Source organism: Solanum stenotomum, unplaced genomic scaffold, assembly GCF_019186545.1.
Source record: "Solanum stenotomum isolate F172 unplaced genomic scaffold, ASM1918654v1 scaffold23673, whole genome shotgun sequence".
In the NCBI taxonomy this organism is placed as follows: domain Eukaryota; kingdom Viridiplantae; phylum Streptophyta; class Magnoliopsida; order Solanales; family Solanaceae; genus Solanum; species Solanum stenotomum.
Genome location: NW_026027624.1, coordinates 157,131 through 272,225, shown reverse-complemented (window position 1 = coordinate 272,225; position 115,095 = coordinate 157,131). Strand labels below are relative to the sequence as shown.

The 115,095-nt window shown below is 34.3% G+C and overlaps 8 protein-coding genes and 1 non-coding gene across 14 annotated transcripts; 4 read left to right on the top strand and 5 right to left on the bottom strand.

Annotated features, from left to right (window-relative positions):
- Window positions 1–16,492: 16,492 nt before the first annotated feature.
- Window positions 16,493–18,528, bottom strand: LOC125851249 (membrane protein PM19L-like). The gene is made up of 3 exons (XM_049531029.1): window positions 18,310–18,528; window positions 17,438–17,615; window positions 16,493–16,897 (listed from the first exon to the last, which is right to left on the bottom strand). Exons 1-3 carry the CDS (start codon window positions 18,437–18,439, stop codon window positions 16,651–16,653), a joined length of 555 nt encoding a protein of 184 aa, XP_049386986.1. The 5' UTR covers window positions 18,440–18,528; the 3' UTR covers window positions 16,493–16,650.
- Window positions 18,529–28,746: 10,218 nt separating this feature from the next.
- LOC125851239 (histone-lysine N-methyltransferase family member SUVH9-like) lies at window positions 28,747–37,493 on the top strand. The gene is made up of 2 exons (XM_049531018.1): window positions 28,747–31,024; window positions 36,964–37,493. Exon 1 carries the CDS (start codon window positions 28,863–28,865, stop codon window positions 30,951–30,953), a length of 2,091 nt encoding a protein of 696 aa, XP_049386975.1. The 5' UTR covers window positions 28,747–28,862; the 3' UTR covers window positions 30,954–31,024; window positions 36,964–37,493.
- A 716-nt stretch (window positions 37,494–38,209) lies between these two features.
- Window positions 38,210–46,065, bottom strand: LOC125851254 (uncharacterized). The gene is made up of 4 exons (XM_049531038.1): window positions 45,730–46,065; window positions 44,800–44,867; window positions 44,537–44,672; window positions 38,210–38,452 (listed from the first exon to the last, which is right to left on the bottom strand). Exons 1-4 carry the CDS (start codon window positions 45,878–45,880, stop codon window positions 38,376–38,378), a joined length of 432 nt encoding a protein of 143 aa, XP_049386995.1. The 5' UTR covers window positions 45,881–46,065; the 3' UTR covers window positions 38,210–38,375.
- A 1,018-nt stretch (window positions 46,066–47,083) lies between these two features.
- Window positions 47,084–50,544, top strand: LOC125851243 (GRAS family protein RAM1-like). The gene is made up of 2 exons (XM_049531023.1): window positions 47,084–48,864; window positions 49,197–50,544. Exons 1-2 carry the CDS (start codon window positions 48,859–48,861, stop codon window positions 50,322–50,324), a joined length of 1,134 nt encoding a protein of 377 aa, XP_049386980.1. The 5' UTR covers window positions 47,084–48,858; the 3' UTR covers window positions 50,325–50,544.
- A 586-nt stretch (window positions 50,545–51,130) lies between these two features.
- On the bottom strand, window positions 51,131–51,212 carry TRNAS-AGA (transfer RNA serine (anticodon AGA)). Its single transcript has one exon. It is a non-coding gene; the product is annotated as a tRNA-Ser (tRNA).
- A 124-nt stretch (window positions 51,213–51,336) lies between these two features.
- On the top strand, window positions 51,337–57,853 carry LOC125851256 (glutamyl-tRNA(Gln) amidotransferase subunit B, chloroplastic/mitochondrial). The gene is given in 10 exon segments (XM_049531040.1): window positions 51,337–51,520; window positions 51,652–52,300; window positions 52,549–52,796; window positions 53,610–53,750; window positions 53,852–54,055; window positions 54,639–54,836; window positions 56,107–56,175; window positions 57,122–57,238; window positions 57,328–57,429; window positions 57,567–57,853. Coding segments are annotated over 8 exon segments (1,674 nt in total). The 5' UTR covers window positions 51,337–51,520; window positions 51,652–51,684; the 3' UTR covers window positions 57,409–57,429; window positions 57,567–57,853.
- A 657-nt stretch (window positions 57,854–58,510) lies between these two features.
- Window positions 58,511–61,404, top strand: LOC125851248 (uncharacterized). Its single transcript, XM_049531028.1, has 3 exons — window positions 58,511–59,255; window positions 59,728–59,902; window positions 60,357–61,404. Exons 1-2 carry the CDS (start codon window positions 58,687–58,689, stop codon window positions 59,885–59,887), a joined length of 729 nt encoding a protein of 242 aa, XP_049386985.1. The 5' UTR covers window positions 58,511–58,686; the 3' UTR covers window positions 59,888–59,902; window positions 60,357–61,404.
- LOC125851244 (uncharacterized) lies at window positions 60,088–64,601 on the bottom strand. The gene is made up of 7 exons (XM_049531024.1): window positions 64,236–64,601; window positions 62,483–62,552; window positions 62,186–62,241; window positions 61,985–62,060; window positions 61,810–61,846; window positions 60,699–60,813; window positions 60,088–60,553 (listed from the first exon to the last, which is right to left on the bottom strand). Exons 1-7 carry the CDS (start codon window positions 64,526–64,528, stop codon window positions 60,310–60,312), a joined length of 891 nt encoding a protein of 296 aa, XP_049386981.1. The 5' UTR covers window positions 64,529–64,601; the 3' UTR covers window positions 60,088–60,309.
- Window positions 64,602–71,689: 7,088 nt separating this feature from the next.
- LOC125851237 (DNA mismatch repair protein MSH1, mitochondrial) lies at window positions 71,690–111,865 on the bottom strand. 6 transcript variants are annotated; one of them, XM_049531012.1, is made up of 22 exons: window positions 111,624–111,865; window positions 106,746–106,875; window positions 106,512–106,609; window positions 104,890–104,965; window positions 104,638–104,757; window positions 103,990–104,037; window positions 103,611–103,675; window positions 103,220–103,305; window positions 101,956–102,120; window positions 92,358–92,467; window positions 92,179–92,284; window positions 92,005–92,080; window positions 90,462–90,520; window positions 87,000–87,067; window positions 85,926–86,099; window positions 84,942–85,148; window positions 84,253–84,509; window positions 84,024–84,167; window positions 82,577–82,634; window positions 73,943–74,242; window positions 72,535–73,260; window positions 71,690–72,112 (listed from the first exon to the last, which is right to left on the bottom strand). In XM_049531012.1, exons 1-22 carry the CDS (start codon window positions 111,737–111,739, stop codon window positions 71,882–71,884), a joined length of 3,420 nt encoding a protein of 1,139 aa, XP_049386969.1. In that variant the 5' UTR covers window positions 111,740–111,865; the 3' UTR covers window positions 71,690–71,881. The 6 variants fall into 6 exon arrangements, with proteins under 6 accessions (XP_049386969.1, XP_049386970.1, XP_049386971.1 ...); XM_049531013.1 differs by having other exon boundaries at window positions 106,746–106,869; window positions 111,624–111,864; XM_049531014.1 differs by lacking the exons at window positions 90,462–90,520; window positions 92,005–92,080; window positions 92,179–92,284; window positions 92,358–92,467.
- Window positions 111,866–115,095: the final 3,230 nt, after the last annotated feature.

Genomic DNA, 115,095 nt, shown 5'->3' with positions numbered 1-115,095 from the left:
ATTTGGTACAGGACATCCACATTTATTACTTACAACTCATTTCGCCTTTTATGAGTGATATGAATGAAATTTTATATAGGGATCTCTTTTATATATACAGTTAAATATTTTATAATGATAGTTTTTGTTTGAATATTTCATGGCGTGTATTTGAGGAAAAATCGAATCACCAAAAACTATTATATATTTATAGTCTTATCCTGCAATTTTGTAAAACGGTTATTTTCACGATTTAAACCAAATTAAGTTTTGCATGATTAATGGATTGGAATTCTTGAAATATTGTGGGATTAAAATAATATTATAAAATAATAAAAGATTATTTGAGTCATCCTCTATTAATTAAAATGAAACTTTTACTTGACCCCACATTACTAGTTGCTAATTAATTCCATAACCGCAGTAAAGCACTTTCAACACTAATTTCTTGGCTGGAATCACAAAATAAATACAACCTTAATCTAAGTAGGTATAGAGAAAACAACATCAATCATTCAAATTGTATGATAAAATATTTGCGATCATTCTCATGTCATGCCTCTCAAACGCAAGTCCTTTTTGAATTAAGAATGAGAAATTTTAATCATTTTACCACACTCTGTTCAAAGGTCTTCGAGCTTTGATATTTTAAACTTTACTGAGTAGATGGGGTTTTAGCATCTAGGACTCAAGTTTGGAGTCGACAGATGAGATATCTTGTTTCCGAATCAAAATATATTTTAACAACAAGTTCTTCAATTTGACATGATATGTGATTACATGTAGATAAAAATACCAATTCATTCGGTATTCGAAGTTCATTAACCTGATTAATTTAAATATGTTGGATAAAGCCCACTAGAAAATAAAATGCTAGCAAAAATTCATTCATATTCATTGTTTGAATCTCAATAACTAAAAATCTATTTTCACAATAAGCTCTTCATCTAATACAATCCATTTTATATACGCATAAATAAATATATATAATACTGACTCAATTTGCTTCTACGATGTAGGACTCTATTCACCTTGTGAGCATGTATTTCAACCATATATTGGGGTACAAGATCGAATCGAAAACAGAATCAAATCGTAAATTAAGTTAAATTGGAAAAAAAATTCGATTAGTGGTTTGGTATTGAAAAAAAAACCCGATTATATTTGGGTTGGTTTGGTTTTAACTAAAAAAAACCAACTCGAGATCAAACCAACCCGATATTATATATGTAANAGTTGGCGTATTTAACTTGAGTTTGAACACTCAGTTATTCTTGAGAATATCTTCTCCTTTTCATGTTTTTTCCCAAGCTTCTTAGTTCTTTTGTCGTCTCAAATACAATGATTTTAGAGAAGATTGAATCTGCAACTGAATTTTGAATTACAATTTTGGCTTTGTATATTTTGATTTTCCCTTTTGAGTGAAGTTTGATTTTAGCAGCGGAATAATAAGATTTTTCAGAGAGTTGTTGTATGAGTTTATCTTCCATTACAATTTTCCACAAATCATAAGCCTCAAGATAAGACTTCACCCTAACTGTCAAGATTTGATAATTTTCACCATTGAAGGTTTGTGGGGCATTGAAAGAAAGAGTATTGTTTGTCATGGTTTGAAAATAAGGTTTAAAATAGTATGGATTAAAATTGGTTATAAGTAGCCCTGCGTTAAAAATAAAAGCACGGGTTAAAATTGGGTTGAAAATATGTATGAAAATAAAGTGGTTAAAAGTTCTTTTTCAATGAACTCACAGATTCATTAAGATCAATGGAAGACTCTGATACCACTGTTATGGAATGGAAGAAACTAGAAAGAGAAATTAAAGAGAGAATAAATGATAACTCTTTGTATTGATTCAAATAGAAGAGTACATCCCTATTTATAAATAATTAAGGAGAATCCTTCTTAAAGGAGAGTCCTTCTTAAAGGAGAATCATTCTAGATACTAGACTAAAATAAAACTAAATATTTTGCAATTAATGTAAACCCTAGACTTGAAAGGAAATTAAATACTATAGAATATTTTTAGACTAAAATAAAAAGATTCTACCAAATTCCAACAATTACATGTAGATGAAAATACCAATTCATTCGGTATTCAAAGTTCATTAACCTAATTAATTTAAATATGTTGGATAAAGCCCACTAGAAAATAAAATGCTAGCAAAATTTCATTCATATTCATTGCTTGAATCTCAATAACTAAAAATCTATTTTCACAATAAGCTCTTCATCTAATACAATCCATTTTATATACGCATAAATAAATATATATAATACTGACTCAATTTGCTTCTACGATGTAGGACTCTATTCACCTTGTGAGCATGTATTTCAACCATATATTGGGGTACAAGATCGAATCGAAAATAGAATCAAATCGTAAATTAAGTCAAATCGGAAAAAAAATTCGATTAGTGATTTGGTATTGAAAAAAAATCCGATTATATTTGAGTTGGTTTGGTTTTAACTAAAAAAAACCAACTCGAGATCAAACCAACCCTATATTATATATGTAATTTTAAAATTTTATTTTATACACAAAAATATTTACTTTGATATAATTTTAAAATATTTCTTATACTATTTCATAGTTTTTATCTTTTAATATATTATTTCAAGTTTAAAACTTAGAATTCGGAATGATCCAATAAAGATTATAGTTCATAGATGTTGATAATTATAATAAAACTTAAATCAAAATCAAATCAATACTAACGCAAAAAGAAAATCAATCCAACACTAAGAATGACAATAATATTGAATATTTGTTCTTTAGTTTTACATTGGTTTAGACAATTAAAATACATAATCTAATTTTAATTTTCCTTACATATCTAGTAATGTAACTAATACTTATTAAAAATATTTAGCATGATTTAGTACTTTTAAATTATGATCATTTTCATTATGACTTTACAATATTTATTTTATATGATGATTTCATTATTATTTTTATTGAATATTTTAGTGTCATCAGTACTCATCTCATATTTTGTGTTATTTTCTTAAGAAACACCTTAGATAATTGTATTTTGGTTGGACTAAAGAAATATTTGGAGCACAAGTTAATTATATGTTTGTATGCAAACTTTACCAAAAAAATCCAAAAATCTGAAAAAATCCGAGGTTTATTAGTTTAGTTTGATTTATAAATTTAAAAATTTGACACAATGGTTTGGTTTGGTATTTGCAAAACCCAAACCAACCGGAGGTTGAAAAACCCGAAAAAATCTGAATTTTATTAGTTTGGTTTGGTTTATAAATTTAAAAATTTTACACAAATGATTTGGTTTGATATTTGAAAAATCCGAACCAACCCGATCATGTACACTTCTACGATATATCAAGCTACTTTGCGGGGTTAGAGGACAACAATATCGATAATAATATCTTATTGATCAATAGTATTTATATTTATTTCGATTATGCGGAATTTCTATTATAATCAATCATCCATTCATCTCTAGTGATTAATTCCAACTTTTAAGTGCATTACACACGTTATTGAATACTTTTGAGCTGCAATTTTCCTTTGACTCAACTATTTTAGTATTTAATTACCAAATACCCTTTTAGATGTTACAATCAAGGAAGGTAAAAAAAAAAAAAAACAATATAGTAAATTTCACGCTAACAGTTATTCTTATACTTAATATATATTATATTATAATATCTTTCAGTCATGAGAGTAGATTTATATAATATAGAAATTATAATATCTTATAGAAGTTGGCCTCAAGGATAAGTTTTTAACACTCAATTTCCATTACCAATTTGGTACTCATATATCCATTCACAATTGATTTTTTTATAATTTTCAAAAATAATAATTACTTAGGTAAAATGAAATAATTTTGTCTTGAACTTTTAAAACAATATAAATTTGTGATAATTATATATTTAGAAATCACAATAAATCATTTGAGACAGAGGAGTAACTTTTCTTCCCCTTTTATAAGTGTTCTACTATTATTTTATTATTTTTCAAATAAATGAAGGGAAAAAATGGTCATCTCGTTCTCTATTTGTAATGACCTAGCCCGTTAGTGATATTGTTGTTCTGGTCCTAGGTTTACATGACTTTATAACGCGTCACTAGCGCAACATTTTTTCTATATTTTGCCGATGTGGAACTTCTAATCTTAAGTTGGTTCTCACACTATTATTCATCAAATCATGAAAGTAAAACCTATTTTTTGTTCTTTTGATTAATTATGTGATATATTTCATAAGCGTTAATTAACCAATTGTGACTTAAGTCAAATTAATTGTCTTTTGGGTTGACCTTTACCTGTCATTAATTAGTGACTAAATTAATTAGAAAGTTAATTACAGGAACCTGGCTATCCGTACATGCTTTGAGCCATATTATCAAAATGTTCTTCAAAGAATATAATGAATTAAATCATTGAAAGAATTAAGATATTAATTAGTAGTATCGTAATTAAAATAATATTAGAGTAGTAAGCATGCAACATAAAGTGGAAGACTTTGGATACATTTCTATCATCAAAAAAAGTGATTGTGTCTGACTGTTCCATGGGGCTGAGAGTCGACTAATAGTTATTATCTCATTAAGTTATTAAAATATTATTTTATTTGAAAAATACTTAAATATACCATCGAACTTTGAGAACAGACTCATTTATGTCATCTGTAGTTTTGCTCATCTATGTTATTTTCGTTTGAGAAAAGGCTCATGCCTCATTCGTAGTTAAAATGGCATGAATGAGCCTTTTCTCAAACAGAAATGGCATAGATGAGACAAACTTTTAACGGATTACATAGTCTTTTCTCAAAATTCGATATATTTTAAAGGTTTTTCCCTTTTTATTTTAAAAAATAATATCACAAAACATAGACAATAAGTATTTATTAAGTGATGATGGCCGATTGATGATCAATCCAAAAGAAGTAGGATTCTAGCTACTACGTAATATTATTTGATTAGAGATTTTCAAATATTTTGACAACAATTTTCCAAATTATTTTTAGTTATTGTTATGTAAAAGTGGAAATATAATGTTTCTTAAATAGTTTGTGTGTTTATTGGTGTGTGTCATAAAAAAGTCAGAAAACTCAATATAAAAATTAGAATGGAAAAGTAGATCATTTTTAATTTTCGGAAGGGACGTTATAAATTATAATCAAATGCAACATGCAGGTGTGCATGTGAAAAATGTTTTCTTTAAAAAAAATATTTTTTTTAATTTATAAAAAAATTATATCATATTATCCAAGTTAAAAATAAATTCAATTTTTAAATTTATAAATTATGAACCACAATATTATTTTCATATTGGGTCCTGGTATGAAAAATAAAAAATGTCATATATATTAAGATAAATCGGTGAAATAATTAAGTTTTTGTTATGCATGAGATCGATATTGAGAAAAATTGAACCATGTTAAGTTTATTATTTTGCAAGAGGTTAATTTCACCGTTTGAATTTGTGCGTAATCCTAAGCATGTAAAGTGTCACATCGATGTTGAGGTACAATTTGATTTTTTTTATATTATCTTCAACTCTTAGGCATTTTTCAGCATATGTGACAGTTTTTGTTAAGATTTGTCCTGAATTTCCTGTCGTATTTAGATTTTATATAATTGTGCTTCAAACTTGGAAAAAAAAAAGGTAAATTACATAAATTCCATAGTTTTAATATGAAATTACAATATATCCCTAATAAGTTTCTAATTATATTAATCCTTTAGAAATTAAAAAAATCGGATACATTAATTGAAGCTCGGATACATTAAATATTGTCTCGGATACATTAATATGTAGCTCGGATACATTAAATACTGGCTCGGATACATTAATATGTAGCTCGGATACAATTAAAACTAGCTCGGATACATAATATGTACCTCAAATACATTAAATACTGGCTCGGATACATTCATATGCAGCTCGAATACATTAAAGAAATAAGGGATTTTGGAGACTTTTAAAATTAATAGGGGATAATGGAAATAAGTGAAACAAAATATGTGTATTTCTGTAATTTGCGCAAAAAAAAATTGGTACAATAGGTTGAAAAGAACTCTTCAATATCTATGGACTTCTATAAATTGAAAATTAATATTTCTATGCAAAAAGAAAATTTTTATCATGGTAGAGGTCCAACCAACAAAAAATGTGTGATGCTTCATTTATTTTTGGCAAGAACTTCCTACAACTAACAAGAGAGAGAAAATTTATTTACACATAAATTAAGTTGAACAAATATAAAAAATGCAAGAAAATTATATGTGTTTGCTACTTTTTTTTAATCATTATTAATATTATATTAATTTGTGGGATTATACCGGATATATTATTGTTGTTGTAGTTGTATGTTAGTTTGACAAATTTATTTTGATATTTTTTTTTTTGTGTATTCATGTTGTGTTTTTTTTTTAAAAAAAAAATCTTTCATAATTATTGTGATTTTAAAATATAGTCATTTTATTTTAATTGTTACGATCTGAAATGTCGATTTTTACCTTATTTTTAAATTAGAACTTTAGAAGGAAAGTAGAAAAAAGTTAATTATATTATTATTGTGGGGATGATTGTTTAAAACAAAGTATCACTACTCAAAGAAATAGTTTTTAAAAAGTATCGTTATCCTAATAACATTTTTTTAATTTAATTTGTGTAAAATTTCAGTTGATGTAGAATGTACGATTTATCATTATTACAATTTGATCATAATTTTTTTAATAAATAAGTATTTAAAATATTCTCTCGAGTACATTTTGTTTATTTTAATTTTAGAAAAAATATTGAATGATTATTGTTAAATTTGTGAAATAAGAATTTATTTTAATTAAAGATGGCTAGATATAAAAAGAGGAGAAAATAGCCAAATGATCCCCTATTAGCCAATTCTCAACTACACACCAATACTTCACGGGGGACCTATTACCCCCTGAACCTTTTATTTTTGATATTGTGTAGCCCTTAAACGCTGACATGTCCAAGAAGGTGAATACACTTTCCTTAGGCGCGTAAGAACTTATCTACAACATATAATTTGCGTTTTAAATCCACGTGTAAGATGAAACCAGCCTAAAATTAAGGCTGCCAGCTGTAGCTTGCATTTTTGGCCATTTTCTCGAAAAAAATCTTCTTTCTTCTTCCTCTTTTCGTCCATTTTCAAACCTTGATTTTTGTCATCTTCCATTTCAAAGCTTCCAATGGTATCTTCCATTTTAAAGTCTGATGTTGTGGGGGTTCATAATCATCTCTAATGCTCTCCGATTTCAAATTTAGTGTTCGAAATTTTTCTCCCCTATCAAAATTATAAAAATTTTGGGTACCGAGATTCATCGATAAGGTTTGAAATTTCTTCTCCTAGTCGATGTCCATAATATAAGTTATTTCCCTCTTCGTCTCATAATTATAAAATCACAGAAAACGTACACACATTATTTTCCTCCTCCCTCTAAGAAGAAGAATCATTAACATACGTTTCTCCTCTCCATCACTAGATCTGCCCCTCAAGATTAAAAAAATTGTCAATTTTTACTCACTTGGGTCACCATAACTATGTCTTCTTCTGCTAATAGAATAAGCTAAGCAAAAATGAATGTTTCAAAATTAATTCGTGAAATGGTAAAAAGTGAAGTACTAAGAAAAATAATTTCTGAATGTACAAAAATTACTTGTCATTGGAGTTGTAGAAGAAAGATTGATACACAATTGAATCATACATATCATTGGTCGGATTAGCTGTTGCGATACTAAACTTTCATGAGGATCTATTACCTCCCTAGACTATTTAATATCGTATTTTAAACATATATATTTTCCCACGTGGACATAAAAAATAATGTAAAATTATAAATAGTAATGTGTCCACATGGACACATATATACCTTTAAAATACACTATTAAATAGTTCATGGGGTAAAAAATACGGTATTAAATAGTCTAGGGAGGTAATAGGTCCTTATGAAAGTTTAGTATCGCAACAACAAATTCGACCAAAGTTGGGATATTTTTCAGATCCTTATCCCTAACAATTAAAATAAAATGACTACATTTCAAAATCACAATTATTATGAAAGATTTTGTTTTATAAAAAAAAAACACAACATGAATACACAAAAAAAAATATCATATTAAAATAAATTTGTCAAACTAACATACAATTACAACAACAATGATATATCCGGTCTAATCCCACAAATTAATATAAATATTAATAATGACTAAAAAAAAGTAGCAAATACACATAATTTTTCTTGCATTTTTTATATTTGTTCAACTCAATTTATGTGTAAATAAATTTTCTCTCTCTTGTTACTTGTAGAAAGTTCTTACTTTAAAGTAGAAAAGTACATAAATGGCCCACTTGTCCATGTGTCAAAAAATAAATAGAGTCTCACACACCTTTTGTTGGTTGGGCCTCTACCATGATAAAAATTTTCAATATGCTCTTTTTTAGTATAATTTTTTTTGTCATTTTGATTTATCACCGTTATGATTTGTAATTTTTAACCACTGTATGAAACCATGATTATTTCAATTCAAATAAATTTGAGGTTGAATTAGACTTATTAATTAATGTTTATAATTATACTAATGAAAAATGTCGTATGGTATATATATATATATATATATATATACACGCGTTATGAGTTGTTGTATATCTAGGAAAATTGAAATTACATATACAAGTCCTTACCATATGTCAATAAAATGTACAACTAGATCGTAACCGGCCTAGAATTAGGATAAATTAAAATAAAAAATAAAAATTATCGATATATATATATACTAGTTACAGTAGTCCGTGCTAGCACGGGCCCAACATATATTTTTATTTTTTATTTTAATTTATGTGACATTAATAAAATTTTAACGGTCAAACAATTTTTTTGTATGTTCTTTAAATTTTAAGTTGTTGATTATTGTGGTTAATAATACTTTATATGTAATTTTCAATATTCTCCTTGTCCCAATTTATGTGTCATTGATAGAATTTCGAAAGTCAAGCAAATTTTGTAGATGTCTTTTAGATTTTGAAGTTATTTAATTATTATAAGTTATAGTACATTTTACGTATATGTTACTTTTTCTATCCCAAACTATGTGACATTAGTAGAATTTTGAGAGCTGATAAGTTTTTTTGTATGTCCTTTAAATTTTGAAGTTGCTAATTATTGTGTGATTTGTAGTACGTTTCATGTTATTTCAAATAATATATGTTATTTCCTCTATCCTAATTTATATGACACTAATAGATTTTGAGCTTCAACCAAATTTTATAGATGTCTTTATAATATTTTAGGGTTTAATTACCTCTTTTTGATTTTTAATCCATTAATATGCTTTCTTCACAATTATCAGTAGAGCTACCTTAAACGGTGATGTGGCGCTCTCTATGACCTTCATTGTCATTTTTCTTTTTTCTCCTTTTTAGAATTTTTCTCAATTATATTATTTTTAAAAGTTATTTTCATAACTCACACTTCTTCATCTTCATAAATTATACTTTTAATTAGTATTAATAATATTCATAACTTTCAAACCTTTTATATTCATAACCCCAAAAAATTCAATTTTACATTAAATTAAAATATTCAATGCCTTTCTTTCTTTGGAGAGAAATGACATTAAATTAAAATGTTTGCCTCAATATGCTTAAGATGCTAGAATTCTTAAAGTTCATTTTAACTTTATGTATTCTTTTGTTGGAATAACTTTCTTTTTATTTTGTATGTAGTTTGTTGATGATGTTTAAGAATTTTGTTTTTTTTTCCTTTTTGTTAATCTTATTAGAACTTTTGTTATATATGTTGTATGTTGTTTAGTATATTGATAGATTTTTAGGATTTTTTTTTATTTTTCTTTATGTTAATCTTATTTGAACTTTTATTGTATTAAGTAAAAAGTATTCTAATTAATTCTACTAAAGATTCGCTAATTGAATGCTGAGAGAAATTAATTAATGTGAGAAAAGTACTGAAAGAAACACTTAATCCTACTCCATCCGTCTAATAATTATTATCTATTATACTATTTTGGAATGTCCTACAATACTTGTGCACTTTATGAAATCAATGGATAGTTTACCCCTTATCATTATCTAAATTGCTAATTATTGTTGTATGATTTGTAATATCTTTTACGCAATTTTCAAATAATAAAGGTTATTTCTTCTTTCTCAATTTATGTGGTACTAATAAAATTTCGAGATTCAATCAATTTTTTTTGTCTTTAAAATATTCTATTGTTAATCACTGTAAATTATTATACTTTCTAAGTAATTTTCAAATAATATATATTATTTCATTTGTCCAATTTATGTGTCACCGATAAAATTNCCTCCTCCCTCTAAGAAGAAGAATCATTAACATACGTTTCTCCTCTCCATCACTAGATCTGCCCCTCAAGATTAAAAAAATTGGTCAATTTTTACTCACTTGGATCACCATAACTATGTCTTCTTCTGCTAATAGAATAAGCTAAGCAAAAATGAATGTTTCAAAATTAATTCTTGAAATGGTAGAAAGTGAAGTACTAAGAAAATTAATTTCTGAATATACAAAAATTACTTGTCATTGGAGTTGTAGAAGAAAGATTGATACACAATTGAATCATACATATTATTGGTTAGTTTGAAATTAGAAATTTCATTCTAATTTAAAGAGAAAAGTAAAGGAAGTGGGCTCATTGGATTTTTTTTTCTTTCAAGAAATCCATCATTAAGATGGAGGAGTTTAGGCATTGGATCTGAAATATGATAGGAGTGGGCCCCGCGCGTGTATACAAACATGTTTATATATCTAGTTAATGACAAAAAATTATCGTTTAAGGGTTATAAAATATCAAAAATAAAAGGCTCAGGGGGTAATAGGACTCCCGTGAAGTATTTGTGTGTAGTTGAGAATTAGCTAATAGGTTAGGGAGTCATTTGATCATTTTCTCTAAAAAAAAGAATCAAGATCTGAAAAACTAATTTTTTATTTCTTTTCAACATCAACGAGGATGTCAACTTTTTTCAAACATCAACGAAAACATTAATTTTTTATTAAAAAAATACACATTAAGTTTAAACATCAAAATATGTAATTTTGATTTTTAATAAAATTAACAAGACCATGCATAATTTGATTTAAGAAACAACGTTATAAAGAAAATTCAAAAAAATTATTTGATTAAATGAGAATTCAACAAGTATAAAATGTGGACCCTATAGTCATTTTTTATTATACTTTTATAATTATTCAGAGAATTGTATTATAAGTATCTGATAAGATATATATTAATTATAAATATTATTTTACTTTTTGTTATTTTAGTTTAGGTTTTACTTTGGAATAAGGGTCTGAAAAATACCCCAATTTTGGTCGGATTAGCTGTTACGATACTAAACTTTCATGATGATCTATTACCTCCCTAGACTATTTAATACCATATTTTAAACATATATATTTGCCCACGTGGACATATAAAATAATGTAAAATTATAAATAGTAATGTGTCCACGTGGACACATATATACCTTTAAAATACACTATTAAATAGTTCATGGGGTAAAAAATATGGTATTAAATAGTCTAGGGAGGTAATAGGTCCTTATGAAAGTTTAGTATCGCAACAGCAAATTCGACCAAAGTTGGGGTATTTTTCAAACCCTTATCCCTTTTACTTTTTAAAAACTATTTCTCTGAGTAGTGATACTTTGTTTTAAACAAGCATCCCCACAATAATAATATAATTAACTTTTTTTTAATTTCCTTCAAAAGTTCTAATTTAAAAACAAGGTAACAATCGACATTTCAGATAGTAACAATTAAAATAAAATGACTACATTTTAAAATCACAATAATTATGAAAGATTTTTTTTTATATAAAAAAAAAAAATAACATGAATACACAAAAAAAATATATCATATTAAAATAAATTTGTCAAACTAACATACAATTACAACAACAATAATATATCCGGTATAATCCCACAAATTAATATAAATATTAATAATGACTAAAAAAAGTAGCAAATACACATAATTTTTCTTGCATTTTTTATATTTGTTCAACTCAATTTATGTGTAAATAAATTTTCTCTCTCTTGTTACTTGTAGAAAATTCTTGCTTTAAAGTAGAAAAGTACATAAATGGCCCACTTGTCCATGTGTCAAAAAATAAATAGAGCCTCACACACCTTTTGTTGGTTGGGCCTCTACCATGATCAAAATTTTCAATATGCTTTTTTTAGTATAATTTTTTGGACAAATTACTTAACTACACTCATTTACTTACCTTAATATCCATTTATCCCTATTTATTTCAAAAATTTCAAAAATCCCTTATTTCCCCCAATTAATAAAATCTGTAAAATACATAAAGATTTCTCACCTTTTTTACAGTTAATACATGTGTATCCCGTGTACAACGCTATGTATCCCGCATGTCTCCCGTGCACAACGCTATGTATCCCGCTTGTGGATGTATCAAACGCTATGTATCCCGTGCACAACGCTATGTATCCCGCTTTGTGGAATGTATCAAACGCTATGTATCTCGTGACAACGCTATGTATCCCATGCACAACGGTATGTATCCCACTATGTGGAATGTATCAAACCTAATGTATCCCGTGCACAATACTATGTATCCCGCAAACATCATTTTTAAGGGATTTTTGATAAATAGAAAACTAGAAGGGATAGGATGTTATTTAGTACTTATAATATGTGGTTTCTATAATTTATACTAATTTTTTTTGTCATTTTGATTTATCACAGTTATGATTTGTAATTTTTAACCATTGCATGAAACCATGATTATTCCAATTCAAATAAATTTGAGGTTGAATTAGACTTATTAATTAATGTTTATAATTACACTAATGAAAACTTTCGTATGGTATATATATACACGTGAGTTGTTGTATATCTAGGAAAATTGAAATTACATATACAAGTCCTTACCATACGTCAATAAAATGTACAACTAGATCGTAACCGGCCTAGAACTAGGATATATATATATATATATAGAGGCGAATCTAGGATTTTTCAAACATGGGTGCACCTAAAAAAATGTATTAAGTGGGAATTGATCCGTACATGGATGCATCAAGAAAAATGTATTAAGTGAGAATTGATTCTTCATCCTCAAGGTAAAAAGCTCAACATTTAACCATGTGGACCAGATAGACTTCTTATAGCACGGGTGCAAGAATATAATAATATACAAATTTTAGAAAATATATACATAAAATATCTAGTTTTACGAAGAGACCACGGGTTCCGGTGTCCTATTTTTTAGGCTTAGATTCGCCACTATATATATATATATATATATATATATGAGAGATTAGATTCAAGATTCATATCAAAACTTTTATCGTTGCGTCAAAACTTCCTGTCAACACATTTGAATATTATATCCCTTTATAAAAGGTGACATATATGCGTTTATTTGGGTGCAACATGCAATGAATGAAACAAATATAATTAAGAATTTATGAAAGTAGTGCCGTCCAAATCCAAGAAGTTAGGCATAAAAGTATTTATGTTAATTTTTGGAACCAATATTTTTTTACAATAAATGAAACTAGCTACTAGCTAGGTTTGTTGGGTTGTCTTGCACTAAGAAATTCAAATGATTCATCCACATTCCACAACATAAAAAAATACACTTTTCCAAGCAATGATTTATCCATTTGAACTCAAAAAAAACTTTGACCCTATCCTAACTATGAAGATTAGGATAGTTAGATTATTTTAAATACTGAATTTATAGGTGTCTATTTGAAAATTATACGAAAAATACTATGAGTTGTCATCTTTCTCATATTAATATGATGAAAGATACGTCTCAAAATATTGATTAAAGTCTATGCAATTTGACTTTTAAAAAGTGAAACATGACAAGATATAACAATCTGACTTCAAACCTCATTTTAGCCTTGATGAAGCTAAGTATTGATAATCACACAATTTTTTTATGATATAACTTAAATTGAGTCTGAGAGAGTAATATATATTATGAAATTTATAAATAGTCAACAATAAACTTAGGTAGTACAATTACTATTTAAATGTTAATCTAAAGTTGATACACCTCTTCCTATAATTATTCTTAATGGATAGAATATTTAAAGGCATCTTTTTCTACCTTTTTGTTGTGTTTTTAGGTTTTTTGCATTTGTGATATATCCTCATGTTATAATATATTTTGGTGAATTTTTAGTGATTCAAAGGGACAGTCAAATGTAAAGTTTGACCTGGTCAGCGGTCAACAACCTAGTCAACCATTAAAATTTCATCCAATTGGCCCTCACACCCCCCACCCCCACACACACCTAAAAATTAAAAACTTTAAAAAAATGAGATGGTTGATAAGGACGTTTTATTTTTAAAGTGATATTTTCGGACATAAATTTTAATCAGAAATCTCAAAACGTTTATCGAATATTACTACCGAATGAAAAATTAAAGAAGTAGCAAGCAGGGCTGACTCAATAATATTGGGGGCCTAAAGTGAAACTTAAGAGAGAGGCCTTATTTTGTTTTTTCATCATATATACATTTGTTTAAAATCTACTTTTCTACCTATTTTAATTAGATGCGAAGTCATGAGGTATTGTTTTATAATCAATTCGTTTTAATAATTCCTTTTCAAATGATAATATAGCTAAATCATTCAATCTCTTTTGAGACATTGTTGATCTTAAAGAAGATTTAATCAATTTTAATTTCGAAAAAACGTCTTTCGACTGAGGCAACAATTATAGGAACTCTTAACATTATTCTATAAGCAATATGTGTATTTGAAAAAGAATCAAGTCTTCTTATTTGATTGAGTATTTTTTTAATTAGATCATTATCTTCTACTTGTATGATTTCTTTAACATTTTTAATTCAAAAAATAAATCTCAATCATCAATATCAGAATAACTATTACGTGTTAAAGAAAGTTCAAGGTTAAGACAATATATTTTTTAAAAATTATCATCATCTAGTGATCTCAATAGTTTACCACTAAATAAGAAATAAAAATATTTTCATATGCTTTAGTTGGTTGAAATTTATTTTGAAGTGAAAAAATAGTTTGATCTACTTTACATATATAAAGCAATCAACTCTAAAAGATTCTTCAAGGGATTTTGTGATTTTGCTATCCATATTTTCATTAAATTGTTTCTTACGAAATTCAACTTTATTTTCATCTCATATGCAATTTCCTTAGTAGAAATCATAACACTCATAGTACATATAATTATTATTATTTTTTCAAATAACTTATATAAGTAATTATTTTTTAAAAAAATGGGAGCCCCAAGCGATGACTTTAGTAGCCTAGGGGTTAAGACGGCCCTGGTAGCAAGCCAAATGAAAATGTGACTAGCCTGAAAAAATATGTGCACACACTCGCTGATTGACCAAATAACATTAATGTGTTTTGCAAATGAATTTTTATTACGTAATCTATTGTTAAATGACATGTATATTCTCTTTAATTTACAAATTGTTAAGTTATGTTATTTTGTTTTATGTAAATGTCATAAGCAAGTAAAGATTTTTCATAATTAAGAGTGCTTCCACCACCATCGTACCATCACATATATCTATAGAGTAACTACGTTTATCAATTAAGTTACCACTATTGTACATATACCGAGTAACTTTATATTACTATCGAAATAACTCCGTCCATCAGGACTTGAACTAAATTTCCATTTTCCCCGAGCCACCGATAGACCAATGCGTTCATATGTATACCACCCAAATTGCGCATGATTTCCCCGAAACACCATTAGACCAATGCCTTCATATGTATACCACCCAAAATATTGCAAATTCGATATAACGCCTTTGTATATCACTTATTGCAAATTCGATATAGCGCCTTTGTATATCACTTGACGCCTTCGTATTTGAACTAAATTACCACCAGCTACCACCAACGCACATATACGCCTTCATATTTGAACTAAATTACCACCAGCGCACATATACCAAATAACTCTGTCCATCAAGAGTTGAATTAGAGACACCGATAGACCAATGCCTTCATATGTATACCAATCTTTGATGAATCGTACAGAAAAGCCTAAATTTGTTGGTCCAAAATCCTCAAAGTTTACCAAGTCCAACTACACTTGCTTGGCCCAAGTAAAACTGTCTAGCTGTTTTAACAAGGAAACAAAGACCAACTAGGTGGGATTTTATGACATTATTCAAAGTCTATTATTAAAAGTTTTAACCAGAGACGGAGTCAACATTAAAAATTTAAAAATTCAAAAATTCAAAAGAATTAAGAGTTTAGGGTTCCAAACTTACTTTTTCTTGATAATGAGATTTAAACCCTGAACTCTTAAAGGTTGAAAATATTTTCACAATCCCTTCCTTACCACTAAATTGTCAATTAATTTATTCACGAATTAATATGCATATATATATTTATTTAATTTTCTAATACAAATAAAAAATATACAACAAAGCTACTGTCTTCCAGATTCAATAATCCCCACATAACTCCGCCCCCACTTTTAACCCCTTCAAATGTTTTGTTTTGCAACAAACAACATTACTTCAAATTAGAGAAAGCAAAACCAACTCCACACCAGTGTTCAACATTAAAAAGTAAAATAAACTTTCAATAATAAGACATTTGAACATACATAGTTAAAACACTATGTCAACTTCGAAAACTAAATTAAACCCTAGCTCCAGTGTAACCGGTCCCCTTCTCCGCGATTCCGGTCCCCGGGACTCCACCATGCGGTGGACCAACGCCATACTCGTTGTCCCTATAGCCCGGACCGTAGGTGCTATTGAACAATCCAGAGTGAAGCATAAGAACATAGAGAAGTTCAGTAATTCCAAGAACTATTATGAAACCTTCAACAACTCTTAGCCTCCACCCTCTCCATCCTCCTATGTTAATCTCCTTACATGCCAACCTAACAAAAAATTCCCAAAAAAAATTCGACGAATTATATTTTACGATTTCTAATAATGTTGAAAATACAATTAACTGATAAAATTATGCTCTCTCTAACCGTGCAAGCTTTAAGATAAATACTTTAAACACAATTCAATATGATATCAGAGCAGAGCATATATGAGATCTCTCACCAACACTCGTATCAAAAGGAATTTCTATGCGCTTTGGCCATGAAAAGAATCAGGTCCATCGTGATGAGGTGTGTTAAGAATACAATTAACTAATAAAAATGTGTGAAATCTCTCAGAGAGACTCGTATCAAAAGGAATTTCTATATGCTTTGGCCATGAAAAGAATCAAGTCCACACGTGATAAGATGTGTTGAAATACAATTAACTAATAAAAATGTATTCTTCTAACCGCTTAAACTTACTTATCTTAGATAAGATGATCATACACGATTTATAACAAATAAAAAGAATTTCGACATAATCAAACAACATGATACTACCGTGAAAATTAATCGTCGTCTAGATATTAATTGAAGATTAATTACCCGAAAGCAAGTGCAGTAACAGCCCACGCGATTAAAGCAGATGAACCCGCAGCAGCAAGACTATCATTTCTCCATGCCCTTAGATGATTCGCTCCTAACAGCTTCGATATTATGCCCAACACCGATGCTAATATCGCGAATATTAGGAAGAACATCGTCGCTCCATTTCCTCCGAAACCTGAATTTTTTAAAAACAAATCGTAATATTTAGTTCTAATCTTTTAAACGTGTAAATTATAAGGTGACTTCATATTTTTGGCCTAGACATATTATCGTACGTGTAATAAAAAAAAGGATAAAAGATCAAATTGATACCAATTTACTAAATATATAAATGTGTCATTTTAACGAAATCAAAAGAAAAAAAGTCATGTGAAAGTAGAGGTATAACTTAATTATATAGTAGGTTTATACGGCCTTTACGTACGTACGCATAGGTGGTGGAAGTTTGTAGATTCGAACGAATGAGTAACTTTTCAACAAATACAAATTAATTAATGACAAATTAATAGATGGCTTAGTAAAAAAGGCATAGTGAAAATGCTTTTCACACTAATATTGTGGGTTCGAACTTCACTGTATCAACAAACGTTTCTCTTTTTTGCAATATTGCCCAAAACTCCTAATCTTGGATCCACCAAACTACGTACGTACCCCTTAATCAAAGCACGAAAATATATACTATACCGAAAAAACAAAATTTAGCAAACGAACAAATCGTCGCGATAAATTTATGTTTAAAAGACAAATTAACGAAAAAATTCACAAGTTGCGACACAAATTAACGACAAATATCACATGTCGCGATAAATTTATGTTTATCGCATGTTAGCTACAAACAAATTAACGACGAAATATCGTAAAAAACTTACTAGGATGATTGGTTTGTCCATTGATAAACCTGTTGAGACACCAACTAGCAAAACCTAAAACAATAAGATACATTAATAAGTTCAAAAACAACAATGGTCCTGCTAAACTTCTTCCCACAGCCCTTGCCATTTCTTTTCTTTTAATAATATTCGATATATTAAAACTTTGATCTAATTTATTTTTTTTTCACTTCTTTGGGTACGAATTTATTGATTTTCTAAGTTATGAGAGGTGGAATAATTAAACTATATATAAAGAAAGATATTAAAATACGTGTCAAAATTATTGCTTAGTTTGCTTGAATAGTTAACATGTGGAGGGACACTTGTCACTTTCTCTATATATTTTCTTGATTTGCACTTTTTAAGTAAGCAATATAATGTTTATCCATATACGATAATATTCTTTTTTCTATGTTGATGACGTTTTTTTGTATTTTTTTGAGTGTTATGTCTACTATTGAGGCTACTGCATGAAACATATAGAAGTGCACCGATATATCTTATTTTGATATCGTTATTTAATTTGTGTTTTTTTTTATGTGTATGCATTTTTGAATAACTTGAGTTTCAAGTTTCATATGATTGATGAAGTTAAAAAAAATAATTATTTCATGTATATTTAATATTATTATATATATATGATGATCAAAGTTAAATAGAAATATTTGAAATTAAGAAAAACTGACTAAACTTCAATTCAGGCAAAAATAAGTAAACTTCACTCGTACATTATCTGACATTTTGTTTGAAGTTTCGTCGAACTTTATTTTAGAGCACCTTAATTTATATCGCTGATCATTTTATAAAAAAATTGTTGATCAAAGTATCTTAATTATGTCCTAAATTTGCTAGGTATAAGTAATTTCGCAGAGAATTAATCTTTTTAAAGTATGTTTGCTTTGGGGCATAGTTCTGTAATATCTGATTCGTAGGTAGGACTTTTTGAGAATTTTTGTTATAGAACATTACTTCTGTCACTAAACTTATGGCTTTCGAATTTTATTCCGATGTTAAAGACATTTTCAATCATTTTTTGTTAAACTTTAAACGATAAAAATTAAAAACCAACACAAAAAAAAAGGACATTTTTACAAATGTCCAAGTCCAATTATATGAATCAAGTAAAATCCAACTTCATTTGCATTGGACCATTTAGTTGGTCTACATGACTATATTCTAGGCCCATTTTGGATTTCTTGCTATTCCAAAGACCCAAACATGTCATGATCTCTAAATTTGTTTTTTGTTTTTTTTTTGTTTTCCACCCAGTGTCCGAATCTCACATTGGAGCTTCGATTAAATCCGGATCTCACACTGCAGGGTTCATTTGGAGGTGGCGCCCCCAACATGATTTTCTCCATACCCAGGACTCGAACCCGATACCTCTGATTAAGAGTGAAGCACTCCCACCAGTGCACCACAATCCATGTTGGTGATCTCTAAATTTGTTGTTACAACTAAAATTGGATAAGATTGTGTTAGGTGTTTGTTATGTTTTTCCAAGGCACCATCCCTTAAAGGTTACATTTTTGGTTGGTGGGTGCTCCTATCAATTAAAGTTGATAGCAAAAAAAGTGAGTCCCACATTGATGGTGTGGATGGAGATTCGGGTCGTTTGGTCATAATTTCAAATCATGACATGAAATTATTGATTAGATTTCATAAACAGGAAAAATCTCATAATTTGCTACTATTGAAATTTTTTTGATTTCTAAAATCTTATTAAATTAGTAAAATCATAACTCATAAATAAGGTATCAAAATATCTTAAGATACCGTATTGATAAATCATATTTTATGTTCCTTTTATAAGTAAATATTTGTGATTACATTTATTATAATAAAATTTTAAATTATACATGGTTCTGCAAAGATCTGTCGGTCCAATAAATTAACAATAGTAATAACTAGTTTTTTTTTTTTGTCTAGCTCATATCATTCCGACAATCTCTTCATATTGAACATGATATTTGTTTGCAAATTTAAAATTATAAGTATTTTTGGCAAAATCTGAACTTATAGGTCATGTTTTAAATATTAAAAAAATTGAAATCACAAACGTAGTTTGAACTCCTGCCCTTTAATAGGATTTGAGATTTAAAATCATAAGTTTCAAATTGAGTTGAAAATTTGTCCAAAAGTCATAAATAAACTTTGATTTCGAATTATGAAAAGAAGACACATATATATCATTCTAACATATTAAAATATTATAAATAATTATATCAAAAAGACATGGGATCAATAGAATCCTCTTTTAGGAAAAAATTATATTACAAAGTCTCAAATAAATATTCTATTTTTATGTACGTAACAAAACAGATTTAGTGATGAAAAAATAATTTCAAATTGCTATCAATACAAAAATAAATCACTACAACTCGATATTTTTACGCATATGAATAAATATATTGTTAATTCAAATATATTAATCCATCAATTATGTCATTCCAAGTTCAACCAAATCCAAATATAAATATTAAAAAATGAGTGAAAACTAGAGATTTTTTAATTAATTAATTCTATGTGGTGGTTGAATGATTGAAAAGAAATCAAAATCTTACAACTAGAAAAGTCAAAAGTGCCAATAAATAAATGCAATTTTTCAGAATTTAGCGTCAAATCTGTAAATGAAATTCAATTGGACGGCAACTGAAAAAAATTCCAATTATTTTTAAGCAATGTATTTTTTTCCCTACCAAAAAAGAAAAACACAAAATTTGAATTTCCCAGCATTTTTAACATTTTTTATATTTATATACATGAAAAGTCGTAAATGCCAGAATTATTATTATTATTATTATGATTTTGTAACTTCTTACCACTATTACTTAACTACTTTATATGTTCAGTAGAGACTGATGAATTTGTATATTGAATTATTTTTTCTATTGATATTGTAAGTGATTATAGAAGATCATTTTCTCGTTTAATACGCAACTTGGTACGTGTAACTGTCATTATGACATTGTCAAATTTTTTTGGTACTTGTGCATAGTGGAAGACAACCAATTGAGTTGTGGGTCCCATGTGATGGGATGTTTTAACTAATCAATAACAATTTATCGTCTTTTCATCTGTTTCATTTTATATGATATTATTTTATTTAAATGAAATGTATTTTAAATTATATCTTTACCTAATCAACAACAATTTGTTGTCTTTTCATCTGTTCCATTTTATATGATATTATTTTATTTAAAATTAATATATTTTTAATTATATCTTTTTAATCATTAAATATATAAGCTTTACTTTTTAAAGAGTTTAGGGAAAACGATTAAAATAATATCTATAGTATGATGGAATTTGTAATTAAGCGAGGTGTCAAATTTATATTTTTATTTGTAATTAAGCTAGGTGTCAAATTTATAATATTTTTTTAAAAATGAGTCTAATCGTAATTTGGAAAACTCACATGTCGAAAATCGACTAAAACATACTATTAATCGATCCACAACACTAAAAAAATACATAAAACCTATCTTAGGGCAAAAAGAATATCAATTTCTAATCAATTCTATGGATAATCAATAAATTAACAATGTTATAGTGAGGAAAGGGTAAATGGGATATAAGATTCTTACCCTAAGCTAAAGCTTATGAAATCTCCCAAATTCGAGTTCCCAAACTTCAAAATTTGTGAATAGAACTTAAAGTTCGAAATTAAGGATTTAACTTTCTACCCATGTTTCTTGCTCTTTGCGATCACAAGACCCAAGTCAGACCTAATCTTTCGTGAACGCAAAGTACTTAAATAACCCTACCCCAACCTCGACTGAAACCCCTTCTCCGTGAGTGCGACCTAGGCCAGTGGCGGATCGAGGATTTTAAAGTTGTGGGTGCTCTCTTAGCTTAATAGTGGAGGAGAAAATTTTCACATGGTGAGATTCGCTCAAGTTCTGCAACACTAAAACAATCATAAGCATTCACCATGAGCCATTGGACCAATCAATCCACTTGTTTACTAGGTGCTCTATGTTAATTTTAGGCGAAATGGTCTGATGGACCCCTGTACTTATATCCGTTTGTATTCTGAACCCTTTTACTTAACCATTTATCAACTGAACCCTTAGATTCAATTAAAATGAGACTTTTAAGCACCTCCAACCATGTGTGTAGCTCACTCTCCTTTACATAAATGACATGTCATATCCACATCATATATATTAGTGCCATGTCATAATTATTTTTTTAAATTATTAACCAAAATTATTTTATAAAAGGTATTATATACTCTTCATATATTAATAAATGTCTGTAAAATTTTATTTGTTAACCAAAATTATTTTAAATGAAAGGTAACCAAAATTTGATTCTCCATATAATGTTTTAATAAAAGGTAACATGTACTCTTCATATGTATAATTTAATTAAACAAAATTATTTAATAAAAGGTAACATATACTCTTCATATAAAATTTCTAATAAATGTTAAAAAGAGATGTAAAAATTGTTAGTGCCATCTCATTCTCCCCATTCATTGTTCACGACCAAAATCAACCGGAGAAGTCATCGCCGTTGTCATGGTCATTTTTGTTGGCGAAATCGCATATACTCTCTCTATCGCCTATCTTCATCTCCGCCGCACACCATCATCATTTTCCTTTCCTCCTCCAACCTCCACAAAACCAACAACCTAAGCTACCGCACCACTAGATCTGACCGAGAAACCTCTTCGTCGCCATGACCTCGCACCCTCACCCCACCTCGTTCTCCTCTCTACTGACCAGTGCCGCCTCTCTCTCTCACTCCATTGCGAAGCAGTGGTCTCTGGCGTGCACCACCAGCGCCGCTTTCTCCCTCCGCGGTTAATTAGTGGACTCAAGATGTGCCCAAGATCTGATAAATTAATAGATTGTGGAGAAGAAGAAAAAAAGGGTGGGTGTGGGATGAAAATGGTTGAAAAGGACCAGATAGTGGGTGAAGAAGAAGAAGGATTTTTTTAATTAATTGTTTTTTAAAAAATTATTTCTTTTATAATTTTAATATTTTTTAACCCAAAAATGTTATTCACTCGCTTAAAGAAGCGTGTAGTTAGACATATTTGCCAACTCAGACATTCTAATGCCACATAAGCTTGATCAATGGTCGGAGGGATTTGTTAGATTGTGTTTTATTTAGTTTAAGGGTCCAGATGACAAATGTTTAAGTAAAAGGATCCAGAATACAAAGTGATACAAATACAAGGGTCCATCAGACCATTTCGCCTTAATTTTATACCAATACTTCTTGATTTCTTCATAGATATATATAGTCCGATATAAGATTAATGGGTGCTCGAGCACCCGACAGACTCTATGTGGGTCCAATTCAATCGATATGCATTTCTTAATGGAATCTTTGCAATCGTGACGATAGCCTAGCAAACACGACGAACAAGAAGTATGCATTAGAAGCAACAAAACCAACAATTATCGACTTTTCTATATTCTCTTAATAAACTCTCTTGATTCATTAGAAAATCTTATAAACATATACTAAATATGCAAGTTGCAACATGACTAAAAATCATGTTACAGACCCGTTTGATTTATCAAATCACTGATCCAAGACTGTCTTGACCAAATATCGATCGAATTCAATTCTAAGATCCTTAAACTCCACAATTTTAACCAACAATCCAAGTCACTTTCGAAAGACCTAGAACCCGAAATAACTATCCATCCAGCTCAAAATTCACCTTTCAAATCTAATGTAACTTTCGTAATTCCATTCCGAGCTTGTTTACTTAGAATATTGACTTTGGTCAAACTTTACAAATGTCAAACTTCCAAAATCATAAAACTTCTTTGAAACTCATCCTATCACCTCAAGAATCGTGTCACCATCTCCACAAATCACAAATGACATATAGAAGCTACGAAAATAATAAAAACAAGGTAAGCTGAGTGAGAACATTAAAAATAGTAAGGATCATTACAAAACAACAACTCAAATTCAAATCAACTTGATCTCACATCATGTCTAAACAAGCCTTGTATTTACTATTGTCTTTTGACACAAATGACTTATACGATAATTCAAAATATGTGATTTTAAAAATGAGATAAAATGTGAATAAACTTATATATTTAAGCTAGCTAGTAACAAATAAGCTCTTTATTGTTTCACATTGCTAGTCAAACTATCACAAACAAATTTAAATAGAGCTAGTAACTAATAATTAGACAGTCCAACATCCAAGGATATAAACTCTTATAAAACCCCATTGAAAACTAATGGAAGTACTCAATTTATTTAATAAAATGACTTCATTGAAAACTAATGAAAGTGAGAATTTAAAACTTTTGATTTCATTTATCTCATGGAAAAAAACCTTTTGATTTTAAAGTTTGAGATCATGTTATGCATTCGAGGGTATGACATAATAATTAATGAAGTGGAATGAAAATTACGAGATCTCGAAATCAAACTTCAACAAAGATAGTATTTTATACATGATTTTTTTTATATTTATCTTAACTTAGCGTTACTTGATACATGTTACTATACTAATTAATAGAATATGACAATCATGTGAATTCAAAGTATTTTCACCCTTCTTTTTGTCGAAAAAAATAATATCATTTATTGATTTGATGTGAACACGAAAGATACGTGTGACTTACATATTTCTTTTGACTAACAAATTCCTTGGCATATTTCAAAAGTATCTAATAATATATATAAATAAAATGTTTTATACATTTATTGATTTGATGTAACCACAAAAGATGCGTGTAACTTACGTATTTCTTTTGACTAAAAATTTCTTGGCATATTTCAAAAGTATCTAATAATATGAAAATAAAACGTTTTATACATTTATTGATTTGATGTAAACACAAAAGATACGTGTAATTTGTATATTTCTTTTGACTGGCAAATTCTTTGGCATATTTCAAAAGTATCTAATAATATATAAATAAAATATTTTATATATTTATTGATTTGATATAAACACAAAAAATACATGTATCTTACGTATTTCTTTTGACTGACAAATTTCTTGGGATATGTGCATTGAGGAGGACAATATGTTGAGGTAGTAGGTCCCATATAATGGTACCTTCTACCTAAACAACAAAATAGAGCATTGAAACTTTTTCTAGATAATTCTATTTGTTTCATTTTATATGATATTTATATTATTTAAGTTATTGATAATATTATTTTTCTTATAGTTATTCAATTTCTTTTCACCATAACAATTTTTGTTTTATAAGTAATATTTTGTGCAACTTTTGTCCAAAAGCTATGACTTAGGAAATACTTTACATATATGTATATTATTTACATCAAATAACTTAAATTTTATAATTATTAAATGGCGAATTAAAATGAAAATATATAATAAGTAATAAATGTATATAAATAAAAGTTTCATATATTTATTGATTTGATGTTAATGTCGAGAAAAGTAAGTATAACTTCTTACTTTTATGACTTTGACAAATGCATTGGGATGAGTGCATTGTGGTCCCATATAATGGTATCTTTTACCTAAACAACCATCATGGGGCATAGGATTCCTTTTTTTATAGTCCATCTGTTTCATTTTATATGATATTAATATTAATTTATAAATAAAAAAATAATAGATAAAAATACGGAGATAATAAGCTATTTTTAAAGTTAAAATATGTAAATGACTTTTTTGAATAACTTAAGATGCAACTTATATATCTTTTATTATTTTTCATATTTATTTTTAAAAGAATAATTTATTTGAAATCATTAAAAGTTATTATTTATAATATATTATGTAATTTTTAAATATACAAAATATTTCAAGAGAGAATAATAAGATATTGATCATTCATGCTAAAAATTTTATCTCAACTATTCTTTGATGAGATTCAAATTACATTTTCAATTTTGTAGTTTCATACTCTGAATTTTACAGAATTAATATCTATTATATAGAAAATGAGAAAAAGTTAAAAATAAAATTTCAAATCATGATTATTTGTACAGACAATATAATAATATTTGAAACATAACAAGCACCATATGAATGACACATATTTTTATGTGTGGAACCTACAAATAAGTATGTGTCAAATGTGAATGAGATATCACTCTTCATAAAATACTAATTTTTTTTAATTTAAAATTAAAAATAGAACTTTTCTTTTAAGAAAGAGATCATAAATGTCATATTCAAAGGTCAAATATATGGTTATTAAAAGAAAAAAAAGGTCCCTCTTAATTTTCTAGTTTTATTTAAAAAATTAGAAACAAATGAGAGAGAGAAGGGGGACATGTGCGCCTTTGGGTTGTTCTAGAACAATGGGGTACTAACTTAACATTTAAAGTTAGTAAGTTCACAATAAATACAATTTATTAAATATTTTAATTTAAATAAATATTATTTGCATATGTATAAGTGATCAAGTCGAAAATATTGTGTCCTTAAAAAGTTCAAAGAAAAAGTAGAAACTAATGAGAGAGAGAAAATATAAGGTAGATGTGAATTTAATTTTATAGTTAATGAGTTTTAAATAAAATGAAATTTATTAAATCTTATATTATTAAGTTTTATTTGTATGAATATATATAATTCAAATAAAAAATAATAAATTCAGTTGAACCTATTAAATTCAAGTCCGCAAAGGAAGGCGAAAGAAGAAAAAAGAGAGTCAAAACCTTATTTTTCATTTATTAGACCTTTAACAACTAGTACTAAAAATTTGCAAATTTCCATCAATTTTTCAATGAAACATCGTCGATAATTTTACATTTTCAATAATAATAATTTGTCAGAGACATTTTTCAAATAATATATTTCTCATATTTGTTAAACAAATGAAGAAAGTATTACTTAACAATTCTGTAGGAATATTTATTTTTCATCTATAAAACTACATTGAATATATTATTAGGAATTAAACTAAGTTTCCTTTATGTACATTTTGAAGTGACCCTGATTTATTTTGGAGTTACTTGTAATGTACTTATTTGTAAAATCAAGCAAAGACATTATATGATTATTTTTAAAATTTCACATATGGTTTGTTTAAAGTTTTTTTCTGTCCTATATTAATTGATCATTTTTTTACACGCATATTCAGAAATCATAAAGAAGAAAATAATTTTATTAATTCACCCCTTAATTTTTCAAGAAAAATTAATTGCAATGATAATATATGAAAATTTTAATTAATGCCTTCTTAATTTAGTAAAGTGGACAACTAATGAAATATCTATTTTTAAACCACAAAAGCTTCTAAAACATTAACTCTTGTATTTTTTTAAAAATAAAAATGAAGATTTGTGATTCTGACAAAGTACAAATATTAAATGCAACCCAAAGTACATCAAGATCTACTAAAGAATAATCCTTATATTCTTATTATATAGTATTATAAAAAAAAAAATACAAGTGGTGAAAAGTAGAAATCTTTCATGTACTTCCACACACTTTACTTCCATTACATAAGCATTACATTTAAAAATCCTAAATCCATTTTGAGAGCTTAAACATTTACTATCATTTTCCATTAAGTTTTGTATATATCATAGCTAAGTCAAACTATGCAAATGACTATTATTATTACTTTCCTTGTTTTAATGTGATGCATTTTGATCGATCATAAAATTTAATTAAATTATTTTTTAAAATTGTAATTTAAATAAACTATAAATATTCATATAATTATAAATTATCTTATTAAAATAAATATATAAATTAAAATTTAGTTATTAGGAATATAAAAAATATTATCACTATTTAATTTTTCGTGAGGCAAATTAAAAGGAAAGTGTATCATATAAATTATTGGGGGATACTAATTTTTAATGTTTATAATATTACATATGTTTCAATTTATATGGTTTGATTCAATGTACGAAAATCAAATTAATTAATGTCCAATATGAATTCAGACATAAAATCTCTCAAATAAAATTTACATATTTAGAGACTATACAAAAGAAAAAAACTCTAAATTATTTATTAATTCAAAATATTTTATAAATTATTTTTGTATGGAGTATTATTTAGCACAAATATCAAAAGATTGTTTCACCAACATTTCCCCATCACCTACCCCAACAAAAAAAAAAAAAAGTTGAGGACATTTTTGTCCACAAATATATATTTATTTATTCATTTATGACTTTATTGACAATAACAATAATAATAACATATTATAATGGTCTCGAGAAGGTAAAATGTACCAATCTTAGCCTTATTATTTATGAAAGTATCTCCAATTTTCATAATAATAACATATTTAGTATAATTTCATAAATAAAATTTAAAAAATATATGAAATATATAACCTTACATATCTCGTGACATCGTAGAAATAGAGAGGTTGTTTCCGATATGCTATAAACTTTTATGACCAAAAAAAAATTAAAATTCATTATCATAATTCTTCTTCTTCTTCTTCTCCACCTCTTCACTCTCAGTTCCTTTTTTTTTTCTTGCATTTTCTATGAACAAAACTTTGTTCACCACTTCTGCAAAACCTCAAGCTTTGTTCTTTGTTTCATTTCCTAAAAACCCAAAACCCCATTTTTGATCTGTGAAATTCTTGTTTTTCAGTTGTAGAGAAAAAATGGGTTCTCTTGTCCCATTTCAAGACCTTAATCTTCAACCTGAATCGACTAATTTCACATCTGCTACAACCCCAAATCCAAGAATTATCCCAAAGATTGAACCAAAACTTGAACCCCTTGATGAGTATACACAAGCTGATCTTCAAAGCACACCTTTTTTTTCCAACCCTAGTCCCAATTTCAACTCAAGTTCTGGTTCAGCTTTTACCAGGAACCCACAATTAGCTACTCCTGAGGCTGATTCACAATCACCAAGCTCGATTATACCGGAGATTCCACCTGGGTGCGATGGAAACAATGTTTATGTTTATTCGGAATATAATCGAATTTCTGAGATGTTTAAAGAAGCTTTTACTAAGAAAATGCAGCGGTATGGAGATGTTGAGGTGGTTGGAAACCAGAATCAGGATTCTGCTGATGAGGTTATGGAAGACCCTGATGCTCGAGCTATTGTTCCGGTGAGTAATAATGATACACAGGTTGCAGAAGTGGTGGTTGCTAAAAGGAAATATCAACAGAGATCAGCGGAATTGGTTAGAGTGACAGATCTTAAGGTTGAAGATCAGCTTTATTTTCGAGATGCTGTTAGGAAAACCCGAATGCTGTATGATTCCTTGCGAATTCTTGCGATGGTGGAAGATGATGGAAGCCAGCATTTGGGTCCATATAGAAAGCCAAGAGGTGATTTGAAGGCTTGTCAAATATTGAGAGAACATGGGTTGTGGATGAATCGTGATAAGCGGATTGTTGGGGCGATTCCTGGAGTGCTTATCGGGGATGTGTTCTTCTTTAGGATGGAGCTTTTGGTTGTTGGATTACATGGGCAGGCTCAAGCTGGGATTGATTATGTACCTGCAAGTCAGAGTTCGAACCGGGAGCCAATTGCTACGAGTGTGATTGTTTCAGGTGGCTATGAGGATGATCAAGATGGAGGAGATGTGATTATATATACAGGTCATGGTGGACAGGACAAGCACTCGAGGCAATGCGTGCATCAGAAGCTGGAATGTGGGAATTTGGCATTGGAGAGAAGTATGCACTATGGAATTGAGGTAAGGGTAATTCGTGGCTTTAAATATGAAGGAAGTGGAAGTGCAAGTGGTAAGGTCTATGTGTATGATGGATTATATAGAATTGTTGAATGCTGGTTTGATGTTGGGAAGTCTGGATTTGGAGTGTATAAATACAAGCTTGTTAGGATAGAGAATCAGGAAGAGATGGGAAGTGCTATTCTTCGTTTTGCACAAAATCTTAGGATCAGACCTTTGGTGGCAAGGCCTACTGGTTATGTTACTCTTGATATATCAAGGAAAAAAGAAAATGTGCCAGTGTTTCTTTTCAACGATATTGATGATAATCACGACCCGGCTTATTTTGAATATCTAGTAAAACCTATTTATCCTCCGCATGTCTCTCTGAATGTGCACAGTGGTAATGGCTGCGAGTGCATTGATGGGTGTGCTGATAATTGTTTTTGTGCTATGAGAAATGGTGGCCAATTTGCCTATGATTATAATGGGATATTGTTGAGAGGCAAACCGTTAGTATTCGAATGTGGACCACATTGTCGATGTCCTCCAACTTGTCGGAATAGAGTGACTCAGAAAGGTTTGAGGAACAGATTTGAGGTGTTTCGGTCTAGAGAGACTGGTTGGGGAGTTAGGTCACTGGACTTGATCCAAGCTGGGTCCTTTATCTGTGAATATACTGGGGTTGTACTCACACGAGAGCAAGCCCAAATTTTTACTATGAATGGTGACAGTTTAGTCTATCCAAGTCGCTTTCCTGATAGATGGGCAGAATGGGGAGATTTGTCGCAAATATATCCTAACTATGAGCGCCCAGCATACCCCTCCATTCCTCCTCTGGATTTTGCTATGGATGTGTCTAGAATGAGGAATGTAGCATGTTATATTAGTCACAGTTCAAGCCCCAATGCTTTGGTGCAGCCTGTGCTTTATGATCACAACCATGTAGCGTTCCCCCACATGATGCTCTTTGCAATGGAGAATATTCCCCCTCTAAAGGAGATCAGTATTGATTATGGGGTAGCAGATGAATGGACAGGAAAGCTTGCCATCTGTGATTGACTAACTTATAGTAGTTGATTCAATTTTGAAAATGATGCGGCACAGCTGTTTCTCGTACATCATTTGCTGAGGTAATTTAAACATTCAAGACAATAATTCCTGTTGAACTCAAAATTGTAACGACTTTCAGTAACATGTTTTCTTGAGGGATGACTGCTAATTACCAGTCTAGTGGTATTAGTTGTTTTCTTACTCTAGCTACCTATTACTTTTATTCTGAATCTCTTGATAGACTATTTGAGACCGATTTCATTAAAAGTTGTGCCAGTCTTAAATTTATCTAGCTCTGGAGACTTCATGACTTGCTATTCTCCTTCTATTGTGAATTTTAACAAGCTGATTGGAACTCCAATTGCTTTGTTGAGTTTTTATCAATATGCTATATGCAGTTTGAATGCATCTTAACTGATTTATTGAATGAATTTGAACTTTTTTTCATGCTGGTCTGGATACATGGTATCATCCCAGACCCCACTTGTGGGACTACACTGGGTATGTTGTTGTTTCATACTAATTGATAAGAATTTCCCTTTTCTCTCTTTGCTTGTCTTTTTAATGGCTTATAGCATGATTTTGTTTCTAATTAGTTGTGCTCTTGCCTTGATAGATCCTTTCCTCTTTAGATTTCGTATCTAAAGAACTTTTTGCACAACTGCTGAGTAGTACTCCCTTGTCCCATAATAGTTGTACAACCTTTTTTGGCACCCAAAGCTGTGGCCGCTCAATAAAGTGGGTAAAAACTGTAGGAGAGCGAGGACGAAAACTTAAGAAGATTTTTCCCATCCACCTTAGTCTTGGTGGACAGAGCTACCCAGTACCTGTGTGCTATGTTGGTATCCGGTGAAATAGTTGAAGTTTGCATGTTGACATGGACACCGCCACCGCCACCGCCACCGCCACACACTACTTTAACTAGCTATTCTACATGGAAAAGGGCAAATGACAGAAATGGAATTGAGTGGGAGTTAGGAGTTTTCTTATAGGAAGGGTACTTTGGTGATTACCAAAAATGTGGGGATGAAGTAGTAAAAATCTTGTCTAATCTAGAAGTGCTTATAAGCTGAAAAGTGCTAGTGCTTATACAATAAGTCAATCCAACTTATAAGTTTTACCAAACACCCTAGAGTATGATAAATTATTTCGAGTTGTAAAAGAGGGTTAAAAGTGAGGTTTTGATAATAATTAGTTGAGAAGATGTCGAGATGCTTGACGTAATTTTTAATTTATACAAATATCAACCTCGTTCAAGGGGAGGTTTATTTTGGAAATGAACCTTAATGTGAAGTAGGTTAGATATGAACACAGTGGAGGCAGCTATACTAATGGAAATGTCTTTTCGTTTTTAGGAAAAAAGATGTCTAGTATTCTGAAACAAAGGTAGTAATGTAATTAAGTTAAATACTAACAGGATCAACTGGAGGAAAGAATACTCTCCCTAATGCCATATTTTTTTAGTTTCTTGGTGTCCAACCGTCAATGGCGACATGAGCTATGCTGTTGAGGTTTTGCATGCTGTGATTGCTAATTTTCTCATTTAAAGAAATGGAGAAAGGGTGTCCGTTTTAACTTGAAGTACCTTGAACAGATTAGACAAGTTATATGGTGGGTTGTAGTGGCTTAATTACAGGGACTCTGCTTCCTTAAGCGGTCAATGGTGCGCACAAGAAGAGAAAGAGGTTGGGGGAAAAGAACTTGTCTTGAGACTTATCAATCTTTGTGAAAAAAACAGTATTGTAGGTATCACCTTTACAAACTAGGTCAAGTTTAAAAGGTAAAGTTATTCCTTACCATTAGAGGAGAATGGATATGGCAATGGTGGGGAGCCAGAACGGATGCTTTCCCCTGCTAACTCCCAACTTTGCCCCACACACTATATGCTCACTCTCTTTCTTCTCATTAATTTTAGTCCCTTATTCATCATTTTTAATTGTTTATTGTATTTTCCAAATTTGATTTTAATGTCATGTACCAAATAACTGTGTTTTCTCTTTAGATGTTAAGTTTAACATTTGAAGGAAGAATCATCAATCTAAGTTGCGCGGACTCTTCACTTTCGATGCCACACCTGTGTCAGATTCTCCAAAAATACACTACTTTTGGCAAATTCGACACGCATCCCTTGACATTTATGTAGAGTCCGAGCAACATAGACATCAATATATAAATTATTATATATGAACAAAAGAATAGAAGACATTTAGAGGATATTGTTGGATACCTTGCCCATAAATAAATGGGATGCCAGAAGTAAACCTTCGAAATTTGAAAAGTTTCAGGTGGTGGGCGCACCATTACATGACCTCTTTGCTTCCAATTTGGAGATAATAATTTGCTCTTCCACTCTGTTGGGTCACATCTAAGAGTTTGACCAAGCCTTTTCCTATCCCACTCTTCTCTCTTTCTATCCAAAGAGGTGGATATATAATTTAGGTTCCCTCTTTGGTTAGAACAAAGATGGAATATGATGCGTTGCTTGATGATTAATGAGCATGCACATGTATATGATTTCACCATTTTTTATGTTTTATTCCATATGATCCTATTCTTTATTTGTTCCATTTCAAAAAAGATTTTACTCAAAAAGTAGACCAAACCTTCAAGTTATATTTCCTTAGTAGCAACTAGAGGTGTCAAATGGGCTGGTTGGGTTGAAACTAGAGATATTAAAATGGGTTGAAATAGAAATTGGGTTGGGTCCTGATCCGTCCAAGTTTACTTTGGGCTCAAATGAGCTTAAAGATGGGTTGGGTCTTGACTCTCTCAATTTGACCTGCTTAATCTCTAATTATTTTAATATATTGTTATTTAATTTTATAACTACAATTTGAATTTCAACTCAAGAAAATTTTAAAAAGAAGAAGTTACAAATGGATAGATAAATCCTAAAAGATATAAAATAGATAGTTCAATATAGGAACATACATTACATCAATGCAAATAAAAGGTCTTAAAACGGGTTGAAATTGGAAATTAAATTGGGTTCAATTGTGGGTTAGGGCTTGAATGAGTTGAGATTGAACCCAACTCAAATTATCTTGAGCACAACCCTTAAAATTCTAGGCGGGTTACCTATTGTTGGGCTCATTTTTGACACCCCTAGTAGCACCCCAATGTTGTGGCCTAGTTGTCGTTGTAGTGGGAGAAGAACCATGAGTTCTTAGCTTAGTTGCGTGGACTCTTCACTTTGACCGCATCCGTGTCGAGACTTTCCAAAAATGCACTACTTTTGGCAAATCCGACACGCACCCGTTAGAAATTTTTGAAGAGTCCGAGCAACATAGGTTCTTAGGTTCAATCCTAGTGGAGGCTAAAATCACTAGGTGACTTCTCCCATCTGCCTAAACCTTGGTAGACAGAGTTATCCGACATTTATGCCGGTGGAGGTAACCCCCCCCCAAACCATCATCATAAAAAAAGGGTTATATTTCTTTCTTGAAGTTTGCATGTCTACCAAATCTGTAATTTTCTGCAGCAGAAACATACTAGATAGCATTAATTACTTTTGGGTTCTTTGGACTTGTTGAGTCTAAGCTATTTTACGAAATAAAATGTGACCAATAACCAACTAAGAAAACCGCTTGTTACAAATAAAATCTTCTTGTTCAAAAGAGCTAATGTTACTAATCTGACCGACACTGAACTTGGTATAATGAAATAATTGAATGATTGAAAAACTAGATTATTCAGGAAATACATATTGAATGCTGATATTATGCATTGAATTTCTAAATCTGCACTTTTGTACTTTATCTAGTACCTTTTTGGTAGTGATGTTAATAAAATTACCATTACCTTATTAATTTTTTTTTATCGACTTGTTCAACCTGACATCATTAATGAGTCACTAGTTCAACTGCCCCTCGAAAGATAAGTGTTAGGAAGTCCCACATCGGTAGAGGAATGGGAAATTGGTCTTCTTATATGGACTTGGATGAACCTTCCTCCTGAGCTTCCTTTTGAGGTTGAGTTAGGCCCAAGTACTATATCTTAACATGGTATTAGGGCCAGACCCATCCCAATTTGTTGTTCACTGATGTTGGACCCCTATTTATAAGTGTTCACGCTCCAGTTGAGGTTTGTGCGTGCAAGGGAGTGTTAAGAAGTCCCACATCGGTAGAAGGATGAAAAAATGGTCTCCTTATATGTACTTGAACAAACCTCTTCTCATGGGCTAACTTTTGAGGTTGAGTTAAGCCCAAGTACCATATATTAACAATAAGGTCGATAAGTACCATGCAATTGACACCCATTCTATATTTAGAAACTTTTATATTGACACCCATTCTATATTTAGGGCCTGCTTGGATTGGCTTAAAAGTTGGTCAAACCTACATATAAGTCTTTTTTAGCTTTTGAAAGTGTTTGGCAAGGTTAAAAATAACTTAAAATAAGTTAAAAATGACTCAAAAAAAAGTTAAAAACCAAAATTAGGAGTCACCCTACTTTTTATTTTTTGACTTAAAAAGTCATTTATGTTTGACTTTTTTATTTTTTGACTTAAAAACTACTCCCTCCGTCCCATTTTATGTGGCACCATTTTCATTTTGGTCAGTCCCAAAAAGAATGTCACATTTTCTTTTATGGTAAGTATTTAAAGGTACAATTCCTCTTTTACCCTTGTTGGTCCCACTTAATCTTAAAATAATACTCCAATACATTTATGAGGAAAGAGAAAAGTGAGTACTTTTTAAAGGGCAATTTGGTAAACATTTCAAAGTCTTCATTTATTTCTTAAACTCCGTGCCCGGTCAAATGTTGCCACATAAAATGGGACGGAGGGAGTACTTTTTTTTAAGCCAATCCAAACAGACTCTTAGAAACTTTTATCATGATTTTCTAGGTTTTTTGCCAAGACATGCTCTTATAAGAATTGACATTACATGTTGATGAGTAGTAAGTTAATCTTCCATTAGTTGAAAATTTTAAATTTTAGTAAATAGTAATACTACTCCCAGAGCTTTTGCTCCGTGGTAAGAGCACAAAACGTGATGTGTGGATTAGGAGCATGTCAAGAGTTCAAACGCTGCTGCAGTCAAAAGTCTGATATTCAAGTGGAGAAGAGTAGAGGGATTTACCTGTTATCCACTGAGAGTCTCGTAAGCAAGCTGGTCCTTTGGAATCTCTCGGTTGTCAAAAAGAAGTGATAGCTACTTCTGTCAAACGTAGAGTATGCTTCTTGTCATAGTAAAGCACAGAAGTATTCCCTTTTCTTTCTTGCTTCTTTTTCTTAATTGACCTTGAATTGTCGTGTTTTCTGATAAATTGAACTTGCTTGCTGATAATTTTTGTCTTTTACTTTTTCGATGCCCCTGAAGAAGTCTGCTTCTTCCTTTTGTTGGGTGAATTTCTACTAAGTCTCCAGGTGGTTCATATTTTTAAACTGAAATTATTTTTGTGCATTTGACAAAAGCAACTTTATGATATTCGGTATGTGTACTAAATGTGCTTCCATGACCAACTAGTGTTGTTTAGATTGTATTAGCTGACTGTCAAGTAAGATAGGAAATTGAATTTCCCTACCTTTCATTTGGTGCTGTTGAACTAAAGTATGGAGAAAGTCACCTTTGTTGCTCTTAGCAATGTGTTCGATATTAGCCAGAGATCACACTCCTTTCCTCTTTTTCAAAAATTATCACTTGTCCTTGAATTCCGCTTCGACATCACCTGGTAGTCAGATGGAGATCATAGTTATGGTTTTTGGTCAGTACTAGTTATAGCATACCCTTGCAAAGTTTTTCTGGTCATACACCCTTCCAGTTCTACTTCAAGGATTTCATCCACAACCATTTGTTGTTTGCATAATTGAAATTCATAATATATTGTTCAACCTCTGCCACGATTACTGGTTCTGGAAATCATTGTTTGTACTGCTGATACTTTGTTTTGTCAGGAAGCAACCTACTAGGGGAATGGTTTTGATTATGAAGATATCGGGTTACAGTTGCCGCTCAAAGCAGCTTACTGCCTAACCTTCTGCTGTTTCTAACTACTTTTTTTTTATCTCATGCAGATGAAGGGCGAGTGTTACCCTCTTGACATTCCCGTTATCTTGGTGACAGTCCAGACCGCATCACTAGATTCCTAAAACAAGTTGCTCTGATAGCTGTTGCTGCACCAGCTTGTAGATCCTATGTTGTAGATAGCATGGTGTTCGATGACTAGCTAGAAGAGTGAAGAAAGTGATATTGCTGCTTCTCACTATATATCCGCGCTTTGGTAGGAACCTTTTTAACCTATATATGCTAACCTGCCATTGGTGTTCTTGATTGTAAGAGCTTTCGTAGGTTGTAGTAATAGCTTGTATATATGAAGATCAAACTTGCTTATTCTGTACAGAAGATTGTATTGATATCGTGTTACCGGATAGCTGTAGTTAAGTTAAAATGCTTTTGCCAGATAAAGAGGGAAGCACCTAGTTAGGGATGCTGGGAATTTTGAAAGGATCAAAGAGGCACAGCAAATATGTTACTACCAGATTTTCCCTCTGGATATGGCAATGCAAATTTTATTCAAATTATTGAATTCTTTCTTATGCTTAAACCTATTTTTTTTTTCTCTTTGTGCTGTTTACCCTATTGAAATACAGAACATAACATCATTTTGCTTGATTTAGCCAAGTTATTTCAAGAACTTGAGCTGTGTTAAATAAGGAAAACTCAGTTATTTGGTTGTATATTTGCTCTTCAGAAGTTCTCGTTTTATTTTCAAAGTCAGCACTTAGTCAAACGTCATCACATAAATCGGGCATAGCTAACTTTTGAGTTAATTTGTGCAACTATATTTGGTAATGTGGCACTGTTGATTGGATAGTGACAAGGAAGCCAACTGGACAATGATGCTGCCTTGACAGTTACATCAATGCTGATGTTTCAACTTACTGAACAAATATAAATATCTTAGATGTGAAAGATCATCAATTGACATAGATGGCTAACTTGAGAATTAGCTATGGAATGTTGGTTTCATGAATAATTAGGTAGAGACTAATGAATTACAGCGCTGATTTGCCAAGTTTTTTAAAGCTAAAATTACTTCTCATTTCAAAATATGTTTAAATTTGATGTGTTTGGTCAAAAAAGAATACTATGTATTACTGAGCAGCACATAAACAATCAATCTTCTGTTGTGCAAAAACTACAATTTTTTTGCTTCTTTTTGCGAAGTTAAGGAATATAGCTAACTTGTATTCTGTTGGTAAGGGCAAAGATATAACAAGAACTGAGAGAGCAATTGCTAGTACATTTGACTCTGACATATAGAAACTTAACATGTTATATGGTATAAAATTGTTCAAGTGCTGCAGAATTTGGATACATGATAATAGACATATCTGTTAATAGCATACACATATACAACTGATATTACGAGCCGTATCGATCAACTGGCCTCAATTTTGAAACCCCCCTCAAAGATTTAGGACTGTCAGATGGTGGTTCCATTCTTTTCAAGTTCGCGTTGCCTGGCTCTTTCCATCTTTCGCTTACGCCATTCCTCCACAACTGTACACAAGTTTATTATTGAAGGGAATGAGTTTAACGAACAATCGTACAAAATCATGCTTTAACTATGCATTGCATTTGACCCAAGAAAAAAGTAAGGAACTCTCTGAAGCAAATTCTAGTAAGACTTGTTAACATCTAATGGTTTCAAAATGCAAGAAAAGAGTACTAGAAGTCATTACCAGAATAGAGGCACAGCACTTTTCAGCCATGGAGCTCGACACATACAATTAAAGGAGCAGTATCTCACAGGTAAAGTCCATTATGATAGCAGAAAACACTGGCAAGAAGCAGATGAATAAATCTATACTACAGATGCATGGCTAGCTCAGAATTCTATTTGCCATTCTAAAAGATGAGAACTTTTTATGTCCATTTTATGTAGGCCATGCTTGTTTCTCATAACTATTGGTTCTCATTAGCACGTTGGATGATTCATGCATGAAAGGAGAATATACAAGGTAGGAGAAACCCCGGCAAAACAATCTTGAGGTTGTAGTATATGCTCCAAAAGAACATGTAAGAGATAAACACAACAGTCCTCATGGATTTCCCTGATCTAAAATGCTTATTGTGTGACTAGTTGATACCCATTAGTCCCGAGTCTTTATGAAGATTAGCAGGAGCTAACACCAGCGACAGAATGCAGTTATAGCACTTCAGACTTTTTACACTCGATTGCAGTGCATTATCTATTTTTTGATAAGATAAGTGGTATTAATAATAGCATCAGGAAGATGCAAAATTTACAAGATATGGCATTTGAGCTTACAAAAAAATCTCTGGCTAACTATACAAACTATCTAAGCCAGAGCTAATGAGTTAGTAAAATCCTGAAGTTGTTCTGCATTAACAGCAGGATACAAGTTGGTCCAACTAAACAAATTTTCAGTGCACCTAGTCTTCAAAATGCCTAAAGCAGTTGACTCTCCATCAAAACATCTCTTGTTCCTCTCTAACCATATACACCAAAAAATACAAGCAGGTATCATAATCCAGATCTTCTTGATGGCTTTGTCAACTTTCCATAGACTCCAACTCTCATATGCATCCTTAACAGTGAGGGGTGTGGTCCATTTGATGCCAGAGAGACAAAAAAACATGCTCCATAATTCTGAGGCCACCTCACAATGAAGAAGAAGGTGTCTAGGGGTTTCAGCCTCTTTTTTGCACATATAGCATCTGTTTGGGAATTGGATTTTTCTTTTCTTTATGTTGTCTTGGGTGAGACATGCCTCATATGGAGCTATCCAGGTAAAAAAAACTACCTTAGGTGGTAGCTTGGTCCTCCAAATGAGTTTCCATGGCCAGTTAGCTATCACGGGGTTTCTAGAGCACAACTGTTGATACCCTTCCTTGACTGTATAAACTCCTTTCTGGTGTCCCCATTTGAGCTTATCAGCTGCCTGGAGATTAATGTGACAATGTTGTAGTCTAGCAAAAAGGTCTACCAGATCATTCACTTCCCAATCGTGCATATTTCTTCTAAATCTTATATCCCAATTGATCCCTTCTCTATTAGCAACAATAATAGAATTGGGATCTTGAGCAATTCTAAACAGATCTGGAAAATCCTCCTGAAGAGTGGTATTTCCAAGCCATTTGTCTGTCCAAAATTTTAGGAGTACACCATTGCCCAATTCAAAGTAAGTGTTCTGATCAAATGTATCCCACAACATCCTAATACTCTTCCACAGTCCCACTCCATAAGGAAGTGTAGTAATATTTGAGCACCATTGATTCAGCCTTCCATGCTTAGCTATGATGACCTCTTTCCAGAGCCCTGCGTCTTCCAAGTTGTATCTCCAAAGCCACTTCATCATCATACTTTTGTTGTGGGCTGCAAGGTTCTTAATGCCAAGACCTCCTTGGTATTTTGGTTGTGTGACCTTCTCCCATTTGATGAGATGAAATTTGTGTTTCTCCCTGTTGCCTTTCCAGAGGAAGTCCCTTCTTATCTTGTCAATCTGTTCTATAACCTCACTTGGCATTGGGAGCAAGGCCATGTAATAAGTAGGTAAACTGTCTAGAACACTATTGATAAGTGTTACTCTACCACCAAAGGAGAGATATTGCATTTGCCATGTTGCCAACCTCTTCTCAAACTTTTCAATAACCCCTGTCCAAATTTCAGTGGATTTATGCTGAGCACCCAAAGGAAGACCCAAATAAGTGGAAGGAAATGAGCCAATGTTGCAGCCCATGATATCAGCCATCTCATCCAGATTTAAAACTTCATTAACTGGGTAGATAGTGATCTTTTGCATATTCATGTGTAAACCTGAAATAGCTTCAAAAATAAACAAAGTTAGATTAAGCTGCATCACTTGTGATCTTTCAGCACCACAGAAAATCAATGTATCATCTGCATAGAGCAGATGCGATACATTAGCTTGACATGTCGGATCTCTTCCTATCTTAAATGGCTCAATCCAATGCAAAGAACTTGCTTTCTGAATCATTTTGCTGAGGCCTTCCATTGCCAAGATGAATAAGAATGGTGAGATAGGATCACCCTGTCTAATCCCTCTTTGGGGAGGGAAGAAACCCACAGGTGATCTATTCACCAAGATAGAATACTTGACTGTTGTGATACTGAATTTCATCCATCTTATCCATCTTTCGCCAAACCCCATTTGCCTCAGGATAGTAAGTAAGTATGACCAGCTTACTTTGTTAAAAGCTTTCTCAATGTCTATTTCACTAGAAACCCTGGTTCTCCACTCTTTATTTTCCAATCTAGAGCTTCATTAGCAATGAGGGCTGCATCTGATATTTGCCTTCCTCGAACAGATGCATTTTGGCTTCCAGAAACCAATTTTCCAATCACTGTTTTGAGCCTGTTTGCCAGAAACTTTGATGTTATCTTGTAAATGCTGCTAATAAGGCTGATTGGTCTATAATCTCTGAGCTCATTTGCCCCTTTCTTTTTAGGAATCAAGGATATGAAAGTGGCATTTACAGATTTGACCATGTGGCAGTGTTGGTGGTAGTGTCTCAAAGCTTTGATGATCTCGTACTTGATAATCTCCCAGGCATGTTGGAAAAATGCCATGGTAAAACCATCCGACCCCGGAGCCTTATCAGGAGCACAACTTTTAATAACTGAGAAGATCTCTTCCTCTTCAAACTCCCTTTCCAGCCAAGTACTTTCTGCTTCAGAGATTCTAGCTAAATTCTCAAATCTAGCCAATGGTCTCCATGGTTCATTTTCTGTATACAGGTGCTGATAGTAGCTCAAAATTTCCTCCTTGATCTCTCTTTTATCCTCAATTACATGCTCCGCTATTTTTAGCTTATCAATACAATTGTACCTTCTATTAGCATTAGCCACGCTCTGAAAGTACTTAGTGTTCCTGTCCCCATCCTTAAGCCATAAATATCTTGACTTTTGTCTCCATGAAACCTCCTCAATCTTTGCTAATTGTTCTAAATGTGTCTGCAAGTTAATCATTTGAGCATTTTCAGCCTCGGAAAGGATTCTGCTTTCAGAAGATTGTTCTAGATTAGTGAGGTCATTTAAAGCCTGGCTTCTTTGTTCTTCCAACTTCCCAAATACCTCCTTATTCCAAGTAGAGATATCCTTTTTTAGATATTTCAACTTTTGTACTAGAACGAAATCAGGACTGCCCTCAACTTCATAGCTACTCCACCAGTTTTTAACTGAATCAAGGAACCCCTCAGCCTGTAACCACATGTTTTCAAACTTGAAGTAGGATGAGCTAGAGTCCCATTCCCCACATTCAAGCATCAAAGGTTTGTGGTCAGATATTACTCTAGGAAGGGCCACTTGCTTTATTGTCTTAAAACTGTCATTCCACTCTGATGAGATCAAGAATCTATCAATTCTCGATGCCTGCAAAAGCCCAGTTCCTCTTGACCATGTATATTGCGCTCCTCGCAGAGGTAAATCCATGAGTCCTAAATCTAGTATGGTTTCTGAGAAGTTCTCCATGGCTCTAGTCCTTCTATGACAATTGAATTTTTCGTAGTCAAATCTGCACACATTGAAATCTCCTCCCAACACCCATTGACCATCCCAAGTGCCCCTAATCGAGGCTAGTTCATACCAAAGATCCTCCCTTTCGCTGTTTGTATGTGGTCCATACACTCCTGTATAGCACCATCTGAATTGTTCCTGGATACTCTCTAAAATTACAGAGACTGAGTAGGTTCCTGGTTCAATGTTGACACTTTTCCAGAACCTTTTATCCCACAAAATTATGATTCCCCCCCTGGTACCGTTTGCTTGTAATTCTGCCCAGCTGGCCCATCTATTCCCCCAAAGAGAATTGACTAGTTGTTGTGACCAATCCTCAATTTTAGTTTCTTGAAGACAAACTATGTCAGCCTTCCACTTCATTAATAGAGACTTAATGGTACTCCGCTTCCTACTGTCATTCAGACCCCTGACATTCCAACTGAGAATTTTTATTCTCATCTGGATTGTGCTTTGTGACTCCTACCCCTCGCCTTGATTGGTTCAACATCTTGAATTAAACCCGAAGATAACCTTTTTAATTCAGTTGCCCCTTTTTTCTTCTTCATCTTCAAGTCACCTTCTGATGATGAAACCCTCTGTTTAGCCTGATCTTGTCTTCGTTGATCCATTCTGAGAATCATGCCCAGTAATTCATGCTCAAATCCGATAGCATTAACGCCGAAAGCTTTGCAAGCCTTAACCATGACTAACTTTGTCCATTTAGAAGTAGAGATGACTGAAGGAGTATGTATAACCTGCTGACCAGGGATACCTTCACCATGCCAAGGAAGAAGAAGATGATCATTATTACGGGAGATGGATGACTGATCTGAGTCAGTAGCAGTATCAATGAGACATGTAATTTGCTTTGGAATTTCAAGAGATTGATCTTGAAAGTCGTGCAAAGATAAAGAATAAGTACTCCCCTCGTCTCCTTCGTCATCCGCTTCACAGTTGCTATGGCAGTCAAAGTCCTCATTATCGAACACCACTCGCTGTCGTTCTAAGGCTTGTAGTTCAAAAGTAATCGGGTCTAGAAACTCCCAAAGCCGTGCATTATCTATTATCCAGGTTAAACGCTGCTACATCAATGCTGCATCTCAGACTATGCAAGTACTAATGAACAGGGTAACCGAGCATAGTTTTTTGATTTCTCTACATACAATTCATGCTGCACGATAAGAAGGATGACATATACTTTTTACACCTAAGAGAAGGAAAGGGAAACTACAGCAGGGCAAGAGATGTCTTACTGTCTGAAATTTAAACAAAGGAGGATAAATGTAAATGGACTGATGCTGTGATGCAACTGACAGTGGTTTACTGGGAACATTGTTTTCTGTTGAAGATCATACATGATTTGATAGCTGTGATTTACCTAGATTAAGAGATGTAAATTTGCCAAAAACATCTAATTACCGAAGCAATAATCAACGTACACTACTTAGTATAAATGCCCAAACAAACTTGAGGGAATAATCAAACTTAACAATTCTCTCAATCTTTCTTTCGTTATTCTTCCTAGTGTCTTTTTTAGGATACTGGATAAGACAAACTACTAATTCCTATATCGCAATTCAGTCCTCCTCTTCGAGCCTACTTGCATCGCTCTCATACTCCTACTAAAACCGATGATAATTCTTCTATATTCTCTGGGTATGATCTACTTCTGGACACTGTCTTAGATCTTATAGAAGTAGAATATCAAACTTTGGTCCTACAATACGTGCCATCATCTGATTAAAATTACTTCTCCAAGAGGTAATGTGCATCGAGTTAAGACAAATAAAGTTGATGTATTCCTACTGACACTTAAGTTGTCCTTCATATAGTCTCAATTCATTGACCGAATTCAGAAGGAAGCAAATGAACTGTTAATTAAAGGAAATCAGATGACTGATATATTGATAATAGTACTTTTTAGAAGATATACAATTGATTGAAGCTTGCTATGACATTTAATTGAGCAAAAAGTTTCTTTTACTGCTTCCAAGAGCTGCAGAAGACATTGTTGACGGACTCACCATGAGGCTAAGCATTATAGAGGTCTTTTTGTGTCTAAAGATAAGATAAAGAGTGTCCAGAGGGTTGTTGATATTTACCTTTAACGCTGCCTGAATCAGAATAAGACCGATAATTGTTCAGTCTAGATATGAGGTCTACTGCAGCAGTCTGCTTTGCATCCTTCTGTTGGAGAGGATCTGGTTCGACATGACCTTCTTTCTGAATTTCCTTCACCTATAACGACAGAAGATATTATATTCTCCAAAAGTCACATAAAATAGAAAACAAAACACTACTAATACTATTGATGCACAGCATCCTAATTACTCAGCTACTGAACAAGGAAAAAGGAGGTACACACTCTTTTAATTAGCTCCACAGGCAACATAGCACGGCGAATCTCTTCTGCTTCCGTTATATACCTTTCAACTGCAGTTGAAGCAAGAACTCATATAAGCCATTCTCTTACCAGCATTGGATTAGGATATCTTGCAACAGTTTTTGACAAAAAACAAATATCCTAGAACTGGCTATATACACCTCCACCTTTTATTTTGGTACATGTCATCGATGGGAAAGTCCTTCACTTTTTTATGGCTTTTGCCATCAAGCTGCCACACCTGGGAGCAACTGAATGTCTTACCCCATGCCCATTGCTAGCTCTAGCACACCAGTACACCATTATATCATGCTCATTCATAAGGTATAATACGCCCTACTATTCATGTTGCAGGCAACAACTACTAACTGCCTTAAAAGTGGATATCTTTTGTTTCCGTCGAATCACAAGCTGGTGCACAAAACTAATGCAACTTTAGGATCACTTCCAAAAGGTTTTGCAGAAACTCAAAAAGGGTCACATGGCAACTTACAAGAAACCTTATTTTGTGCTATTTATGCTAGAAATCTCACTAAATAGTTTACATTAGAGGAAATACAAAAGAAAGACTTTAACTTCCTAATCTCATTTACTCTCAATTCTGCTTTACCCCTTTCTGCACTTCCAAGTTCCAAACTCAATTGGATATACAAATTGGTTCCACAGTGAAAATTTAGATCACCAAATGCAACAATTCCAGATCAAAGTACTCATTTTTACATTTCTTAATCAAACAGCAAAAACCTCTATCCTATATGCACTTTCTCAAAATTTATGTTTTCTATTGCTACCCTAAAGCAAAAACCCAGAAAAAATCAAACAGAAAGAAACACAATTTACAGATTAAAAACCCCGAGAACCTAAAAATGAAGCAAATTTAAAGGAAAAACAAAAACAAGAAGAGATGGGAACCTGAAGATGGTGTGGTGGAAGATGAAGAAGAAGAGAAGAAACTATGAAGTATAAAAAGGGCAGCAATTATATTGAAGAAAGTGACAATAATGGTGGCATTCTTGAACGACCACCTTAATCTCCACCGATGTTGTACACGTACCACCTCCATTTTCAATCCTCAGCTGAAAAAAAGTAAGGTTCTTGATTTAGCAACTGTGTTTGCTAAATGGAAGTTTCTCATAAATTGGAAATTACTGATTTGGGATCTTAAAATAATAAAAATTCGGGGATGACTCCGTTGATTTGAATAGTTCGATAACCAAACGATCCCTAAGTAATTTAACTAATATTGATCATCGAGATGAAATTGACAAAACTATATTATGAAATTAACTATCCTACCTTCTGTGATAGTCAATTTCATTAAAATGGAATAAAATGAGTTCTTATACTAATTAATATTTATTAAGACTATAATCAAGTTTCATGTTTAGACTTGGGTACTTCCATGTCAAAGAGCTTAAGTTTGAAATTTCTTGTCAGTAAAAACAAGAGGTTTGTCTTCTGAATCGAGCTTGCTGCATCGAACTTACCTAGTGTGGATTATCCTCTCTCCTGTGTAATTTGCGAGCTATTGCATAAGAGCTGAATTTTATCCTATGCACGCTATGTATTTTCCTTATTATTAAAAAAAGAGACTATAATGAAACACAAAATAAAATAATCACTTCTTTTTAATTTGTTTATCTAATTTTAATTTAAAATATAATTATTTTTTTTAAAAAATCTTATAATATGATATGTAAATATGTTCTTCAATCTTATGAAGTTAAATAATCGAATGAATAATTAGAATTAAAGAGTTACAACTTACAAGAGATTAAAACAGATTAAACCAAAAAAAGAAATTGAAACAAAAGGAGTAATTAGTAATTTTATCCCGATATTATTATTTCGATAATTGCACCACCCAAACAACTCCTAAGCAAGTCAATTATTTGTAGGAGATCGGTGGCGTAGCTCAACGGAGAAGAGAGAAGAAATTAGGGTTCAGCATGGCTTCACGAGGGATTCTGTCGAGGGCAAGTAGAATGAAGACGAGGCTACAATCAGCACTTGAAGCTAACTTAATTGAAGTCGAAGACGTTTCTTACCAGCATGCCGGTCATGCCGCCGTCAGGGAAACCGGAACAAACGAGACACATTTCAATCTCAAAATTGTGTCCAACAAATTTGATGGACAGAATCTTGTTAAACGTCACCGTATGGTGTATGATCTCTTGACTGATGAATTCCAATCTGGTTTACATGCTCTATCTATAGTAGCTAAGACACCCAAAGAAGATGGCATGTAATTGTTCAATTTGAGTAGATTTTATTGAGCTGAATAACTTTTGTATGGAGTATATTTTGGTTATTATGTCGAAACTCAAATTGAGATAAGCTATGAAGTGTTGTGGTGATTATAATTACTATTTGCTGTTTTTTCTTTGCTTTAGTTATTGTATTAATTGTTGTTGCTACTTGTTCTCTTCTTAATTGTTTTCAGGATGGTTTCTTTGCTATTGTATTTATTTTACATGCTTGTTTTTTGCTATGCTTTACTTGAGTTGATTGATGAGGGTGTGTATTCACAAGATAGTGGTAAGTCTGCATACACACTACTCTCCTTAGACCTTGTTTGTGGGATTACGTATTGTGTTGTTGTTATTGTTCCTTTCTTGTTGCTTTCCTTATTAGTTGTTATGTTTTCTTCTTCTGTTTTACTTATTTGCTGCACTTGAAAGTTGAACCGAGGCTCCTTCAGAAATAACCTCTCAACCTTGACGAGATATAGATAAGGTCTACGTACACTCGACCTTTTCCAGACTCCACTTGTGGGATTTCACTGGATATATTGTTGTTGTAGGAGATATGAGTGAATCATGAGTTCTCCCATCTATTTGTTTTCCTCCATAACCCTGTTTGATAAAAGTCTTGTGTGATTTCTCTTGTTAATTGCTCTGCCTCTCTTGATTTTGCAGTCAAGTAGAGAAGTCTTGTTGTTTACCATAACCAGATTTTAAAGTTAGCAAAAGTTAGGATGATGTGATTGAAAAGATTATTGGCTAATGGGGCTATTCAAAAAGCTTTTTTTCGTCTCATGTGTTAATACTAGTGCAGGATGCTTTAAGACAGCTGTGTCATTCTGCAAAACCATGGCTATCTACTTAAAAAAAGTCTAATCATTTGATTATGCCGTCCTCACAGTTCCTTATCTGTTGTCTTGAGGGTCTGCTGCACATTGATTTTTATGGCAAGTTTTTTTTGATCACTATCATTGTAATTTAGTCTGTCATGGGAAATTATTTACCTCTTTTTACAAGGTTATTGATTTATCTTTATATAGAGATTTACCTTATAAGTGACTTGATCATGTAAGTTTTTACTTCATCAGTACATAGAACTTAAATCCTGTTTGTTTTCCATATTTCTAGTGTAATTCTTCTTTTACTAATGTTGAATCTTGCTTGATTGTTTTTGTCATTTCTTTAACCTCTGATATTGATCTTTTATGCCAGGCCGGTTTTAAGAGATAATATTTAGATGGAGGTTTTGCCTTTTTATAAGTTTGTCTCTTTATATACATAGTAAAATATCAAATGGACATATTTGTTGCTCTTGGATTTCTTCTTTGTCATTTCTGTTGATTCATTGAGGATAGAACAAGAAAGGATTTTCCCAAAAAACAAATTCAGAGGCTTATAAGTCAGTGTAAAGTGAATATGCTCTTCATCGAAAAAAAAGTGTGAAGTGAATATGCTCTTCATTGAAAAAAAGTGTGAAGTGGATATGCTGATTAAAAGGTCTACTTCTACATATTTTCTGACTCTAGTGTGGCTGATCATCGCCTTGGTAAGTTATTGCCTCACCAATAGTTAATCAGACACAAGACCCTCCTCGGGCAGATTCCTCCTTTTGCTCCTCTGTCCACAGGTCTTAGCAGCTGTTTCCAGCTGTTGTTCCCCTCTCAAGAGCAGGTTCTTACGCGTTACTCAACGGTCCACCATTGGAAATACCACTTTCCCTACGACTTGCATGTGCTAAGCATGGTGTTAGAGATCATCCGGAGCCAGGACAGGACTATTCTTCTCAAGCATTTTCTCAATGCAGGTGCTTTAAATAAAAAGTAAAGGTTCCAGATACTATTTGAACAAGAATTGTGAATCATGGATTCTAGTTCTAGTCATGCCAGAAATAAGAAGAAAGCCAACCAATGTAGTGATCATGCTGAAGGAAGACAAGGATCTCTTAGACAAGGATTGAATGAGTCAAGTTTTCAATTGTCACGTGGCACTTCTGGATCTCTTGTACTATCGGCTCCGACCATCATGAAAATAGCAAAACAAAGATTACTCAATCATATTTCACAGAAATTTGATCCTTATTCCATCATTTTCAATCCCCTTACTGCTAATTCTGGCCTGTCTCCTGAACTACTGCAGGATTTGGACCTAGCTGAACTACTTCAAGCTTCTGCTCAACTGGTTGCAACTCGAACATTTGATCGTGCTAGAAAGCTGCTAAGCTTGTGTAACCAGTCTGCTTCTGCTACTGGTACTCCGGTCCAGAAAATCGTGTATTATTTCGCTGATGCTCTTCAACACAGAATTGATAGAGAGATGGGGAAAATGCTATTTACTGGAGAAGAAGATATTGAAGTATATTCTATTGAGATGGAAGAGTTTATCATGGATCTTGAACCTGCTGAATTTGCAAAGAGGCCATTGTATGCCTACCGCCAAGCGACTAAATTCACTGGAATACAAGCCATCTTAGATTGTACAATAACAGCAAAAAGGGTTCACTTGATTGATCTTGCTATAAAAAGTGGATCACACTGGACAACGTTTATGCAAGTTGTTACTGATCGAGATAAATGCCCACTCGAGCATCTCAAAATAAGTGCTGTTGGAAGGTCTAAAAAGATGATAGAAGATGTAGGGAGGAGATTGTCAGCTTTTGCTGCTGAGACATTAGTAAATGTATCTTTTTGCTTCAAAACAGTTGTTTCAGACCTGAAGAATCTTAAGACAGATTCCTTCGATGTAGAGGCTGATGAAGTCGTTGCATTTTACTCAGATACAATTCTTTGGACTATGTTAGCTTGGCCTAATGAACTTGAATCTATGATGGAGGTTATTAGAAGCCTTGACCCTTGCATAATGGTGGTCATTGAAGCAGTAGCAAACACAAATTTACCAAAATTTATAGATTCTTTCGACGAGTCTTTAACACACTTCAGTGCTGTTGCTGATTGTTTTGACGTTTACCACAAGGGTGTAGCAATATCTGGAGGATTTTACATACAAAAAATCATCAGAAATATGATCACATATCATGGAGAAGAGACCGTTCCTCGCTATGGGGATCTTAAAGTGTGGAGGGACTTGTTTTCCAGGTTCCATATGGTGGAAACAGAACTGAGCCACTCATCCTTATGCCAAGCAAGTTTACTGTTTGAGCTGCCCAAGTTCCGCGGATTCTGCACTTTTGAGCTGGATGGAAAATGGCTAGTTATCAGTTGGAAAGGAACCCCAATCATCTCTGCTTCTGCCTGGAAGTTCCACTAATACTGGAGAGAAAAAGGGGGTCACAGATCTGAATTTTATTATCTCCCTTCAGCTTAAAGTTCTTGTTTTGACATTCTGATGAGAGTAAAGATAGAAGATGTTGTACTTTCTCGTGTGCTTACTGTTTTCTTAGTGAAAATTCTAGTTCCGTCACTGGCTAATAGTCTATCTCTTTTTTATTTGGACCAAAAGAGCATCATGCCACACTTGTTGTAGTATGAAATGAAAAATTAGAAGTTTTATGTTCTTTCTAATATCTCTTTTCTTACTTGAGTTTAATTTCTATATACTTTGAATGTAAAAAACAGTTTGTAAAACTATAGGCCATCTAAAAGATAATTGCAAGTAACCATTAAGTAACATAGATTATAGTGCAGGCTGCTATAACAAGTTAAAATAGTCCACCTCAGTGTGTCTTGTTAATTGTACATATAAATGTGTCATTTAGCAACTTATCCCATATTTTATTTTGTCACCAATCAAGATTGTAACCAATAAATATAGCAAAATGAGCAACAGAAGAACTTGCTGGTATATTTGGAAGCAAGTAAGAAGCAAATAAAAAAGATGATACCTAAATCCGTGATAAAAAAACACATATTTATTATGATCACCCGTCCATCTAGTGTATCTGTAGTGAATTAAAAATTTAACTTTAGTAGTGCATCCATGATCCACCCTTCCTCGCTACACTACTGGATGGTTTAAAAAAATATTATTATCATGATCATCCGTTCATCTAGCGTACTTGTAGAGGAAGGATGAAAGATATGAAAAGAAAACAAAATGGGAAAACACAAAACAGACGTGGTCGGCAGGATTCGAACCTGCGCGGGCAAAGCCCACATGATTTCTAGTCATGCCCGATAACCACTCCGGCACGACCACTTGTTGTTTATATTTCTCACAGTATAAATGCATTACTTAAAACTGTTAAGAAAATGAATTTGAGTGATTTTTGATTTTCTCTTTATCTTCATCAATTCTCTTTCGAGTGTTCGAATTTCTACAGTCTTTCAATTTTTCTATGCTCATACTCCATAGAAGCTGCTTAAATTTCTTGTGTACATCTCTCTACAGTTCAAAAATCAATTCTTTGCACCATTTCGGAGTAAAATCTTGGCCCCTCTTCTAAATGTTTCGTGTATGAGACTTTCATCAGTGGCTGAAGCTTTTTGGTCCAAGATAAATCCTGGGTATTCTCTATTTTCAGTTTTCTTTATCAATTTCAGCTTAAAGTTTCAATATTTATACACTTTAAGGCATTTTCTTGAAAAAAAAAAGGTATTAATTTGAAGCTTCTGAATATGTGTTTGATGATTTGCAGGCATAAATTTAGTGTGTTTGTTTTGATAGTAAGATGGCATTGACATTCCTTAGAGGGATACAGCTTAACCCGTCTATGTTATACCCTTCTTCATATTTTGCAAGAAAACATGGTGTTTTGTATTGTTGTATGAGAAATGCACAGACACAAACTGCAACCCAAGAAAAGGAACAGACTAAGTTGAAAGTTTCCACACAAAGCCAACCGAAAGCAGTTGATAAATTTCTGAAGGATTTTGAGGCAGTAATTGGGATAGAAACCCATGTTCAACTTTCCACTCTTACTAAGGCTTTTTGTAGCTGCCCTTATAATTATGGTTCTCCACCAAATACCAGTGTTTGTCCTGTTTGTATGGGTTTGCCTGGTGCATTGCCAGTGTTGAACTCAAAGGTGATAGAGTGTGCAGTAAGAGTTGGCCTTGCACTTAATTGTAAACTGTCTTTGAATTCCAAGTTTGATAGAAAACAGTACTTCTATCCTGACCTTCCAAAAGGGTATCAAATATCACAGTTTGATGTCCCAATTGCTAGTGGTGGTTATCTTGATGTGGATCTTCCACTCGAGTATGGCGGTGGCCATAGAAAGTTTGGCATTACCAGGGTGCATATGGAAGAAGATGCAGGGAAGCTGCTTCATACAGACAGTGGGAGCTACTCACAGGAAAGAACTCCTTCACATTTAAACATTCGTATGCTCGCCATTTTTTTTTCCTATTATCAGACCCTTTGTTTCAGATAGCATATTCTTATAGTTATCAGATGCATCACATTGTAATGTTATGGCCATTGATGTTTGTATCAATTTATGGTGATTTAGTTTGTATATGTGCATGAATAGAGTTAGATTATTTGATCTAACATACTTGTTGCTTCTATTGATAAAGTATTCATTGTGAAGTTTAGGCAGGTGTTGATTTGTTTGGCTCTCTGATACAGGTTGACTTAAATAGGGCTGGAGTCCCATTGTTAGAAATTGTATCTGAACCAGATATGAGAACTGGTATTGAAGCTGCAGAATATGCTGCAGAATTGCAAAGGTTGGTCAGGTATTTGGGAGTGGGTAATGGGAACATGCAAGAAGGATCACTTCGCTGCGACGTCAATATTTCAGTTCGTCCTATTGGGCAATTAGAGTTTGGTACAAAGGTTTGCATGATGTGCTTTACATATCTGTTGCTTTCCCTTGTGCATAGGAAATACTAATTTATAGCTAGACAATTCAGGCATGAAGATTCTAAATTCTAGTTTGCTTTCCTTTGTGGATATTTTTCTGTCTTATCTTGTTCTGCCATTCTTCTGGGTGGATGGTTCGGTAAGTTTTGTGTTATAAGTGATACATTGGCTCCTATTCCATTGTTCATCTATGCACCACAAAGAATGGCTCCTATATAATCAGGCCAATGGACAACTTAATTTAGCGGCAGGTGTAAGTCCAGTTTGGCCATTTATGAAATTCTTGCTTTAGCCTTAAACTTAGTAAGGGACTGTACTTGTCATTTGAATGTGAAATGTGGTCTATGGTAGGTCCTGGAGGAGTCTATATTGCATGCCAAGTTTTGTAAACCCAGTATTCATATTCTGATGAACATAATATCAGCTTCATTTGGTGGAAACTGCCTTTGTTTGACAAATTTGAAACTGGAGACATGATTAACATGTAAATTTTTGTCTTAATTCCTCAAAATACATATTAAATGCCATTCAAGACTTTAAGTTAGCTGTCCTTGTAATTGTCGCTAGAGTGAGTGAGTGACCATGATTTCCCCATTTTCGCAACTTTCATGTCAATTACATTGTTTCTTCTACATTATGGATCAAGTTTCTACTTCATCTGGTGTTAATTCTTTATTGTTGCTTTACTTTGTTCTGGAAATTCTCAGCAGTGAGTGTTTAGTTTAAGTTGCACATTGTTAAGTCAGCATTCTATATAATGAACTGATATATTTTATCTTGTCTCAGGTTGAAATTAAAAACCTGAACTCCTTCTCATCGATGAGTAGGGCCATTGATTATGAAATTTCAAGACAGGTGGAACTACACAACCAAGGCCAGATTGATCAAATTGTACAGGAAACTCGTCTATGGGAGGAAGGTGCTCAGGTATGCAACTGTACTTTTTGATACTACTGCAGTATGTCATACTAGTTTACTCAAGTCTTTCCATGGAAAACTTATATGCTTTAACTTTCTCATACATCTAGAAAACAGTAACCATGCGAAAAAAGGAAGGACTTGCTGACTATCGTTATTTCCCTGAACCTGATCTTCCTGGAGTTACTCTCACAGAGGAGTATGTGGACAGTATCCGTGAGTCATTGCCTGAACTTCCAGAAGATAAGCGTCGGAGGTACGAGAAAATGGGCCTAAGCATGCAAGATGTTCTATTTCTTGCCAATGACATCAATGTAAGTGCTTCTCATCATCAGGTTCTGCTTATACTGCCTTACTGGCACGTGGACACTCCAGTACTAAAATCTATCAGGCTGATGTTATTTTGTAAGGGTTTAACCTGTGCATGAAATGCTTCTCGCCGGAAATTTAATATGATGCTTTAAATCATTAAGCATCTAAAAGGACAAGCATTATTTGACTTTTAGATACACATTCCATTTAGCTGAATGCCTCTTGGAAATATCTACCTTACCTTCTCCCTTCTCCTTCTCTTCCAATGGCCCAATGAGACCAAAGTTGGGTGGGTTGGTGGTGGTGGTGAGAAGAGGATGGGAACTTGGATAAGTAAAGGAATAGAATTGAAGTGAAGGGAAGGATGATGTTGTTCAAGAACACTACCATCCTTTCATTGACTTAATGGTTTAACATGGATGGATTCCCCTATCAAGTTTGTCTTCAAAGGAGCCCTAAAGTAGACATCATCATCCTGTTATTAAAATTTCTGGACTATTAGCTTGCATAATCAGGCCTTTTCCAGCTTTTCCCGTTATTTCTTTGTAGAAATATCCAGAAACCACTGATAATTGCATGTTTCAGATTGCAGATTTTTTTGATACAACAACTGCAGGAGGTGCTGATATAAAGCTTGCTGCCAATTGGATTATGGGAGATATTGCTGCGTACATGAAAAATGAAAAAGTGACTATCAATGAGATTAAACTTACCCCTCAAGAACTGGGGGAGCTCATAGCTTCCATTAAAGATGAGACTATCAGCGGAAAGATTGGGAAGGAGGTAATAGCACTTTGGGTGCTGATATAACTAAATTTGTTATGGTTGAAATCACATCTTTTTTTTTTTTTTTTCACATCTTATGGTTTTCCTATACATTATTAATAGAATTTTTGTTTTGCTGATTTTCTTCACCATTTAGAATATTTTTGGGTGCGTTGAGGTTGGGGGTTTGTCCAGTCACAAGTAACTATCTGTTAGGCTTCTTAATTCTTCTGCGAATCACTGACCTTCAATTGGTTGCAGTCCATGTTGTCTTTGAGAAGCCAGGAATTGATATAACAACAACAACATACCTAATGTAATCCCACAAGTGGGTCTGGGGAGCTAGGATGTATGCAGAACTCACCCCTACCTTTGTGAGTTAGAGAGGTACCCAATGCAGGATAGTGAGAAAAGAGACAACAAAGTAGCAAGATACAAAAAAATGTAACAAAAGATAGTAATACACATTGAAGAATAAGAAACTATGCGATAATTGATAATAATACTAAAAGGAGAGGAGGAAACTAGCCCAGTCCCTCCCCCACACAGAATGCGACAACACTCATCTACCTACTAACCTTCAATCCTTATCCTCGACCTTCATATCTAAGGTCATGTCCTGAGTCAGCTGAAGTTGTGCTTTGTCCTGTCTAATCACCTCCCCCCAGTTCTTCTTCAGCCTACCTCTACCTCTTCTAACTCCTACTACAGCCAACCTCTCGCACCTCCTTAATGGCACATCCTCGCACCTCCTCTTCACATGTACGAACCATCTCAGTCCGCTTCCCTCATCTTGTCCGATGTTTCTTATTGGTGTTGATGCTTTGGTTTACAATGTTTTAGAAACATTATAACTGAAGATGGAACATATATCAGGAATTTAACATATACCTTCTTCAGACAGTCATGACTGATGAGATCTGCTATAGAGGCCACTTAAAAGAGTCCCTATGTTAGCAGCAATGTAGTCTCTCTGTAACTTCAGTTTATTGTTGTACCGGACTTTGTGACAATCATAAGCTTTTGTTTGAGTGTGAGAAATCCGTACTGATCAAGAGTCTTTCCGGCATGACTAGTTTGGCATGAATTATTTTTGATGATACATCTTAATATGTGCATGGATGTGTGCATATAAGAGAGGGAAAGAGTATCACTTGTGCATGATCAGTAGCATTCTTTAGAAATGCATAATATATGCTAATGGGTCACTTTCTTCATTGGCTTTACTTTGATCCACTCTGTTCAATTATTATGTTTCTGACCGATCAATTGTTATTGAACTTTACAGATTTTATTTGAGCTAATCGCCAAGGGTGGAACAGTCAAGGGACTGATAAAAGAAAAGGATCTGGTTCAGGCAAGTCGGCTTGCAATATTGCAAGAACTCTAGTATTTTTCTCTTGTTATAATAATTATATTGTAAAATGATTTTACTGTTCTGTTGATGAGCTTTATAATCATCTGTTGAACTGGATTCTTTTAAATCTCAAATAAAAAATTCTCGAATAAACTTTCAAGACCATTAACTTATCACCTGTCACCAATGACTCTGTTCTCTCATTCTGATGGATAGAGTTAAAATCATAGCCCGTGTCACCTGAATCGTAGTCATTTGGAGACCCTTTGATTGGATAAGGAAGCTGATCATGAAACAACTACAAATAAAGATACTTGAAGATGAATGTTGACCCCACAAAGACACTGAGCCTATTAACTTTAGATTGCTTGATGATTGTGTAAATTATCTGATGTGTTGATACTTAATCTTACTTCCAAGGTTTCACGATTTGCGTAGTAGAACCTAATTATAACAAGTTGTAGATGAAAATTTTGGTATTATTGTGGTATCATCTTTAAAAACCAAATGCTGTTAAGCCTTCATTGTCTCAGTTTGATAAATGCCTCAGCACAATTTCATTAACCTGATTCCATGAACTGTACGGATTATCTACTGCTCATAGCATACACATCACTGTTAAAACTTACCATTACTTATCTATCAAGAAAAGGTTCATGGTTAGAACTTCCCAAAATTATCTTCTGAAGCGTGTCAAGCTGTGAATATGTTTTTCAATTATGCTGCCTCGAATAGCTATCTTGTCTGGAAACATCTTGACCTAAGTGAGCCATGTGTAATTCAGACCGACTGCCCTTGTGGTAATGTTTCTTGATGTTAATAATTTGTATAAAGAAGTGTTTGTTGTTGCCGATTTACACGACTGGCAATTCGAAACCAGTTAAGTAACTGAAGCATATTTATTATTAAAGGAATCTAATGTACTTTCCCATTTTTGAATAAACAGATTGTTGACACTGCGGAGATTGAGAAAATGGTAGATAAGGTGATTGCAGATAGTCCAAAGCAGCTGGAACAATACCGTGGTGGTAAAACTAAATTGCAAGGTTATTTTGCTGGCCAGGTATGTTTTCATTCAGTTTTTAAGTTTGTTGTTTTCATATCATCCTGGCTATTGACCAATATTTTTCACATTGTTGTGCTGATTACTAGGTGATGAAGGAATCGAAAGGCAAAGCAAATCCAAAACTTTTGAACAAAATCCTTTTAGAGAAATTAAATGCCAAAAGCTGATATTGCCTATTATTTGATCATGTACGAACTTCGGTTAGTTCTTTCTTTTCCTGGTTCATATATGCATTATTAGACATTTGCTTCCCTCTCTTATCTTATTGCTTGTGTTCCATTTGGATGGCATGATGACTGTTACCATCTTTGCAATGTGAATGTAGCGCTTGGCTACTGATGAAGGATCGATATTGACTGGTGATAATCTTGATATCACCAACAAGTGGAAGCACCTGATAAGAGCTTTCAGATCATTTGCAGATCATCAGAACTGAGGAAGAGAAATTTAGCAGAGTTAGGATAGGTCATTATTTTCGACATTTTTTTGGACTAGTTCTTAATAAGAACAACGATGGTATATTTTCGAACTACCAAAGTTCTGATTTATGTACTAGCATCAGGGGAGAATAAGCTAATTGTTAAAGCAATTGCAGCTGATACCTTCTTCCTTCAAGTATAACTAAAGCATTCACTCCACTGTGGATTGTCCTTTTTGTTAAATGACTTTTGTTGCCTATTACACATAAGTTGTGAGCATAAATTAGCTTAGCTTGCTTATGAGCCCAGAGTTTGAGATATTTCAATAAATCGGAGACGTTGAACTTGCTCAATTGGCAACAAGTTCAGCCTCATAAGTAGGGGTGCCAAATGAGTGGGTTGGGTTGATATTGGAGATATTAAAATGAGTTGAAATAGAAATTGGGTTGGGTCTTGACCCGTCCAATTTGATCCGCTTAATCTCAATAAGTTGTTTGTATTGTTCAACTGTTCGTTAGTCAATACAACTGAAACTTATGCTAATAGGCAACACATTACACTATTTTCTACACATAGGTTAAAATTCAAGACCATCCTTTACGATATACTATTTTTTGCAATTTTTTCCTGAGAATTTGCATGTTGTGGTTCTAGCCTGATTTTCCTAAAGACCTAGTGTTTCAAAATAGGAAGAATATTCTAATACACTGTAAAAAGTTATCTAATATCAATAATAAGTTAAATACAAAAAATTATCATCCTTTCAACCTTGAGAGGTTGACATTCATTTTGTCTTTCTAATGGCATTTGGAAACAACAAAAAGGGCATTAACTTTAGGAATCACAATTTATTATAGACAAAAAAAAACTACCCTATGGCAGCCTCATATTCTTGTTTTCTTCTTTGTTTACCGTTCCACTACCATTCCCACAAACGCTGGTTTTATCATTAGGTAGAAAAACCAACGTTTTACGGGTGGCGGTGGGCGGTTAGTGGTGGTGGTGGGGCCCGGTTTGCGTATAATAATGACCAGAGACCATATTATGGCAGATGGGAAGAATTCAACTAAGAAAATAATGGTGGTGGCTGATCCAACTCGTGAATCAGCCTCCGCCCTTCAATACGCGCTTTCCCATGCAGTCGCGGAAAATGACACGTTGATTCTTCTGCATGTTGGTAATCCTAATGCATGGAGGAATCTCCTTGGTGCCTTGATCAAGAAACCATCGCCAAACTCGTCCACATCCACATCCACATCTACGTCCCCATCAGATAGTAGTCCGTTCAGTACTTTCTTTAGAAAGTCATTGACAAACATAACATCACCGCAGCCAACGTCCGTGGCCTCTCATGCAGCCGCGGAAGATGGTGGTGGTGTCAAAGGGTGCACAGGAAAGGGATATATGGATTTTCTTGGGACAATGAAACATGCATGTGAAGTTGCACAACCTATGATAAAAGTTTGTACAGAGACAGTGGAAATGGATGGCAATGCAAAGGAAAAGGCTACTGTCATTCTTGCTAAATCTGCATCTTTTGGTATTGATATTCTTGTTATAGGTCAGAGAAGGAGTCTTTCTAACGTAATACTACGGTGAGTTTATATTCTTATCATATTATCTAATTTCAAAATGAGTCGTATAATGCACAATGTGTGAGTTAGACGCACATCACGAGTTTAAATTCAGCCATTGGGGTATTTTAGAAGAAGAAAGGGTAGAAGGATGGAATCATATAATCCACCGAGTTTCAAACCATGCACCCATTGATCTTCAAGGGTAAAAATATAACAAGTAAATACATATTTTCAAGTGTGATCAGACAACTAAAAGTCCAAGACTAGTGGCGAAGCCAAGATTTTCGTCAAGAGTGTTCATCCTGTTAGGACGGGTGTGGGTGATTATTAGTATCTATATTTAACCTATATACTCAGAAATACTTTCCAACGAAGGGTGCTAGATGACCAGCTCCGCCCCTATACGACAATGAAGCCCCCCCCCCAAACCTCCTTTATTTCTTCGTTTTACGGTTGAATAAATATGAATCATCCTGCATTTGTGTGGCAGGCCTAAAAGAAGTGTATCACTAAGAGGGCTGGGGCTGGATATGGCAGATTATTTGATTGACAACAGCAAATGCACCTGTGTTGCAGTTCAGAAGAAGGGCCAAACAGCAGGATATCTTCTCAATACCAAAACTCATAGAAATTTCTGGCTCTTAGCATAATCCTAATTTTTACATGTATAAGATAGTTTCATCTTCCTTTTTCTGGTACTGAATGGCTTGCACTCTATATACTTCTCTATTTTATTTGGTTATATTTACAAAAGAATTGCTGTTTGTCAATTTTGTGGATATAAAATAGGAATAGATGTCATTTCATTCTGCTACAATCATTGGGAAGGCTTATGTAATGTCAAAGTGCAAGAACACACTAAGTATTGTACATGTATTCTCTGAAAGTTACTGGACATACACTGTTTATCTGTCTCTACAATACCAAGATCAAAAAACATATAACCGGTGAAGGATCAACGCGAGCTGTGAATAAAGGAAACAAACGAATATACGATTTCTTGTAACCAAGATATGTAGCTTCATAGATGAAATTGCATGTAACAAAGAAAATGTACAAAGTTATAGAGAATTTAAAGTTCATCATGCATAGCTTGTTCTAAGGGTACATTTAACTCAGGTACAACAGGATTCATCTGAACCTGAGCAACATTTGCACCTTGTCTACCAGCTCCAGCTATTATCTCCATCTGTCCAGCTGTACCGGACTTCACAGCTTCAATGAGCTTACGCTGCAACTTGAGCAGCCCCATACGCTTTGAAACCACGTAAAGCACTGCCAAGGAGAAAATAATAAATCCAACCACCAATATCACCCTGTTCACAGATTGTGTTAGTGTTGCAGTTGAGGTTAAATACATTTCAAAACAACGTAATTAAATTGCAATGGCATTATAAACTCAGCAGTACAGGTGCAAAGAAAAGGTCAATGTTATTTTACAAAGTCATGATCACATGATACCTGTCCAGAATGTCCTGCCGTTGCATTGTGGACAGAAGGTTCCGAGTTCGCGAAAGCAAGGAGCGGTGGCCCTTGTATTCACTCTCGGCTTTCGTTAATACGCCTGTTGATTCATCTGCAGTATCCAGAATATGTACATTGTCATCTAGCCTCGACTTACATACTTTTCACATTTAGGATATGAAGAATGGCATCCAAAAGTCATGGAAGCAGTCACCATCACAAAAAAATTGGATAACAAAGCTCTAGGTGTATCTCTTGAACACATCATTGCCTCGTCAAAGAAACCAAACCGATTCATGCACAACGTACCACATTGGATAAGTAGATCCATCGAGTCATGTAATGAATAACATCAATGTATTTTCTGGTCATGTTCTAGTTATATTTTTCCTTACAACCATTAATTAAGCTTTTATACTGCAGATAGTGTTAATCTATAGGGCTACTTTTACAGTAAGGTAAACATATTTAAGTGCACTTGACTAGTAGATAACCTGTGTGATCAGTCCAAATAACACAGGGCCTAACTCATCTTTTTTGTATAAGGAACAATGCTTATCTGTAAGTTGAGCTTTGATTAGCCAACAAAAATGGCATGTATCTGAAATTGAGGCTTACAATGTTTTATTTTCCACTACTTCAGATGCATAATCAAAAGTAACAAAAGTAAAATTTATTCAAAAGCAAACAGAATACTTTTCAAACTGGACTTGTTTTTATTGTAAATACCAAAAATTTATTCTTTAGAATGTTTGATACACTTCCTAACATATGTCCAGAAGCAATCCTATCATCTTTTTTGTATGGTATGAAGAACTGCATTCTTTGATGTGTCTTCCGTTATAACACCATTCTTTAAAGAAATATCTAATATCCCCCTTAAAGAGAAGAAGAGAAAAGGGGGAAAATTTAGAAGAAAAGAACCATCTCAATATGACCTCTTCCTTAAACATCCATTTCATGCAATCAATTTTTCTTTTTTTAGAAGTTACAACAACACAGAAGACAAGAGAAACGTCATCTGGATGAAGAAACATAAGATAAACTAATAATAAAGACATATCATGACAAGAGTGAATGTCATTCATAAACACGGAAAGGTACTTACCAACTGTCATTAGAGTGCTTGCACTTCTTTCAACCTCCTGTAAGCATATTACAAACGACAAGAGAACAAGCAGTGTTATGCAACATAAAAAACTCATAAATAAATACATCAGGCAAAAAAATAAAAAGAAGACCTTAAACCAAGCAAATGAAAATAGAAGAAAGATGGCAATAACCTGAACCATAAGTTGGCGAGTGCGGCGCAGGCTCTCCGTGATGCTTTCAGCTGCAGATGTCATTCCAGCTTTTGTTCTGGCAAATAGATTCATAATTTAGAAAGAAACATTGTGATTTTTCTGCCCTCAAAAGCACAGACATATGAACTTTTAAAGTGGATATAACCATGATAACATAAAGACTAAAAGGGTACCACATACTGTAGATTTCGTCTGCGAACTGTAGATTCTTCCCCACCTCCCAAAAGAAGCTCCCTCTGACATCATATGAAGGAAGATTTTAGAATGACACATTTTCCAAATATCGGTCCAAAAGAGGAGAAATTGCTGGTAAAAGATTTCCAGGGTTCGACATCACTATCAAGGCATATGTCAGCATGAAATCTTTTGTGAGTTATAGCTATTAGCCACAATAAGGGATAAAATACAGGATGTTGACAAGTTAATAATTCTGACATGCTAAATGGTACTTATCTTCTATACAAATAAACAAACTACCTCTTCTTGAGCAGCTTTCCTCATGTTTGCCTTTGCTTGTAAATTAGCATTTCTTAAACTCAACCTCAACCTGCAACATACATTTAAAAGATCATTAAGAGAGATGAAAGAATATAGCACTAACTTCATACACGAAGTGAAAATAGTATCACATTTCCACCATGATCACGGTTAGAGAGTAAAATACATCCTGTGAACAAACTCACAAATAGTCCAAATCTTAAACAGAAGATGATACCCAAAGAAAGCTATAAAAAATCAACCAAAAGCATATATCATTGATTCCTTATTTCGTGGAAGGGAGTTTTTTCAAGAGAACCAACTATGCCTCAATCTCAAACTAGTTGGGGTTGGCCATATAAATCCTCTATAATCCGTTGCACTCTATTAAAGCATATTTGATTCCAATATTGGTAAGTACTTTATCTTTTGAGACAGATATGAAGTTCTCCAGACTAGGAGTTCCCTAAATATCATTCTTATTTATATCCAAACTTAATGTAACTACACGCTAAACTTTACAGCCAACTATAATTGGTATCGAATATATGGATCCTTTACTTCTATTGTTGTGTTCTTAGCTTTATCCACAATGACTCTAGGAGAGTTAGGTGTTTTACACAACTTCCCTCCATATGATTTTAGATCTTCTGTATCCCTTTTAGTAACATCAATCACCATAATGCGACACTTATGAACTGGTTCATTCAGAGACCAGCGTGATACATGGACAAATCATTCAGACAACCTTCTCATATCTTATCCTCTATGTGTGTTATTTGCATACCTTGTTTTGATATGACTGTTTCTTGTCTTGTCCAATCTTGCATTGCAGCACATCTATTTTAATCTTCACATTTTTTACCAAGCGTAATTTTATTGATAATGAGAAACCTCCCGTGTACAAGAGGTACACCAACAAGTAGAGAACTCTACATAAAGATATATTCACAGTTGAAACTAAAGCAATTTGGAAAATTTTATCCTTCTGGAGATCAATTCATCCAATAGAATGTCTCTACTAAGTTATATACACGCCAATTCAGTTTAATTGTCAACCAGACAAGCTAACACCATATTTTGACAAGATCCATATTGTATTACCAAGTAAGAAAAACTAAAAACAAGACAAATCTTAATCTTTCCTAATCTGAACCAAAAGTCTCTGACTTCCACACATTACTCTTCTACACAGTATGGGAAATGAAACAGATGCAAATAGTGAAGAATAACCAAATATAGCTGAACCAACTAGTTCGGGATGGAGACTTCTCGACTCGATCATCTAAAAGCCAATGGCAGAGACAGTATACACTAAGGGAGTTCAAAATATGAAAAGTAAACACAGAAAGAAGCCAAAGGGAATTCAACATCTACTATATTATACTTTTTTTTTAAACTGCGTATAAACAATGTAATTTTCCATCGAAAGGGCTTTGGATGACCCTACTTGGCTCCGCCCCTGCTGAAAGCAAGAAACTTGAAATCATCCCCATTTCTTATTCAACTTCCCAACCCCAAAATTCTGAATTCCAAGCAGTGTAATTTTCCACCGAAGGGGTTTACTTGGCTCCATCCCAGCTGAAAGCAATAAATTTGAAATCATCCCCATTTCTATTTCAACTTCCCAGCCCCAAAATTTCAAAATTCCTCACATTACCATTCTACAGTTAGAATAACCCAAACGGGTTCAAATAAAGGGATACATATAATTCATATAAAACAAACCAAAAATGCATATTTTTTTAGCTACCTTTGGATCTGGGATTTCCATGATTGTGCCAAAGCCTGAGTTTTTTCAACTTGATCATCTGAAGGGAGTTGTGGGGCTAAGAGATCAAGCTTAAATTGAAGTGATTGAAGCAGATTCATCCCATCTTGAGCAAGACCATTCAATCTTGGAAGAGAGCTTTTCTCTTCTGAAATTAATCTTGTTGTTCCAGATTTTCCATATTCATGTATAGATTTGATGTGTTCTTGGGTCTGTTTGTATGTTTCTTCCAACTCTTTCTTCACATTTTCTACTTCTTCCACCACTTGGTCCATTTGGGGTTCCTTCAATGGTGAGTTTTTGCAGAGAAGAGAAGATTTTTGGGAATTTCGTGGGAAGAAGAAGAAGAATTATAAAATTACCATTAGTCCTATAACTATTCAAAAGCTTACTATAGGCTTATCGGTTTTAGTTCCTTAATTATACATTTATCGATTTTAGTCATTTTTTATTTATTTTTAAATATAAATAGCTTAGATTTATATTAATAGAATTCTTCGTGAAATTAAATCTTTAACTCATTTTTAAAGTTATTTCTCTATCCCCGCTACCTTTTCTTCAAATTACTCTTATGAAAAGAACAATAGTCTCAACAATTCAAACTAAAATTAAAAAGGAAAAAAATATAAATTCTAATTTTATTTAATGGAGGATAAAATGAAGTATATAACTGTTGTTAATGACTTGAATATACTATGTTCCCTTCTTTGGCGGTTCATGATTCATAATCAATGCGAATTTTTTAAATTTTATTTTTCGTACGAAAGAAAAATAAGAGATTTAATCTTACTATTCAAATTTCTCTACGTAAAATAAAATGAATAGAATAATAAAATAGATCTTTTTTAAAAAAAAAACTAAAAAAAAAAGTTGCAAATCTACCATTTTATAAATTTCAACTTCTGAAAAATTAAACAAATTCTCCTCAATAACTCGTTGAAGTACAAATTTTGAATTTAACAAGTAATATTTTTTTTTCTTTTTAGAGTAAAACATAAACACACCATTGAGGGTAAAACTTACCCGTATCGGGTGTTTACATCAAGCCAATACATGTATGCCATGTGTTTAAATTTATAGTTCATTTTACTTGACCATAATTAATTTACATGTGTTTTACTTCATTAAATCACGTAATAATGAAAATTACATTGACTTGGTGTAAACACCCGGTGCGAGTAAATTTGTTTCCACCATTGAAGTTGTCTCGAATTTTTAAAAAGACACATTAACTTTGCGGGCATCTTATTCCCCCACAAAAGTATTAAATATCTTTGTAAAGGACCATTTTGTCCATTTTCTCACATGTGAGCACGGGCGTGATTCTCACGCTTTTAATTAATTTAATTTAAATTAGCTCGACCCAAATCGTTTCAAAAAAGAGAAAACTCTTTCTTTCTTTTGTTTTCCATTTCTTAGTTTGTCTCTTCGTTTTCTTCAATCAAAGTGATTATTGAAGATCATTTGCTTCAATTTCGACATTTCTTGGTCAAAATTCTTAGAGGACTAGCTGAGTAAACAAGGAATTGAAGGTTTAGTTTACTTAAGTGAAATGCATATTTACAGCTAAGAGTTTTAAAGATGAAGCGTATCCAAATCAAATATGTTTTCTCCATTTGAGCAATTAGCTAAGAAAATTACTTGAGACAATACATAATGTCACTGTATAAAAGATTGAATGAGCATGAGAAGATGACATTTCAAGATCTTATCTTATCGTAGAAACAAGTCGCTCTTGGTTTAGAATTCTCTTCAATACCATCGACTCATCGAGAGCCCAGAATTTAGGGCAAAACTAGAAGCAATCCAGAGAGCGTCTGCAACATGTCTCCAAAGAAAGCTTATACCAAAAAGTGCAGCCACCAACCAATTTGTTATCATTTTGGGGAAGATGATGCATTTGAATGAAGTAAATAATTAATAAAGAAAACAATTGAAATGTGACACTTTTTAATTGGTTTTTTGCAACAAAAATAGACTTTCACGCATGCCATCTGCGTGTTTCACAAACATAGTGAGAAAATGAGTTAAAATGGTCCTTTTACAAAGATATTCAATACTTTTGTGGGGTAATAGGACTCCCACAAAGTGAATGTGTCTTTTTGAAAATTCGGGACAACTTCAGTGGTGACTTTATGTCGTTTCTCTTTTTTTTTTAGAGTAAAATTTAGCATATTCAAGTCATTAATAGCAAATGTTTCATTTTATCCTCCGCTGAATGAAATTATGACTTGTATTTTCTTTCGTCGTGAATTTTATTTTGAATTGTTGAGGTTAAGATTCTTTGCATAAGAGTATTTTGAAGACAAAATAGTTGGGAGAGAGAAACATTTGAGAAAATGGCTAAATGATTTAATTTATTGAGACACAAATTTCGTTAATATAAACCTAACTTATTTGTATAAAAACTGGACAGAGACCAAAACCTGATAAATTTTTAAATACTTAAAGAACTAAAATAGATAAGTGTATAGTTAAGGAACTAAAACTGGTAAATGTACAGTTAATGGATCATCACTAATAAATTTTTAAATAGTTGAAGGACTAAAACCGGTAAATGTATAGTTAAAGGACCATTTTAGACATACTCTTATAGTTAAGGGACTGTTTATAATATTTTCTCGATATAAATATATGTTAAAGTAAACCCTAATAGAATATTATATGTGCTTGCGCCGTGGAACTTGAGTTCAAACCACTCTTTGCATTGATCTAGCTTCGACAATGAGGTCAAAGGCAAAACAACAAAAGAAAATCAAGGGGAAGTGTAGCAATGAGGATACATGTGTTTTTCCGTATGATATCATTGTCAACATTCTTATTAAGGTATATGCTGTATCATTATTACGTTTTAAATGTGTTTCAAAATCATGGAACAATATGATATCCGAGGATGTTACATTCACAAAAGCTCACTGTGAGCAATCTAAGATCTTAAGTCGTGAAAAACTTTTATTACAAAGAAAATCGGGAGGGTTTGACTTCATACATTTAAACAATTTTAATGAAGTTGTCATAGATAAGCAACAATTTCCTCTCAAAGGATTCCTAGGTGCTCATGTCTTATGCTCATATGATGGCTTGGTACTATTGAAGAAATCTAAGGCTTACAAGCAATTTGTGTTATGGAATCCGTTATCTGGACAACATCAAATTTTTGAGTGTCCATATATGAAATCTCATGAACACACATTTTCTAGTGCTTATGGGTTATGTTATGATTCTATCACCGATGATTACAAATTTGTATTGATCTATAACCTATTTTATGTTGTATACTCTATGAGTAAAAATATTTGGACGAAGAAAATATCTCTCCCTACATTACAACAATGTACGACTGAATTTATTTTTTCAATTTCACACTCATATGTGTGGAGTAAGGAAATTAGCACTAAAAATCATGTATATTGGTCTCTGAATGAGAAATTTCTCTGTCATAAATATAAAACTTCTACATTCATATACTTTGATGCGGAATTGGATGAATTGAAGGAGCTCCCAATACCAATTGCTGCCAATGAACATCAATGCTTATTTCAATTGTCTACTTGGAAAGGTTGTCTAAGTGCATATGGATGCAACAATTCTTATTCTGGATTTCACATTTGGATCAGGCAACATGATGATTGGAAATGGTTAATGTCCATTCCCAATATACCAGCTTTAAATTATGGGTGTTACTTTTATAATTATAAGATTTTGTGTTGCACAGAGAATGATGAACTTATCTTTCAAGGACCACAATGTCACAATCTTTCTATCTATTGTCTTAAACAACAACGATTTATTAGGAGAGTTAATATACCAAATCATCTTGAGTATTTACTTGGTCATGCAATGTCAATATGTTTGGATAGCTTATATTTTCCCAAATTCAATGTTACGCGCAAGAGGAAGCAACTCAGTACTCCATCAAAGTAAAGCCGGGATTTGAAAAGACAGTTGAGATATCAACAGAGCAATGTCAAATTTGTTAGATCAACTATATGCATTAATGTGTAATCTTGAGTTTTTTTTAAAGTTTTGTACTCAATCTTCTTGGTATTCTTATGATTTCATGTTTATCTTCTAATGTTTTGTTTTTTATATCCAAGGAAATTGATTCTTGTTGTCGTAATTTTTGAACACTTATTTCATCTTGAGATTTTATGAAAAAATATATTAACTAAAACATCAATAGTTGATGGAGCCGAATCAATTTTTATAGACAAATAAGAGAGATAACATCTTCAAATGTCTTATTTGAAATTCTTGTTCGATGCATTAATTGTGTTAGAAATTAGAATTTGGAGCTATCTACTTTGTACTATATCAATCAGAGTTTTTATTCGTGCTTTTTAAGTCGATATCTAAACAAAAAGGTCTTATTTGATCTCTCTATAGCCTACAAAATTATATTCTTCTAGAAGTCTTACAAGTTACAATTTTGTTGCAAGGGGGTCTTTTGCATTCCCAATTGATAGGTTTATCAATCGTAATATTGATTGAGTTAGCTAGGGAAAATAAAATAAAAAAGGAGTTCATATAAATATTGCCTAGCTAAGAGATCATATCAAAAGAGATCAGCGAAACCATCAACATAAAAACATAAATAATTGATATAAAAGAGGTAGTATATTGTCATATTATAAGAGGTCTAAATTGAATGATGATTGAAACTGACTCGTTGGAAATGAAGAGAATTATAAAGAAAGTTGAAAAACATATGGAAGATTGAAACAATTGCAAGAGGACAATGTTGATATAATATAACATTGTCATCTTAGAGTTGATATAATATACAAAGAGGAACACATTAAATTACTATGTTGGATCTTTTTTTTTTTTTTTAGCATTAATAGAATGATAAATTATGCAAAATATTAGCCTACAAGATTATTACCATTTTTTAGATCAATTTATTTAAATTACTTAAAATGGTCATTGACCTTNCCCCCCCCCCCCCAAATTCACTACACGTCGTCGTCGTCTTCTTCTTCTCCTTCTCCTTCTCCTTCTTCTTCTTCTTCTTCTTCTTCTTCTCCGTCTTCTTATTCTTATTCTCCTTCTCCTCTTCCTCCTCCTTCTCCCTCTCCTTCTCCTTCTCCGCCTCCTCCTCATTCTCCGCCTCATCCTCATCTTTCTTCTCCTCCCCCTTCTCATCCTCCTCATTCTTCTCCTCCCCGTCCTTCTCTTTCTCCTTCCTTCTTCTCCTCCTCCTTCTCCTTCTTCTTCTCCTTCTCCTTCTTTTCTTTCTCTTTCTCCTTCTCCTTCTCCTCCTTCTCCCTCTTTAAAATTTGATGTACTGCAAATGTGAATCATTTTGAATAAATTATATATCAAAAAACTTAAAACATCGAGATGATTTCATATATAAATTTCGATACTGTTTAGAGGATATTTTGAGTTGATCAGAATTGAATAGTCAGTGTATACTTCGTGTATGTTAATGTATATTTCATGTAAAGTTAAACTATATCAAGTTTTTTTGAGTGTATCATAATATATAATCAATGTATAACTCATGTATATGTAAGTTATATTCAGTTTTTTGAGTGTATCATAGTGTATAATTAATGCATGTTTTCTATGACATTTTACTATTTTTATGTAAATAAAACATGACTATATTTATTGTAAATTAATTATTTTATTGTATATATTTGAAACTATCCCTTAATAAAATGGGGCATCGGCCCAACTCCAATTAAAAAGAGGGAAAACCACCTAATTAGACAAAAATGCATACTATATCCACTAATCTAACATATACTTTCATATAATTACCTATTACTCCCTTTGTCTCAATTTATGTGACACTTTTCGGATTTGGAGATTCAAACAAGTCTATTTTAACCGTAAATTTTTCATACATTTTTAAAATATTTTGAATTGTCAATTATTGTGACTTATAATACTTTTTACGTAGTTTATAAATATATAAGTTTCATTTCAAATAATTTGAAAATTCCATGCGTAAATTGCTAGTCAAACTTAAACTACTTGACTCTCCAAAAACAAAAAGTGTCACATAATTTGAAGCAGAAGGAGTACTATTTAATAATTTTGTATCATATTTAGTGTGAGATACATCACTCCTTAAAATAAGCTTAAAATAGAACTCTAAATTATCTATCCACTTAATTCTCTCCATAATTTATACCTTCACTCCAAATCAGTCTACTATCTATCCTAAAATTTTCTTCCTAGATTTCTTCCCAATGGCTATAGCTTCTATTTTATCTACTGAAATATTTAAATCAATTTATTAATACTTAGAGAAATCTAAATCTATTTATTTTCTCATTCAAGCATTGTTCCTTCTTCGTGTTCATCTACTTTGAGGTGAAATTTATCAAATACATAGAATAAACTATATTAGATACATAAAAAACAATCCAAATACATCTAATCATTAAATACGTATCAAATACATAAAAGAAATTATATCAAATAACTATTCAGATACATAAAATAAACAGAATATATACAACTAATCATTAAGTACATACCATATACATAGAAGAACAATTCAAATATATAGAATGAGCAGATTAAATACATCTTATCATTGAGTATATATATATATATATATATATATTAGATACATAGAAAAACAGTTCAAAGATGCCCAAAAATTCACATTCCAGAAGAAAAAGTATAAAAATCACCGATGCTCGAAAAAATAGGAAGAACTGTGATTTTTTTATTTTTTTTAGGAGTTGTGCTACAGCAAATACTCCAAAATTGTTATACGCGTGATTTCCTCCATTTATGTTTTTCAGTTACATTACTTATTTATGTATTACTTAATTGTATGTATATCGTTAACATGTATTCGAGACACACCAAATTCATGTATGTATATCGTTAACATGTATTCGAGACACACCTAATTCATGTATATGAGGCGTAAATTATGGTAGAATTAATAGTATTCCAAACTCCCAGAAAAAAATAACTCGCTCCTAAACTAATAAAATTGTGTTGTTTGCCCTTAATAAAATGGGCCACCAACCCAATTTCAATTAAAAAATAAATCAAAACATGTAAACATTGTCCAATAAATTAAATCAAATCATTTATTAATTAAAAACACAAAGAGAACTTGCTTTTCTTAGAGAAGATTTTAAGTTACATACGCTAATCATTATAAATATCCGACATGATAACGAGTGATCTAAATACCTTATGGTAAACCGTAATAGAGATCACATTTTTTCAATCTATTATCCTAAGCAACAACAATTTGTTAGGACAACTTAATTATCAAATCATCTGGAGTATGGCAGAGCCAAACGCAAGGATTTTCCGAGGCCAAAACGATAGCATGGCAGATATCCAGTAATAATATTGTTGTAGTCGTCTCTCATAATTTTCACTCACTTCATTAGCGGTTAAACCACATCTTTGTCAGGACACTCATACTTAGGTATCAAAGTGTTACTCATAGCTAAATCAAAATAAGGCATAAATTAACCCTTAGTTTTCACAGGTGATGATGAGAGTTACAGGTGGAGAAGCTAAAACTAACCCAAAATTGCTGCAGCCACTGAAAGTTGAATTACTCATCCTTTGAAAATTTTCAAAAACTAATACAATTTTTATACACCAACTTTGAACTCTTCCAGAACAGACTGATGAGTTCATCTAAGCGCGGTTGAAGGTTCTGGGGAGAGATTGGTTGTGCCAAAATTACGATGCTTACCATCAGCAACGTTTGTTAGCTGAAAACCATAACTAGGAAGTTGATTTATAAGAAGAGTTTCCAATTGGCAGGCGATGCTCTTGCCAGAGACTAAGAAATATAGGAATGATGCATTTTCCATTCCCTCCTTCAAGCGATGGGCACGGACTCTGCCCTCAAGATCATCAGTCTGTACATATAATAAGAAAGAAGAACGTTAAGATATAATATGTCAAAGGAAGTAACAGCTCCAACTAACTGAAATGAAGACTGGTGTTTGCACTGATGTGCCCATAGACTTCATTTGTATAACAACAATAATGTCCGTCTATTGGCCATTTATCTCAAAATAACTTTGAACATAATTACCTCCACAACTTTTAAAAAAACATTTCGGAAAAAGAAACTGAAAATAGAACACTTAATTCAGTTATTCTCCAGATGCTCAAGTAGCAAAACAATTTTTTACAAAGGCTCAATTCTGCATGGCATGCAAAATGTGCAGGCGTTCTCCAACTCGTTAAGCATCTCAATACAATTAAATCACATAAAAAAATTGATTAGACAAAGTATGCACTTTAAGACTCAAACTGGAAAAAGGAAAAGATGTACCTGTCCAACATACAACTTTTTGTCAGGTCTTAACATTATATAGACACTTGAAGCACCAATTGTTGATGGAGCCGGCTGTTCCCTGGCAGCAATAAGAACACAATTCACCATTGCCATTTCTGAAGGATTTTTCATTTTATACAGCTCAATTAACTTCTTCTCACAGATAAGACAGATAGCATCTTCAAGTTTCTTGCTTGAAATTCCCATTCGATGCATCAACTTTGTGCTAGATTCCAAAGCTATTTGTCTTGTACCATTTAATTGGTCAGAGCTATTATCTGTGCTATTGAGGTCAATATCTGAACAAAGAGGTCTTATTTGGTCTTTCTTCCTTGGTATCTGATTCCCGTAAGCTGAATTATACAATTCTTCTGCTCTTTGGATTAATATTTCTGGAATTCCTTCTCTCTGAGCGGTTTCAAATGCTAGACTCTCTTTACAGACCCCATCAATGAGTTTCCAAGTTGGTATTGGTTGACCATCAACATACTCAGCTCCCATTGCTTTATACACGGTCTTCTTGATTTTCAGGGGTAAATCAAAAATTCCATGCAAGTGGGTTGATACAATTCCCAAACAGCCAATTGCGTCCAGGGTTTCTATGACACTTCCAGCAATACATGTCCCTTTTGCTGTTTCTGTTCCTCGACATATTTCATCTATAAGTACAAGACTGCTTGAAGTGGCACCAGTAATCAGAGACCGAATTTCAGACATTTCAATCTGAGGCATGTTAGACAATTAAGAGTCATAATGTTGCCTTCAAAATGCCATGAGACTCTACTATGTCAGCAAGGAAAAGTGAAAAATGATAAATAGAAACACCAACACCTAGAGTCAAGATTATTATACACAAACGAATGAAATAGCTTCACTCTCAGAAAAAACATATGATAGAAGTGGAACTTACATCATTATCACCTACAGATTAATCCAAGAGAACGATGCAAAGGAAGAACACTCCAAAATAAGAACCAATAAGATAACCAGAAGAGAGATTGGCTTTTTACCATAATAACCACAGTAGAACTGCTATGTACTAAAGATTCTTTCGTCAAGACAGGCACAACGTTCTTGTTAAACATCCACTATACTCGATCCACTTTTTGGGATGGAGAGGATAAGAAGATCAGTTGTGCCAAATGTCTAATGAAAACCACTCATGGAATTGTGTATCCCTCCTGACTATGGATTGCAATCAAATACAAGTAGTCTTACAAGCAAAAATCATCTACAACAAGCAAATGCAAGCAAAAAGTAAAATGCTTATCTGCAACAATCGCAGCAAGAATCATGATACAGCATCCATTTCTTGTTTTATTTGCAGATAAATTACTAGGTTTCTAGCAAACAGGACAAGAAGAAAACCATATATGCTACAAATCAAGAATATAAAACATATTACCTGAAATGAACTTTTTCCATCAGCAGGACTATCATATGATTTCATATGCAGCATAATTGAGTCAAAATGAGGAATGACAGCCGATTCAGCTGGAACCATGAACCCACACATTCCTAGCAATGCAGCTGCACACAATGATCGCAGCAAGCTTGATTTACCCCCACCATTTGGACCTGTTAAAAGAAACATGGACTGCATATCTACTGTATTCTGTACACCAGTCCCCCGTGCTGCATCAAACCAATAAGGAGATAGACCAATTATCTTCATTCCCTCAGTTCCCTCAAGTGCCTCTGTGTCCTGCATTTTAATGGCATGTAATTGGATCACATGAATAACAGATAAAAATATGAAGACTTTCCCCATTAAATAAGATCAGGATAAGGTTTGTAATCCATGTCATATTTTTCTCCACATATGAAACCAGCCAAGGATTAGATGGGAGGGCCTGACGGAGGCCAAAGCTCAGGAGATTGGAGAGAAGTTGGTGGCAAAGGGGAGTAGTGGTTACACAGATAATATTTTTTTTGAGAAAGATAATGTTCTATTCCTCAGCATTAAGGATATGCTGGAGACCTCCAAAAATTGGTTTCCAACAAGAGAAAAAACAAAAAGGCAAATAGATTACAAAGTGCCTATAAAATCCAAAATTTGAGCAGCTTCTTCTATCCCTTCCTCTTTACACCAAAAATAAAAAGTAGTCAAGCAGTTTCATTTGACTTTCTCTATTGAATTAGCCTTGTTATCATAGCATCTGCTATTTCTTTCTTTCCAAATAGACCACCAAATGCATGATGGTATTACTCCACTTTTTCTAAGATTTTCTCCACCCTCTGCTGATCCAACAACTAAGTAGATCTATTGTATGCTCAGGCATAATCAATTCTGTATGTGTTAGTCCCCAAAAAGGGTTCCACAATTGTGTTCTCACTCTGCAAGAGGCAATATAGAAACCCCTCCTTTTCAATTTCTCATGAGTGGAGCATGCTCTTCTGGCAACCAACCAAGAGAAACACTTTATCTTGATTGGCACCTTGTTCCTCCAAAATCTGTTTCCAGGGGCCAAGCTTACCACCTGTATGCTCCTTCACCTCCTTAATATATAGCTTGTTAACAGAAAGGCTTCCATCTCTAGTGTGTTTCCATATGATAGAATCTTTTTATGCCGATAACCCATTGAACCCGTTCAGAACATGTAATAGCTCAGTCACTCTCCCAATCTCCCCGTCATTTAAATGTCTTCTAAACACAATATTCCATCCATGTTCTCCAAGCTGACACCCCATAAGGGTTATTCACAGAGTTGGAGATCCAATTTCCATTCAACCCCTACTTGTTGACTATCACCTCCCTCCACAGTGTTTGTTCCTCAGTGTTGAACCTCCATTGCCATTTTGACAAGAGGCATCTATTCTGCAACCCCAAGTTTCTGATTCCAAGTCCATCAGATTGTTTATGTAACTGTGCAGTCTGCCATTTGACTAAATGCAAACCCTTCCCTTCTTTATTCCCTTTCCAAAAGAAATCTCTTCTTAGTTTGTCAAGTCTTTCTTCCACTTTGGCAGGCATAGGGAATAAAGGCATAACGTAAGTTGGAACACAGAGTTTATTAAAGTGACTCTCCCGCCCAAAGAGATATACTAAGCTTTCCAATTGGACAATTTCTTCACTATCTTTTCAATTATGCCACCCCAAATTTCTAGCTCCTTATGTTTGTGCCCCAATGGCATGCCCAAGTAAGTAGTGGGAAGTTGTTCTACTTTACACCCAATATCCTTGCCAGGCTCTGAAGTTGAGGGACTTCTTTAATTGGAAAGATGATGCTTTTCCTCCAATTAATTGATAAACCAGAGACTGCTTCAAAAACCACCAAAGTCATTCTTTTAAAGGAAACCTGTTCAGCCTTGCTTTCACATAAAATAATTGTGTCATCTGCTAGCAGATGACAAATCTACATTTCCCAACCTGAAGAGTTGTTGACCTTGAAACCTTTTAACCAATTGTTTTGGACAGCTACTCTCATCATATACTATTATAGCCCTCCATGGCTAGGATGAAAAGGAAAGGAGAGAGTGGGTCTCCCTGCCTTAGACCCCCTTTCTGATGGGAAAAAACTTCTCCATTCACTAACATGGAGAATCTAACAATTTTTATGCAATAGTCGATCCACTTCAGCTATTTCTCCCCGAAACCCATCTGTTTTCGAATCTTGATCACGAAGCCCAAATTGACATGATCATAAGCCTTCTTTATGTCCAGCTTGCACATATTTCTTGGATCATCTCCTTTGACTCTGGTGTCCACACACTCACTTGCTATAAGTGTTGCATCAATAATTTGCCTACCTTTTATGAAGGCCATTTGGTGTTTATTCACAAGCTTACTGATCACTCTCCTTAACCTTTCTGCTAGTATCTTTTTTTTTTTGATAAAGATGATGTTGTATTCATCAGCATTAAGGATATGCTGGAGACCTCCAAAAATTGGTTTCCAACAAGAGAAAAAACAAAAAGGCTAATAGATAACAAAGTGCCTATAAAATCCAAAATTTGTGCAGCTTCTTCTATCCCTTCCTCTTTACACCAAAAATAAAAAGTAGTCAAGCAGTTTCATTTGACTTTCTCTATTGAATTAGCCTTGTTATCATAGCATCTGCTATTTCTTTCTTTCCAAATAGACCACCAAATGCATGATGGTATTACTCCACTTTTTCTAAGATTTTTTCCACCCTCTGCTGATCCAACAACTAAGTAGATCTATTGTATGCTCAGGCATAATCAATTCTGTATGTGTTAGTCCCCAAAAAGGGTTCCACAATTGTGTTGTCACTTTGCAATGGAGGAACAAATGGTTGTTGGTTTCCTCAGTCTCATTACATAGAGAGCACCAAGAGGCAATATAGAAACCCCTCCTTTTCAATTTCTCATGAGTGGAGCATGCTCTTCTGGCAACCAGCCAGGAGAAACACTTTACCTTGGTTGGCACCTTGTTCCTCCAAATTTGCTTCCAGGGGCCAAGCTTACCACCTGGATGCTCCTTCCCCTCCTTAATATATAGCTTGTTAACATAAAGGCTTCTATCTCTAGAGTGTTTCCATATGATAGAATTTTTTTCTACTAATAACCAATTGAAACCATTGAGAACATGTAATAGCTCAGCCACTCTCCCAATCTCCCAGTCATTTAAATGCCTTCTAAACACAACATTCCATCCATGAATAGACCATACCTCAGCCACTGTTTCTTTCGGATTGGTACACAGGGAGAATAGGTCAGGAAATAAGACCATCAGTGCCTCATTTCCATTCCAATTCTCTTTCCAGAATAGGATTTTCATCCCATTTCCCACCTTGTAGACTATGTTTCTAGTCAAGCCACAAATTTCTTATTGTTCTCCAAGCTGACACCCCATAAGTGCTATTCATAGAGTTGGAGACCCAATTTCCATTCAACCCGTACTTGTTGACTATCACCTCCCTCCACAGTGCTTCTTCCTTGGTGTTGAACCTCCATAGCCATTTTGACAGGAGACATCTATTCTGCAACCCCGAGTTTCTGATTCCAAGTCCACCAGATTGTTTATGTAACTGTGCAGTCTGCCATTTGACTAAATGCAAACCCTTCCCTTCTTTATTCCCTTTCCACAAGAAATCTCTTCTCAATTTGTCAAGTCTTTCTTCCACTTTGGCAGGCATAGGGAATAAAGACATAACATAAGTTGGAAAAGTGTCCAACACAGAGTTTATTAAAGTGACTCCCTCCCAAAGAGATATACTGAGCTTTCCAATTGGCCAATTTCTTCTCTACCTTTTCAATTATGCCATCCCAAATAGCTCCTTATGATTGTGCCCCAATGGCATGCGCAAGTAAGTAGTGGGAAGATGTTCTACTTTACATCCCAATATCCTTGCTAGGCTCTGAAGTTGAGGGACTTCTTTAATCGTAAAGATGCTGATTTTCCTCCAATTTACTGATAAACCTGAGACTGCTTCAAAAACCACCAAAGTCATTCTTATAAAGGCAACCTGTTCAGCCTTGGCTTCACAGAAAATAATTGTGTCATCAGCATAAAGCAGATGACAAATCTGCATTTCTCTTCCTGAAGAGTTGCGGACCTTGAAGCCTTTTAACGAATTGTTTTGGGTAGCTACTCTCATCATACTATTATATCCCTTCATGGCTAGGATGAAAAGAAAAGGAGAGAGTGGGTCTCCCTGCCTTAGACCCCTTTCTGATGGGAAAAAATCAACAAGTTCTCCATTCACTAAAATGGAGAACCTAACAGTTTTTATGCAATAATCGATCCACTTGCTTATAGGTCTGAAATCTCTCAGTTCCATAACTCCCACCTTCTTGGGGATCAATGCCACATAGGTTGCATTTAGGTTCTTCTCAAACACTTGATGGTCATGGAATTGCCTCAAGGTGCTCAATATGTCTTCCTTAAGCATTTCCCCGAAGTTTTGATAAAAACTCATCGGGAAGCCATTCGGGCCCGGGGCCTTGTCACTGGAACACAACTTGAGTGTCTCAAAGACTTCGTCTTCCTCAAATTGTCTTTGTAGCCACCCTTTTTCCTCAACACTAATGCTTTAACTCCCTTGGAGATTAAAATGTGGCCTCCATTGTTTTGATTCCTTGTAAAATTTCTGATAAAAGCTTACAACTTGTTGTTTGATCACCTCTGGTTCGAGAACAGTCACACCTTCCACTTCTAACTTCTTGATTGTATTGAATCTTCTATGTGATGTAGCCATTCTGTGGAAGTATATGGTATTTTTATCTCCTTGCTTGAGCCATTGTACCCTAAACCTTTGTCTCCACGCTATTTCCTCATTCTGGGAAATTTCTGCAAACTCATTGAATAACTGAGCTTTGTGTAAACTCCCCTCCTCATTAAGTGTTCTCAGCTCCTGGATTGTTTCAAGGCTAGCAATCTGGTTTAGCACATCCTCCTTTCTATGTTTCCAGTTGCCTCTATTTTCCGGCTCACATTCCTTTAATTTCCCTTTAAGTAGCTTTAGTTTTGTTTTCAGCCTATAGGAAGTTGTTCCATTTACAGTGAAGGATGCCCACCGTTCTTTTACTTTTTCTCTAAACTCTTCCACCTTCATCCACCATTGCTCAAACTTAAAATAAGTCTTCTTGAGATTTATTTTTCCATAATTTAGAGCTATTGGACTATGATCAGAGCCTACTCTCGGGAGCACACTTTGTCTAATTTACGGGAACAATTCTTGCCAATGATTAGAGTAGAGGAATCTGTCAATTCTGGAGGTTGTTGTGTGGTTCTCACCCCTTCTCCAAGTATAAGATCCTCCAAATAAAGGAGGATCAAATAACTCCATCTCGTTGATCCAGTCAATGAACTCCGTCATTTCTCCAGACAGGCAATGGCTGCCAGTTCTTTTGTTTGAAAATCTTGTAACATTGAAGTTGCCACACACCACCCATGGTCCATCAAATTTCTAATTCATGTCCCCCCCCCCCGCACAGTTGCCTTCTTATTATTGGTTGCAGTCAGCATAAACTGTACTTAAAAACCAATTGAGATTATGTACAACACCTTCTAGTTTACATGTAAGCATCTGACCAGCAATCCCTATTAGCTCCCCCTTCCAATACCTTTTGTCCCACATCACTACAATCCCTCCACTTCTACCCACTGCATCTAAGTGGAACTCGCCCATCCAACTATTATACCACACCTCTTTGAATAAAGCATTGTCAACTCCCCTCAGCTTTGTCTCTACAAAGACAGAGATGTCAGCCCCCTATTGATTAGTTAAACTCCTAATAAGACTCCTTTTGCTCCCCCCATTCAGCCCCCTTACCTTCCAAGAAATAATATTGATTTTCATTTAAGTCTAAGAGGTGTTGTTCTCCCTCTGCCTCTAGGTTCCCCGTCTTTTAAAGTTCATGTGAAATTCTAAGTTTCTTAGCTCCTTGGGGACACTATGCTGGTTGTTTTCCCTCTTGGTAGCCTCTTTTTTTTTTTTTTTATCTCTAAGTAGCCTCTCTTTTGGTCTATCTTCATGAGTAATTCAAAGGCTATTTTATCACATCCCTCGAAAGCTGCTCCAAACCTCCTGCTGAATTCAAGAACGTTAGACTGCACCCATATTGTGGCTCTATCTTTCATTTCCTTTTCTGAGAGAGGTTCTTCCATATGTAAGGGCATAGGCTCTTCAAAAATTATCATGTGTCCCTTGGACTTCTCCCCTTGATCACCTTCATCATTTTTATTCGAACCATAATCCTTCTTCTTAGAAGAATTTGAGCAGACTTTGTCTCTTACCTCAGTGTGTTGCATGTTGTGGGCTACAACAATTAACTGCATCACGGAAGAAACTAGAGAGGGTTTAGGGGTATCGCAGGTGGGCACAATGGGGTTTATAGCAGAATGGAGAGGTCCAATGAAAAGTGTTAGCCAAGAAGGCTACCACTTTGTAAAACTTACCCTTAAGCCTTGATGACACAATCTTATCGCACATTCTCCTCCATTTTGCCCACCTCACTCCAATACTACGTTTGACATCATCATTAATCTCCCCATTTCCGTGGATTATGGACCCAAGGTACTTGAAGCTTCCTCTTTTGAGTATGACTTGTGCATCAATCTTCACTTCCACCACCGACTCATGCGTTACGTCATTGAACTTGCACTCGAGGTTCTTTGTTTGTCTTGCTTAATTTGAAATCTTTAGGTTCTAGGATCTATCTCCAAACTTCCAGGCAATCATTAACTCAACCGCGAGTCTCATCTATCAGTACTATGTCATTTGCAAATAACACACACCACAACATCTCCTTTTGAATCTCCGTGTCAATTCTTCCATCACTAAGGAAAATAGGGATGGGCTAAGGGTTGACCTTTGGTACAACCTCATTATGACAGAAAAGTGTTTGGAGTCCCCTCCCACTATTCTAATCCGAGTCTTAGCTCCATCGTACATGTCCTTAATGACCCAAATGTAGCCCATGGGTACCTTTACCCTCTAAGCATCTAGAAGACCTCCCTAGGGACATTGTACACCTTTTCTAGGTTGATAAACACTATGTATAAGTCTCGCTTCTTGTCTATATACTACTCCAACAATCTCCTTCCAAGACGGATGACTTCTTTAGTCGACCGTCCTAACATAGATTCGATTAGGTTTTCAGATATAAATACATGCCTACTCATCCTTATTTTCGACCACCCTTCCCCAAACTTTCATAGTATGAGTGGTAGCTTGATACCCTAATATTTGTTGCAATGTTGAATATCACCTTTGTTCTTGTACAATCACACCATTGTACTCAATCTCCATTCTTTTGGCATTTCAACTGTTTGGGAAATGGCATTAAGCAACTCAGTCATCCACTCTATACTTGTCTACTCGTGTTCTTCCAAAACTCTATTGGTATCTCGACTGGCCTAGTTGCTCTTCCCCTTCTCATCTTACGAATAGCCCTCTTAACCTCTTCAACCTGTATACACCTACAATACCCAATATCTCCATGACTCACGGAGTGCTCTAACTCCTCCAACATGATATCCATGTCCACTACTTCATTCAAGAGCTAGTGGAAATATGTTTGCCATCTTTGTCTAATGTGCCTCTTCTTGCGGCACTTAACCATCTTTGTCTTTGATGCACTTCACTTAGTCATGGTCACAAACCCTCTTCTCTCTCATCTTGGCAAGCCTATACAGCTTTCCATCCCCACCCTTGCCCTCGAGCTCTTAATACAAGTGCTCAAAAGCTTCTGATTTAGCCATCATGACCGCTAGCTTTGTTTCCTTCTTTGTTGTCTTATACCTCTCTCTTTCCTCTTATTCTCCTCGTCTAAGCTTTCCACTAACACCTGTGTGGACAAATTAGGAGAGACATGATAAGAAATGAAGTTACTATGGGGCAAGTTGGGAGTGGACTCCACAACAGACAAACTAAGGTAAGCGAAGCTGAGATGGTTAGAGCATGTGAAGAGAAGGTGTGCGGATGCGCCAATTAGGAGGTGTGAGAGGTTGGTTGTAATAGAAGTTGAGAGAGATAGAGGTAGGTCAAAAATAATCGGAGGAAGGTGATTAGACGAGATATGACAACTTCAACTTGCTAAGGATATGACCATACATAGGAAGGTGTGAACGTCAAGGATTAGCGTAGAAAGTTAGTAGGTAGCAACTGTTGCCTGTTAGGTGGGAGAGACGAGGGGCTAGCCTCGTCTTCTCTTCTTTAATAGTAGTAGTATCTAGTAATCACGTAATTTCTTGTTCTTCAATGTGTTTTTTGCTATTTGTTGCTCCATTTTGCTTCGTATCTTCATGTTTTATTGTCACTTTTTCCTTCTTGCAACCCTTCTCCGAATAACCTCTCTTTTAAAGTCGAGGGTCTATCCAAAACAACTTCTCTACCCCATAAAAATAGGGTAAGGTATGCATACATCTTACCCTCCCAAGACCCCACTTTTGGGATTAATAGGAAAATATAACAGACACTAGTGCACCAGTCGCCACAACCAAATTCTGAAAATGTATTTGTGAAGTTTTTAAAGTCATCTGGTGGAGATGTGTGACGTGTTAAGTCTATACCAAGTTGTGGAGGTACTAATATTTAGAAATTGTCAAAGAAGCAAATATCCTGAAGATTACCTGACATTTGTTAAATTGTGTGATTGTTGGGAAAATCCAATTTCTTCTTCTCCCTTCACTGAAAAGAAACCAAGATTAAGATTATGAGCTCAAATCACGGGAAAGGTAAACGAGTGAGTGAAAAATAATGCAGAGCTCTGAGCACATTCATATACAATTCTTCAAAATGAAAAGGCTTCAGCTATTGGGCACTGATGAGAAAATTTTATGACACATCCAATATAAAGAACCGACAGAATATAACAGAACACCTAGAGAGAATTCAAGAAAGCCCCATCTATATCCTAAATTCACTCCACATGCACTAATAAGTTTTTACAAATCTATGAAATAGATCCAGCTAGTACCACAGACTAGTACAACTTAGCTTTCATTAGTTCCTTGCTGCAGCCTGGAGCTAAAACATGTAATTTAGAGAAAATCCAATGTGACTTAAAAGGTTTACTTTTTTATCTTCTTTACCCAAGTTGAGAAATAAATAGACCTTGAGCATAACTCAACCCCAAAAAGCTAGCTCATGAAAATCGCCCAAAACCAACATAGGACTTTGACACCCACCTACGGACTGGACAAATAGGAGAGTGGATAACATAACACAATGGATCGACAATGAGAAACACAACAGCAAGGATTGATGGGTTCGGCTCTGCTACCATGAAGAAATAGACTTTGGGTCTAACTCAACCCAAAATGCTTGCTCATGAGGGGAGGATTGTCAAGACCATATAAGGAACCCTAACTCATTCTCTTAACCAATGTGGGACTTAACACAAGTAATAAGTTTTATATATCAACTAAACAGGCACTAACCGTACTCTTATTTATGCAACATCGTTCTCTACAAAGTCATGTGGTCCTCAAAACACAATGGTATTTCATGTGTAACCAAAAAATACAGCAACAGTTTAGCATCTGGAACAAAATCTCTCTAAAAGACATGACAGTACTCAGTTACGTCCCTTTCGAATTTTGTGCACCATTGTGTTAGGATAGGCAATGACCTATCCTTCTCCTCCCACTTCCCCTGATTCTTCACTAGCACATCAGCTTAACAGAATTCAGAACAACAAGGTACAAGCTCATTCTGTCCATATTATGCAATAGATGAAATAGCTTTGATGTCACAAAATTCTGTTATGGCTTATAGCAGTCACTACGATTCTTTGTGTAGAGAAGTAAGGATTAAGTTGTTCATCAGTGCAATGTCATATTTTTGAAAAGGAACCTTCCAGATTATATAGATTCATGATCCAGTTGCAAATACACATGCAAGGAATGGAAACAGATTAAATGTAAAAAGATGAGTACACTCTTAGGCAATTTGAGTCAACAAACCATAAATTGCAGAAGTGCCACCCACCCCCCAAAGGCGGGAAAAAAAGAAGCAACCCCTTAAGGAAGGTAAGAAACTGTTTTTTCAGATAAGCAGTAGGTTTCTGTCACTAACCTCACATGAGAAAATAATGACTTTGCTATCACATTCAAGACAGATGCAAAGATAAGGATATTGATCTTAGATAGTAATTCTGAAGAAAGTCCCCTTAGCAATTCCAAGACCCTTGACTTTGCCTTAGCACTTGCCTCGTGATACCTGCGAAAGAGATCCAAACATTTTTTTACCAAAGAAAGTATTTCCTTGTAAGAATCACAAATTGGCCTCAATGTAAGCAAAGAACCTAGCTATTGCATCTTCCACCCTCATTGTAGTGAACCATTCTTCTCCAACCTTCTTCCCCTTTGAATCTAGAGCAGGTCTGAGATGCTTAATTTGTTCTTCTCCAGCGGTTCCAGCCCAAACAGTTGGTACAAATCGCTTTCCCTTAAACCATACAGCTCCATGCTCTCGAGCATACAAAATCTCCCCTTTAGTTCCTCCAAGTGGGGCCATCGTGGCCCTTATTCTTGAAATAATAGGCAGGAAATCTTCTGTTATCTAGAAACAGAATGGAAGACCACTTAAATATTTGGGAGATTGGTTGTTAAGTTCATTAATTTCAGATTTTTGTGTCTCTTTCTTCTTTATTTTTTTTCTTTTTCGATTTGGCTGCCAGTCTTGGAACTGACTTGCATGGTTGCTTCTATAAAGTACAGATCGAACTTCTATAGTTCAAGATCTATTTGCCTGGAGCAATTATAACTACTTCTCCAAAAAAATTATTTTTATAGATCATTTGTCTCAGACTCAGAATTTCAATCTGGTTAGTCAACCAGCCAAAGCAGTATACAAAACTATATAGAAAAAGCAATGTATATTTTAGCTATCAAGAAGAGTACTAAAGCACCAGATGCACAACTTGTAAATCATTAGAATTATTATTAGGGATGATAGGATAGGAATTATTATTTGGGATGATAAGAGACTCACAGCTAAAGATAAAGCATCCGCAGCCTTTTCTACTTCTGCATATGCGTCCTCCAAATGGATCCTCTTGACACGGCCTTTCCACAACAACTCCATATCTTCAAAGAAATCATTTGGGATGATAGGATAGGAACTAATCTTTTGATCACTTTCACCATGTACGGATATTATTTCACTGATTCTACAAGAAATCTTTCCACATTCATTTACCTGAAGTAACAAGGGGTTAAATTTAATCAGATCTACAATCAAAGCACCTTTTGAAAGAATTGGCGAAAACAAATCTAAGTCAAATTAGTCAATACATGAGCAGATACGAAGAGCACCTGGTGCATGGACCAAACTAAAAAAGGCGAAAACTAAAATCAGTATAAACCCTACAAGAGAGAGAATTACAGAAAAAACAAGAGGCATATGCATGTGCCTTACCACCAGGAAGCTAAATTATGATCAACAAAGTTTATAATTCTAGTATACTGAACAATTATTACACACCTCTAATTGTTGTTAGTCTATGCATAAGCTATAAAAGAGTATGTCCATCTAAAGAAGTATCACAATTTAGTATTTCCTCAACTCTTTTGATGATCTTCATGCCTAGACATTCTATCGAGCACCTAGAGTTATGATAGGGTTGGCATAAAAGGTTCTCGCCAGGTATAAAAAGTAACCATGCTTTTACAATGTAAGAAGAAATTTAAAAACTTATACAGGAATCATTCAATTAACAAGATACATTCTTGCTAGACGGTTAGAGTAGCTCCACACTGTCATCTTTGATCTCCAAGCCCATACAATGCAAAAGCATTTTCAAGAAAAGGAAAAAGGAAAAAAAAAGATTTAAAAAAGAAAAAAGCTGAATGATTCCTGTCCACCTATCCTAAACTGGACTGCACGAGATAATTGCTCTTTATGCACCACTCAATATTAAACTGTACAGGAAGTCTTTGTAATTGGAAGTGGAATAAACACCCCAACATCACTTACTAGTGTATCAAAATCAACTTTCAACCCAGTTGCCACCCAAGTAGGATCCATCAGTAACTCTACAATAGCACGAAGTTCTGAATTTCTATACAACTGCAGTATCTCTTCGACCATGCTCTTTATTTTGCAGAACTCTACGTGATTTGCCTCCCTCAACTCAAGCAGCTTGACCAGCTGTAAATAGATAACAAAAATCGCAACAGTAATGCTTACAAACTGAAGCACAGAAAGCTAAGAATTGTTTGGGAAGGGAAAGCAGCTTGAGGAAGAGAATTGCTCTTTTATATAACTGAAGTTTTCCTACCTAGCACAAGGTTTGAAACTCAAAACACATGACATAATACCAGAACCAATGATCTATAGAATGAATAGTAGACAGAAGTAGCAATGCTGCTAATCTGATGACAAGTTCAGAATAGTAGACAGAATTCATGGACTTAATATATCTCCCAAAAGTCGTGATTTATAGAAGAAATTCATAGCAATCATCTGTTTTATGATGTTCCTCTTCTTTTATTGAAGTAAGGTGTTATCATTAAAAAGGCATAAGATGCATAAGGTGCAAAAATTACAAGAGTGATGACTGTTAGCTCTGCTAGTACATAAAAATCTATGCTAGGATCAAAGAGTTAACAGTCATTACAAAAGAGTGATGACTGTTTTATGTCATTACAAGAGAGTGATGTTTCCTAGTCCAGAGATAAAAAAAAATTCGACAAGACAAATCAATCTTATCTGTATCACAAAGATGACCATACGACAGGAACCATGTGATGAGTTCAGACAAAATAATGTCGGTACACAAAAGGCCTCCGAAACTCCAACATTAAGCTCTAACTAGCTACCAATTCATTCACTTTTGAACTGGGAAAAGAGAGAATTAACCAGTCATTAAAATCTCAGCCTTAGAGTTTATACGCATCAGCAATAAAATGTAGGCACTTATTTCAGACAAGAAATAATACTAAAATAACATAACGCAACTTTACTAGTTAAGAAGAAAAAAATTGTTACAGCATATGAACAGAATAGATAAATTTTGCAGTGAGAATAAATTGAATAATGAAATGCAACCTTTGCAGATGAAATACAAGTAAAATCAGGAATTGAACATGTGACGCTCATCATAAGTCTGCATGCCTCTGCAAAAGCAAATGAAACATATTAGTAAGGAAAAATTCATTGTGTTTGTTATAAGCACTGAAGACAAGAAATAAGGAAGACATATTAGCCATATATGACACTTCAAGAAATTGCCTGGCACAAAAAAAATCACTCCCCCCCCCNCCCCCCCCCCCCCCCCCCCAATCGTGGCAAAAGAAAACAGTAGCAACTACGCCGATCCCATACTAACTGAGTCAGCTCTGTGAATCTTTCAACTCAGCTCAATGTGAAGAATTTCATTCCAATACTAAACAGCTTTGTCTTTTGCAGATAAGGATTTATCTGTTACTAGAGATTCCCTACACTTTCTCCTAACAAAGCTCTTGACACACTAAAAAGATGGCAAACAAGACCTAAAGTAAGTTTGCCTACGCGACATATCCCTAATGAACTAGTTGGGCATTGCCCAAATTAGGAAAAATTAGTCATTTTCTCAACATCTCGTTTTATCTCAAAGTCCACCAACCCCTTGTGCTTTAGGAGACCTGTAACTCAAATCAAATCTCAAAGCTTACAACTTGATCTTAACTTCACTAGCAAACTGTGACAGTGTGGAGCTTCTTATTGACATCAACTTTTATTTCCAAGCTAGTAGCAAAAGATATTTGTAAGTTAATAGAGAATAGAGAAAAAAACATGCTCCACATGTTTGCTTCAAATATAAATAACTAAATAAGAGAACAATTTCAGTAAAATATGATCTTCAATAACTTTTGTGCACATTAGGACAAACTTTTGTGTTCATTAAATTTCGTGCACTCCATAAGGCCCTAATTAGCATAAATGATTGGATCCTTTTGGGGAGAACCATGTTTTTATGTAGGTTCTCCACTTTCAGTAAACCACTTGGCCCACTTGTACACAGTGACTTTCCGCCTATAAAGGAAGTAATTCTTTATAACAGAAATGATTTTTCACAATCCCGAAACTTTACTAGATCTGAAGTTTGTTACAATTGTGCTATTTGCACAGGAAATCTGAAATAAAGAGAGAGAGACAGAGAGACAGAGGGAAAGAGGAGATAGGGAGGCAAAAAATACTATAATTATTATGGATTCAACACATGATAAGAATGACAAACAACATAAAGTTAATTACAACTCTCTTTACAGAAAATATATTTTTGAGATTTCTTTTTTTTTGAGAATTTCTTTTTAGAGAATGTACTTGGAAAACCCCATAATCGAGGTCCACCTATGCAAGAGAAAAGAAGAACATTATTCTTTGAGTGAGTAAAGTAGGAACTATTGATCAAATGCCTAAATCATTTGAAGTGGTGCAATCATCTAGACCTAAACAGTGTGTGAGAGAAAGGGTAGGGTTGGGGCTGTAGAAAGACCAGTCCTAACGACCTAAACTCGGAGCTTCCTGGTAGTTTGAAAAAGAGACGAGATGAGATGAAATGAAAGGGCAGTCTGAAGGCCATAGGTTAGAGGTGGAACAGAAGGCAGTGGTCATAGTCATTGCTTGGGTTGTAATATTTGCATAGTGTAAAGCTATGGCACTTGGGCCTAACTCAACCCCAAAAGTTAACTCATGAGGGGAGGTTTGTCCAAGTCTATATAAGGAGACCAACTTCCCATCCCTCTACCGATGTGGGACTTCTTAACACTCCCCCGCACGCCCAAACCTCAACTGGAGCATGAACACTTCTAAATGGGGGCCCAACATCAGTGAACAACAACTTGGAATGGGTCTAGCTCTGATACCATGTAAAGATATGGCACCTAGGAACCCTCAGGGGTTGGCCTGCTGGCAATTGACTTGAGCCTTGGGGTTTGCTCCCTTTCAAGGTCTCAAGTTCGAAACCCACTGGGTGCAAACAATTTCTGAGGGCCATCGGACTGGGTAAAACCTGAATTAACCGTGGTGCACTTGCGGGAAACTCCTTGCCGAGGGCCTGTGCACCCCCGGGATTAGTCGGGTCTCAAAGAGACTCGGACACCCGGTGCAAATCAAAAAAAAAAAAAAGATATGGCACCTAGGCCTAACTCAACCCCAAAAGCTAGCTCATGAGGGGAGGTTTGTCCAAGTCCATATAAGGAGACCAATTTCCCATCCCTCTACCGATGTGGGACTTCTTAACACATAGGTTGTGGCAGTGACGGGAAGGGATGAAAAGATAGAGAGAAGGGGGTTCAAAATGAGTGGTAGGGAGCACGAAGGAGGTGTTAACAGAGAACAATAAGGAGAATATCTATGCAATGTCCATGAACCAGTTTTTGTTTGAACAAAATAACGAAAATATTTTTAAAAAGAAATATCTTATTAACCATATATATGTTAATAGAAATCTTAATAGGTGATATCAGCTCACCGAAGCCAAGTATGTAAGCTCAATTTAATGCGCAGAAGTTAAATGAGCTGAACAGAAAGAAAGCACTTACTTGAGACAACCCAGCTTAAGCAGCAATCAAGCTGCCTTAGCTTGGATGCAACACAAAATGTGATGCCTCATAATTGGCTATCAATAGTCAAGAGGATGTGATTTATTGATTAAATCGTGGTGCAGAATTCTGTCAAGCAGACCACTGCCGGTAATGCAGTCAAGCGATCTCAGCTGATTGCAGCCCTAGATGTGATAGAGCTCGTAACAGGCCCATTAATAACCAGAAAGACCGAAATTTATCAATTGAATCATGGAGCAGATCTCCATCAAGAAGAGAAGCATTGTGTTACCAATTGAGTGCATTTGAAGGATTTAGACAGCCAGTAGAAATCCAATACAAAGATGCATTTGAAGGATTTAGACAGCCAGTAGAAATCTAATACAAAGATAAAAGGACGAAGACAAGTCAAAGAGCCTGCAATGTTTCCCTACTAGCACTCATGTGGGTCCTGTTGAAGGAAAGAAATACGAAAGCTTTCCAGGGGATAGAGAATAACAACACACACTTAAGGAACACTTTCACTCCTAGTTATCTTTTGGTACACACATGAGGTTTCAGTTCGTACAGAAGATTGGGCGTCGTTCATAGAAATTCATATTTTGATGTAAATCTCTACTTTTGGGTATACCTTTTTTTTCTACCCTTCCCTTGGAGCTCCCACCTTTTTGCTCCGTTGGTGACTTGAACTCACAACCTTAGGGCTAGAAGTGAAGGGTGCTTACCATCCGAGCAACTCCCTCTTGTCTACCTTTGGGATACTACTTGTATACATTGTCTCGTTATTAATAAAATTATTTACCTTACTGAAAATAAAAGGAAGAAACCAAACAATGAAACTTCACTCACTATGATACGACAAAAACAAGAAAGTTAAAGCTGTCAATATGATCTTAAAATTGATCAAATCTATGATGTAGTTAGTAAAATGATTGTCATCATGAACAAGTGAGGGATGCATGAACATCTACAATATATTTCTCACCTTGAATGTCTGAAGAAATCTCATAGGCTGGTGGATTTAAAAGAAGATCCCTAATATACCTGATAGAGATAATATCACGGACACAACAAATACCAGAACAACATCAAATGCAAAAATAAGAAAAAAAAATTATACAAGATAGACAAATAGATAAATGTTATAAAGAAATAAGTGAACTATCATGAAGATTATATAATCACTTCAAAGTAGCATTGAAACAAAATTCAGTATTCAGAAGGTCTAACTGCTGAAAGAAGAGGAAGTTATCCACCAGAAAACTTTTTTCTAAGAAAATACTAAATGGGAAATACAGCGAAAGGCCTGTGCGCATACTACCCTCCCCAGACGGCCAGACCCCACTCGTGGGATTTCACTAGGTATGTTGTTGGGAAATACAGTGATATAATGAGACCTGACTGAAATTAGCCACATGTCTTAAATTAAGCTACAAAATCAGAAGGAATACCCCATTTTCGTCTGTGCTGCTTAGGGGTTACAGCTCTTTTATAGCTTGGACAAAATCTACTTAACCGACACAGTGTTTATCTAATGACCACATGATTTGGGGGTGTAACAAATACAAGAACTAATTCTGTTCCTTTGAAGTATTTCCATAACCACATTACGAATAGAAAAAGTCTTTTGGAACAATTCAAAATTTAAAATAAAGTACACTATCCCATACCAACATGTGCAGACTATATAATCGGCTTATGTCGAAGGAGTAAGCTACTAGTCAGGTGTTTAGCAAGTAACTTCAAAAGTTTGTCAATGGATAGGAGTGACTTGTCACTATTACCATGGATGGGAGCAAGGAGAAAGAGTTACAAGTGTGGGAACAGAGGCTATGCAAACTAGGCAAAGAGTTGTGTGGTATGACACAAAGTGATCTCCAGAATAAATCGGAGATCACATCCATGTAAAAACTTAATGATAACCATTACTTTATGGCAAATTAAACAAACAAAAAAAGATTCCACAGAAAAACAGAAAGGAATATTATTTCTTTTTCTTCTCTAACTAAAACACCCAGACCACAGATTAATTCATTGAACCCCATGCATTCTTCTCCTCCTCAATCTTAATGGTCATCTCTCACTCTCTCACCCCCACCCCCACCCCCACCCCAACCCCACCCCCCCGAAGTCACCTGTTGAGCTAAATCATGAAAATAATAGAACCTGTAAATTTTCAGAGACCGTGAATTGCCTATACGGGTGGACCTCTATACAACATTAACACAAGTTCCAGCTCGGATACACAAATATGAGTTCTTAAGGAGCTACAGGTTCTCAATATCTGGAAAACAAATACAGTCAATTGTATAATGCTGCTGTAAAGAACAGTGATCCCACATCTTTTGATAATTCTGTGGCTAAGACAAGGATTATTGAAATGGCAGCTAGGTGGAGCAAAAACTATAGCAGCACAGGTACAAAACAATTACTGCTGGTTTACGGGAGCTGGGGCTCTAGAAAGAAACAGAGAGAACTCCATGCAGTAAGGGCAGACAATTGTTTGCAGTAAAACAATGCTCACTTACAGGACTGGTAGACCACTGCAATGTGGAGGAAGCAACACCTTTAACAAACATGGAATCCCTTCGGTTGGAATAGCACCTAAAGGTAACAAACCCCGGAAACAGATGTTTCAGCCTAGGGTGACACCACCACATAATGACAGAATGTAACTGAATTAAACAAAGTATAATCATTACCAATTTGTGTGGCAGTTCCAAGGTGTAAAGGACGGGGCCTATTTTCTGAAACAACAGTGACATTTCTGAATGGAATGTCATCATCGAGACCATAAAGCTCTTTTACCTGAAATTTTCATTACTTTGCATGTAACTGAAGTAATGAGGGTCACAAGCAATGAAACGATGTGAAGCCAAACCTTGAATAAAAGCTCATCGATAGGATTGCCATCCAACCATTCCTGCTGTCTAGCATTACATTCTCCCCACAAAAGTCCACCTTCACCAAACTCTCCCCAACGCGATGTTCCTGTGAGGAGACCCTCCAGCTAAATGAAGGATTGAATAACATATACATATATAAATAGAGTAAATTCAGAACAGATGTGTTGCCTTCTAATCTAAAGTTACATGCAACAGCCTAAACATCATTGTAGACTCAAAAACAAAATATTAGATCAAATAAACATACCAACCCCCCCCCCCCCCNCCCCCCCCCCCCCTTCCTTCCCACTTTTTTTGGAACTGGATAGAAAAACAAATTGGTTGAGTCAATGGAAGACCTAAAAGTAACACAGAAGTTGAACATGTTCGGGAAGTGTCCACAACAAACTCTTCAAGGTTTTGTTCGACCAGTCATATCCTATGTGGTTTTTAACATTTAAGTGAAGGCTAATTCACATCTAAACTCGCCTTGCTTCCTTGATTAAATATGAAGAACCAAATTGTTAACAACTTAACAACCACCCGGAATGCCAAAATTACAGAAAGATGTTAAAGTAGTTTTATCCTATGGGAAAATTCTAAAAAATTTCCTCTTCTTTTATCAGAAAAGAGATAAGGAGAATTCCCCATACTATAAAACTGCTTCTCATTGGAGTGAATTTCCCCTGAAACCATTCTCCAATGCAAGAAACATACATGAAATGACAAATGGAGATTTTCATGCTTTCAACTTATCCATGGTGCAAGGTAATGAGCTAATGTGGTCCTTCATGCAAGTTATCTCTTATCAAACTCTCCATTTTACCTATTTCTCTAGCTCATACCCCTNCCCCCCCCCCCCCCCCCCCTATCCTACTAGTCAATTTCAAACTAAAGGTTATTGTGAATGTTTTAGGATGGTAACATGTATGTATATTGATATAAAATTGACACCACTCAAAACTGGGAGTCACCCTTACTTACAAAAGTGAGCGCATTGATAGTACTCCTCTTCCTTTGTCATTTAATCTCACAAGGAATCTATAAGACAACAAAAATACAAACTTGATCTTCTAAATACATCTTTTTTGTCATGACTTGGACTTCTACTAAGCACACCATGCGGCACTTGACAACTCGCTCTTTTGCTTTTATGTCTCATGGTGGGAGTGCTAGAGCCATAAAATGAATCTTTCAAGATCTTGCAAGCTCAAGTAAGCTTTTTTGACACTAGATCGCTAAGGAATGTTGGATTTAGGAAAGACATAAGAGAATTGCTAGAGAAGGTTTTTGTATTGCTCAAGACTTGGAAGATTTGTTTGATTCTTGCTTGATTGTGTTACAAATGAGTGTCTCTCTATTTATACTACACACCTAAGGGCTAAGATGCAAATAAAAATTGCAAGTCTCTACATATTTACAAATAAGTCCTATTTCTAGAATACTCTACACAACTAGAAGATTCAAAGGACTTTCCATGCAAATCGATGGAATCCTAAGGCCTTCCAAGGGATTTCTCCAAGTCTCTAGAACCTTCCAGTATGGACTAGCTTTCTTCCTATGTAAGGCTTCCACATGGATAACTTTATGCCAGTGTGGCACCTACGTGGCATGATAACATTGCGGGTCATCACACTTTACACCAAAAGTAAAAAAAGAGCTAGACATTTTGAATCCCTGGTAACTCACCTGCCAAAGCTTGCTTTTGATCCTATAGATCGTGGATCTTAGACCTCAGATGCATACTTATAATGTTTGAAACTCGTAAGATACCCAAGTAGCCTCATGGTAATAGCTTCATCGCCCAAGTCTAAGGAGGACTTGGTAAGAGAAAGGGACGAAATGTAGAGCTTCCTAAGAGAACATTTGCATATTGTCTTATTCGATTAAAAAAAAGTAAAAGATTAGTACACATCGGATAGGGGTTGGGTCGGATTGGTTTTTTTAATTGAATTTGTATTTATTATATTTAAAAAGTACATTAAAAGATCACCCATCAGAAGATGGATTTTCCAGCAAATGATTTTAGTGTTACTAAGGGCAAAATTTGTGATTTTTGTGTTAAAAAATATAGTTAACTAACTTTAGTGAAAAAGACTCATATTTATATGACCATCTATGAACTTACCCATTTAGTTCCTCAATTAGAATAAATTGGAGTTCGAGTATCGAAATGAATTTCGCTGAGAACTTTGAGGGGCCATAGATATATATTAAACTAACAGATAATAATAATTAAGTAGCGTTACCTTCTCAAAAAAAAGGATAATAATAATTAAGTTCCTTCCATTTCTTCCGCCTCTTGAAAATTGGTAGCTTAATTAATATTCATGAAATTAGTTAATCAAGTGTTACCTTCTCAAAAAAAGGATAATAATAATTAAGTTCCTTTCAGTTTTTCCATAGGTAATCAAGTGTTACCTTCTCAAAAAAAGGATAATAATAAATAAGTTCTTTCCATTTCTTCCATATCTTGAAAATTGGTAGCTTAATTAATAACTCATATGAAATAAGGTAATCAAAACCTCTATAAATACCCAAGTGCTTAACATTTTATTTTCATCACATTTTACATATAGTTGAGCATCACCTCATTAGGTTAGTTTAATTATTTATATTTCTTCACATTATTTGTTCCTATAAAAGTCAAATCTCTCTGTAACTACTTCATTTATGTGGATTTTTTTCAGTTGTTATAGAGAGGTGTAACAACTACATATTTTTCTGTTTTTCCTAGTGATTAATTAACTGTGGAAATGCCCTTGCCTATCCTATATATATATATAACACAGTCAAACGTCTCGATATCTGCATCATCTATAATTAATTGTTGTTTTATAGAGATAAGTGTTATAGAGAGGTTTGACTTTAATAACTAATTATTTTCCCTTTTTTTTAACAATTATTTAACAGCAGAAATGGCTTTGAACTCTGGTGATGCTGGTGATCGGATGCGCGAGATCTGCACGGAGCTGGAAGACGTACGCCACCACATAAGAGGGTTGGAGTTGCAGATGCGAGATGCTAGATCAGCACGCAACGTTGGAGAGTTTATTAGCCTGCTAGATAGGCGTGCTACTTATCTGGAAAGAGAAGCTGAGCTTGAAAAGGAACTCAAGACTAAATTTAACTTTTTTTACCGTAGGTTTCTGTAGTTGATTTTTATTTTCTTCCCTATATGTAGGAAGATTATAGGAATTGTTATAATAATTGAATGTTGGGAGAAAAACTGAAAAAGTTAATAAAGACAAGAGAATTTAATTCTCTTTGGATTTGAAAACCTACACCTAAATGATGTGTTTGCTTTAATGTATATGTATGTTTTCCGCTTTCTTTATTAATTGTCTTCACAAGGTAGGGTAAGATTTGCGTACACACCAATTTCCATATGATCACGTAACTACCACTTTTTTCACAAAAATCACTTAACTACCATTTCTAACACAAAAATAACTGAACTTTTGGGTATACAAACACAAAAATCATACAACCTGAAATACTTACTTCCCGGTGGATAACTCATTTTTAAAAAAAATAAAATTGATAAATATCAATTCAATTAAAAAGCATTGACCTAACTCAACCCAAAACACATATGAAGAAAGTAAAATATTAAAAGAACGGAATAGAAGTACAAAACGTTCAGCGATCTCCACAACTACTAGTCCTTCTCACCCCCAACTAATATTTTCATTGATCTTGTTTATATATTTCAAAGAAAGAGAAGGATAAAAAGTGCTAAAGAAATGACAGAAAATGGATAAAGTTGCCTAGAACATAGTGTCATGGAATCTCTGCCATATCAATTCAAGGCATAATCAACTAAAAAAAATATTTATGCTAGTCCATTTTCTATCAAAGTTGCTTTCTTTATTAATATATTTTAGGAAAAAAACACTACAACATGAAAACATGATAGCATAAACTACAAATATCATTACACCAATAATAAAAAACATGATCTATAGAACAAATACTTTTAAGGCAACAAAAATGAAATTTAACACCCAGGGCATATGCTTTTACACCCGTGACTTACAACTCAAATTCTGGGCACAGCCCTATGGATCTACACCTTTCATTTTCACCCCGGAGTGTTTTTGGTACACCCCACCCTAGGACTTCCCCCAAAATCACCTTTGAAAGCACTGGCAGCAGGTTGCTCCATTTTACTAGGTGGATCTTCCTTTATCACTATTGCCTTCCCAAAGAAAGTTTCTTCCTAGAGCATCAATCTTGTTGACCACAATTACAGGATTAGGAACAAGGACAACATGTAAGTGGACATAACATCTAGGACAACATTAATGAGCACCAAGCTGCCTCCCAATGATAAGTACTGGCTCTTCCAATTGGAGAGTTTCTTCTCACACTTCTCCATTACTCCATTCCATATCTTCTTGGGGTTACGTTTTGCCCCAAAGGGCATTCCCAAGTAAACAGCGGGTAATTCTCCAATTCTCCCCCCAGTATGTGAGCTTGTTCTAGCTAATTCTTGTAGATCTGGGACCATTCACTAGGTAAACAAGACTTTTATTCCAGTTGAGTTGATATTTTGTCCAGAAATAGACTAAGGAGTACAAAAATTACTCTCAATAGCTTTTGTAGGTCTCTATCTGGACCACAGAAAATCAGAGTGTCATCAACATATTTTAGGTGAGATATTTCCACGCAACAGTCGCCCATTGATTAACCTTGAAGCCCCTAATCCAGTTGTTTTTCTGTGCCCTCTATATCATATCATCAGACCCTACATACATTGCTACAATAAAATAAATGGGGACAGTGGATCCCCCTGCCTAATTCCTCTCTGGGAAGGAAAGAACCCTGTTGAATTGCTTTTAACAAAACAGAAAATCTGGCTATACTAATGCAATATTTGATCCGCCTAATCCACCTCTCTCCAAAACTCATTTCTTCACCGAATCCAGCAGATAGTTCCAGATTATATGATCATAAATAAGCCTTTTCAATGTCTAGCTTGTATAGGATGCCAGGGGTCTTGTTTCTGCCTTGTGTCTACACATTGATTAGCAATTAGTGTTACATCCATCATTGTAATCCTTTTATAAGGTCATTTGTTGTGCATCTACCAACCTTGCCACCACTTTCTTTAGCCTCTCATTCAACAGTTCTACCTCCTCAAAAAAAACAAAAAAAAAACACACTTCTGAAATAAGTTTTGATGGGTCTGTAGTTATTTAGTTCTTTGGCTCCAAGTTTGTTGAGAATCATGGCCACAAAAGTTGCATTGAAGCTTTTTCCAAATATGCATTGCTCATGGAAATTCTGTACAGCAGCTATGACATCTGTACTGACCACCTCCTAGCCCCAAATAAAGAAATGTCAGAGTAACCATCAGACCCTGGGACTTTATCCCCTGCAACATACTTCACTGGTTCCCATATCCCTTGTGGGAAAAATGAGTTTTGAAGCATCTCATTATCCTCAACTGTTATCCTGGGCCAATCCCCCATACCACCTTGAGGCCTCCACTCTTTGTTTATGTGTAGAGGTTCGGGTAGAAAGACACTATCTCTTCTTTAATAATCTTTGGATCTCTTATCAGTACCCCTTCCACTTGCTACTGATCAATGTTGTTATACCTTCTTCTGTGGCATAGGCTGCTCTATGAAAATAACTTGTATTTTGTACTCCCAACTTCAACCATAAAGATCTGGATCTTTGTCTCCGTGCTTCTTCTTTATGTTTCACAATCTCTTCATATTCCATGGACGGGGATGTCTTGGTAAAATTTCATCAGAGAGATTCCTCTGATCATGAATTTTATCCAAGTCTTCCACTCCATGCTTTTCTTTTTCATGCATAAGTACTATTGCTTGGTCTGCAGATGTAAACATATGCTGGTTTTCTTCAACTTGTTACCCATCTTTTTCTTCTGAGTTCTCTGAGAACTATGAACTATATGTCTCGCAACAATCGCTTTAATCGTTTGACTGCTTTGTGTCGTAGTATTAGCAGACACTTCTTCGATTAGTGGATCAAGCCTTTTATAGAGGAAGGGCTTCTTTGGTTTTTGATTCCAGCAGATTTTGAGCAAAATGATCGGGGGCCAAACGTTTTTTCCCCTCTGCTTTCCCAAGGCCTTTAGAAAAAGATAGCTCATGTCCACGTGGTAGGTCATGTTAGTTATAATTAAATCCTTATGCTTCCCTGCTGCTCACCACGTGCAGTGTCCCGCCTTTTTGAATTGAGCTCATCCCCTATACTGTAGGGTTCTTCTGTTATCCTTTGGCTTATACTTCTTTCATTCTTCTCCTCTCCCATCGAAAGCGTTGACTTATATCTGGATCTCCAATACTATGCCTTTAAGCACACCTTTGACAACATTGGCTCCACCATTGAAAGAAAATCTTGAAATTAATCCAGAACCAAGTTCCTTCTAGAATATGTACCGTCGATTGCTTCGAGGAGAGGTAGGGAATTATTTAATAGTCGCGTAGTCTCTTGTTCGTCAATATGTATTTCTACCTATTGTCTCATTTGCTTTATATCTTGCTATTTTGTTATATTATTCTTACAATCCTGCTTCAGAAACATTTCTTTTGAACCGAACGTCTATCGGAAACGGCCTCTCTACCCCACAAAGGTAGGGGTTAGGTCTAAGTACGTCCGACCTTCCCCAGACCCCACTTGTAGACCCCACTTGTGGAATTATACTGGATAAGTTGTGGTTGTTGTCGTTGATAGCTTTGAGGAGAAACGAGAAGCTATTGTAACCCATCTCAAAAATATTTAGATGTATCTGCTTCCATATGCTACTCGCCCATCTGCGAATTTCCGACAGGATTGGGACGTCAAAGGTTGTTGTTGACAATTTTCCAACCAAACTTGCTGTGTGATTGTTCACTCTCAATATAAAGGATCTCCCCATGCCTGGACTTTTGCAGCTCCCATCTGTCTTGAGGCCCATCAGGACAGAATCCGAATATAAGAGCCCTGAATCTGTTGTCTTAAATGGTCTTGGTTCTGGATTTCTGGTTGACACCTTGATTTAATTGACCTATCAATCTTTTAAGGCAATCTCCATCTACCCTGAATTAAATGTCATCTCAGGGACAATAATAATTGCTCTCCTCCTACCTTGAATGTTAATGATTGTAATGTACCGGCCATGACTGTTGTAGTTTCTTGCGCAGAAAGTGTCTTATGGTCACAAAGTCTCCAACTTTTAACAGAATTCCCCTTCACCTACGATGCTTCCTTTAGTGTGTCACACAGCCACCTCATTGTCTTACTCTTGAACATTGTTGTTCTGATAAGATTACTGCCTCTCTCCATCCATTCGTACCATTCCCCTGATCTGGATCATTCCTAACAACTTCAGATGATCTGAAACCCACTGTGAAGTGTATTGTATTGATCCCCATGAAGATTTGTAATAAACAGACTATTTTTTGTGTGTCCTAATGAAGATTCCAGCTGTTGTACATGAAATGATGGAGCCTATAAAGGGGTGTTAGAAAAGGAATAGGTTTATATAATCCTATTAGAATAGGAATAGGAATAGGAATAGAAATAGAAATAGGAATACTAAATAGTATCCTACTTGGTAAAGGATTGTATTCTAGGGTCTATAAATAGGGTCTCAATGTAATAATGTACACAACAACAACAATTCAATAATATTTTTCTCCTATATTTCTCACATGGTATCAGAGCCTCTACGATCTTGGTAAAAAATCAAAGAACTTCTGCCAGCGGGTGGCACCCATATATGTTGCCCGTCTGGCCAATGATTATGTTAGCAAAAGTTGGGTCACCATGTATCTTTCCGGTGACTATTTTCTCATATCTAATTTGTGTAGCACCGTGTCATCATTCCAGTGACTACTTTCTTATATCTAATTTGTGTAGCATCGTGCCATCATTTCGGTGACTACTTTTTCATATTTAATTTGTGTAGCACTGTGCCATCATTCCGGTGACTACTTTTTCATATTTAATTTGTGTAGCATCGTGCGATCTTTCTGGTGACTACTTTTCATATCTAGTTTGTGTAGCACTGTGCCATCATTCCAGTGACTACAATTTTATATATAATTAGTGTAGCACCGTGCCATTCTTCCGATGACTATCTTTTTTTGCATATCTGATTTGCATAGTACCGTGCATCTCTCCGAACTACTTTTTATATATAATTTGTGTAGTACCGTGGATTTTTCCGAACTATTTTCTCATATCTGAGTTGCATAGCATCATGTGTCTTTTCAATGACTCCTCAAATTTGATTTGCATAGTTCCATTCATCTTTCCGGTGACTCCTCAAATCTGATTTGCGTAGGGTTGTGCCACCATTCCAACCCTACCCGTATAACTTTTCTTTTTCAGTAGAGTCGTGCCATCATTCCAACCCTACCCATATTATTTCTCTTTTTCAATGAGGTCGTTCCATCAATTCGAACTATCCTATATAATTTCTATTTTCTAGTTGGGTCGTGACATCATTCCGACCCTACCCATATAATTTTATTTCTTAGATTGTGACCACTTTCAACCATCAAATCTCATACTACGGCATATGAGCATGTTCCGACCAATTTTTCAGTGACTTTCTTGTTTAATATCGACTTATCTATTGATTCCAACATGATCCACCTACTTTATACTAGATTTTGAGCACTTTGCAACTCAGGGGGAGCTTAGTAGCCTTGCATGTCGATTATGTGAGTCACTCTATGGTCTGAAATAGTCTTTGCAAGTTTGGTTTGGGAAGTTCAACATTGTAATTTTATCACTCTATGTTTTATCGACATTATGCATCAAATTCAATATTTCATGAGAAGATTAAGCACATTGAGATTGACTGACATTATGCATCAAATCTAGTATTTAATGAGAAAACAAGCACATTGAGATTGACTGTCAATTTTGTGAAGTCGACTGATCAACTTACAGATATCTCACCATGCCCCTCATTGGTCCTCAAGTTAATTACATTTGTAACAAGCTAGGTACATGAATTGTATGCACTAGCTTGAGGGGGAGTGTTAGAATAGGAATAGGTTTATACAATCCTATTAGAATAGGAATAGGTTTATACAATCCTATTAGAATAGGAATAGAAATAGAAATAGGAATACTAAATAGTATCCTACTTGGTAAAGGATTGTATTCTAGGGTCTATAAATAGGGTCTCAATGTAATAATGTACACAACAACAATTCAATAATATTTTTCTCCTATATTTCTCACAGGACACCTTGTCAATGTCATTCCGGTGAGACTTCTTATTTCTTTGATAAGTTCATTCAGGTGGAACTTTGTATCTTATACGGATCAAAAATAGTATTTTATTCTACTACTTTCCATGAGCACAGTTGGGCCGCTATCCCTAAAGTTCTAAATTTCAAAAAGCCATTGGGACCATACTGTATGCAATCAAACCAAATTGTTCTCCTACAGAGACACGGTGAATTGGTCTCTATCTCAAATTTAACTTCACCTACATACATCCAAACAAATATATGCAACTATAACTAGAATGCCAGAGTATGTGGGTATTAGGTCCCTTAGCCGAGCTACTTAACTCCCTAATTAGCAACGGTAAAAACAAAAGAGCAATCTGCAAACCTGAAGAATTGTTCTTCAATGAATTATGCAAAAACAAATGATGGCATTGATAAGTACGAAGTTTGGTGACTACAGTTTCTTCAGTTAGGCCATCCTCCACAGAGTAAGTCTTCATAGTCTCATAAACAGAGATAATGCAATACCCCTTCGCTGAACGGGATATTCCTGTACCCACCAAATAAGAATCTTAGTTTGTGATTTGCAAGTGAAATTTCTTAATCTTTCATAACTAATAAATATGAGGTGCTAATGAACAAAAAAATTGTGTGCTACTTAAGTGATCAAGGGAGCAGTCACTAGTCAGTAGAATAGGACTTCTAGCATAGGAAAGCTCTGAATTATAAAATCTTGGAATGAAATGGGTCCAATGGAGAGGAACAGATAGTGATGATTCATGTGTGCCTAGGAGGGTGTGTTTTTTTACTTGGCTAGCCACTAGAGGGGTTATTTTGACAATGGAAAATCTTAGAAAGCAGAAGGTTGTCTGCGTCAATCAGTCTTACATGTGCAACGAGGCGGGCGAGGCTATGGATCACCTTCTTCAACATTGCGGTCTTACCATAAGATTATGGTGGGATATGTTTAGATGATTTCTCACTCCTTGGACAATACCAAGAACCGTGAAAGATTTCGATGCTCAGTTGGATGAGCGGGAGGAGGAGAAGCCAAAGGACTTCGAACGTGGTTCTAATTGCATTAACGTGGGTTGTTTGGAGAGATAAATAGGAGAGCTTTTGAAGGTGTAGAGTCAAGTTTCTTGCAGTTGAGGAGTAGTCTCCGCTCCCTTATTTTCTTTTGGTGTAAACAGAAAATTCCTCGTTGAATAGAGGATTGGCTGGAGTTTGCAGGGTATCATATCTTTTGGTATAACCTTTGTATAGGCCGTTTTGGTCATGTTTATGAATGAGAATACTTTTGCTTGATTAAAAAAAAAGTCTACCCAAATTAGCTTGGAGAGATTAGTTGCTTGCCATATTCTGGCTTTTAGCTGGAGAATAAGTGGTCAAGCAGTCATGACAGAGGTCAAAGCTGGACAGTGCATTTGCTGGGAAAATATTGATAAACACAAGGTCAGCATTATGAATACTGAAAAAAGTAAAAAGTCAGGCTTGGACGTAAACAACTTACAATCAGAACCAAATCACCAATGACTCTCTGCTTGCAAAATTATTAACATGTTCCATGCATGGGCAGCAATTATTTAGCTTTAAAACTAAATAGCAAGAGAAACCAACTTATGCAAGAAAAATTTGCTCTGTCATACCAACAACAGGCATTGGTTCTGGAAAATCAAGATCTTGATCATCTCCAACAAGGCCAAAAACATAGGGACTGCCTGGATGTGCATGCCTAAAATATTGAGAACAATTCAATTGTAAGACGCCACATATTAGGATCATTCAGCATCCTTTCTAAGAGTATAAAAATATTGGTGATGTAGATCTTACGAATATGTAAGATACTTTGGTTATGCTAGCATGCTGAAAAGCTTTACTCATTTCTCACAACTAATATTTTTGCATCTTAGCAGACATTAATTAGTAGATTCAACTGACATGGAAAAATCCAAGTGATATAAAAATAAAAACTGTATAATCGCACCCACAAATAAAATTGTACTTATAAGAAATCTTGCGCTATTCATAAGTAATTACCCTGATATAAATCGGCTCTTACGAGCACGAGCTTGAGTTGGACCCTGAACTTCCTCCACGACACACTACAAATGCAAACATTACACAGCTGTACAAATTACTAAATCTGTTTTGTGCATGCTAAAAGGAAGTGAGGACAGAGAGGCACTTGAAGCTATATGTGGAAAAAAGATTAGGAGGGAAGAAGTAGGAAGATATCAAGTCAAATGGTCAAAAGACATCATTTTAATTCTTCAAGAGAAAAAGCCAACTCTGACAAGTTCATTAACATACCAATTTAAATTTCCACTTCACCTCTCATGTATTAGAAATATATAAGAACTTATCCAACAAAAGGGATAATGAAAGTTCCAACTGACAGTTTGGGGATGGCACTAACCACAGAGAAACCATTACGTGTGAGATCATCCAACGTCTGTCTTAGATTCTGTAAAAAAGAACAAAAAATGACACAGTTTACATGACAACGAGAGAAGGAATAAAAGTAAATAAATACCATAAATTTATCTTGAAAAAACAACTTGGGGACATCAGAAAACTCAGCATACTCTGCTGGCAGTTTCTCGGGTATAATTGTGCAGGAAGATGACAGAATAGAAGTGCACAAATTTTATTTTATGTCGATATTGAATAGGAACCAATTCAAGGAAATAAGGCAGTCAAAGGTATTTTCACTCAACGAGCTTCAAAAAGAGGGAACCAGTTATGCTTGAAAGTATTAAAAAACAGTAAAGGCAAGGAAATAAAATGAGAAAATCAAATGATTTCCTATATCATTGGCATATTAACAGCTTAGACATAACTAAGAGCTTCTTAACCCTGTTAAAGGAGGTAAAGAAAACAAATCCAGCCTCAAGCTTGGTTTACATGGTCACAAATCTGGTTCACAAGAGAAATCGGTTCTGAACCCTACATTAGCATGGAGGTCCATTCATGCAAAATATGTAATCCATGTACTGTATAAACCTTTTGAACGGAAAATAAAAATAGAAAAAACATATATATAAAAAGAAAATGAAAACAGTACCACAACAGGACAACCAGCTTTTGGTATACTATCTGAGCGCAGGCCACCAAATGGATTTAAACCAGCATATTCCACAAGAATACAAGCATCGAATCCAATTGCTTCATAAAAATCACCTACCTGGAAAGTCAAAGAAGAACAAGAAGCACTCTTCATTGATTTTGATCACAGCAGTCCTCATTAATTGAGGAACTGATATGTGACTTTCAAGCACATTTAAAAGAAGAGTAGATGAAAGCGGTAAAACCATACTCTACAGAGCAAAACTTCACGTGGAAATTTTGACTTGAACTGCAACATCTCCGAGTTAAGTGTTCCCTCTTTAAGACTGATAAATTAACAAAGGTAGCCTTTGGTAAAAAAAATTGAAGTAATAGATAGACAAAAGCACAAAGAGACATAAGCATATGATAAATTTACAAAGGTAGCCTTCAGTAAAAAACTTAAGCAATATGAGACAAGTAATAGACAGACAAAGACACAGGGAGACATAAGCATATGTATATTACACATGTGTGTAAACTTTTACATGTCTGTGTGTAGACCTGACAGTTAGTAGTCTGTACATAACTATTTTTTGCTTCTTGATAAGGTCAAACTTGAACTGTACCCTACAATTGTTTTTTGGACGAATTTGTTGCAGCCTGGATTCATTTTGCTTTTAAACAAGGTTTCCTAAACCATGTCAGAAATCAAATAATATTATTATGGGTTCAAAATGTATTATTTGATTTCTGATATGGATTAGGGAACCATGCTGAAAAGAACATCATTATGGATTTTCGCGCAATTTGCAAAGCTTGTCAACCATCATTTAGCGCATATTTATTAATATATGATATAAGTATTGAAAACACCCCTAAACTCGGCATAAACTATTAGTTTCATTCCCGAACTATTGACAGTCACAAAAACACTCCTTTACTTGACTAACTGAATTTAAATACACCCCCGATCTTGCAACATGAGTGAAATACATCCCTAAATTTTCGCCAAGTTTAGAGGTGTTTTCAACACTCCTCTTGGCCTTTTATTAAGAGTCTTATACTCCTACAAACCACTTACTATGTCATGTTGTATATCGGGGGTATATCTAAGTTTAGCTAGTCAAGTAGAGGGGTGTTTTTAAGGTTGTCAACAGTTCATACGGAACTAATAATTTGCAACAAGTTCAAGGGTGTTTTCAATATTTTTCTCTTAATATATTTATATCCATACGAGTATAGGCAGAAAAATTCAGCATGACAAAATTGAAATACTTAGATATTGGAGTTTGCATTTTCATAACTCAACAACTCATTTCTGACAAGATTATATCTATATGAGGATATTAAATCATGAATGTGCAAACAACAAGAATATCAATAAGGAAAAACGAGGAGATCTCAAAGAAAGTCTAAAACTTTTCTCAGCGGAGCTTCAGATTCCAATCTATAGAGGAAAATGTTAGAATAGGAATAGGTATATACAATCCTACTTAAATAGGAATAGGAATAGGAATACGAATAGAAATAGGAGTAGTAAATAGTATCCTACTTGGTAAAGGATTGTACTGTAGTGTCTATAAATAGGGTCTCTCTATAATAATTTAGATACAACACAATTCAATAATATTTCTCTCATATTTCTCATAGAATAAACTAAGAAATACAGAAAATCTATTCATGTAGATTTACAAATTAAAACCTGTAATTGAGTTTATGGAGAAAAACAAAGAAATTCTCCCAGAACCCTTCTCTCTTTTTTTTCCTTTTGAAATGGCAAGGATTGAGATTCACCCAAAACCCATGATTAAACTCTTCTCTGAATTGGAAGAAAAACTAGTTTAAAGATTTCCTAAAGGAAGGATCAAAAGACAACATGAAAGAACTAACCTTCCATTTCTCAAACTCGGATCCACACCCAGCAAGTTACAATATGTAAGCCTCTTAGCCAGTAGAACAGAAGAAGGCTTTCTCAAGAATTCCATTCTCTAAAACATAAAATCATGGTGGCATAACATTATACACTAATTAAACAATTGTTTGCACTTGTTAAAAAAAGGAAAAGAATCACATATTTAAATTCTGCAATAAATCAACCCAGTCATGAAGAGAAATGTAGACAACCTCTTTCCACCACATAATATTAACATAGTCTTTTTCCTCTGGAACACTTTTTGGTTGTTTGAATTTTTTTGCCGTTGTGGCAAAAAACTTCCGCTCCTTCAAGTAACGTATCTGCTCTCGGCACCTGACACTCAATGGGTGACAGAAATTGCAAACAAAATTTATTTGGATCCAGAAATTTGTCATCAGTAGTTGATATGAGAGTTATATGAAATAATTTATTCAAAAGAAGCACATATAATCTAATCCCGAAACTTAGAATGATAAAAAGGAACTTCCTTATTTCACAAATATCTTAAGTGCGTCCAACTCGTAACAACCTGTAGGCAAGCACTATGTATGCCATCAACCATAAGTCATTGATTATTCCTCTATTTAAGAATTCTCAGTTAACTATCAAATATACAAGAAAAACTCTGATCCTCTTTACACCTTAAAGCCTTCTACTTCTACTTATTCAGTCCTCAAAGCTTTATCTTTCCATAAACCATTTAAAAAACATCACAGGTGCAGTAGCTATCAGTGATTCAGCCTCAAACTGATATAAAGACCTAGATGCAGTTTCAAGAAACCTTCTACAACTTGTCCAAAATATGAAAGATGCAGGCTTTAATAGTGCATCAAGCCCAAACAAGACAGTATCAAAACCACCAGGTATGAAAGTTTCAGAAATTATAAACACGGAAGAGAAAGCTCCTAATTCCATGGCTGAAAGAGCAAGTTTTCAGTTAATAAACTAAACCCCCGCTCAGTGGCGGAGACAAAAAATTTATTAAGGTGTCCAAGAATAATGGTGTGTGGCTGTCAAAATAAAACAAAAAAATATTGTGCTATTTGGGGTTCGAACCCGGAACTTCTTCATTTAAATGGACACCTATTACCACTACGCCAAAAGCATAACTTTTGTCAAGGGTGTCCAACTTTAAATATATATCCTTTAAATGTAGAATTTGACAAATATATACAACTTAATTTTCCGACAAAGGGTGTCCAACTAGCTCTAGCTACGCCCCTGCACCCCGCTAGTAACTAGGATTGCAAGGGATTAGATAATCTATCAGACGCTGACTTACTGTGGAGGAAATCGGTTATATTAGAAGAGAGAGTCATTCGCTTCTTATATTATTCATCTATTTATTTATCTTATCTTGTAATGCACCATTGAACCTCAAATCGAGTTTATTCAAATCTCTGCTCACACGGTGCCTCAAGGAGAACCTGAAACTGGTTGTTACTTCACAACAAGAAGCATACAGAGCATTCACAAAGAAATGGTGTACATGGAAGGAATAAAGCAATGGTGAGAGACTACTCAACGAGTGATACCTATCTTACTTTCCCTTTTTAAGACAACAAAGATTATAAGGTCACCCTTATACAAAAGTAATGCATCAAGTATGGAATCACATCAGCTGCTACTCTTTGATAGCCTCGTCAAATAGGAGAGCTAAGGGTTTCTAGTAGATAATTTTTTTTCAATTTAGAGAGAGCTCTAAGTTCTTAGTATGAGTCGGCTCATTTACAGTTAAATGGAAAAATGAGAGTTAGTAGGATCACCAAGCTAGCGGATCGGAAAGGGTTGTATGAGTGTCCTACTCCTGCGTGAACTTTTTGAAAATGAATCACCTGAACTTATTCTTAATTTAGAAAGTAACAAATTTGATTAATGTTTGGGCAAGAAAGGTGCCACATACAACACCATATTATTGTAATGATTCACCAATAATGTTCACCGGCTACCTTCCAATAGTACTATAACTTTTGGAAAAAAGGGTTGAAGCAGCATTGGCGCGAGGTGGGGGCCAAATTTAGTTTATCCTTCATTCATGCTTTTGATCTATCTAAACTCCAGAAAACTCCATTGGTCTGAAGTAGAAAAAGGTGGAAGCTTGGGCAGAACTAGTCATCCTGACGTGAAAGTAGCATGATTAGGTGATTTTCCACATATATCGGAACTAAGAAAGGTATGTTTTTTCACTTGGCTAGCTACAAGGTGAGTGATCCTGACAGCGGAGAATTTGAGGAAGAGAAAGATAACTACTGCCAGTTGGTGTTTCATGTGCAAAGAATTAGGTGAAGATGAATCACCTTCATCTACATTGTCGGATAGCTTCTTGTTTATGGTGGGAAATTCTGGATGGTTCATCCTTGAGTGGGTGATGGCGAGCACTGTGAAAGAAACAATATTATATTTTATTTTTTGAAAATGGTAATGTTGTACTCTTCAGCATAGGATATGCTGGTGACCTGCAAACAGAGGGGAACAAAAGAAGAGAAAAAAAAATACTTACAAGGATCCTAATAATTCTACAAGGCATGAGATGTTGCTCCTCTAGCATTTATGTGGATCACATAGCAAGAGAGGAATAGAGGAGCTTTTGAGGGAGTAGAGAAAGACTTTGTTTACTTGAAGAATAGCCTGTTTTCTCTTATTTCTTTTTGGTGCACCCATAGGATTCCTACATGCATAGATGAGTGGGTGTTATTTGTAAAAAAAAACATGTCCTCTTGTGAGGTTTTCTACTTTAGGTATACTTCTTGTATACAGGCAAGCTTTTGCCCTTTCTTAATAAAATTTATTACTTCATCAAAAAAGAAAGTAGCATGACTATGTGTCAATTTTAACAGTGAAATCCAACAATTTGAAATAAAGAATGACAGCGAATTCAATTAACTTTCTCACTTCCAATTACAGAAGTGAATTTTCAGGTACTAACGATTGAAAACATCAACCTTGATGAGCGCACATGGAACCGCTGTTCAGAACCTCTGTATCCCTGTTTCTTGTACTCAAAATAAGCGCAATTAATTTCAAAAAAATTTACTGCATTTGGTTCCTCTTATTGATAACCTTACTGCATTTGGATCCTCTTTCAACTTCACGAAGCATTGAGTCCCTCCTCTCAAAATCCACGATACAGTCTCACACCACCACCACCACCCCACATCCTCACAAAACACCTACCTAATAAAAAAGGGTACTAGTTGGTAGATCAAAAAATAAAAATGGAACTGCCCTCATTTATGCATCAGAGACTAAAGCCAATTTTTTACTAAGGGGTTCAAAATATGAAGAAGTAAACCCATGAAGAATTCAAAGGCAGTTCAATATCCACTATATATACATAAAAAAATTAATTTTAATCATGTATAAATAATGTAATTTTCCGCCAAAGAGGTTCCGATAAACCCCTGGGCCCTTACTAGCTCCGCCCTTTCTAAAGCTTAAGCAACTTAACTAATAGGCACCAACAAGAGTTGTGATGGAGTGGTAAGTACTCCTTCATCCATAACCAAAGGTCTCGGGTTCGAGTGTCCTGGTTACAAAGTCGACTTTGTTAGTAAGCGCTTTACCAACGCAGGTACCGAGGTACCAAACACTGAATGGGAAACCAAAAAAGAAAAAAAAAACTTAACTAATAGGCTTCACTCAACTCTCCAATACAAACACACAAAGATGAAAATAAAACAAGATATTAGGGCCTCTAGGTCTTCCTACAAATAACATATACAAGAAAAAGAAAAATCACATCTTTTTCAAACAAGATAACAAGTTCTTGCCTTCTGAACTTCCACAACCACCCCACCCTTAACTAACCCAACAACTAGTGATCTTTTCTCCAAATACAGAAACAAATACATAAAAAGCTTTCAACTTTATGCAAGTAGAAAAATCACATCTTTTTCAAACAAGATAACAAATTCTTTCCTTCTGAGCTTCCACAAACCACCCCATCCTTAACTAACCGAACAATTAGTGATCTTTTCTCCACACCCAGAAACAAATACATAAAAAGCTTTCGACTTTATGCAAGAAGAAAAAATCACATCTTTTTCAAACAAGATAACAAATTCTTGCCTTCTGAGCTTCTACAAACCACCCCATCCTTAACTATCCCAACAATTAGTGACCTTTTCTCCACACCAAGAGACAAATACATAAAAAGCTTTCAACTTTATGCAAGTAGAAAAATCACATCTTTTTCAAACAAGATAACAAATTCTTTCCTTCTGAGCTTCCACAAAGCACCCCATCCTTAACTAACCCAACAATTAGTGATCTTTTCTCCACAACCAGAAACAAATACATAAAAACCTTTCAACTTTATGCAAGAAGAAAAATCACATCTTTTTCAAACAAGGTAATAAATTCTTGTCTTCTGAGCCTCCACAAACCACCCCATCCTTAACTAACCGAACAATTAGTGATCTTTTCTCCACAACCAGAAACAAATACATAAAAAAAAATCAACTTTATGCAAGTAGAAAAATCACATTTTTTCAAACAAGGTAACAAATTCTTGCCTTCTGAGCTTCCACAAACCACTCCATCCTTAACTAACCCAACAATTAGTGATCTTTTCTCCACACCCAGAAACAAATACATAAAAAGCTTTCAACTTTATGCAAGTAGAAAAATCACATCTTTTTCAAACAAGATAACAAATTCTTGCCTTCTGAGCTTCCACATACCACCCCACCCTTAACTAACCCATCAATTAGTGACCTTTTCTCCACACCAAGAAACAAATACATAAAAAGCTTTCAACTTTATGCAAGTAGAAAAATCCCATCTTTTTCAAACAAGATAATAAATTCTTGCCTTCTGAGCTTCCACAAACCACCCCACCCTTAACTAACCCATCCATTAGTGACCTTTTCTCCACACCAAGAAACAAATACATAAAAAGCTTTCAACTTTATGCAAGTAGAAAAATCCCATCTTTTTCAAACAAGATAACAAATTCTTGTCTTCTGAGCTTCCAAAAACCACCCCACCCTTAACTAACCCATCAATTAGTAGTGACCTTTTCTCCACACCAAGAAACAAATACATAAAAAGCTTTAAACTTTATGCAAGAAAATGGAAGAACTTACAGAGTATGTGGAGAGAAAGAGAAGAAACGCCGGCGAAGTGGTGGACGGAGGAAAAGGGACAGTGAACGCCAACGGGGAACTGAAACGGCGACGTTTTTCGCCGTAACCCAATACATTGCTCGATATCAGTGCACAATACACAGTGTCTGTGTGTATTGTTCTTCCCGGCAGAGAAAGGTGTACTTTATATTATTTTCAAAAAATAAACTCTATAGGAATATCTATTAAACATTAGGGAAAGAATGTTAGTAGTAGATATTGGTATTTGGGACGGATTAATTACTTTTAGAGTTGAGCTAATTGCATAGTCATACAAAATATTGTTTTGACAAATCTTGATAATTAATCACATTGAAAATAGTGAATGCATTCTAAAAGGAGGTTTTCTTTCAATAGATTGTCTGGAGCAAAGCAAGGCGTGATTGTTTCATCATTCTATGATCGTCTATTTTTTCATCTCTAAATAATGGCATTTCAATGTATTTTATTGCAATCATTCCAATCAATTATTCCTCTTCTGGATCATTGGGATGATCGATGACAATGGCGTACGCAATATTTTTAAAAAGATGGTGTTGATATTTATAGAAGAAAAAAAATTATCGTACTTATAAGTAACTCAAATTGCATAATCAACTCATGAACCAACACGTCAATTGATAACTTTTGCTTAGTAGTGTCATTTTATTAAATATATATGTGCAACTTTAAATCCACCTGTGACGGGATATGATTTTGTGTGAGAGAGGTATAGACTAGCCTCTTCTTCTCTTCTTCTTCATATAATTCTATTTTGTCATCGAGTACTATTTATCAATATATTTATCTTATATTTTACTATTTGTTTTTTTATTTTTTAATTATACTCTTTATGAACCAAGAATTTATCAAAATAATCTTTCTATCTCAGATAGTGATTAAATTTACTAGCATATTATTTTTTTAAATTCCTGATTATGATATTACACTCAAAATATTATTATTGATATCACTATTGTATTTAGGATAAATTACCCTAGACATCTTGATTTAATTGCTAATATTACTAATTCCATAGCTATTTCTATTCAAAGCACAAAAAATTATCACCTAATAATAATTACTCTCTCCGTCTAGCAATAGTTGTCCATTATACTATTTTAGGATATCCAACAAGACTTGTCTATTTTATGAAATTAATGGATAATTTTACACTTCGTTCATAATTTACCCTTATCATTAATTATAGTCATTTTCATATTACATTTTTAAGACATTGTATTTATTATATTTATAATAAAATTGCCTTTTTATTTATAATTTCTTAAAAAGTGTGCAAAGTTGGACAAATATTATTGGATAGAGAAAGTAATTTCATAGATAAAATTAGAAGGTCGATTGAGAACTTACTCAATGAACTGTATGACTGTTGATCTAATCTTTAACCTTTAACTTGTAAAGCAAAATGTGAAATAATCATGAAATTTCACCCAACTCTAAACAAAAAATGATAATTAATTGTTTTTTAAATTAATTACCACTCTTTTTGAGGTATGCAGTCAATCTCACCGGCAACTAGATGTTAAGAAGTCCCACGTCCGTAGAGGGATAAAGAATTGATCTCGATATATATTTATAGCTCAATCATGAGACAGCTCAAAGGTACAATATGAATGAAATATCATATATATCGTGTTACCTTATCTTTATTTCAAAAAAAATTGTTTCTGTGATCACACAGCCAAGTGCAAGAATGCCTGCCTCCACTGGCTCAGTTGGGTTTATTTTGTTTTCTTTTAATTATTTTATAATAAAGTTTGCCTTTTTCTATACCAAGGTTGTGGTTTAGTGGTCAATAAAGTGAGTTGAGGACCCGAGGTCTCACGTTCAATTTCTAGCACAAAAAAAAAACACTAGGTGATTTATTTTCATCTGTCTTAGCTTTATTGGACAAAGTTAGCTGGTAGCTATTGTTGGTGGGAGGCAATGGGTATCCCTCGGTAGTGTCTTAACCTTAGTGGACAAAGTTAGCTGGTACATGTTGCTGGTGGTGGGAGGCAATGGGTATCCCTCGATGGACAAAGTAATTAGCTGGTATATGTTGCTGGTGGGAGATAATAGGTATTCAGTGGATTTAGTCGAGGTCTTAGCTTTAGTGGACAAAGTTAGCTGGTACCTGTTGCTGGTGGGAGGTAATAGGTATCCTTGGTGGACAAAGTTAGCTTGTACATGTTGTTGGTGGGAGGTAATAGGTATTCAGTGGATTTAGTCGAGGTGCGTGAAAGCTGACGGAGTGAGTACTTTCTAGCTTCTGGTTAACTTTCTTTCCTATTGAACAGCACATGAAAGATGTTGAAAATGGTAAAAAAAATGTCTAGATTTATGTCTTTTAGCTGTCCTAGGTGCATGGATGAATGACCTTTTGTATTATCTAGTAACTTTTATGGTATTATTAATGTGGCAAGATTAAAGTGTATGTGTGAAAGTACTTAATATGTGTTATTCTAGAATACTATTAACACCTATATAAGCCCTTCTGGGAAACTATGGTTAAACGTTTATAAGCTTTGGTTCATACTGTTGTGTGTTTGGTAGGGCTGACTAAGGAAGATGTCTAGTTTTAAGACTGTCTTTGATTTTATCAAGAGTGTCCAAAATCACGAAGAGATCTACTGGAAGATGGTTGCCAAAGATGGGAGCTCTGATATTGACTTGAATTCTTGGGAACTGTCTACTATTGGCATTGGTGAGAAAAACTTGCTGAGAGATGTTGATATGGTAGAGAAATTTCGTTGTCCAGGCATGGATGTCGGGTTCAAGTTGAACTCAGCTTCTCTTGCGAAGCAAAGGGTGGTGAAGGGACATGTGAAACAGTGAAAGGGAATCTCTCATCAATGAAAGCCTATGATGAGACATTCTTGATGGAGGATACAATTAAGTTGGCCCCTATGGCAAGGCGAGTCCTCTGCCCTGGCAGGAGTGGGTTGGAAATGCTTAAGAATGCCCCGTTGTATAACAAAGTGGTGATGGCAGGTATTGAGCCTGCCAGCTTAACGGACGTAACTATGATGTTTGCTTGTGAGAAGCTTGCACTAAAACCTGACATGCGTCACATGTTCTTGAAGGGATATTTGATGTTAATGGCATTTAACTTAGCTGTCATATCAGATGTGTATAACTACAAGAAAAATGATATTAAAGCAGAGTTGGTTGCTGGTGTGTCGCCAGATTCTAAATTGAATCTGCTGATGATGGAAGATATTGTAGTTGACGTGGCCCATTTTTCACCGAATGAGGTGTCTCTATTGGTCGAGATGTCTTGTGAGTATCCAACAAGGCGATATGGTGCTGCAAACATTTACAATAATATATATATGTCCAAAGATAATGTTACGTTTACATCGGATGATCCAAGTTACAAATTCCCACAGGATATGGATTATGGTAGTCCTGATATGATGTGGATGAACCTGCTGAATATAGCAATCAAGTT

What these genes read in the sequence shown, in the direction of transcription:
- LOC125851249 (XM_049531029.1), bottom strand. Translation starts at nt 18,439, where the DNA reads ATGGCAAGGGCTGTGGGAAGAAGTTTAGCAGGACCATTGTTGTTTTTG. An exon ending in TGGACAAACCAATCATCCTA is followed by an intron (nt 17,616 to 18,309) that starts GTAAGTTTTTTA and finishes TAAAAAATTCAG; the next exon opens with GTTTCGGAGGAAATGGAGCG. An exon ending in GTTACTGCACTTGCTTTCGG is followed by an intron (nt 16,898 to 17,437) that starts GTAATTAATCTT and finishes ATTTTTTGTTAG; the next exon opens with GTTGGCATGTAAGGAGATTA.
- LOC125851239 (XM_049531018.1), top strand. Translation starts at nt 28,863, where the DNA reads ATGGGTTCTCTTGTCCCATTTCAAGACCTTAATCTTCAACCTGAATCG.
- LOC125851254 (XM_049531038.1), bottom strand. Translation starts at nt 45,880, where the DNA reads ATGGAGGTGGTACGTGTACAACATCGGTGGAGATTAAGGTGGTCGTTC. An exon ending in TTCCACCACACCATCTTCAG is followed by an intron (nt 44,868 to 45,729) that starts GTTCCCATCTCT and finishes CTTCAACTGCAG; the next exon opens with TTGAAAGGTATATAACGGAA. An exon ending in CTGTGGAGCTAATTAAAAGA is followed by an intron (nt 44,673 to 44,799) that starts GTGTGTACCTCC and finishes CTGTCGTTATAG; the next exon opens with GTGAAGGAAATTCAGAAAGA.
- LOC125851248 (XM_049531028.1), top strand. Translation starts at nt 58,687, where the DNA reads ATGACCAGAGACCATATTATGGCAGATGGGAAGAATTCAACTAAGAAA. An exon ending in CTTTCTAACGTAATACTACG is followed by an intron (nt 59,256 to 59,727) that starts GTGAGTTTATAT and finishes TTTGTGTGGCAG; the next exon opens with GCCTAAAAGAAGTGTATCAC.
- LOC125851244 (XM_049531024.1), bottom strand. Translation starts at nt 64,528, where the DNA reads ATGGACCAAGTGGTGGAAGAAGTAGAAAATGTGAAGAAAGAGTTGGAA. An exon ending in GTTCGCAGACGAAATCTACA is followed by an intron (nt 62,061 to 62,185) that starts GTATGTGGTACC and finishes TCTATTTGCCAG; the next exon opens with AACAAAAGCTGGAATGACAT. An exon ending in AAGCACTCTAATGACAGTTG is followed by an intron (nt 60,814 to 61,809) that starts GTAAGTACCTTT and finishes TGGATACTGCAG; the next exon opens with ATGAATCAACAGGCGTATTA.
- LOC125851237 (XM_049531012.1), bottom strand. Translation starts at nt 111,739, where the DNA reads ATGTATTGGGTTACGGCGAAAAACGTCGCCGTTTCAGTTCCCCGTTGG. An exon ending in TCGATGAGCTTTTATTCAAG is followed by an intron (nt 92,285 to 92,357) that starts GTTTGGCTTCAC and finishes TGAAAATTTCAG; the next exon opens with GTAAAAGAGCTTTATGGTCT. An exon ending in ATGGAAAAAGTTCATTTCAG is followed by an intron (nt 73,261 to 73,942) that starts GTAATATGTTTT and finishes AACATGCCTCAG; the next exon opens with ATTGAAATGTCTGAAATTCG.